Source organism: Scyliorhinus canicula, chromosome 9 (genome assembly GCF_902713615.1).
Source record: "Scyliorhinus canicula chromosome 9, sScyCan1.1, whole genome shotgun sequence".
In the NCBI taxonomy this organism is placed as follows: Eukaryota; Metazoa; Chordata; class Chondrichthyes; order Carcharhiniformes; family Scyliorhinidae; genus Scyliorhinus; species Scyliorhinus canicula.
The window spans coordinates 131,543,888-131,688,066 of record NC_052154.1 but is presented as its reverse complement, the minus strand read 5'-3'; the positions used below and the strand labels follow the sequence as shown (position 1 = coordinate 131,688,066).

The window sequence follows — 144,179 nt, the reverse complement described above, 5'->3', positions numbered from 1 at the left end:
AAAAAACGGCGGCAGCGATTCGTGTCGGGATTTCGGCGGGGGGGTGGGAGAATAGCGGGAGGGCGTCAAAAAAGTCGGGAAGGCCCTCCCGCTATTCTCCCACCCGTCGTGGGGGGGGGAGAATTTCGCCCCTGATCTTTCACCCGTAAATGCATCTCTTGCAGGAAATTCACTTCCACCTTCAATCTCTAAGTGTGAAAACACCCAGGATCACTTGACTGGCCCATTTAATCCATGTGCATTCCATGTTACAATCCTAATCGGGGGTTTCTGCTTCCCCTCTATACTAAAAACCCCATCATCACCCAGCTCGGATCCCCCAGAATGGCTGCCCCCTCGGTCCTCACCCAAGCTTATCCACCATGCCACTTGTGTTGCTAACGCTCCCTCCCTCCCAACACCCCGTCCCCAACTACCCCCTCCTCTTCCCAACCCCTCCCCTCCCCAACCCATTCTAGTCAACCACCGCAGCCCCCACCTCCACCCTGCTTCCGTTCACTCGCATCCCCTGCTAAAGTGGTGACTCCTGCCAAACAAAGGGCCCCACCTACACCTTCCAACCTACCCATCCCCCCCATTGAACCTCCACCGCCACCTCTGCAATCCACCCCTCGACCACTCCCCCCATGGTCTGTGCTCACCATTAACAAAGAAAAATGAATCACCCCAAACCACCCCCGTACAATAAGGAATCAATTACCACCAAGAACCAGCATAAACACAACCATAACCGCACATAACCAATAGAGGGTACAAAGGGTGCAAAAAGGCACAAAAGCCACAACAAGGTGCACAAAATACAAAAGAATAAGTGAATGTGCGAAATACAAATTTCTCAAAAAATTTGAAATGTAAGTGGTACCAAAAATCCCTCACTCAGCCCTCTCCCAACCCATGCTTCTGGACAAAGTCCATCGCCTCCTCCAGCATCACAAAATAATACTCTCAGCCCTCAAAGGTTAACCAAAGTTTGACCAGGTACAGCATCCCAAACCGAACCTTGCTCCGATACAATGCTGCATTCACCTTATTTCAACCCCACCCCGTCTCATGGCCAGATCGGCTCCAATGTCTTGATATAGCCAAACACGCTTTCCTTCCCAGCTGCATTCCCAACTCAGCCTGGCCCACCTCAGGATCTTTCCTTTGTCCTGGAACTTATGCATACGCACAATCACCGCCCGCGGCGGCTCCCCTGCTCTCGGCTTCTGTTTCAATGACTGTGGGCCCTGTCCACTCCGGAGCCTTGTCGAACACCTTCTCCTCCACCAACTTTGCGAACATCCTCACGACATAGCCTGTGGCACTCGTTCCCTCCACGCTCTCCGGCAGGCCCACAGTACGAAGGTTTTGCCACCGAGGCCAAATCGCTTGATCATCCACCCTCACATGCAGCACCTTACAGACATCCTCCAGGATCGCCATCTTCACCTCCAGCGACACAATCTGGTCGCTCTGATCGGACACCACCTTTTCTACCTCTTGGATCATTTCCCCTTGCACCTCCAGGCGCTTCTCCACCTGATCCAAGGTCCCACGCAGAGGTGCCACTGCCCCCTCGCACTCAACCAGTCCCCTTGCAACTCCTTACATTGCTGCTGAAATTCCTCCTTAATGAAGTTCATCAGTTGCTACGTCGGCAGCTTCACCGTTGACGACAACCCTTCCCCCTCCGCCATCTTCCCAGCTTCTACTGCGCCACGGGTCACCTCCAACTCTTGGGCCTGGGCTTTCATCACTTTAACTGGGTTTGATAACCTGTAAACATTCCAATCCGGGGAAAACTAAACACCTTCCACTCTCCTCACACTTCATCTGTCAAAATCCAAAGGACTAAAACCAACATCTCCAGGCAAGAGCCACCTCGTGTGCAACCAATCAGATCATGGCCGCCACCGGAAGTCAAAATCTCATACTTACCTCTCGAGTTTAAAAGACTCGAGAATTCAATTCCTCATTCCAGAAAATGAGATTTATAATAGAAATGCTGATGCCGAGAGGAGAGATTGCTCAATCAACCTACTGAGGAGTATTAAAAAGATATCCTACTTAATATTTAATACCAAATTCAAAAAAATAATTTTGAGAGGTGACTTGATTTAGTACATCTTCTAGTGTACGTAGCACATGCAACAGGTAGGTCCAGGTCTGTGCTTATTTAAAAGTTATCAACTCAGTTGCAAGCATTCTGATACAACTGATCTCAGTTTTCTTGTTTTGGGAGGCAAAAATCACAATTCCAACTCGCACTGCTGGAAAGTGCATCACAAAATAGACAGGATTGAGTTTGAATCTCCATAGGTTTTTTTTCCCCAATTTTAAATAATTTTTATTCAAATTTTCCAACAACAAATTTTATCCCAACAATAAAAAGAGAAAAACAAAAACCTCTCCCCCCCCGCAATACAAGACAATAAATTAACAACAAGAGTAATAAACACAGAACCATAAGAACAAACCCCCATAACGAACCCATACCCAGGCTACTAGGGACGCAAAGGCCAGAATGCCTGCCTCTCTCGCCTCCTGCACTCCCGGCTCCGATGCTACCCCAAAAATAGCGAGCCCCCAGCCCGGTTCCACCCTGGAGCCAACCACCCTGGACAAGGTCCCTGCCACCCCCTTCCAGAAACCCTCCAACGCCGGACATGCCCAGAACATGTGGGTGTGATTCGCTGGGCTCCCCGAACACCTGCCACACCTGTCCTCCCCCCCAAAGAACCAGCTCGGCCTAGTCCCAGTCATATGTGCCCTATGCAGCACCTTTAGCTGAATTAGACTAAGCCGTGCGCAAGAGGAGGAATTCACCTTCCCCAGGGCATCTGCCCACGTCCCCTCTTCAATCTCCTCCCCAACTCCTCCTCCCACTTCACTTTGAGCTCCTCCACCGAGGCCCCCTCCCCCTCCTGCATCACCTGATAAATTGCAGATATCCTACCCTCGCCGACCCACGCCCCCGAGAGCACCCTGTCCTGAACCCCCCTTGGCGGCAATAGTGGAAACTCCGCTACCTGCCGTCTAACAAACGCCCTAACCTGCATGTACCTAAAAGAATTCCCTGGGGGTAGACCCCACTTCCCCTCCAACTCCTCTAAGGTCGCAAACTTCCCGTCTAGGAAGAGGTTCCCCCATCCGCCTGATACCTGCCCTGTGCCAACTCAAAAACCCTCCATCTGTCATCCCTGGTACAAACCGGTGGTTTCCCCGTTTCGGGGGCCAAACCGAGGCCTTCACCTCCCCCGTGCCTCCTCCACTGCCCCCAGATTTTGAGGGTAGCCACCACTACCGGACTCGAAGAGTACCTTGCCGGGGGGAGAGGCAGCTTCACCAGCGCCTCTAAACTAGTGTCCACACAGGACGCCGCCTCCATCCTCTTCCATGCGGCTCCCTCCCCCTCCATCACCCACCTACGAATCATTGCCACGTTTGCCACCCAGTAATACCCACACAGGTTGGGCAGCGCCAATCCATCCACCTCCCTGCCTCTCTCCAAGAATACCCTCCTCACCCTCGGGGTCTTCTGCGTCCACACGAACCCCGTAATGCTCCTGTTAACCCTCCTAAAGAAAGCCTTCGGAATCATAATGGGTAAACACTGGAAGAGAAACAAAAACCTCGGGAGCACCGTCATCTTAACCAACTGGACCCTGCCCGCTAGGGAAAGTGGCAACACATCCCACTTCTTGAACTCCTCCTCCATCTGCTCCACCAGCCTCGTGAAGTTTAACCTATGCAGGGCCCCCCAGCTTCTGGCTATCTAGACTACTCCCAGGTACCTGAAGCACCTCTCTGCCCTTTTCAGCGGGAGCTCCCCTATCTCTTTCTCCTGGTCCCCCATATGCACCACAAACAGCTCACTCTTCCCCACATTAAGCTTATAGCCAGAGAAGTCTCCGAACTCCCCCAGAATCCTCATCACCTCTGGCAACCCCCCCGCCGGATCCGCAATGTACAGCAGTAAATCGTCCGCGTACAGCGACAGCCGGTGCACCCCCCCCCCCCCCCCCCTCCTCCCCCCCGCACGATCCCCCTCCAGTTCCTCAATTCCCTCAGTGCCATGGCCCGGGGTTCAATCGCCAATGCGAAGTGCAGGGGAGACAAGGGGCACCCCTGCGTCGTCCCCCGGGACAGCCGAAAGTCCTCCGACCTCCTCCCATTCGTCACGACGCTCGCCACCGGAGCACTATACAACAGCCTCACCCACCTAATGAATCCCTCACCAAACCCAAATCTCCTCAACACCTCCCACTGGTAGCTCCACTCCATCCTGTCAAAAGCTTTCTCCGCATCCATCGGTGCCACTATTTCTGCCTCCCCGTCCACCGCCGACATCATTATGACGTTAAGAAGCCGCCGCACATTGACATTCAGCTACCTCCCCTTCACAAAACCCGTTTGGTCCTCGTGAATGACCCGCGGGACCACATCCTCCACCCTCCTGGCCAGTATCTTGGCCAGCAGCTTCGCGTCCACATTGAGGAGCGAGATCTGCTTGTAAGATCCACACTGGAGGGGGTCCTTATCCCACTTCAAGATCAAAGAAATTAATGCTCTGGACATCGTCAGGGGAAAAGCCCCCCCCTCCCTTGCCTAATTCAGGATCCGCACTAGCAGCGGGTCGAGCAGGTCTGAGAACTTCTTGTAAAATTCCACCGGGAACCTGTCAGGCCCCGGTGCCTTCCCTGACTGCATACTCCCCAACGCCTTGATCAGGTCCTCCAACTCGATTGGGGCCCCCAGACCCTCCGCCCGCTCCTCCCCCACTCTCGGGAACTCCAGCTTGTCCAAGAAGCGGTCCATCCCACCCTCCTCCCCAGGGGGCACCGACCGGTACGCTCCTCATAAAAGGACCTGAACACCCCGTTAATGCCCCTTGCACTCTGCACCAGGTTCCCTCCTACATCTCTAATTCCCCCTATCTCTCTTGCTGCCTCCCACTTCCGGAGTTGGTGGGTCAGCATCCGACTTGCCTTCTCCACGTACTCATATACCGCCCCCTGCGCCCTCCTCCACTGCGCCTCCGCCTTCCGGGTGGTCAATATGTCGAACTCCGCTTGGAGACTACGACGCTTCCTCAAAAGCCCCTCTTCCGGGACCTCCGCGTACCTCCTGTCCACCCTTACCATTTATCCCACCAATCTCTCCCTTTCATTTTTCTCCCCCCTCTCCCTGTGTGCCCTAATAGAAATCCGCTCCTCTCTGACCACCGCCTTCAACGCTTCCCAGTCCACCCCCACCTGCACCTCCCCATTGTCATTAGCTTCCAAGTACCCCTCTACGCACCTACGGACTTGAATCTCCATAGTTAATCACTATGCAGCCACTCACCATAATAGATCAATAACATGGATAGCTCTTTTTAAGTAAATGTCTCAAGGCTGTTCCCAAATTTCAAACAGGCAGACAGCAGAATAGTTAAGTAACAAAAAGAATGTGCAAAAAAATTATTTTTGAGAAGAATCAAACCGAGGTAGCTCACAAAGAAATTTTTTTTTTTTAATTTACCCAATTCTTTTTTTTCCCCCAAATTAAGGGGAAATTTAGCATGGCCAATCCACCGAACCAGTACATCTTTGGGTTGTGGGGGGCGAAACCCACGCAGACACGGGGAGAATGTGCAAACTCCACACGGACAGTGACCCAGGGCCGGGATTCGAACCTGATTCTCAGCGTTGCAGTCCCAGTGCTAACCATTGTGCAACATGCCGCCTCATCTCACAAAGGAAAAATAATATTTGAGAAAAATGTTGGCGGACAGAATAACCTTAGCTGAATACTCCACCATCAACATCCTGGGGGTAGGTCATTGTTAGCCAAAAACTGGACCAGCCATATAAATAATATGGCTACAAGAGCAGGCTCAGAGGTTGGGAATTCTGTAGTGATTAACTCACCTCCTGATTCTGCAAAGCCTGTCCACCATTGACAAGACACAAGTCATGATTGTGATGTAATATTCACCACTTGCCTCGATGAGTGCAGCTCCAACTCAAGAAACTCGCGTCGTCCAGGACAAAGCATCCACTTAATCGATACCCCATCTACTACCTTAAACTTTAACTCCCTTCATCATTGGCTCAGTGACAGCAGTACGTACCATCCACAAGATTCACTCCAGCAACCCACCAAGGCTCCCTCTTTTTGTTTTAAAATAATTTTTATTGAAATTTTTACAAAATACAAAATATAAACATCTTAACTCTATTAACAACCACCCGCGGTAACACCCCATGAACAGTACCCCCCCAGCTTCAAGAGCAACTTCAAACAAAAGGAAAGAACAAAACCAAAAACAAAAAAAACAAAAGAGCACCCAGACAACGAAAGGGAAAGAGATATCACCCTCCACAAACCCATGTGCACAGTTCTCCCTCCCCCCAATCCTTACCCCCCCCCTCCCTCCCCCCTACCGGGTTGCTGCTGCTGTCGGCCTATTTCCCTACTGTTCCGCCAGGAAGTCCAGAAAAGGCTGCCACCGCCTGAAAAACCCTTGTACTGATCCCCTCAGGGCAAATTTCACCCTCTCCAATTTAATGAACCCCGCCGTATCAGAGATCCAGGCCTCCACGCTTGGGGGCCTCGCATCCTTCCATTGGAGCAAGATCCTCCGCCGGGCTACTAGGGACGTGGAGGCCAGAACACCGGCCTCTATCGCCTCCTGCACTCCCGGCTCCACTGCAACCCCAAAAATTGCAAGTCCCCAGCCTGGTTCGACCCTGGATCCCACCACCCTCGACACCATCCTTGCTACCCCCTTCCAAAACTCCCCCAATGCTGGGCACGCCCAAAACATATGGGCGCGGTTCGCTGGACTCCCCGAGCACCTAGCACACCTGTCCTCTCCCCCGAAAAACCTGTTCATCCTCGACCCAGTCATGTGGGCCCTATGCAGCACCTTGAACTGTATGAGGCTAAGCCTCGCACAGGAAGAGGAGGAATTCACTCTCTCCAGGGCATCCGCCCATGTCCCCTCCTCAATCTCCTCACCCAGCTCCTCTTCCCATTTACCCTTCAGTTCCTCCACCGAGGCCTCGTCTACCTCCTGCATTACCCGGTATATATCCGAAATCCTCCCTCCTCCGACCCACACCCCCGAGAGCACCCTGCCCCGTACCCCCCGTGGGGGCAACAAGGGGAACCCCTCCATCTGCCGCCTGGCAAACGCCCTAACCTGCATGGGGCCTCACGGTAGCATGGTGGTTAGCATCAATGCTTCACAGCTCCAGGGTCCCAGGTTCGATTCCCGGCTGGGTCACTGTCTGTGCGGAGTCTGCACGTCCTCCCCGTGTGTGCGTGGGTTTCCTCCGGGTGCTCCGGTTTCCTCCCACAGTCCAAAGATGTGCGGGTTAGGTGGATTGGCCATGCTAAATTGCCCGTAGTGTAAGGTTAATGGGGGGATTGTTGGGTTACGGGTATGCGGGTTACGTGGGTTTAAGTGGGGTGATCATGGCTCGGCACAACATTGAGGGCCGAAGGGCCTGTTCTGTGCTGTACTGTTCTATGTTCTATGTTCTATGTACCGAAACATGTTCCCCGGGGGGAGCCCAAACTTCCCCTCTAACTCCCCCAAACTCGCGAACCTCCCCTCCACAAACAGGTCCCTCAACCTCCTAACCCCTGCCCTGTGCCAGCCCAGAAATCCGCCATCAATGCTCCCTGGGACAAACCGATGGTTCCCCCCGTATCGGGGCCTCCATCGAGCCCCCCATTTCTCCCCTGTGCCGTCTCCATTGCCCCCAAATATTGAGGGTAGCCGCCACCACTGAGCTTGTGGTATACCTCGTTGGAGGGAGCGGCAACGGCGCCGTTACTAGCGCCTCCAAGCTCGTGCCCACACAAGACGCCGCCTCCATCCTCTTCCATGCTGCCCCATCCTCGTCCATTACCCACTTACGCACCATCGCTGCGTTGGCAGCCCAATAGTACCCACAGAGGTTGGGCAACGCCAGCCCCCCCCCCCAATCCCTGCCTCGTTCCAGGAACACTCTTCGAACCCTCGGAGTCCCATGCGCCCACACAAATCCCATGATACTCCTGTTGACCCTCCTAAAAAGGGCCTTCGGTATAAGGATGGGGAGGCACTGGAACAGGAACAAAAACCTCGGGAGCACCGTCATCTTAACGGACTGCACCCTCCCCGCCAGTGACAGCGGTAACATATCCCACCTCTTAAACTCCTCCTCCATCTGCTCCACCAACCTTGTGAGGTTGAGCTTGTGCAGGGCCCCCCAGCTCCCCGCCACCTGGACCCCATGGTACCTGAAGCTCTTCCCTGCCTGCTTCAATGGGAGCCTACCAATCCCCATCTCTTGATCCACCGGATGCACCACAAACACCTCACTCTTGCCCAGGTTCAACTTATACCCCGAGAAACCCCCGAATTCCCTAAGAATCCTCATCACCTCCGGCATCCCCCCCACCGGGTCCGCCACATACAGCAACAGGTCGTCCGCGTACAGCAACACTCGGTGCTCCTCCCCACCCCGCACCAGGCCCCTCCAGTTCCCTGAATCCCTCAATGCCATGGCCAGGGGCTCAATCGCCAACGCGAAGAGCAAGGGGGACAGGGGGCACCCCTGCCTCGTCCCCCGGTACAGCCGAAAGTACTCCGACCTCCTCCTATTTGTGGCTACACTCGCCATCGGGGGCCTCGTAGAGCAGCCTCACCCACCGGATAAACCCCTCCCCAAACCCAAACCTCTCCAACACCTCCCACAAATACTCCCACTCAACCCTATCGAAGGCCTTCTCTGCATCTAATACCACCACTATCTCCGCCTCCCCTTCCACAGCCGGCAGCATAATGACGTTGAGGAGCCTTCGAACGTTTGTGTTCAGCTGCCTTCCCTTCACAAACCCCGTCTGGTCCTCATGAATGACCCCAGGCACACAATCCTCTATTCTAGTGGCCAGGATCTTTGCCAGCAGCTTTGCATCGGCGTTCAGCAGCGAAATCGGCCTATATGATCCACACTGCAGAGGGTCCTTGTCCCGCTTCAGGATCAAGGAAATCAGCGCCCGTGACATAGTTGGGGGCAGAGCCCCCCCTCCCTTGCCTCGTTAAAGGTCCGGACCAACAGGGGGCCCAACAGGTCCAAATACTTTTTATAGAATTCCGCCGGAAACCCATCCGGCCCCGGCGCCTTCCCCGACTGCATGCTCCCTATCCCTTTGACCACCTCCTCCAGCTCGATCGGCGCCCCTAGTCCCTCCACCTGCTCCTCTTCCACCCTCGGGAATCGCAGCTTGTCCAAGAAGCGCCCCATTCCACCCCCTTCCACCGGGGGTTCAGACCGGTACAATTCCCCATAGAAGTCCCTGAAGACCCCATTGACATCTATCCCCCTCCGCACCACCTTCCCAGCTCTATCCATCACTCCCCCAATCTCCCTGGCCGCGTCTCGCTTCCGGAGCTGGTGCGCCAACATCCTGCTCGCATTCTACCCGTGTTCATACACCGCCCCCTGTGCTTTCCTCCACTGAGCTTCCGCCTTTCTGGTCGTCAGTAGGTCAAATCTGGCCTGAAGGCTACGCCTCTCCCCCAGCAATCCCTCCTCTGGGGCCTCCGCATATCTCCTATCCACCTGCACCATCTCCCCTATCAGTCTCTCCCTCTGTTCCCCCCTCACCCTATGGGTTCGGATGGAGATCAATTCCTCCCTCATCACCGCCTTCAATGCCTCCCAGACCGTCCCTACTCGAACCTCCCCGTTATCATTGGCCTCGAGGTACCTCTCGATACACCCCCGGACCCTCCCGGCCACCTCCTCCTCTGCCAGCAGCCCCACCTCCATGCGCCAGAGCGGACGTTGGTCCCTCTCTTCCCCCAGCCCGAGGTCCATCCAGTGTGGGGCATGATCCGAAATGGCAATGGCGGAGTATTCCACTTCCTCCACCCTCGACACCAGCCCCCTGCTCAGGACAAAAAAGTCAATCCTCGCGTAGGCCTTATGTACATGGGAGAAAAACGAGTATTCCCTGGCCCTAGGCCTCGCAAGCCTCCAAGTGTCCACCCCACCCCATCTGGTCCATAAATCCCCTCAGCACCTTAGCCGCCGCCGACCTCCTACCCGTCCGGGACTTGGATCGATCCAATGGGGGATCCAGCACAGTGTTAAAGTCTCCCCCCATGATCAGGCCCCCCACCTCCAGGTTCGGAATGCGGCCCAGCATACGCCGCATGAACCCCGCGTCGTCCCAATTTGGGGCATAAACATTCACCAACACTACCTGCTCCCCCTGCAGCTTGCCACTCACCATCACGTACCTCCCGCCACTGTCAGCCACCACCTTCAACGCCTCAAACGACACCTTCTTCCCCACAGGATCGCCACCCCCTTCCTCTTCTCGTCCAGCCCTGAGTGGAATACCTGGCCCACCCACCCCTTTCTCAGCCGGACCTGGTCCACCACTCTCAGGTGTGTCTCCTGGAGCATGGCCACATCCGCCTTCAGCCCCTTCAGGTGCGCAACTACTCGGGCCCTCTTGACCGGCCCATTCAGCCCCCTCACATTCCAGGTTATCAGCCGGATCCGAGGGCTCCCTGCCCCCTTCCCCTGCCGGTTAGCCATACCCCCTCCCTTGCCCACCCCCGGCCAGCGTCCCACGCTCTTCCAGTTTCCCACGGCGGCACCTCCCCCCTCCAGCACCCCCTGCGTCCTCCAGCTCCTTCCTGACCGTTTCAGCAGCAACCCGGTACCCCCCCCCCCCCCCCCCCCCCCCCCCAGGCTAGGACCCCTCCTAGCCGCGCTCTGTTGGTTACCTTGTTGGTTACCTTGATGGACCCCAGCAGCTCCAACTTCAGCACTCCCGTGAGCCAGCTAACTTCTGCTGACCCCGGCGACTCCCGCCCTACTTTCAGCTCCTCCCAACGTGGGCCTGCCCCACCTCCATTGTGCCCGTCAACGAGTCCACCCTCCCCCCGCTCCTGCGCCGGAAAAGAAAACACGCCCCCACCCTCTCACAGCGCGGGAACCCCGCAGAAAGCCCGTGCTTTCGCCCTGCCGGGCCTCACCTCCTCCAGGGCCACACCCATTGTCAGTCCCCCCCACCAGCTCCCCGAACTCCCCGTTTACCCCTCTGCCCGAACCCCTCCACCTCACCCCTGCTTAAAAACCCATAAAGAAAAAACCGTACGACATCACCCCACCCACCCTAAAGCCACCCCACATCTTACACTAAACCAAGCAAATACAAATACAGTATTATACAGCATCCCCCATCAGGGGGACCCTCAGTTTGAGTCCAGCTTCTCGGCTTGCACAAAGGCCCGCGCCTCCTCCGGGGACTTAAAATAATGGTGCCGATCCTTATAGGTGACCCACAGACGCGCCGGCTGCAACATTCCAAACTTCACCCTCCGTCTGTGTAGCACCGCCTTCGTCCGGTTAAACCCGGCCCTCCGTCTCGCCACCTCCGCACTCCAGTCTTGGAAGATCCGCACCTCCGTGTTCTCCCATTTGCTGCTCCGCTCCTTCTTGGCCCACCGGAGCACACACTCATGATCCATGAACCGGTGGAACCTCACCGACACCGCCCGCGGCGGCTCCTTCGGCTTGGGCCTCCTAGCCAGAATTCTGTGGGCCCCCTCCAACTCCAGGGGCCCCTGGAAGGACCCAGCCCCCATCAGCGAGTTCAGCATCATCACCACATAGGCCGCTAGGTCCGACCCCTCCAGCCCCTCCGTGAGGCCCAGGATCCGCAAATTCTTCCTCCTCGACCGGTTGTCCAGCTCCTCGAACCGCTCCTGCCATCTTTTATGGAGCGCCTCGTGCATCTCCACCTTCCCCGCCACGGCCACGACCTCGTCCTCCCTTTTGGAGGCCTGCTGCTGCAGCTCCCGGATCGCAGCCCCCTGGGCTGTCTGGGTCTCCATCAGTTCCCTGTTGGTTACCTTGATGGACCCCAGCAGCTCCAACTTCAGCTCCTGGAAGCAGCGCAGCAGAATCGTCTGCTGCTCCTGGACCCACTTCCTCAGCTCCTCGAAGCCTTCGCCGGCCGTCATTTTGTTTTTCTGCCCCCGATTTTTCCTAGCTATTTCCGACGGTTTTCTCGCTGCCCCACTCCTGGTCCGGACCATGGGGTCGACTCCTGGGCTCTTCCCCCGTTGGGATACGCCGCCTCAGCTCCGTTGGGGGCCCTGAAAAGAGCCCCAAAGTCCGTTATTCGCGGGAGCCGCCGAATGTGCGGCTCAATTGCGCATCGCCGCCACCGGAAGTGGTTCACCAAGGCCCCTTCAACACCACCTTCCAAACTTGCCAGCTCTACCACCTAGAGGAACAAGGCAGCAGGCGCGTGGGAACACCACCACCTGCAAGATCCCCTCCATGCCACACACTGGATTGGATTTGTTTATTGTCACATGTACCGAGGTACAGTGAAAAGTATTATTCTGCATGCAGCTCAGACAGATCATTCCATACATGAAAAGAAAATACATAATAGGGCAAACATAAAATACACAATGTAAATACATAGACACAGGCATCGGGTGAAGCATGCTGGAGTGTAGTACTACTCGGTAGAGAAGATGTGTGAAGAGATCGGATCAGTCCATAAGAGGGTCGTTTAGGAGTCTGGTAACAGCGGGGAAGAAGCTGTTTTTGAATCGGTTAGTGCGTGTTCTCAGACTTTTGTATCTCCTGCTCTGCCTTGGAACTATGTCACTGTTTCTTCACAGCCAGTGGTCAAAATCGGAGATCTCCCTCCCTAATAGCACTGTAAATGCAGTGGTTCACCATCACTGACTCAAGGTCAATTAGGGATGCTAACTTTACCAGAGAGGCTCACATACAAAGAACAAATTTTTAAATGCAAGAGTTAGCAATAACTGAGGAGAAATGTTTTTGAACTACTTAAAAATGTGTGAAATCAAGAAACAAATGGTGGAAGACAGAAAAATTCCCACTGAAAAATAACTTCTCCTTCATTCACTCACAAGCAGACTCCTCAATCACCCTCACCAACCCAAAATATTAACTGCTGTTGGTACATTGTGGAGTACATTTTGTATTACAATTCCTGCCCTCGAGAGCTGAACTGGGCTGGACTGAAAGATGTCAGCTCCTGAAACTGGGTGGCACACTACATTTTATTCAAAAGGATACAACAGCAGCAGATTTCACTGAAAAGAAAAACAGACAATTAATAATACTGATGTAAAAAAATAACATTTAATATCAATTAGTACAAATACACTCAAGGGAAAATGTATAATTTAAGCTAATACACTTTAATTTTACCCAGTGCACTTATGTTTTTAAATTTATTATCTCAAAATTGTTCACACTCTGCTAGCACATTGGCAGAATCTTTAATCATTAGATGTAACCCCTAATATTGTTCAACTCAAAATGTTCTCAGACATGGCCTAAGTTTGGCTGTGTAATTCCTGTAATTGCGCTGCCTGTTTTAACAATTCAAGTCTATATGGCATAAAAATGTTACTGAACTCTTCTGGCTGGGTCACTGTCTGTGCAGAGTCTGCACGTCCTCCCCGTGTGTGCGTGGGTTTCCTCCGGGTGCTCCGGTTTCCTCCCACAGTCTAAAGATGTGCGGGTTAGGTGGATTGGCCATGCTAAATTGCCCGTAGTGTCCTAAAAAGGTTAAAGGGGGGGTTGTTGGGTTACGGGTATAGGGTGGATACGTGGGTTTGAGTAGGGTGATCATTGCTCGGCACAACATCGAGGGCCGAAGGGCCTGTTCTGTGCTGTACTGTTCTATGTTCTATGTTCTACATCCTTCTTGAGCTTTTGCTCATCCAAGTCAGTACTGAGGCAAATTATACCTATACTTCTTTCAATGGCATGCCAAAAACATCCTCAGCAATTTTCTTTGAATTAGCTTTTTTTGCATTTTAGGTAGTTCATCTCTGATTGTAACTTCCTTTCAATTGCAACGTTCATATTAAGAATGTAGAGGAGAAGATGGTTTGTTGTACCACACGAATCTGTATCCTGCCCTTCAATACCTTGCTTTATGAAACAACACCTCAGAACGGCAGAAGATTGAAACTCACTTTATTTCACAAATTTAAAAAATCTGGTTTGGAGCTCTCTTTAGCCTCTCAATTTTGTCTCCTTTATCATCTCCAAAGATATCAATTTTAACTGGGCATATTTATTTATTTATTTCATAAATTTAGAGTACTCAATTATTCCTTTTTACAATTAAGGGGCAATTTACCTACTCTGCACATCTTTTTGTGGGGGTGAGACCCACACAGACATGGGGAGAATGTGCAAACTCCATACAGACAGTGACCCGGGCTGGGATTGAATCTGGGTCATCAGTGCCGTGAGGCAGCAGGGCTAACCACTGCGCCAGTGTGCCACCACCACTGGTATATACTTATACACGTCAGATTCCTTTCTTGTCAGCTGTGTCAACATCCTTCACATGAAAGCCCAGAGACTGAATATTCAACATAGGTATATCACAACGAAGCTCAATTATCTCATTTAATATCTGCACAGTTCTATCATACGTTCCAATAGCAGTTGCTGGATAACAATCTGGAGCATAAATCCCAAATCTATTTTCCTCTTTAATACAGGTGTAGTGTTTTCACTGTGGTTATTGGGGAGATAAAATGCAAGTCCAAATCAAACATGGAATCTTGAGATGGATTTTTTCCCTCAGCTTATTAATAAGTGCCACTGGTTCTCATGTAAATTAGAAGTCTTATTGTCGGATTCAAAATAGATGTGCAACTATGACATCTAGCAGTATGAGGAAACCTCACCATCTCAGCTCACACACAAATATATCAAGAGGGCTGCTAGCTAATACCTGCAGAACTAGACCCAACAATAATCAGTGTCTTTGGGGTAGGATTTCGATATCCGAGGGAGAAATAAACGTTATTCTGCTTTAAATGAGTCTCCATTAAAAATAAACGAAATCCCCAATGGATTTTAAGCAATTCGTTTTACATAGAGCTGAGGAGGCGAACTTTCGACTCCTTAAAATTAAAGCAATTTCCTCAGTCAGTGGGGCTTCGACTAACATCTTACAAACCCCAATCTTTAAACTCTATCGTGTTATTTGGGAGATGAAGAGCACTTTGGTTGCGATAGCAACGCGTCCACTGCTCACCTCACCTTTCCGTCGCACCATCTCTTCGACATGAGTCCTCCAGTATCCCGTCATTCCGCGCACGTCCACGCCAAGGCACTGCTGCACTCAGGTAGGAGAGCGCCCCCTCACCAATGGGAGGACAAATATCTTTCTTTAGCAAGAGGAAAATGCTTCAGGAGTTTAAGCTCGAAGCTCTTTGTTAACTGAAATAATTAGATATCTATTCATAATAACAGAAAGGCTGGAAATATGCAATAAGTACACAATATGCTGCAGATATGCATCAGGTTACTCAGAATTTTCACGTGATCGAGAACCTCCTCCGACAACTTTGATCTATAATATATAGCTACGAAACAGGTGATTCCTTTTATTGGATCATTTTGTTTTTGATTGATAACAGAGGGACAAGTCAACTGGTTTATTTTAACATTAAGGCTCCACACAAGCCTTTATCCACTCTGTTTAAGCCTCACAGTATATCTTTTTCATGAGCTTCCAGAAATCTTAACATTTGATTTAGGGCTCAACAAAATTTACATAAACCACATAACATCAACATAAGCCACATAACATCAATGAAGAAAATAAAAAAAGGCTTGCATTTTTGAAGCATCTTTCATGATTATAGTGTAGTGATATGGATAAGTAATTGTACATTTAAAAGTTTGACCTCCGATCACTAGGTGACAGGCAAGTTATACCATGTGACACTAACCTAGGGGGAGTCTAGGAGAGGTTGTGGTTAGTTGTGTTTGTTCCAGTTAGTATTAGTTTCCAACCCACAGTTTGATATACCATAATGTATGAATGAAAGGGGGGGGGGGGGGGGGGGGCACGGCCCAGCCCAGCCCAGCTCCCAACGGGGAGAGAATGCCCGGGGGGGGGGGGGGGGGGTAAGAACCTAGAACGCTAGCTGTGACAGGTCGCATATGGCAACAGCAGAAACAAGAGGACCAAGAATGGCCATCTTGAATTGCCCCCAAACAAAAGGGAAACCCCAGAGGGCAGGGCTGCATCGATATAGTGAATATGGCAACGACAGCCATCTTGGATGGCCCCAAAACAAAAGGAAACCATGGAGTGCAGGGGCACATCCACAAGATAAGAATGGTTGATCCCGCAGAAAGCGGGGGGTGAGGGGGGAAGACAGAAACCCCCATCAGGATAGTCACCTGGAACATCAGGGGACTAAACAGCCCAGTGAAAAGATCCAGAGTCTTCGACCATCTGAAAAATCTGAGGGCCAATGTTATTTTCCCTCCGAGAGACGCACCTGAGGGAGAAGGACCAACTGAGGGCAAGAAAGAATTGTTGGAACAGAATACCAGTTAGGCTACGAGGGCTAGGAGGGTGGCCATACTGCTCACACGGCGACAAAGACGGTTAGGGACCCGGGGGGTCGGTATGTTATGGTTAGTGGTACTCGTAAACGTGTTCGCTCCCAACTGGGACAACGCGAAATTCATAAAGAAAGCCATGGCAGAAATTTCCAACATAGACTCCCACCAACTCATTATGGGGGATGCGGGGGGACTTTTAACTGCACGAGCAGACAGATCCAGCCCCATAGCGGGGAAACTGTCAAACATGGCGAGAGAGTTGAGCACCTTCATGTAGTAGATGAGGCAGTGAACCCCTGGAGGTTCACGCACCCAAGGGAGAAGGAGTTGTCCTCCTTCTGCCAGGTCCACAGGGTCTACATTAGGATCGACTTCTTTGTGGTTACGGAAAATTGTGCTTCAAGGGATAGTGGGAGCAGAGAACACCGCGATAGTAATCTCTGCCCACGCTCCACACTACGTGGTTGTGAGGTTGCAGACGGGCTGGGCACAATGCCCCCATGGAGGCTGGACATGGCCCTCCTCGGCGACAAGTCAATCTGCAAACAGATATCACAAGCCAGGAACCAAAATGGGGACGTCTCGCCCGCCATATTCTGAGAGACACTGAAAGTAGTGATGGGCGGTTGGGGGGGGGGGGGGGGGGATATTACGTACAACACACGCAAAGATAGGAAGGAGAGGGCGGCTCTGGAGGTGGATCGGCACTACTCCACGGCCCCAACCATGGAACTGCTGCCAGAGAGGAAATAGCTACAAATGGATTTTGACCTGCTTTCCACCAGAAGTGTCCCAGCTCCACCACACACATGGAGTTTATGAACATGGAGACAAAACTAGACTCCTGCTGGCCCACCAGATGAGAAAACAGCAGCCACGAGAGCAATAGCCCAGATAAGGGACAGGAGCGGCAAACCTTTTGCAGCACCAGAAAAGATCAACAAATCCTTCGCAACCTTCTACTGAGAACTGTACACCTCTTGAGCCCCCGGAGGGGAACTCCAAGATGAAGCAGTTCCTGGACAGTCTGGACATGCCGGTCGTGGGGGAAGATAGGAGACGGGGCCTGGGAGCACCATTAAAACTGAAGGAAGTCAAGGAGAACATAAACTCTATGCAGGCGGGGAAGGCATCGGTGCTATCAGATTCTCGGTGGACATCTATAAAACATTTCCGCCAGCACTGGCCCTGCAGAATCACTAGCAAGGGGAACCCTGCCACCAACGTTACCTCAGGCCTTAATATCACTGATCCCCGAAAAAGATAAAGACTCGGCTCAGCATGGATCATACAGACCAATCTCACTCCTTAACACTGACGCGAGGGCCCTATCAAGGCAGCTAGAGAGCTATGTAATAGAGGTAGTCGTGGAATACTTCTGCCTGCACAGAGGCAGGAGGTGGGGATGCCTGCTGTCCCCTCTGCTGTTTGCCCTGGCAGTCGAGTCACTGCTAATCGCCCTCAGAGCTACAAAGGGGTGGAGACGTATCCAAAGGGGAGACAAAGAGTCTTACTCTATGCAGATGACCTGCTCCTCTACATCTCCGCCCCACTGGCCAACATGGAAAGAATAATGACATTCTTGAAGGAGTTCGGAGCCTTCTCAGGTTACAAACTTAACCTGAGTAAGATTGAAATCCTCTCGTGAACCCACAGGAGGGGCGGGGGAGCAGGAGGGCTGAGGGGACTACAGTTAAAACTGGCCCAGGCCAAATTCCACTACCTGGGGATCCAAATAGCCCACGACTGGATGCTAATCCTCAAGTGGAACCTAATGTGTCTGGTGGAGGAAGTAAAAAAGGACCTGCAGAGGTGGGGCTCACTACCATTCACAGGGAGAATACAGATGATCTAGACGAACATGCTGTCCAGGTTCCTCTACCTGTTCAGATCCCACCCAATGAACAGCCCCAAGGCCTTTTTTAATACAGTTGATAAGTTAATCATGGCGTTTATTTGGGAGGAGAGGGGAGGAAGGGGAGCCTGAGGATTAGGAAGAAGGTACTACAAAGGAGGAGAAATGTGAGAGGCCAGACCATCCCTAACCTCCAGTTCTACGACTGGGTGGCCACTCCAGAATGAGTACAGGATGGGTCAAGGAACCGGGAGCAGAGTGGGCGAGGATGGAGGAGAGTTCCTATGCAAGGACATCACTCCGAGCGCTAGCCCACAACTGCACGCCCAACTATCCCCAGCCAGACACTCAAAGCCCACCGGTAGTAGCCACGCTCCGAACATGGAAACATAGAGACAGCACTTAGGACTAACTGAAATGTTCACCGTGACCCCCAACTGCAATAATTACAGGTTCACTCCCGCAACAATGGGCGCCTCCTTCAAGCAGTGAAGACAGGACGAGGGGACACTGGTGGTTAGGGCATGCACACAGACAGTAGAGTAGCGTCCTTGGAGGAACTCAGTTCCGGCTTCCAAGAGTCAACCCAAGGTACATACAGGTCAAGATATTCGGGCAACACGGTAGCACTACTACCTATGGCACAGAGGACCCGGGTTCGATCCCGGTCCTGGGTCACTGTCCATGTGGAGTTTGCACATTCTCCCAAGGCTGCAAACTGGCTGTCCGGCCTGGCAGTGTTTCTCAGGCTGGTGAAGATAAAATTTTCCAACTGTGGCTAGGAAGGCGGCTTTCATGGGATGTGGAAGCCGTTCACGTTCATAGCCACCAAAGAGCAGGGAGGGGTATGCACGGGACTAGTCACAGAACAAGGAAGGGAGGGGGGGGGGGGGGGCGCGGTGAATGCACCAAAGAAACCGGGACAGGCAGAAGAGAAGACAACTGCAGGAGACAGGTTACTGGCAAAATCCTGCCTAAACCACAGTATGTAAACTATTGTAAATAAACGTTTGGCCCATGTCTGGCCAGGTAAACTTTGCAATGTAATATTAAAAACCCAAATAAATGGATTCAGCTATAAGCATTAAGGAAAGAAAGCTAAGAAATGTCCAATTTAATGTGAGATGTAGAAAGAGACCAAGGTATTTGAGGAGAAAGGAGAAGCTGGGTAGTGCAAACTATAGATCATTCCGTCAAAGTTGGAACTCCCTCTTCCTTATGGTTGTGGTTTTTTTTTTAAGCAACACATGTAAGATTTTGAGATGTGTTGTTGAAAACTCACCACTATTCTTAAAAGTCCCCCTATCCCAAAAAGGGCCGACATTCTAAATGGTGAACAGGGATTCTCACCCCCCCCCCCCCCCTCGACTCCTGTGCAGGCTTCGGTGGGTGCTATTCAGGTCAATCTATGTTTTCAAGTTATCCCATACCTTCACAGAAGATTTCATCTACTTACCACTTAGTAGCATCGATCCTGGGTCCCACATTGCTAAGTAAAGTAGACTTAGGAATAACCACTGTTTCAGGTTAAAACTTTTAAGTTATTTTATTATATTTTTTCTTTTAAAAGCTGCAATCACGGTCTTTACAGAAAAGTAAAAAGATCTTGCTTCTGGATCCTTCTGGTTGGTTGAAGGGACCTTCAGGCCCACCTTGATAATCAATCTTCTTTAAAGTCTGGTCTTCTTTAGATGTATTCGCTGGTTAGCTCGGTTGCTATGTCTTGTCGATCCCATGTACTGAGCTATGAGAGCTGACTCTGCCTCCTCTTTAAATTCTGGTCTTCCTTAGATGTATTAGCTCGGCTACTTTGGTCTGTCCCTTTCCCATGACTGAGCTGTTTGTTCCTTCTCTGCCTCTCTTGAGTTCTGGTAGTTCCTGCTCTGGTCTCTGGGTTTATATTCTCTTTCTAAGTTATTTCGTTTTTATGACTTTATTGTAAAGTAACTTTTATTTCACTTTGATTGTAAAAGGTACCTTTAATCTAAATTTTTCTAACTCGACTAAGTATTCATTTTGGGCATGACCTCAGCTCATAGATCCGATTACATTCTTCCTTTGTGATGTTCAAAATGCTTTGATTTCAAGAGGTGTTACTTTTAATTCCTGTCATTTCTATAGTTTTATTTTCCAATCGTGTCCCCAGCTCATAATTTTGACTTTGATTTTGGCTTTAAATTATGTTTCTCGTAGACAGATAGTCTCCAATTTTCTCTTAATTTACCTGATGTCAGCAGTTTCACACCTATATATTTGACCCCCCTAGTCATTCTTTTCTATCTGCTGATTTTACTTCAATGGAGTACTTCAATTTTAGCGTAATGCTAAAAATCCACTTGGTTATAACTTGAAAGGTTTACATTTATCACCTAGCTCAACTGAAACCCTCATCCATGCTTTTCCAGATGCTTACTAAGATGGTTACTTTCAATGAAGGTGTGAACCATTGTTTTTAGCTTCATACAAAAATCCTGCATGTTTGCTAAGCCTGTTTGACCAAGGCTATCTGCATTTTATAAACCCACTCTTTGCAGCTGCTGTTAACCCTTCATGGGATCTTTCCCTGTATCCTCTCATATCAGGTATTTCCAGACTTCCATGTTTCAAATTCCACATCTTTCCATATTTTCAATTACAGATGATATAATTTGACATATTACTCAGGCAGTCATGAGTGTGGCTCACCCATACCATTCTTGCACACGTACATTCCAACACAATGTATATAGTTTCTGGCAGTAATCTCCTATTGAGCAGTCCCTTCAAATAGAGTAGTACATGCTTCCATTCTGGTTCAATGGGTTCTAAAATGGCTGTTCAGTCAAATGCACAAATCTGCAGACTCTGCCACATGTGGTATAGCTGCAGTACAAGTTCAGAGCACGCTGTTCAATATTTATGTCAACGTGCTTTGTATGAAATGTGTCTTTCAGATTTTCTGTAATAAAAATGTAGAAAAAGGATGCCTCCATCACACCATAAACCTTTATAAAATCTGTGAATTGCTTTGCATATCTCAGTAAAAGCTGGTTGGGAAGTTCAGGCCCTACGATCTAAGAATTAGATCCATAGCTTCCAGAGTGAAATTCGGAAATACTGTGGATAAATGCAGTCGGAGTTAGGAACGCTCTCGCACTAACAATTAACCTTCATTATTTTAAATCAGAGCTTGATAATATTTTGGTTAACAACAATCTTAAGGGATATGGGCCAAAGGCCCATGGAATATGCAAGAGGTTGCAGACCAGCCATGATCTTAGCGAATGGCAAAATGGACAAGGAGGGGATGAATGGCCTATTCCTGCTCCAATGTATATTAGCAGAACGGAGGCCCTAAATAGCAGTATTTCAAACAGGGGATCCCAGGTTGTTACCCAGATTTTTTCCCAATGTATTTAAAAACAAAAACTTGGATTTTATTTTTAAAATAAGCTTTAATTTTGCTAAGGTGGTTTAAGTGAGGACAGTTTTTTAAAAACTGATACAAATATAATATATAAACCACACAAAGTTATATAAATCACACAAGAGGGCACGGTGGCGGAGTGTTTAGCTCTGCTGCCTACAGCGCTGAGGACCCGGGATCGATCCCGGCCCCAGGACACTGTCTGTGGAGTTAGCACATTCTCCCCGTGTCTGCGTGGGTCTCACCCCACAACCCAAAGATGTGCAGGTTAGGTAGATTGGCCACACTTAATTGCCCCTTAATTGGAAAGAAATAATTGGGTACTCTTTAAAAAAATAAATAATAATTTGACATATAAATCACACAAATTAAAGTTTCAAGATAATCTGAATCATAGAATTTACAGTGCAGGGCATTCGGCCCATCAAGTTTGCATTGGCCCTTGGAAAGAGCATCCTACTCAAGCCCATGCCTCAACCTAACCTAGTAACCCCACCTAACACTTTGGATACTAAGGGGCAATTTAGCATGGCCAATCCACCTAACCTGCACATCTTTGTACCATGGGAGGAAACCGGAGCACCTAGAGGAAACCCACGCAGACACAGGGAGAACGTACAGACTGCGCACTGTGACCCAAGCCGGGAATCGAACCCAGGTCCATGGTGCTACTGTGCTGATAGACATAACATTACATCCCTTTCTAAAAATACAATGAGGATGCTTCTGTAATTAAGCAAATTAGCACAGTTAGAAAGGTATGTTTATACACACAAGTAAACTATACAAACATGTTTCTAGTCATACAAAGAGGTTTCTAGTCAAACATACAGGTTTCTATCAAATGCTTTAGGTATAAAAAAGTAATTTCCTGGTTTCAAAAAAATTTCCCAGCCACACAAAAATCCTTTAATGATCTCAGAACATACCCAAGTGATTTTCTATGTATCCACACAATGTGCCTGTGACAAGAATTTCTGTATTAAATTGTTAATATACATAAAAAAGGACAAATCTGCTTCTGTAGTATTTACTGCATTTTAGCTGATATTCCAATTAGAACAGTAATTCTTCTTGACTGACTGACTCTGCTATAAAGATGCTGACTTGATAAATGGTACATTTGTTTTTATTATACTTGCTGTGAACACAAGTTAAATAATGGAGTAATTTTCACAATTTCACTGCAGTGTTAACGTAAGCCTATTTCTGACAATAATAAAGATAATTAAAGTGGGATAAAATTTGGCAGCACGGTGACAGTAGCTAGCACTGGTGCAGAGGTCCCAGGTTCGATCCCGGTTCTGGGTCACTATCCGTGTGGAGTTTGCACATTCTCCCAGTAACGGCATGGGTTTCGCCCCCACAACCTGTGCAGGAGAGATGGATTGGCCACGCTAAATTGACCCTCAATTGGTAAAAATCAACTGGGTACTCTAAATTTAAAAAAACATTTAAATATTAAAAGATTGTTAACCTGTGCAGTTACTAGTGTTCAAAGTGGAACTGGAAAACAGAGTTAAACCAGTGTGAGATCAGCACAGCTATTCCAGTGAATGAGAGCAGCATTGTACAAGGACAGCAGACTTCACCAACTTGACTAGGTCTAGAACACACACATGTTGAATTAATTCAAAAAGCAGAGGCACAAAGAGGGATAGAAAGTCACTTGGTAATTGGTTGCTTAATACAGCCTCAAGGACAAGACCACATTATACATGTTTCCCTGTAGTGGAATATTACATTGTGTATTCCCTGATATAATACTATTAATGTTATATACTCAGATTTACCACGAGCAATAGTAAGAAAGATCCACAAGTGTATTAAATGAAATGTACTGGATGAAATCCCTCATTGTTCAGTGGGAAAATACATTGTAGAATACAAGACCAAGCCATTGAACTCAGGAAGATCTGTTCTCTGGTCTATTCGGAGTTAACTCATCCCAGCAGCATCTGTATGTATATTCTTATGCTGCTGCTTGCAGATACTCCGGACAGATATCTGCTGTCATAGTATGTCATGCTCATCTGTCTGTAACTTTTCACCTTCATCCACTAACATTTCCGCAACCACTCTGACATCCGTCATCCAACTACACCTCGGTCAACCCTTTTTGCTGCCCTCCATTTTTCCCTCTAGGAGAAATCTCTGCAGTTTCAGGTCTAATCAAATAGCCAAAAACTGAAATTTTATTTTCTGGATGTCACTTTTAAGTTCTCTTTGTTCTTGTTGTTAGTTTAAATACCTCCATTGATCTTATGGTCTGTTATGTGGAATATTTAGCACAGGTCCTGGCATCCACATCTCAAAAGCCTCTATTTTCTTTCACGGGTGTTTACTTATTGTCCAAGTTTCCAAAGCATACAGACAAGTGGATAGAATGTAGCATCTTATGAGTTTGTTTCCTTGTTACAAACTTGAATTTTCTTCTTGTTAATACATACTTCATCTTCACATTCTTCATCTTCTAGCCTTCTAATTTTGATATTACATCTACTATAAATTGTCCTAAATAGACAAATCCATCTACTTTTTCCAGTGTGGCAACATCCATTTCAATCTGGTTTCTTCCAATATCCTAAAACTACTATTTGTTTTGTCTTTTTCGTGTTCATACTCAATCTATTGTCTAAATGTCTCGATTTTACTTGATCAACGATATTTGGTAAGGCCTTTATATATTTCAGTTGAAGTCAATGTCCTGAGAATAGTGAGGAGGAATCAAGCTGGTTATTTGTGATTACCATCATTTGACACTCAAGTATGCATGCGCATGGATTTCCCGGTGGATCAAATCAGACTTGGCGTCGACACCTTCCACAGCTGACACTCACCGTCTAGGTTCCCAAATGATATTTGGCCATAAGCCCAGCATGAGTAAATGCCTTCAGAAGGCATGAGAGAATGGGAGAAAATGAAGGTGAGTGCAGAGTCATTTCAGTAAATATTACATTACTGTACAAGGATAGAAACAAATCAGAGAGAAGGATGGCTCCAGGCTGCCCTCATACACCCAAATAGGGTTGACTCAAGAGTGGATTTAACATCTAAAACATCTTACCACAGCTGATGTTAGGGACAAGAGAAAAGGGAATACAAAACATACAAAATAAATTTTGAATTTAAAAAAACAAAGAAGATATAACTGTATAAAATTTTGGAAACGTTATCCTCAAGATGGCCACTTACAAAAATAGCATAAAATGTATAACAATTATTTTAAGCAAGGTGAGAGAAACAGTTCATCAATTATGGGCCACATTCCATCTCTTCGGATTCTCAGTCAGTGATTATGGCTCTTAAAAAAAAAACAAAATAAAATTTTAAATTAGAACCGTCTTTCAACTACCATAGATACTGACTCATTGAAATCACTTTAATATTTTAAATAGAGAGATTTTAAGTGGGATCATTAAGAGTTCTTTTAAAGGACACTTAATATGTACCCAAGAAAAGTAGGCATTTCCAGTTGGAAGGAGTAAATGTTTAGTTAATTTAAATTGTGAATCATAAGGCGTAACTCAGAACTTGTTGACTATATTAGCAAATAATGCAATACTTTTCTTGATAAATTTAGAGTACCCAATTATTTTTTTTCCCCAATTAAGGGTCAATTTAGCCTGGCCAATCCACCTACCTGCAATCTTTGGGTTGTGGGGGTGAAACCCACGCAGACAGGGAGAGAATGTGCAAACTCAGCGCCATAGGCAACAATCATAACTATTGTGCCGTGTGCCACCCCTTAAATGCAATACTTTTACAAGAAGAAAAAGTGTGGATGGGGTTCACATTGAAATTTAGAAGTATTTCCTGCCGATATCAAAATTTATATTAGTGAGATTTACATTGTCACATGCAAACAATGCACAATCATTTAAGAATGTAGTTCAAAAATCTCCAGTTTAATGGGAATTGGCCATAGGGTTTATTTTCTTTAGCTTTTTCCTGGAGATGACAGTACTTGAGCATAATGTCCAGTGTGCAAGGTTAGACTATCTACTAGATGGAACAAGTTTAAATAGGTCTGATTATCTTGTTCTTTTCTTACTTTTGTACAGTATAATGAATTTTACTCTACATTTACCTGACCCGATGGAGTGGTTCTGCGCAAGTTTCCTTTTCATTTAATTCAGGCTAGTCTAATTCAAAGTTTTAAAAAAAATCTTCTTGTTATTCCTCTTTCTTGCATTACTCCAGTATGCAGAATGGTGACCTGCAGCCCTTTACATAGGTTTTTTCCATAATTGCAGAAAATAAATTGAGTACCCAATTATTTTTTTCTAATTAAGGGACAATTTAGCGTGGCCAATCCATCTACCCTGCACATCTTAGTGTTGTGGGGGTGAGACCCACGCAGACATTGGGAGAATGTACAAATTCCACACGGACAGTGACCCAGGGCCGGGATCGAACCTGGATCCTCGGCTCCGTGAGGCAGCAATGCTAACCACTGTGCCATCGTGCTGCCCCCCAAAGGTTATTTTCAGGATGACTCTATGCACAATATGATTATGGATTGAGACACAGTAGAAGGGCCTAAATTCACTCTTCCCCAGTGTCTATTTAGTTTATCACAACTAGGGAAGTAGGTGGGCCTCTTGTCTAGAAGAGGAAAAATAATTAGCCAAGCTTCTCACTCCTGATAACTATTTGATAGTCCCTATTCCCTAATGAATATTGGAATATTGTACTAAGACAGAAATAGACTCAGTTTCAATGCTGTCCAAGAAAAATAGCCTACTGACACCAACTGATCAGTCTCTCATAAGAGATTGGTCACTGACCAAGTTGTGTAAGGCATTACACTGCCCAAAGCTATGTAACCTGGCAAGAATCAACACTTTTACAAAAAGGATTAGATTGGGCTCACATTGGCAAGAAATACTTCAAAATTTCAATGTTACTTTCAAGCCTGTAACAAAATTTATACTAATAAGATTTAAACAATCAAATGCAGGCAATGCACAACCATTTAAGAATTGACCAACATCCAGAAATTGACAAGGACATATTGTTCTCCTCACCTTGAGAAGCTTATCAATCCCACACTGTACAGAAGCAGCTCAAAGACGTAAAACACTAATAGTATTGCATTGATAGTCACTTCCAGCCTCAGAACGTAGGTCTGGAGCAGCATATAATAAATAGCCATTATTGTAGATGGTCCAAGCAGCATCAGGCTAATAGTCAAAGGCACCTTACGCTGAGACAGATTCCCCTTGGATCCTGAGAAGGAATTAACAAAAGTGTTAGATTCTATTGCATTTTTCCTTGGCCTCTGTATCTACAAGACAATTCTACTGAAAGTTTTCAGCCAACAGAATTTCTATATGTTTAGGGTCTTTCGAGATCATCTCGGGTTCAGTAGTGTCAAATACTTCGTAAAAGTGATCAGTTCTGATAAAAAGCCAACAGCCTGAATTGTTACTTGTTTTTCTCTCTCCACAGATACTGCCTGGCCTGCTTTGTATTTCCAGCATTTTTGTGCAATATTTTAATTTCTGCCTTTGCTTTGTCACAACCTTTATTAGACCCAACAGACCACAACATGAACTTTTCTCTCGATTTTGTTCGTTCTGATCCATGATAGGGAATTAACCAGATTATCCTGGTAACCACTGTTATTGACTCTCAAATGAATTAAAACATCTCAACCAGTATGATATGAAAGATCACAAAATGGCCCAAAGTAACTTATATTGTCTGAAGCATGTGACTGCATTAATAGAATTTACAGTGCAGAAGAAGGCCATTTGGCCCAGAGTCTGCACTAGCCCTTGAAAAGAGAACCCCACACCTCCACCCTATCCCCGTAACCCACCCAATCTTTTTGGACAATTAAGGGCAATTTAGCATTGTGGGAGGAAACTGGAGCACCCGGAGGAAACCCCACAGACACGAGGAGGCCGTACAGACTCCGCACAGTGACCCAAGCCAGGAATCGAACCTGGGACCCTGGAGCTGCAAAGCAACTGTGCTAACCACTCTGCTACCGTGCTGCCCATGGGATGCCATGAGGGGTAACTAAGATCTTAGCTTGGTTATGGGAAGTAAAAACAAAAGTTTGCATTTCACGAGTGTCTTCCACAATTTCAGTATATGTAAAAGGTATTTACTCTAGTTGTGTAGTCATTGTTATAATGAAGGAAACACTGCAAATAATTTGCTCAAAGCAAGAATCTACAAACAGCAATGTGCTAACAGCCAAATCATTTTTAGTAATCTTCGTAGAGAAGGGAAGAACTGATTTGCTTCTCTTTGGAATAATACTGCAGCACCTTTAACATCCAAATAACGGAACAGGCAGAGCCTCGATTAAACATCTTAACATCTCACCCAAAAGGTGATTTCTCTGACAGCACAGCACTCTATCAGTGTCAAACTGGACTACGTGGCTCAAGTCTTAGTAACGGTGGCCATGAAACCATTGTCAATTTTTGTAAAACCTCACCTGGTTCCCATTTTATTGTCACAAGTAGGCTTACATTAACATTGCAATGATGTTACTGTGAAAATCCCCTCATCGCCACACTCCGGCACCTGTTCGGCGACACCAAGGGAGAATTCAGAATGTCCAATTCACCCAACAAGCACGTCTTTCGGAACATGTGGGAGGAAACCGGAGCACCAGGAGGAAACACGCGCAGACACGGGGAGAACGTGCAGACTCCACAGAGACAGTGACCCAAGCGAACCTGGGACCCGGACTGTGAAGCAACAGAGCTAATCACTGTGCTGCCCATTTATTTTATAACAACATTATATATGCAACAAACAACAGAAGAATTGATGGAAAATAATAGGTACAGACGAACCAAGAGATATTGCCAGCAAAGCAAATACAAGCAAAACAGTACAGAGCAGATTTGGAACAGCGTCAGTTGAGGAACCAGAGCCCCTGGCTTAAATGCCAGATCCATCCAACAAGGTACCAGAGAGCGGAGGAAAGAGGACAGGATCATAATAATACAGGTCGCACTTAGCACAGTGGGCTAAATAGCTGACTTGCAATGCAGAACAACGCCAACAGCACAGGTTCAATTCCCATACCGGCCTCCCCGAACAGGCACTGGAATGTGGCGACTAGGGGCTTTTCACAGTAACTTAATTGAAGCCTACTTGTGACAATAAGCGATTATTATTAAGTATCGCAATTCAGGCTAACAACGTGAAACTAAATCCAGGTTTTTGCACCACAATTGGACATGCAACATTACTCCACTCCTCCAACTCACTTTAAACGAGGCAACAAAGTGACTCCAAACCATTCCTTTCATGGATAGGAGACCCGTCTGTACCAAAGTAGGATAGAGTTGAAGACATAGAAACCCTCCCATAAGAACCAAAAACAAAAAAAAAAACAAAAAAAATCACGTCCACGAGAGATCGAAGGGAACATTCCTCATTAATCGCAGAATCCCCATTCGGCCTAACAAATCTGCATCTTCCGAAAGAGCACCCTACCTAGGCTGACACCCTCGCCCTATTCTCATAACTCCACCTAACTGGATACCAAGGGGCAATTTAGCATAGCCAATTCATCCAAATTGCACATCTTTGGACTGCGGGAGGAAACCAGAGCACACTAAAGTACCCGGAGGAAAACCCGCAAACACATGGAGAATATGCAAACTCCACACATTCACCGAAGGTTGCAATTGATCCTGGCTTCCTGGCACTGTTGAGGCAGAAGTTCTAACCACTGTGCTACCGTCACCCCATACAAGGACCCATAGGATTAACCCCATGGCCATACTATCATTACCATCTGATACCTTCCAAGACCAACAAGGGCCTTCCAAGACCAACAAGGGAATGGGAATCAGATGCACGTTCCACATTTCAGACCCACTCATGGAGACCTGCATCTACCAGCACCCACCGTTTGGCAATGGCACCAATTGGTTCTGCCGTAATTAACACTCGAATAGAAGAAAACGATGGATAATAAGCACACACCATATCTACCATGACTAAGATGAGATAATATGATAATTCGTTATTAATAATAATAATACAGTCCCTGAAACATTCCAGGATAAAAAGACAAACAAATGATCAGTGCACATATAATAGCAACTGCCTTTAACAGGATACAAGATAATAAAATCAGACAACAGCACCAAAAGTCCAGAGTAGATCTAAAGTTAGTCCAAGCAGCAAATCAACCCATTTCCTTGCCCCTCATGGATTGAACGAAGGCCAGAGCAGTAGTTGGATTAACAACTTGGAGTTGTCGGATACAATTTTAAGTCGGTTAGGATTCTATATGCTGGCGTTCAGAAGAATAAGAGGGGTTCTCATAGAAATCTATGAAATTCTAACAGGACTGGTGGGATAGGACTGGTGGGATAGAACCGGGTAGCACGATAAAGCATAGCATAATTCACTTCAACAGGATTGAGTTGTCTCTGAACTTTATTGAAGCTCTGATGTTTGGCCTGTGTCACCACCGAGAAATCCTGGAAAAAATCCTTGCTTCTTTGTGGAGTCAGTCACCAATCCTTCTCCAGGTTTTTCTGGTGATCTTTAAGGTTGTGAAAGCAAACATTTCAGGGCCCCAAGATGAAAACCATCGCTTGGCCTCATGATGTGCGGAATTTTAAATGCCCAGCCTTCACATCCAGCTTGAGAAAATATGGTAGTTAGTCCTTGAAGAACTTAACAGGAGTCTTACCCTCCACAGCTTCCAGCAGACCAATGATTCGGATATTCTTTCTCCAAGTCCTCCAGGACCTCCTCATGCCACTCAGCCAGTTTTCCAAGGACTGAATTGTTGCCTCCTCAGAGGAAGCATCTTGTTCCACATGCAGGATTCTCTCCTCCTTATCAAGCCACTGAATGGTGCTTTGCAACTCAGCCTCATAAGCACACAAATTTTGGGTCAACACGGTCAATCACTCGAATCATGTTGTTATCTTCGTTTCCAAGAGAAACCTGGAGAGCATAGGGTCAAGACACCTCCCGTACTGAAAGGGTGGCACCTACCCCACGGAATCTGGATGTCCCCTTTTGTCAACGGATTTCTTGATGTTTCTCGACATATTCTTACCAATACTAATCCAGAAATCTTCCAGGGACGTAACAGCAAATATTGGGTGGGATTTAACGGAAATGAAGAGCGCATTTAGCTGACTAATTTCCTTTATTTAGATTCAAGACCCTCTTCTCAGAATCAACAACGTCACTCTCCATTTGATGAAAAATTATATCATTATCAAGAAGAGAAGCCTCATAAGCACACAAATTTTGGGTCAACACGGTCAATCACTCGAATAATGTTGTTATCTTCGTTTTCACCACTTCCAAGAGAAACCTGGAGAGCACAGGGTCAAGACACCTCCTATACTGAAAGGGTGGCACCTACCCCACGGAATCTGGATGTCCCCTTTTGTCAACGGATTTCTTGATGTTTCTCGACATATTCTTACCAATACTAATCCAGAAATCTTCCAGGGCCGTAACAGCAAATATTGGGTGGGATTTAACGGAAATGAAGAGCGCATTTAGCTGACTAATTTCCTTTATTTAGATTCAAGACCCTCTTCTCAGAATCAATGACGTCACTCTCCATCTTGATGAAAAATTATATCATTATCAAGAAGAGAAGCCATTGCAAGCAATATTTGGACAACAGTTGGATAGAAAAGAAAGGGACCAGGTGAATACAGTCCCACGCAATTGGAAGAGATTATCTTTGACAAAGATCCATGTCAAAATGAATGAGAAGTGGTTTTTACCTTTGTCACAATACATAGGATGTTATTTGTAATTTAGTTCCATGTGGAAATCTATCATAATTGGAAGGTTTCAAACATGGAGCCCTAGGCAAGCATTTAGGAGGCAACGTGCCCAAGCACTTTGGAGAGGGAAGGAGGGTTGGAGATGGTGCAGAGGAATCAAGTGTGCTTTTTGTTTTTGAGGAGAGGGATGATGGCAACAGATGATTTGAAGGGGGGGGGGGGGGGGGGGGGGAGAGAAAATCAGAACCTGAGAAGAGAGAACTGTTAACAATATCAGCCAACATGGGGGCCAAGGTGTAGTTGAGCAGATTGGTAGCTGCAGAAATGTTACATTGAACAGAGCTAGACAGTGACATTTAGAAACTGCAGTTGTAAGTGAATTGGAAAGTTTATTTTTCCAGGAGCAGACATAGAAGGGGGAAGGGTGCAGAACGAGATATATTAAACAAAAGTGATCAGAGATGACCTTAGCTTTGATCGGCACAAGAGTAGCAAAGCCACATGTCATGGCAAGGTCAAGGGGGTTGCCACAAATACACTGGAGGGAGAGACTGAGGAAGAAGGGTAATTAACTCAAGAGATAACATGATGAACTCACAAAAGAGGTTGTTCAGAGGTGGAAGAGGACAGGAATGAAGGAATCTGGTTGGTACTTGGGTGAGCAGTGGAAAAGGAGTATCTTGAGTGAGAGATGGGGTGGAGGGTGTAAGTCAGATGGTTTCAAGGAGGAAGTGCCAGAAGATTAGAGAAACAAATTAAAGAGTAAGATGGCAAGAATAACCACACTGCCTATTGTGACAGTCACTTACCAAAAAATATTCTGATTACTTCAACTCCAAGATACAGGAAGAGCATCACGAGATCCAAAGTCAGATTTGCAGGGGTATATGGCAAAAGCAGACCTACAATACAACATAGCAGAAAAACATTACAGGTAGGGCTATAGCAGACTCATACAGAAACACATATTTGGTATAGGACAAGACCAGACCCTGCCACATGCAAGCATATTAGTGATGCACAATGAAATCAAACCAGCAACAGCTGTTGCCAGTATAGGCAGTCTATTGGCCAAGAGAAAGGGAGATGTAATTATTATAAATCATGTTTCTCCATATTTAAAAAAAATAATGTCAACAAACATTTTGAAAGTAGCAATCTGGGAAAACATGTCGAGGACAGGACAAGTAATAGACTAGTAGTTAATCAGCTTTGGATTTATACTCGGATTTCTAATAAGTGCAAAAGTTCTCTCGAAAGGTGGTCAGTATCTGTCATACAGTTTTATAAAGTAACAAATAGATTTATTCACAGATGGTTATTCATACGATTAAGCAGTAAACCAGTTCGGAATTTGGGGGCTTCTCGGGCTATAAGTTAAATTTAGGCAAGAGCGAGGTATTTGTAGTACACCCGGGAGATCAGGAGGAGGGAATTGGGAGGCTCCCGTTTAAGAGGGCAGTGAAGAGTTTCAGATACCTGGGGGTGCAGGTGGCCAGGAGTTGGGGGACTCTCCATAAGCTTAATTTTACCAGGCTGGTGGAGCAGATGGAGGAGGAATTTAAAAGGTGGGACATGGTGCCGCTATCGTTGGCGGGTAGAGTGCAGTCTGTCAAAATGACGGTTCTCCCGAGGTTCTTGTTCCTCTTCCAGTGTTAGCCCATCTTTATCCCTCGGGCCTTTTTTAGAAGGGTGACCAGCAGCATCATGAGCTTTGTTTGGGCGCATGGGACCCCGAGGGTGAAGAGGGTCTTCTTGGAGCGGGGTAGAGATGGGGGGGGGGGGGGGGGGGGGGGGCTGGCGTTACCCGATCTCTCGGGGTACTACTGGGCGGCCAATGTGTCGATGGTGCGCAAGTGGGTGATGGAGGGGGAGGGGCAGCATGGAAACGGATGGAGAGGGCGTCCTGTGGAGATACAAGCCTGGGGGCCCTGGTAACGGCGCCGTGGCCACTCCCTCCCACGAGGTATACCACGAGTCCGGTGGTGGCGGCTACCCTCAAGATTTGGGGGCAGTGGAGGCGACATAGGGGAGAAGTGGGGGGCTCGATGGAGGCTCCGTTAAGGGGAAACCATAGGTTCGTCCCAGGGAACATTGATGGGGGATTTCAGGGTTGGCACAGAGCGGGCATCAGACAGCTGAGGGACCTGTTTATCGATGGGAGGTTTGCGAGCCTGGGGGAGTTGGAGGAGAAATTTGGGCTCCCCCCGGGAAACATGTTCAGGTATCTGCAGGTAAAGGCATTTGCTAGACGGCAGGTGGAGGGATTCCCTTCGCTTCCCGCGAGGGGGGTGAGTGACAGGGTGCTTTCGGGGGTTTGGGTCGGAGAGGGGAAGATATCTGATACCTACAAGGTTATGCAGGAGGTGGAGGAGGCGTCAGTAGAGGAGCTGAAAACTAAGTGGGAGGGGGAACTGGGGGAACAGATCGAAGACAGGACATGGGCTGATGCCCTGGAGAGGGTTAATTCTTCCTCCTCGTGTGCGCAGCTTAGCCTCATCCAATTCAAGGTGCTGCACCGGGCCCACATGACTGGGACGAGGATGAGTAGGTTCTTTGGGGGTGAAGACAGGTGTGTCAGGTGCTCGGGAAGTCCAGCGAACCATGCCCATATGTTCTGGGCATGCCCGGCACTGGAGGAGTTCTGGAAGGGGGTGGCGAGGACGGTGTCAAGGGTGGTGGGATCCAGGGTCAAGCCAGGATGAGGACTCGCGATTTTTGGGGTTGGCGTGGAGCCGGGAGTGCAGGAGGCGAAAGAGGCCGGTGTGCTGGCCTTTGCTTCACTCGTAGCCCGGTGGAGGATCTTGCTACAGTGGAAGGATGCGAGGTCCCCAAGCGTGGAGACCTGGATCAATTACATGGCGGGTTTTATTAAGCTAGAGAAGGTCAAATTCACCCTGAGAGGATCGGCACAAGGGTTCTTTAGGCGGTGGCAACCTTTCCTCGACTTTCTGGCTCAACGATAGGGTACTGGGACAGTAGCAGCAGCAACCCGGGGGGGGGGGGGGTGACTATGTTTGTTTATTTAATTTAAATTTATTTTTAAGTTCTCTTGTTGGGGTTGGGGGGGGGGGGGGGATGTGATACATGCGTTGATACGGTCTGGGGGGTGTTACAGTTGTTATGGGGTTTTTTTTTGCATTTCATTGTTTGTTGTTATATTTTATATTTTCTGTAAAAAATTCCAATAAAAATTTTATTTAAAAAAAAAGCAGTAAACCAGTAAAAAAGCAGTTGAGGTTAGTTGACATAAGGCAGCTTTAAACCAGTTCATTAAAGGCTTAAAGAAATAAATGAATCATTTCTGTTTGTTCCTTCAATTGGTTTTCTTTTCAGGACTTAGGGGTGGCACAGTGGTTAGCACTGCTGCCTCCCAGCATCAGGGACCTGGGTTCAATTCCAGCCTTGGATGACTGCCAGTGTAGAGTTTGCACATTCTTCCTGTGTGGGTTTCCTCCCACCGTCCAGAGATGTGCAGGTTAGGTGGTGCTATGCAGATAGGGCAAATTTTCAAAGACCTGGTTCTTTGGGTTTATGCTATCCACGGTGTGGTATCAAGCTGCACAGCTCCTGAAGTCTAAGATTTGGTAGCCCATGTGATAGTATGTGATGTAATTGATTTATTTCATGCCTTTAAGGATTGATTGAGTGCATAGCTAAAGAACAGAATTATTCAAAACAACCTGACTGCAAAAGGATAATCACTGTTTCACATAATGAATAAAATATTGCACTTTGGTGTCGTGTCTGCAGAAATTCAGACATTATTTCACAAAATGTTTCATATAATGAATAGATCATTATATTCCAGCGTATTTAGTAATAAGAATGTATCAAATAATTAGCTACAGCAAAGTTAATGGCTAGCCGTGACGTGAGAATCTTATTCTCGTAAGGTGGCACACATAGACATTGAATTACTTTTGATGGACATTAATAATCTTAATGATTAATAAATCACCCTCTAAGTGAGACATCTATTTTAACAAATCAGGAGGTCTCAGCTGAGAATTAGAAACCAATGAGAGATTAGACCTAGATAAGGATTTCCTTAAAAAGACATTGTGGTAAAGAGTTAGTTCCAAATTTATGCTTTCATGAATTTTTTAACCGTCTATCGATTTACTTTGTTTTAAAGTAATTTCTTTATACTTTTCATATGCTTTATATTTAACGATTTTCACTATGTTCTAACTAGTTTATGTATTATTCTGATCTAAGTTTTTAAAACCTTTTTGTTGATATTTTTAAGAATTATAAACAATGTACAGTGCTGGTTGTGTTAATTCACTGTGCCGTACAGAAAGGTTAGTCTTTACCTTCCCTTGCGTTTTCCTAGTCTGCCGTCATCTGGCTCAGCGTGCGGTCCCACCTGCCCCCCCCCCCCCCCTCCTCCCTGCTCCCTCCACCCCACCCACCCCTCGTGTCCCCTTTGGTTGGTTGGGGGTGGGGGGGCATCCCCTCCCTCCTCGTCTTTTTTATGTCTCTCCAGCCCTTTCTCCTCTTTCCCCTCCCCCCAGATTGTGCGTTCCTTTGGTTCCCCCTGGTCTTTCTTTTCTCTTTCCTCTCTCTCTTTTCATTCTAACTTTCCCGTTTCCCTATCCATTGTTGCTGGCCTCAAAACAGGTTCTGGATCAGGCCGGCGAACTGCCCCCATGCATTTAGGAAGCCTTCCTCTGATAGCATATTTAATCTTCTCCAGGTGGAGAAATTCTGAAAGGTCAGCAAGCCAGTCCGCAGCTGTGGGTGATGCTGCCGATTGCCAGCAGAGCAGGACTCTTCAGCATGTGATTAGGGAAGTGAAAGCAAAAGCTAGGGCACGGCCCTCTTCGCCATGTGTAGCTCTGGCTGCTCCGATACCCTGAAGATTGCCACATTTGGCTTCACCCTCACCCCCACAGTCTTGGACATTGCCTCGGAGAAGGTTGTCCTGGAGAAGGTTGTCCCTTGGAGAAGATTGTCCAGACCCCAGCAAGTTTGGGACAAGCCCAGAACATGTGGGTGTGGTTGGCCGGGCCTCTCTGGCACCATTCACATTTATCCTCCATCTCCGGCATGAACCTGCTCATTTCGAGTTCTGGTCAGATGTGCTCTATGTGCCACTTTGAACTGCACCACTTTGAACTGCACGAGGCTGAGCTTCGCGCAAGAGGTGGAGTTGGCCCTTTTTAGTGCTTCACCCCACTTCGGTCCACAGTTCGTCCTCCCATTTCCATCTGGTCTCATCCAGTGGCATTCAAGCTCTGACCAGTAGTTGTCCATACATTTTCCCCAGAGTCCCCCTTCTTTTATCAGGTCCTATAATAGTGTGGTATCTGGGGCACTCTACTGTTTCTTTGCGGAGGAAGTGCTTTATTTGCAGGTGAATCATTCCCTATCCTGTCTGCAATTCCCAGTCGTCCGTCAGTTCTTCCAGTGTTGTCAGTCTGTGCCCCATGTAAAAATCCCTAACTGCCAGCATGCCCCCATCCCGTCTCCATTTCTTAAAGGTGGTGTCTAGCATGGCTGGGGGGAATCTGTGGTTGCCACAGAGAGGCCCAACCTAGTCAGCCCGAAGTGCTGTCTTAATTGGTCCCACGTTTTCAGCGTAGCCGTTACCACTTGATGTGTATTTTGCGGAAGGGGATGGGAGTGCTACCATCACCAAGGCCTGGAGGCCTCCCCCATCCACACCCACTCTGAATTGGGTTAATGTACCCAACCCCTCAGCAGACTTACCCTTATATAAACCAAAAGCTATTTCCAAATGAATAGTTATACTGCTAGAAAATGTAAATTAAAACAGAAAAGGGTTGCGCTGGACTGTGATGACTTCTGATAATTACCTGCAGGCATTCACTATCTCGTTTATAAAACAAATCCCATTTATATCACATCTTTACATAGAAACATATCCCAATATGTAAAGAATGGCCTGTAAAAAGAGAAGCATGGAAGGCACTGGCAGAATCATACCCAATCAAGAATCACTTGAAAGAACAGAAAATCACAAGAATATAGTTCAATGAGTTTTCAGTCCTGAATTGAAATGTTTATTTTTTCCACTGAAATTTTCATTTTACTGCGTACTGGGCAGCGCGGTGGCACAGTGGTTAGCACTGCTGCCTCATGGCACCGAGGCCCAAGATTCGATCCCAGCTCACTGACTGTGTGCAGTTTACACATTCTTTCTTTTAAAATTTAGAGTACCCAATTCAATTTTTTTTCCCAATTAAGGGGCAATTTAGTGTGGCCAATCCACCTAGCCTGCTCATCTTTTTGTGGGGCCGAAACCCACGCGAACACAGGGAGAATGTGCAAACACCATACGGACTGTGACCCAGAGCTGGGATCGAACCTGGGACCTCGGCGCCGAGAGGCAGCAGGGCTAACCCACTGTGCCACCATGCTGCCCGAGTTTGCACATTCTTTCCATGTCTGCATGGGTTTCGTCCCCATAACCCAATGATGTGCAGGGTAGGCGGATTGGCTATGCTAAATTACCCCCAATTGGACAAAAATAATTGGACACTTTAAAAAATTTTAATTAAAAAAAATTTCTGCTTGGAATATAATTTAGAAAAATTGTAAGCTTTGTGTTTTCCTCTATTTGAAAATTGTTATAAACAGATATGAACATCAGACACAATGTTTTCATTAAAATCAAAGAGCAAGGGACTTCCGGTGACGGCAGGCGGGAGGCAGCCGCACATTGGAGGGCTCCCGCTCGGGAACAGCATTTTCGGGGCCCAACGCCCGGTCCCAAGGGTAACAGAGGCAGCAAAAGGAGGGAGAAGGCACAGTGAAGAAAGATGTCAAGAACAAGTAAAAAAACGGCCGTGAAAAAAGCAGCTAAAAGCCCGTCGGGGAGTGGAAAGGTCACCGCAGGGACGGCAAGCAAAACTGAGGCTGGGGCACCAGGGGAGGCCGCATTGCCCACGGCTGAAGAAATGACTACGGTGATGGCCGCGGAACTCGAAAGGCAGTTCACAGAATACATGGAGGCGATGAGGAAGGAGATGGTGGCGGTATTGAAAGTGCTGGTGGAGGAGGCGATTGCCCCGGTGAGGGCGGCGGTATTGAGCGCAGTGGCAGAGGTACGGGAGCAAATCGAGGCGCTGAAGGAAGTGGAAGAGGCATTGTTGCAGCACAGTGATCAACGTACCTCAAAGGGGAAGGAGATGTGGAAGGTGATAAAGATCAGCGAGGGTCTGCGAGCCAAAATGGACGACTTTGAAAACAGATTCAGGCGACAGAATCTGAGGATTGTGGGTCTTCCTGAAAAAGTGGAAGGCCCGAGGCCGACTGAGTATTTTGCCACGATGTTGGCAAAGCTATTGGGGGAGGGTGATGATCCGTCCCGATATGAGCTGGATCGGGCTCATCGGTCGTGGAGGCCTGTGCCAAAGGAGAGTGAGCCGCCAAGAGTAGTGACTCTGTTTTCGTAGGTACGATGTGAAGGAGGAGGTCCTGTGCTGGGCAAAGCAGAAGCAGGTGGTGCAGTGGGCTGGAGCTGGTATACGCATTTATCAGGACTTTACGGTGGAGCTGGCGAGGAGGCGGGCTGCCTTCAGCCGGGTGAAGAAGGCACTGTACATCAGTAAGGTGCAGTGCGGCATAGTATACCCAGCTAAGTTGAGGGTGACCTACAAATCCAAGGACTTTTATTTTGGGACGCGGAAGCAGCGGAGGAGTTTGTGAAGGCAGAATTACTGTGGCTGAATTGAGAAGTGGTCATGTACCTGTATTTATTCACTGCGGCGGGTGTATGTGCTAAATGAACAAAGAACAAAGAAAATTACAGCACAGGAACAGGCCCTTCGGCCCTCCCAGACTGCACCGATCCAGATCCTTTATCTAAACCTGTTGCCTATTTTCCAAGGTCTATTTCTCTCTGTTCCCCACCCGTTCATATATCTGTCCAGATGCATCTTAAATGCTATCGTACCCGCCTCTACCACCTCCGCTGGCAAAGCATTCCAGACACCCACCAATTAAAAAACTTTCCACACACATCTCCCTTAAACTTTTCCCCCTCACCTTGAAATCGTGACCCCTTGTAATTGACACCCCCACTCTTGGAAAAAGCTTGTTGCTATCCACCCTGTCCATACCTCTCATAATTTTGTAGACCTCAATCAGGTCTCCCCTCAACCTCCGTCTTTCCAATGAAAACAATCCTAATCTACTCAACCTTTCTTCACTCTCCATAGCAGCCTCCATACCAGGCAACATCCTGGTGAACCTCCTCTGCACCCTCTCTAAAGTATCCACATCCTTCTGGTAATGTGGCGACCAGAACTGCACGCAGTATTCCAAATGTGGCCTAACCAAAGTCCGGTACAACTGTAACATGACCTGCCGACTCTTGTACTCAATACCCCGTCCGATGAAGGCAAGCACGCTGTATGCCTTCTTGACCACTATCAACCTGTGTTGCCACCTTCAGGGTACAATGGACCTGAACTGCCAGATCTCTCTGTACATCAATTTTCCCCAGGACTCTTCCATTGACCATATAGTCTGCTCTTGAATTAGATCTTCCAAAATGCATAACCTCGCATTTGCCTGGATTGAACTCCATCTGCCATTTCTCTGCCCAACTCTCCACAATCTATCTATATTTTGCTGTATATCTCTGACAGTGCGCCTCGCTATCTGCAACTCCACCAATCTTAGTATCATCTGCAAACTTGCTCATCAGACTACTTATACTGTGGTCCAGATCATTTATGTATATCACAAACAACAGTGGTCCGAGCACAGATCCCTGTGGAACACCACTAGTCACCTTTCTCCATTTTGAGACACTCCCTTACACCACTACTCTCTCTCCTGTTGCCCAGCCAGTTCTTTATCCATCTAGCTAGTACACCTTGAACCCCATATGACTTCACTTTTTCCATCAACCTGCCATGGGAAACTTTATCAAATGCTTTATTGAAGTCCATGTATATGACATCTACAGCCCTTCCCTCATCAATTAACTTTGTCAATCCCTCAAAGAATTCTATTAGGTTTGTAAAACATGACCTTCCCTGCACAAAACAATGCTGGCTATCACTGATAAGTCTATTTTCTTCCAAATGTGAATAGATCCTATCCCTCAGTATCTTCTCCAACAGTTTGCCTACCACTGACGTCAAGCTCACAGGTCTATAATTCCCTGGATTATCCCTGCTACCCTTCTTAAACAAAGGGACAACATTAGCAATTCTCCAGTCCTCCGGGACCTCACCCGTGCTCAAGGATGCTGCAAAGATATCTGTTAAGGCCCCAGCTATTTCGTCCCTCACTTCCCTCAGTAACCTAGGATAGATCCCATCCGGTCCTGGGGACTTGTCCACCTTAATGGCTTTTAGAAGACCCAAAACCTCCCCTTCCTTATGCCGACATGACCTAGAGTATTTAAACATCCATCCCTAGCCTCAACATCAATCATGTTCCTCTCCTTGGTGAATACCGATGCAAAGTATTCATTAAAAAGCTCACTCATTTCCTCTGACTCCACACATAAATTCCCTCTTTTGTCTTTGAGTGGGACAATCCTTTCTCTAGTTACCCTCTTGCTCCTTATATGCGAATAAAAGGCTTTGGGATTTTCCTTAATCCTGTTAGCCAAAGATATTTCATGACCCCTTTTAGCCCTCTTTATTGCGCGTTTGAGATTTGTCCTACTTTCCCGATATTCCTCCAAAGCTTCATCAGTTTGAGTCGCCTCGATCTTACGTATGCTTCCTTTTTCATCTTAGCTAGTCTCACAATTCAACCCGTCAACCATGGTTCCCTAATCTTGCCATTTCAATCTCTCATTTTCACAGGAACATGTCTGTCCTGCACACTAATCAACCTTTCCTTAAAAGACTCCCACATTTCAAATGTGGATTTACCCTTAAACAGCTGCTCCCAATCCACATTCCTGAGCTCCTGCCGAATTTGGTTATAGTTGGCCTTTCTCCAATTTAGCACTCTTCCTTTAGGACCACTCTCGTCTTTGTCCATGAGTATTCTAAAACTTATGGAATTGTGATCGCTATTACCAGTAATCGTCGACTGAAACGTCAACCACCTGGCCGGGATCATTCCCCAATACCAGGTCCAGTATGGCCCCTTCCCGAGTTGGACTATTTACATACTGTCCTAAAAAACTCTCCTGGATGCTCCTTACAAATTCTGCTCCATCTACGCCTCCAACACTACATGAGTCCCAGTCAATGTTGGGGAAGTTAAAATCTCCCATCACAACCACCCTATTGCTCCTACATTGTTCTATAATCTGTCTACATATTTGTACCTCTACTTCACGCTTGCTTTTGAGAGGCCTATAGTAAAAGTCCCAACAATGTTACTGCACCCTTCCTATTTCTTAGCTCTATCCATATTGCCTCAGTGCTCGAATCCTCCATCGTGCCCTCCTTAATCACAGCTGTGATATCATCTCTGACCAGTAATGCAACTCCTCCACCCCTTTTACCTCCCTCTCTATCCCTCCTGAAGCATCTATACCCTGGGATATTTAGTTGCCAGTCTTGCCCATCCCTCAACCAAGTCTCAGTAATACCAATAACATCATATTCCCAGGTACTAATCCAAGCCCTAAATTCATCTGCCTTACCTGCTACACTTCTCGTATTAAAACAAATGCACCTCAGACCACCTGTCCCTTTGCGATCATCATCTCTTCCCTGTCTACTCTTCCCCTTAGTCACATTGAGTTTATTATCCAGTACCATACTGGCTTTAGTTGCTGCCTCTTTACTGACCTCCAACTTCCTAATCTGGTTCCCATCCCCCTGCCACATTAGTTTAAAACCTCCCCAACAGTGTTAGCAAAAGCACCCCCGAGGACATTGGTTCCAGTCCTGCCCAGGTGTAGACCATCCGATTTGGAATGGTCCCACCGCCCCCAGAACCAGTTCCAATGTCCCAACAAATGAGCCAACATTGTATATATTTGGAAAGGGAAGAGAGGGGACTTTCACGTGCAGTGATGGTTCTTTGGAGCTTGGGTGTGTATGCGGGGTTTGTGTGTGCTAAAGGAGATTTCTTGGTTTTCCTGGGGTCGGGCAAGAGGGAAAGAGACCCGGGCAGGGGTATCCACGCTGGCCGGTTTAAGCCGGCCAGTGAACGGCAGTGAGGAACAGAGGTGGGGGGGGGGGGGGGGGGGGGGGGGGGGGAGGATTTCTGTAAGAGGAAGTGGAGGGGGGTAGCCGGCGGGGCTTGCAATGCATAGGTGTCATCTACGGTACTCTTTCAGGGATTGGATGGCATTGAATGTTGGGGTTGGGGGGTGGGGGAGGGACTCTGTTGGTTAATGGTGACCATAGGCGATTCCTAATTCCTCTCTCTTTTATTTCACCTTTGTTTGTCCCACCGTGGGAGGGTTTGTTCTATTTGATGCTTATATGTCAGGTGGGCCGTTGCTTGGGGTGGTGGGAGGATGGGATCGTTGTTGTTGATAAGGACATTGACTTTGTATTTGTTACCATTTACTGCTTCTGGGTGGGGTATGAATTCTGGAGAAAATGTGAAAATGGAAAATAAAAATATTTTACAAAAAAGAATCAAAGAGCAAAATATAGGAACACTTTTTCACTAATTGCAAAATAATGTGATCTAAATTGTTCTGTTGGTATTAACAAAGAAAAAACAATGCATTTAAAATACACTCAGGATTCAAAACCTACTTTTGTACACAAAAAGAAGGATCTCTGCTACAAAGTATGCTGCATAGTACCAGCTGTTCAGGAGTAGCAGAACTTCCAAAGAAGGCAAGGAGAGCTGATGAAAAACATTAAGGAAACACCATACGTACAAATCTTTATTACTGCAGCTTTTTTTTCTTTCCAAGAATTACAGTGTTGGTCTAATCTTCCAGTGATTAGAACTGATAAAATTTCTCATAAGGCTGACAATTCAAATAAGAGTTGCTTTGTCCAAAGTGCTCGTAATATCAATCAAGTTCAAACAACCCCCACATCAGCAGTAGGGAGACTTTGAAACTAGAGTGAAGGGCAACACTTCTCTCATTTGTTTCCCTATTCAAATCCACAATTCTTTTTTTGTGCTTGCAGTCATAAGAGTAAATTTTGCAACAACTTTAAAATATAAACATACAAAAGGATACAACTGGTGGAGGTTTTCCTACAAAAGAAGACAAAAAGTAATGAAAACTTGCAGGTATGTTCTTGGAAAAGTTGAATTTGAAAATGTACTGTTTGGCCTGGTACAGTGTGAGACAGACCAAGAAAACTCAGACTCGATCCATGTGATATCAGCTAATCTGTCAGGCAGGATGCTGTAATTCAGCACTGAAATATGCTCAAGTGGACGAACACAGGCAGAGCAATGCTTCCTGTGGTGAAATTGCCAGCCAATACTGTCAGACCAGGTTCACACTGCAAGGTTGTCCATTTCTAAACATTTTATTTAATGTGTTTACAATAAGGTGGATGGATTTCATTAATCTCCTTTCTGTATTGTCTGTGGGACTGCAGAATTTTGTGTTCATAAACTGTGCTCGAGGGACTAGGCCACATAGTCCAAAATTTGGGAAGCCCTGGACATCCACTGACACACCTACCCACAACCAGACATCCGGTTGATAACCCCAACACATGCTCATTCTCATGCTTTTACTTTTAGACAGTGCTAACCTTTATTCTGCAATTAATACACCCTCTTATTTTGCTTTGAGACAGCACTCAGCTTTATTCTGCCACTAACACCGACACTAACCAAGCTTTGAGTCATTATTACTATTAGTACCGCTCTATTCACCCGAATTCTATGACATCTTTGCCATTATAACTCCACTCCGCCCAACCCCCATCTCTGACATTCTATTTTGCTCCACCAGTCCCTTCCTCCTATTAAAGCAGCATAAAACCCATCACATTTCTACTTTACTGCAGTTCCAATGTGTCACTGCATTCAAAACATGAACCGTTTCCCTCTCCACAGATGCAGCCAAATCTTTAGGTGTTTTTCCTTGGCTTTTATTTCTTAACCCAAATACATCTACCAACCTCGCCCCCCACCTCACCCACCCACAAACACACGCCCACCTCACCCACACACAAACCCATGCACCCCCCCCCACAACCCCACTTCACCCACTCCCCCAGCCCCATGCACACCCCTCCACCTCGCACGCCACCCCCCCACACCTCACCTCACCTCACCCCCCCACCTCACCCCCCCCGCCCCTCACCTCACCCCCCCCGCCCCTCACCTCCCCCCCGCCGCCCCTCACCTCACCCACCCCCCGCCACCTCACCTCACCCCCCCCGCCCCCCTCACCTCACCCCCCCCCGCCCCTCACCTCACCCCCCCCGCCCCTCACCTCACCCCCCCCCGCCCCTCACCTCACCCCCCCCGCCCCTCACCTCACCCCCCCCCCCGCCCCTCACCTCACCCCCCCGCCCCTCACCTCACCCCCCCCGCCCCTCACCTCAACCCCCCCCCGCCCCTCACCTCACCCCCCCCCGCCCCTCACCTCACCCCCCCCCGCCCCTCACCTCACCCCCCCCGCCCCTCACCTCACCCCCCCCCGCCCCTCACCTCACCCCCCCCGCCCCTCACCTCACCCCCCCCCGCCCCTCACCTCACCCCCCCCCCCCGCCCCTCACCTCACCCCCCCCCGCCCCTCACCTCACCCCCCCCCCCGCCCCTCACCTCACCCCCCCGCCCCTCACCTCACCCCCCCCCCCCCGCCCCTCACCTCACCCCCCCCCCCCGCCCCTCACCTCACCCCCCCCCGCCCCTCACCTCACCCCCCCCCCCGCCCCTCACCTCACCCCCCCCCCCGCCCCTCACCTCACCCGCCCCTCACCTCACCTCGCACCCCCACCCCCGTCCCCTCGTACCCTCACCCCCCGTCCCCTCGTCCCCTCACCCCCCGTCCCCTCGTCCCCTCACCCCCCGTCCCCTCGTCCCCTCACCCCCCGTCCCCTCGTCCCCTCACCCCCCGTCCCCTCGTCCCCTCACCCCCCGTCCCCTCGTCCCCTCACCCCCCGTCCCCTCGTCCCCGTCAACCCACCCCTTCACTCACCTCTCGCCATGTTGGGTTACCTGAGTAACAGTTTCCAGCGTCGCTTCGTCACTTCCTGGTAACCAGCTTAGGACACAGAAAAATACAAGCAGTGCAGCGTTTATCTGCGGCCTAGTTAAACCCCCCCAGGCCCGGGGCAACGTTTATCTTTCAGTCTCCTAATTGGCCATTCTGTCCAAATGCTCTGGTTGGATGACGGGGTTGTCCCCCGGGGGGGGGGGGGGGGGTCACTGTGCGCGGTCCCGCGGCGCTGGAGCGGAACTTGCTCTGTTTCTGCAGATTCAGCTCAGAGGGAAAACTGCCTCTGAAGAGGAAAATGTTTTTTGAAGTGATTGGGGGTCATTTGTTTTTGTCGCTTGCTGGGACTGAGTTAATTTATAGGAGTTACTGATGCTGATCTATGCAAGACACTGTGAACTGGGCTCTTCATCTCACACATGTACTAAGTAATATATGATTCAATTTATTTGGGGTACTGGGTATAGGTATTCTTTGTTGAGCTCATCGCGATATGAGGTTGAGGCTGTGAATTAAAACGAAATTTTTCGTTTCCTTTCAGTTATCCGAACCCTTTGCTGCTCAAGTATTCACTTGATGGATGCGGAAATGCATTCTTGAAACGTTGCAATGAGGTTTCAAATGGAGAGCGCTCTGTTCTCAATTTTTCAGGTATCCGACCTTCATAGAATTTCCAATGCAGACCATCTATGTTCTAGGACATAGGTAACAACACTTTGGATTAGGTCTGCTCGGACCCTGAAAATAGCACCCTACTTAAGCCCACACCTCCAACTTATCCCCATAACCCATTAACGCCACCTAACCTTCGGACAGTAAGAGGCAATTTAGCATGGCCATCCCACCTAACCTGCACATCTTTGGACTGTGGGAGGAAACTGGAGCACCTGGAGGAAACCCACGCAGACACCGGGAGAAAGTGCAAACTCCACGCACGGTCACTCGAAGCCGGAATTGAACCTGTGTCCTGGAGCTGTGATGGAGCAGTGCTAGCCACTGTGCCACCCCACTCCATGTGGATCCTGCGTTGGACATCCTACCTGAACATACTAGCTCTCATTCACATTCTGAAACCATTTTCAAGGGTAGAGGCCTGCAAGGCAGCCATTTTGCTGCGCACCCACTGACCATAAACCTTGGCCTCTGGTTCTGCAGAGTGACACAACTGTATGGGTTCCCCCACCCCGCTGCCATACCCCCCTCCAATCGGGCCGTGACAAGCCAGCGGGGCATCAGGTGGCCCAATCAAGGGTAACGCCCCCTATAGCCCCTACGGGGGCACCAGGCAGGGATCACTGAGCGTACAGCTGGCAGGGGCAGTACCAGCCGACGGTACCCTTGGCAGCATGGACAGGCACCAGGGCTAGAGTTCCCAGGGTGCCGGGTATGGAAGGGGCTGGGAATGTGGGGGGGAGAGCATGTGCGGGCGGAGCCTACAGTGGCAACCGGGGTCACCATGTAGTCCATTGGACCTGGTTGGGCACAGGGGTATACATCATGTTAACATGTCGGCATTTCACTCCCTGCAGCCAATGGATATTGGAATTCTACCAGCAATGCAGGCCTTCCTGCCAGTCGCCACAGCCCTGACAGATGCTCTGTGGCTGTACGAGCTGCCGTTGCTCGACAAGGAAGCTACAACAGCAGAGCACCCCAACCCCCAGAGGAATAGGAGACAACCACCGAGGATGGAGAGCTGGCTGCCCAACAAGCTGAGGAGGAGGAGGAGGCAAGGAGGCACCGCATGAGGACTTGTGCGTACCAGCAGCACCTGTCATTCGAGGATCTACCAGAGCAGGCATACCGTCGAAGACTCTGGTTGAGCAGAGAGTCAGCGCGACATATCTGCCAGATCATGATGCACCTGGCACCGCGGAGGTATGGGGGATGCCCAGGCAGCGGGGTTCGCCGCCATCCCGTGATGCCCCTGGCCGGGTGATGGACGGGATACACACCCCATTACGAGCACCTACAGATGACAGGCCACTCTACACCAAGCGAAAGGGGTTCCACTCGATGAACGTGCAGCTGATATGTGACTATCAGCTGCGCATCATACACACCTGCGCCCGATATCCAGGCAGTATGCACGACGCCTTCATCCACCAGCCATGGAGCACAGGGAGTGGACCATCTCTGTCTGGGACTGTGCCACATCACTCATTGACTGTGCCACCAGCTTCTGGGTCTGTGTCACATCAGCCAGTGACTGCGCCATCTCCTTCTGGGACTGGGCCACCTCCCTCTGCCTCTGTACCACGTTGGCCAGCACCTGGGCAATGCCGCCAATTTTCCCAGCCATGGCCCGCTGTGACTGGGCCACACTCAGGAGCACCGCTGCAATTTCCAGGTGGCTCTGGCACATGTTCGCCTGTGAGTCAGCAAGCCTGTCCTGGGCCACGGCCAGCACCTGCACAGAATGCTCCAGACCTTGGGATATGCTGATACATAGCCAATGATCACCACACATTTAAAAATCACACAGTATCTTCCGCTCATCAAAATTAAGATTGGGGAACCCCAGTGGCGGCCATGGAGCGGGCACACATTGACTCCTGCTCAAAGCGGATTGTTTTGGTCTTTTCCCCGCCCGAATGGCAAGTATTTAAGGCCAAAAGGTACGGAAGTGCCTGGGGAAGGTAATGCTCCTCTGGTGTGGCTAGTGCCAGGAGCAGCGGACGAGGAACGCCACGAGAAAGAAAGTGCTGTCGGTGCAGGAAAGTTTTCGTGGTGTGCCACAGGGAAAGAGGGCGGAGGGCAAGGGGATGCGCTGCCCGCCCAGTGGTCGACGGAGCAGCTGGTGGAGTTTGAGTAACAAGTTCCAGCAGCAGAGGAAAGAGGCCCTGGAGGACCTGGCCAAGGTGGTGGAGCCTCTGAGATCTGGGATCGAACGAATTGAGCAGAGGCTGGAGTCCCAGTGCCTGGCGACACAGAAAGTAGAGGAGGCAGTGGGGGAGCATGAGGAGCAGTCGGCCTCATTAGTGGCTGAGATGGGGTGATACGAGAGAGCCATAAAAAGCTGAGGGAGAAAGTGGAGGATTTGGAGAATCGCTCCAGAAGGCAAAACCTAAGGATTGTCGGGATGACCGAAGGCATTGAAGTTGCAGAGGCCGCGGTGTATATGGCAAGAATGTTGGAGGAACTGTTGGGGGAGGGGACCTTTGATCGGCCTCGAGGTGGACCGAGTGCACAGGGTTCTGAGGAAGAGTCTGCAGGCGGCGAGCTGCCGAGGGCGATGGTGGTGTGGTTGCACCTCTGGAGGGAGGAAGAATGGTTGGAGGCCTTGGGCGGGGGCCACCATGCTAGTTGAGCAGGCTAGTTAACAGGAATGAAGTGGAGGTTTGCCAGGAGGAAGGGGATGGAGTTGTTTTTTTTGTTTGAGGGGAGGGGATTTGTTGCCATGGGTGTGGCGCAGTTGGGAAGTGATCGATGATGGTGGACATCCAAGGGTGGGCCTGGAGCGTCGTGTGATGTGGGCCGGGGGCTGGTTCAAAAAGGGATATGGCTGATCGGCAGGGAAAGGGGGCGAGGAGCCCCCGACCAGACTGGTTAAGTGGAGTGTGAGGGGGTTGAATGGGCATGTTAAACAGTCACGTATGTTCACGCACCTGAGGAGTTTGAAGGCGGACGTGGCTCATTTGCAGGAGACGCACCTGAAGTTGGGGGATCAGATGAGGCTGAGAAAGGGGTGGTTGGGACAGGTGTTTCATTCGGGGTTGGATATGAAAACGAGGGGGGTGGCAGTGCTAGTTAATAAGCGGGTTGCGTCCAAGGTTGGGAATATTGTGGCCGATTGTGCAGGGTGGGTGTAGAGAGATATGTGATGGTTGGTAGAAAGTTGGAGGGGCTGCTGATGATTGTGGTAAACGTCTATGCCCCGAATTGGGATGATGTGGATTTTATGAGATGGGTGTCAGGGAGGATCCCGGACCTAATCCCGGACTTGGACTCGCATCGACTGATTATGGGGGGATTTTAACATGGTCATAGATCCAAGCTTGGACCGGTCGAGTTCCAAGTCATTGAGTATGTCGGCAGTGGTGAAGTTGCTGAGAGAGTTTATGGAGCGCATGGTCGGGTGGACCCATGAAGGTTCGAGAGGTCGAAGGTGAAGGAGTTTTCATACTTCTCCCATGTGCACCAGGGCTACTCCCGGATTAATTTTTTCATGCTGGACAAGACGCTGTTAGTGGGGCTGGCAGACTCAGAGTATTCGGTCATTGTGGTTTATGACCACGCACCGCACTAGGTAGAGTTGTGTGTGGCAGTGGGGGGTGTGCCAGCAGTGGAGGCTGGATGTGGGGTTGTTGACGGATGAGGAGATTTGCGAGCGGATGCGGGCTATCATTTGGAGCTAAACGACACGGAGGATGGGATTTTGAGGGTGGACAGGAGATACTCGGAGACGCTGGAGGCAGGGCTGTTGAAGGAGAGGCAAAGGCTCCAGATGGAGTTTGGTCTAGTTTCTCTGGAAAAGGCTTTGGGGCAGCTATCAAAGGCCAGAGGGACAATGTGTAAGTACAGGGAGAAGGTGAGTAGGATTTTGGCCCATCAGTTGAGAAAGCAAGAGGCAGCGAGGGAGATCGACATTGTTAAGGATAATAAGGGCAAGGTGGTGATGGTCCTGGTCCTGGGTGCATGGGGTGTTCAAGGCATTTTATAGAAGGCTCAATGAGTCGGGAGTCCCCAACCAGGGAGAAGGAGATGCAATGGTTCCTGGATGGGTAGAATCATAGAATTTACAATGCAGAAAGAGGCCATTCGGCCCATCGAGTCTGCCATTTCACAAAGTGAGGAGGGGTTGGTTCAGGGACTAGTGGCCCTAATTGGGCTGAGGGAGGTAATGGAGAGTATGGGGATGATGCAGGCAGGGAAGACCCCAGGGCCGGGCGGGTTCCCGATAGAGTTCTATAAAAAGTATGGGGCGGACCTGGGGCCACTGCTAGTGAGGGCGTGTAATGATGGGGGGGGGGGAACTCCCCCCAATATTGTTGCAGGCTCCCATCTCCCTGATTTTAATACAAATCCAGAGCAGTGTGTATTGTACTGTCCAATATCATTATTGAATGTAGATGGCAAGTTATTGCCGAAGGTGTTGGCATCGTAAATGAAATTAAATGAAAATGAAATGAAAATTGCTTATTGTCATAAGTAGGCTTCAATGAAGTTACTGTGAAAAGCCCCTAGTCGCCACATTCCGGCGCCTATTCGGGGAGGCTGGTACGGGAATTAAGGTGTCCCGGGGGTGAGAGGCAAAGGTCAAACGGGTTTGTGTAGGGGAAGCAGTTGTCAACGAATGTGAGGAGACTTCTCAATGTAATCATGCCTTCGGAGGGACAGGAAGTGGAGGTTGTGGTGGCAATGGATGCGGAGAAGGCATTTGATTGGATGGACTGGGCGCATTTGGTGGAGGCGGTTCGGGTTGGGGCAGGGGTTTGTACATTGGGTCCAGCTGTTATATAAGGAGCCGGTTGTGAGGACATGGATGAACCAAGTGAGTTTGGGGTGCTTTGGGTTGCATTGTGGAACAAGGCAGGGGTGCCCGCTCTCCCTGTTGCTCTTCGCCTTGGCGATAGAGCCACTGACAATGGCACTTCGGGCATCGAGGGACTGGCGAGGGATTGAGCAGGGTGGGGGGTGGCACCGAGCACAGTGTCACATTGTTTTTTTAAATATACAGTACCCAATTCTTTTTTTTCCAATTAAGGGGCAATTTAACATGGCCAATCTACCTACCTTTCACATCTTTTTGGGTAGTGGGGGTGAGACCCATGCACAAACGGGGAGAAAGTGCAAACTCCACACGGACAGTGACCCGGGGCCAGGATTGAACTTGGGTCCTTGGCGGCGTGAGGCAGCAGTTCTAACAACTGCACCATCGTGCTGCCCCAGGGCCTCATTGTGTGTGGATGACCTGCTACTGTATATTTTGCACCTGGTGGGCTGCATCAGAGGTATTGGATGTGGAAGTGGTCCTGAATCCAGAGGTGGCGATATTTGGGGTGTCAGAAGACCTGGTAGTCCAGGAGGTGAGAGAGGCCGATGTGTTGGCCTTTGCCTCCCTAATAGCCTGGAGACAGATTTTGCTCGGATAGCAGGACTCGGAGCTGCCGAAAGTAGGGGTGTGGGTGAGTGATCTGGCGGAATTCCTGAGGCTGGAGAAGGTTAAATTGGTCTTGAAGGCATCAGCAGATGTTTTCACCTGGAGGTGGAAGCCATTTACTGATTTCTTTAAGGAAGTCTGAGAGGTCAGCAAGGTGGGGGGGGGGGGGGGGGGGAGGGGATTAAAATGGGGAAGGCGGGATGTGAGGAGGGGTTGGCGTTCGGGGAGGGGGGATTGCATGTTGGTTGCTTATTGCGTTGTTTGGTTATTCAAATTCTGTTTGTATATATGAAAATGCCTTGAATAGAAATATATATATTTTAAATTGATTGGGCCTGAAAGGTCAGGATCCTCAGGGACAAACCTCCCGAGACCAATGGCATTCTCTGTCTGTCAGCACTGTCAAGGTAACCTGCGACCCAAACATTCAAGGACCCATCCTCCTGAGAGCCAAGCATGGAGAGGAGCTCATCATGTACAGGGAGGCAGTCAGTGCCCGGAGAACATTTTGAATAATTCCTCAACCAAAACTCTGTCTTTGACTTGAATGCCCTCAACTTCATTCTTCACTACCCTGCCTGGCTCATTCCCAGTGCCACCCCTGTCTGGAATGAAGTTGGAAAGCAATTTGACAGCTGAAAAACAGCAAAGCCTCCGGAGCAAATTTAATCTCTGCTGAAATTCTAGATCGCAGGAACACTGTGATCGGAACTATATTGAAAGAGACAGATCTGATTGTGGTAACTACCACAGGGAAGATTGATACAGTACAAGGATACTCCTGCCAGTGGCCAAAGAGCTCCCCCTTCAGTCACAGTGTGGTTTAACCCATTGAGAGGCACCACAAACATGGTCTTCACCGCATGGTAAGTCCAAGAAACATGCATGGAACAGCACCAATTGCTGCATGTGGCTGTTTTTTTACCTCACAAAAACTTTTGAATCTGTTAACCATGGAGGCTTATGGAATATTCTCCTCAAATTCAACTTCCCTCAGAAATATGTCCTCATTTGAGGCTGGTTTAGCACAGGGCTAAATCGCTGGCTTTTAAAGCAAACCAAGGCAGGCCAGCAGCACGGTTCAATTCCCGTACCAGCCTCCCCGAACAGGCGCCGGAATGTGGCGACTTTGGGCTTTTCACAGTAACTTCATTTGAAGCCAATTTATGACAATAAGCGATTTTCATTTCATTTCATTTCATCCTCTGCCTACTTATTCCACGATGACATACAATCTATTATCCTCACTAATATAACCACCACATACCACATTTCAGTTGAAAATTGAGGGCAAACAAGGCTGTCTCATTGCACCAACCCTCCTCCACCTTTCTCATTGCATCTCATTATTCACAGGCGTGGAGCTAATTTAGAGCACAGGCAAGAAACTGTTCAACCTATGCCACCTTCAAACCAAAATGACTTTGTCCTTCAATCATTAAACTCCAATGTGCAAGTGATGTTGCGTGTGCATTCACTCAGAAACTGAGCCCCAGGTCATCGTCAACTCGAAGGGCTCCTTCCAACCAGCTCCCACAGCCCACCACCTACCCCATCTCGTAAAGTCAACAGAGTTCCTGGCAAATGTAGACCATTTTCCATGTCTTGGGAGCTTCCATTTGATGAAGGCAGACAGAGACAACATTCATCATCACATCCAACATATCAGCTCAATGTTTGGTCGACTAATGTGTTTGTGGACCAGGATCTCAAATATGAGATTAACTGGTTTACTGGACAGCATTGATTCCGGCACTCCTATTTGCTCCAGAAACATGGATAACCTCCACCAGGCACCTCAAAGCACTGAAGAAATACTGCCAGCAGTACATTGGCAAGATCCTTCAAATCCCGTAGCAAGAAAGGCAGTTCAACAACAGCATCCACACACAAGACAACATGTTCAGCATCAAGATGCTAGTCACTCAAAACTAGCTCTGCTGGGCAGGACATAGCATTAATGTGCCTAACACCCAACATTCGAAGCAACTGTCTCCTCAGGAGGACAGCGGAAATGCTTTAGGGATGTCTTCAAAGCATCCCTGCTGATTCATTGGGTTCCCCGTCTTGTGACTGGACAAAATAGAGAAAATCAGTGGCACAGTGGTTAGCACTGCTGCCTCATTGCACCAGGGACCCGGGTTCAATTCCAGTCTTGGATGACTATGTGGAGTTTGCACATTCTCCCCATTTGTCATTGGTTTCCTCCTGGTGCTCCGGTTTCCTCCAAAGGTTCAAAGATATGCAGGTTAGGTGGATTGGTCATGCTAAATTGACAGTTAGTGTCCAAAGATGTGTAGGTTAAATAGGATTGCGGGAATGGGGTGGGGGAATTGGCCTAGGTAGGGTGCTCTCTCAGAGGGTTGATACAGACCCGATGGGCTGAATGGCCTCCTTCTGCACTGTAGGAATTCTATGATTCTGTGTTTGGTGCCTTCCTGAATCAACCAGGAGACTTTGGGAACAGGCTGAGGCAAAGTCAAGGTGTCAGACAGAGCACATAAACCTACAACCACCTGATCCTGCAAGCACCACTTGCACCATATGTGGCAGAGCCTACAGGTTTTCCTTCATCCTGATGAACTGCTTAAGAAGACAAGCTTCATAAAAAGATTTATATTGAATATAAGAAAGAGGAGCAGAAACAGGTCATTCGTCTCTTGAGCATGCTGCATCATTCAATAGGATCACGGTTCATTTGACCTTGACTGCAACTCCACTTTCTTATTGTCCCTCATAACCCTTTACTCCTTTTTGATATTTCAAAAATCTGTCTATCACAGCCTTTAATTATTCAATGTCTCGGCCTTCATAGCTCTTTGAGGTAGAGAATTCCTTTCACAACTCTCAAGGAAGAAGTTTCTCCTAATCTTGTCTAAATGGGAAATCTCTTATTTTAAAATTTTGACCCCTTATTCCACAAGGGGAAATGTCCCCTCAGAATCCATCCTGTCAAGCTCCCTCAGAATCTTGTGTTTCAATAAGATTACCCCTCATTCTTCTAAACTCCAATGAGTATTAGCCCAATTTGCTCAACATCTCCCAAATGTATCCCTTCATTTCAGGAACCTCTGAGTACTCTGCAAATATACTACTGACTGCATAAATAAGGAGATCAAAATTATATGCAGTACTACAGGTATGGTCTCACAAATGTCTTGTAGTTTTAGCAATTCTCCCATTCTTTATACTCAATTTCCCTTGCAATAAAGTCAGCATTCTATTTGCCTTCTCAATGACTTAGGGGCAGCACGGTAGCACAGTGGTTAGCACTGTTGCTTCCCAGCTCCAGGGTCTCAGGCTCGATTCCTATCTTGGGTCACTGTCTGTGCGGAGTCTGCACAGTCTCTCCGTGTCTGCGTGGTTTCATCTGGGTGCTCAGATTTCCTCCCACAGTCCAAAGATGAGCAGGTTAGGTGGATTGGCTATGCTAAATTGTCCTTAGTGTCTAAAACAAGACTAGGTGGGGTTACGGGGATAGGGTGGAGGCGTGGGCTTAAGTAGGGTGCTCTTTCCGAGGGCCGGTGGCAACTCGATGGGCCAAATGGCCTTTTTCTGCACTGTAGCACTGTGGTATTCAATTTCTCACCATTAACTAACCATGTGCTTGAGACTTCCGGTGACGGCGGGCAGGAGGCAGCTACACACAGGAGGGCCCCCATTCGGGATTAGAATTTTCAGGGTTTTAACGTCCGGTCCCAGGGGCAACAGAGGCTGAAAAGTTGTAAGAAGGCACAGTGAGGAGAAATGTCCAAGTTTGGGGAAAAAAACGGCCGTGAAAAAGGGGGTTAATAAAAGTCCGCTGGGGAGTGGAAAAGTCAGCGCGGGAACTGTAAGGAAAGCGGAGGTTGGGGCACCAGGGGAGGCCGCATTGCTCATGGCAGAAGAAATGACCAAGGTGATGGCCATGGAACTTGAAAAACAGTTCAGAAAGCACATGGAAACGATAAAGAAGGAGATGGGGGCCGTATTGAAAGTGCTGGTGGAGGAGGCGATTGCCCCGGTGAGGTCGGCGGTATCGAACGCAGTGGCAGAGGTGCAGGAGCAGGTGAGACACTAAAGGAAGTGGAAGAGGCATTATTGCAGCAGGGTGACCAACTCATCTCGATGGGGAAGGAGTTGCGGAAGGTGATAGAGACCAACAAGGGTCTGCGAGCCAAAATGGAAGACCTGAAAAACAGATCCAGGCAGCAGAATCTGAGGATCGTGGGTCTGCCCGAAGGGGTGGAAGAACTGAGGCCGACGGAGTATTTTGCCACAATGTTGGCGGAGTTATTGGGAGAGGGGGACGATCCCTCTTGATACGAACTGGATCAGGCTCATAGGTCGTGAAGGCCTATACCAAAGGCGAGTGAGCCGCCAAGAGTAGTAACTGTTTGTTTCCGAAGGAGAAGGTCCTGTGCTGGGCAAAGCAGAAGCAGGAGGTGCAGTGGGCTGGAGCTGGTATACATATATACCAGGACTTTACGGTGGAGCTGGCGAGGAGGTGGGCGGCCTTCAATCGGGTGAAGGAGGCACTGTACAACAGCAAGGTACAGTGCGGCATAGTGTATCCAGCTAAGGGGCAGCACGGTGGCACAGTGGTTAGCATTGCTGCCTACGGCGCTGAGGACCCGGGTTCGAATCCCGGCTCTGGGTCACTGTCCGTGTGGAGTTTGAACATTCTCCCCGTGTCTGCGTGGGTTTCGCCCCCACAACCCAAAGATGTGCAGGGTAGGTAGATTGACCACTCTAAATTGTCCCTTAATTGGAAAAAATAATTGGGTACTCTAAATTTTTAAAAAAAGAAAATAAAAAAAAATGTATCCAGCTAAGTTGAGGGTGACCTACAAATCCAAGGATTTTTATTTTGGGACGCGGAAGCAGCGGAGGAGTTTGTGAAGGCAGAATTACTGTGGCTGAATTGAGAAGAGGTCATGTACCGATGCAGCCGATGTAGCGATGTAGCTGTATTTGTTCACTGCGGCGGGTGTATGTGCTAAATGAACAATGAACAAAGAACAAAGAAAATTACAGCACAGGGACAGGCCCTTCGGCCCTCCCAGCCTGCGCTGATCCAGATCCTTTATCTAAACCTGTTGCCTATTTTCCAAGGTCTACTTCTCTCTGTTCCCCACCCGTTCATATATCTGTCCAGATGCATCTTAAATTATGCTATCGTACCTGCCTTTACCACCTCCGCTGGCAAAGCATTCCAGACACCCACCACCCTCTGATTAAAAAACTTTCCACGCACATCTCCCTTAAACTTTTCCCCCTCACCTTGAAATCGTGACCCCTTGTAATTGACACCCCCACTCTTGGAAAAAGCTTGTTGCTATCCACCCTGTCCATACCTCTCATAATTTTATAGACCTCAATCAGGTCTCCCCTCAACCTCCGTCTTTCCAATGAAAACAATCCTAATCTACTCAACCTTTCTTCACTCTCCATAGCAGCCTCCATACCAGGCAACATCCTGGTGAACCTCCTCTGCACCCTCTCTAAAGTATCCACATCCTTCTGGTAATGTGGCGACCAGAACTGCACGCAGTATTCCAAATGTGGCCTAACCAAAGTCCGATACAACTGTAACATGACCTGCCAACACTTGTACTCAATACCCCGTCCGATGAAGGCAAGCATGCTGTATGCCTTCTTGACCACTCTATCAACCTGTGTTGCCACCTTCAGGGTACAATGGACCTGAACTCCCAGATCTCTCTGTACATCAATTTTCCCCAGGACTCTTCCATTGACCATATAGTCTGCTCTTGAATTAGATCTTCCAAAATGCATCACCTCGCATTTGCCTGGATTGAACTCCATCTGCCATTTCTCTGCCAACTCTCCACAATCTATCTATATTTTGCTGTGTTCTCTGTCAGTGCGCCTCGCTATCTGCAACTCCACCAATCTTAGTATCATCTGCAAACTTGCTCATCAGACCACTTATACCTTCGTCCAGATCATTTTTGTATATCACAAACAACAGTGGTCCGAGCACGGATCCCTGTGGAACACCACTAGTCACCTTTCTCCAGGTGAGGCGGCAGAGGGGTTTTCGAAGTCAGAAGGACTGTGGCAGAATTGAGAAATGGGACTGAGAGCGGGTCTTGTACCGATGTAGCTGTCATAATATACACCAGTATATCATGGTGCAGACACATACTGATGGACATACACTGGGACCAATCAACATGCACAAACACCACAGCCAATTACCAGTTAGAATACAGACACTATAAAGGCAGAGGGCACCACGGTTCCCGCTCATTCTGGGTGCTGCCTCTGAGTGTAACAGGAACTCATCCAGCCCAGCACAGACTCACACCACGTGCTGAGAGAATCAACTGGTTCGGACAGGCTTAGGTCTCTAGTTTAAACTAGCATCGTTTAAACCCGCAGTTCTCGTATGTCGATTAGTTAATAAAATAGAGTTGAACCTTCCTCAGTGTTGGTGGTATATGTTCACCTCACAAGTCGACACTATCCAACACTTCATGGTTCCAGTAGTTGAGGGATGTCAGTACTTCTGAGACCTACCCACCAGTGATCAGCTTTCCACCAGTCTCACGCCATCCTGCAGAATGGACACCGTTCACCCGCTGCCACCCTTTCGCATTGCCGGGAACCTGGGCTCCAATTGGAAAATTTTTAAACAGCGCTTCCAGCTGTACCTCGAGGCCAAGGACCTGGAAGCTGCCTCGGACGCACGGAAGATTGCTCTTTTCCTCTCCACAGCCGGGGACCATGCACTCCACATCTTCAACTCGCTCACCTTTGCTGAGGAGGAGGACAAATTGAAATTCAAAACAGTCCTCTTAAACTTCTACAGCCACTGCGAGGTCGAGGTAAACGAGAGCTTCGAGAGATACATGTTTCAACAGTGAATTCAGGGTAAGGACGAGCCTTTCCAGTCCTTTATCACCCACCTCCGCGTCCTTGCGCAGTCCTGCAACTACGGGTCCACCTCTGACATCATGATCCGTGACCAGATAGTTTTTGGTGTCCAATCTGAGCCCCTGTACCAGCAGCTAGTAAAAGTGAAGCAGCTCACCCTGTCCACGGCCTTTGAGACCTGTGTGCTCCATGAACACACCTCCACGCGCTACTCCCGCATCCAGGCTGCTGAAACGGTGCGGCAAGCTCCCTACGAAGCAGAACGGGTCCAAATAATAAAATCTTTCCAGGGCCTGGATCTGGACGATGGCAGCCATTTCGCGGCTTTTCGCTGACTCCCGCGCTGACACGCAACGAACGTGGTGACGTCGCGGACCGTTTTGCGCAGGCGCGCACCTCGCTGGATCGCCCCGTGCAACGAACGTGCCGACACACCGGCGTGCGGCAACTGTGGCTCCGCCCACTTAAAGCGGCAATGTCCTGCGAAGACCCGACGCTGCCTGCAGTGTGGCAAACTCAGCCACTATGCTACTCTGTGCCGGTCCTCCCTGCCTGCTGCTTTTAGGAGGTCCACCCAGCCCCGCAGAGATGTCAGGGCCATTCAGCCTGTCATCAACGAACCTGTTCCAGATCTCTCTTCCGACTTTGCCTGCGATGACCCACAGGCCCCATTTCAAGTTGGCATCATAACCATGAACAGGATGCCTCCCAAGCATGGCACCAAACCCATCTACATTCACAGCATCGACCCGGATGATGAGTGGTGTGCCACACTTACAGTCAACCGGTCCCCTGTCAGGTTCCACCTGGACACTGGCCGTTCGCCAATCTCATTGCATCGTCTGATCTTCGCGAACTCTGTGTCCAGCCTGCCATCCTGCCATCTGCGTGTCAACTGCTTGACTACAATGGCAATGCCATCGCTGCAAGTGGATCCTGCCAACTTGAGGTGACACATCGTGCTCACACAGCTGTTCTCCCGTTTGAAATCGTTGCCGCCTCAAAAGCCTCCTTGCTTGGTGCAGAGGCATGCAAGCTGCTCCATTTAGTGCAGAGGGTTCACTCTCTCCCAGCGACGTGTCTGCATTTTCTGACACAGACTTGAGGGCGCAACTCGACTCCATCATCCAGCAATACCACGATGTCTTCGAGGGCATGGACACACTCCCGTATACATACAAGATTCTACTCAAGTCCAATGCCACGCCTGTGGTCCACGCACCTCGCAGAGTCCCAGCACCCCTTAAGGACCGCCTCAAGCAACAGCTTGCAGATCTACTTGCAGATCTTTTTGCTGTAACTTGCACTTGCTTAATATCTTTCCTTCTGCAAAGCATCTAATTATAAATTAAATCCATTATTTCAATTTAACAAAGATGATCTAATGTTTGATACTTGCCTCTTTCCAGACAAGACACCAAATCAGAATTACAAATTCCACTGTGCAGCGTTAGGACAACTAAGTCAAGTAACCTTAAAAAATACATCCTCAGAATGAAGCCCACTTGGGAGACGAAGTGTATTTGATTTCCCTTTCAGCAGCAAGTGTTTAAACTGTAATGACTAAATCTACCAATGAAATTAAGATGGCAAACTAACAAGAAAACAATGTCTCATTTATTGGGCTGGATAAATAAAAAGCTGAACAGAAAATTCACTACCAGCACACTTAATAAAACGTTTGAATATTTTCTTTACATAGGCAATAGAAAAAACATTTTACACACTTTCTACAAAAAAATCGATTACAAAAGTTTTCAATGTGTAAAATCACAGATTACATAAAATAACCAAACATGTATTCTAATAGAAGAACTATAATCAAAATATTAAGAAATATGCGCAGGATTTAATATTCCTACAAAATACCTGTTTTGAAATATAAAATTCAAACAGTCAGAATTGGAATTGGGCATCAGAGCAAATCCAAATTCATTTCTCTCATGATTCAAAAAATAAACAGTAAAAGTATTTATTTAAAAACCAACTTCTAAATACAGCAAGTTCTAAATACATACATATAACAATGAAAATAAAGAGCAAAAACTCAAAACAATTGCAGATTATTCTGCTAATTCTGAGACAACTAGCTAAAAGTACAATTCATTAAGCCAGTACTGAATCAATAGTGTTCCTCCTATGGGGTATTTTGCAAAATGCATGGTATTTCCTCCCAGACACCTTTAAAAATGGTCCTCCTAATACCTAAAAATCACATGGGAGAATTGGCTATGTCCCAAATGAAGATTTTGTTTAAAAAAGGGTTGGGTTAAGTAACTATGAAATTTTCCCTATCAGACAATACTGTACAGTTACCGATTAGCAAAAACATTGACACTTAGTGAGAAATCATCAGGGTATTGAAGCTTTAGAATTATCATAATTAGTCTGTCATTTTTAACACTCACTGGGTATTAAAACACTTACAGCACACAGTATAGCATTAGGCTATACAAGTCTAGCTGCAGGGTAAACTCCATTTATACTGAGTTAACTCATTATAGCCTATTGTTGGGAATAGGGAAATAGAAAGGTCAGCATTCCCCTCTTGATCACTATCTAGAACTGCTGTTGAAAAGTAAATATATGGGCATCAAGAGATGTCATTAATAATTACCCTAATAAGCAAATGTAAAAACTTAATCCACCTCTTACGGTGAGGACATGATTAACTCGTATAATGGTGTCCTCAATAGTCAAATAGTGTTGACATACAGTAATCTAGATCACTCATGAAAAATGCCCATGTGGAGAACTGCCACAGAACTGTACCCCAGCAAGAGGAAGTGTCTTCAGGGGAAAGTAGTACAAAAGGGAAAAACCTGATAACAAAATTTGCCCATTTTTTAAAAAAGTTCTAATTCTGACTGACTTTTGAGTCAGTGATCTGAAACATTAACTCTGTTTCTGTCTCCAAAGATGCTGCCAGGCATCCTGAGTTTTCTCTGATGGCGTTTTGTTTTGCAGCATCCACAGTATTTTGCTTTTGTAAAGAAAATCTGTATGTTTGGTGAGATTTGAGATAAATTAATACCAATTTGACAAAGAAATAACTAATGACAACCGCATGATTCAGCAGTGAAGTACTTGGAATTTCTACCTCTTACTACTAAAGCTCATAAATAATATGTACATAGCAATCCCCAAAGTATATTTTTTCAAAAATATAGCTAGAAAATTCATAAAACTTTAGAAGTATCTTTTTACTCAGATAAAAACCAGTGTAATAGTCCATTTTTAATGTTGTGCATCACTGCCATCTTATTTTCGGACACGAAAGAATTCATTTCGGAGCCATTCTGAGTCTTCATATAATCGAGGATCTCCAAGGCAGAGGATAGTTCTTTTGTAGAAGTAATAGTATAAAACAGCAGCTAGAGGGTGGTAAAATCAAACAGTTTCAGGTCAGTGCTCGATGAAATTACAATTGAAACCTTCTACAGTAACAGATTCAATACATCTGTAGAAACAGATCCAAGGTTTTTCTCAGACCATTTGTAACAAAACTGTGTAATAGTCTATCAGAGAACATGTGTCATTAGTGACAATGTATTATGATATGATTTCATACTGTTGACCAATCGCTTCAGTTATACCATTTTTGGAAGATGCTGTGTATAGGCTAGCTGCTGGAAGTATTGTGGAGGCAGGTTCAATCAAGACATTCAAGAGGCCATTAGATGATTATTTGAACAGAACAATGTGCAGGGATGTGGGGGAAAGGCAAGTAATGATGCCCGTTTGGAGAGTAGTAGCAGACGCAATGGGCCAAATGGCCAACTTCTGTATCATAACAATTGTGTGATTCTGACCTCATTTACAGCCGTGGCCCAAAGCTGAACTCCAGAGGTATGGTGAGAGTGACTGCCCTTGAGATCAAGGTAGCATTTAACAGAGTATGGCATTAAGGAGCCCCAGCCAAACTGGAGTCAATGGGAAACAGGGAAAATTCTTCATTGGCTGGAGTCATTCCTATTTTTAAAATAAATTTAAAGTACCCAATTCACTTTTTTTTCCAATTAAGGAGCAATTAGCGTGACCAATCTATCTACCCTGCGTACATTTTGATTGTGAGAATGAGACCCACGCAGACAAGGGGAGAATGTTCAAACTCCACATGGACACAGTTGAAGTCATTCCTAGCACAAAGGTAGATTGTGGTTGTTGGAGGTCAATCATCTCAGTCCCGGGACATCACTGCAGGAGTTCTTCAGGGTAGTGTCCTAGGCCGAACCATCTGCAGCTGTTACATCAATGTCTTTCCCTCCATCATAAGGTCAGAAGTGGGGATGCTCACGGATAATTGCACAATGTTTCGCACCATTTGAGACTCCATAGATACTGAACCACTGACCCCGAATACAGCAAGACTGGGACAATATCCAGGCTTGCGCTGCTGAAGTGGCAATTAGCATTTGTGCCACACAAGCGCCAGGCAATAACAAGAGAGAAACCAGCTATCTCCCCATGACATTCAATGGCATTACCATTGCTGAATCCCCTACTATCACAGAACCATAGAATTCCTACAGTGCAGAAGGAGGCCACTTAGCCCATCAAGTCTGCACCAACCCTATCTAGGCCCGTAACCCCACCTAACTTACATATCATTGGACACTAAGGGGCAATTTAGCATTGCCAATCCACCTAACCTGCACATCTTTGGTCTGTGGGAGGAAACTGGAGCACCTGGAGGAAGCCCTCACAGACACAGGGAAAGTGAATGCAAACTTCACACAGTCACCCAAGGCCAGAATTGAACATAGGTCCCTCACGTGGTGAGGCAGCTGTGCTAACCACTGTGCCACCTGGGGTGTTACCATTGACCAGAGACTGAATTGGACCAGCCATATAAATACTGTGGCCACAACAACAGGTCAGAGGCTGCAAATTCAGAGGAGAGTAATTCACCTCCTGACTCCCCAAAGCCTGCCCACCATCTACAAGGTTCAAGTCAGGAGTGTGATAGAATACTCTCCACTGGCCTGGGTGAGTGCAACTCCAACAGCAGTCTAAGCTCGGTGCTTTTCAGAACAAACCAACTCACTTTCCTGGTACCCCATCCACCACCTGAAACATTCGCTCCCTCCACCATTGACACAGTGGCAGCAGTAAGTACCAGCTATAAGATGCACTGTAGCAACTGTCATGTGAGTGTCCCTTTAAGAAAGGTTTAGTATTACCACATGGCTTGTAATACGGCTTCAGTGATGTCTTTTGTGGGTGGAGCTGGGCTGTGGCTGTCAGGTGACAGGGTACTTAGTTATTTAGTTTCATTTTCACTTGGTTCGTTTGGACTGTAGAAGAAGAAGCAGTGTTGGATAGCACTGTGTTAAGCTGCAGGAAGTTTTCCCTATTTTCTGTTTTATTTTGAAGCTGTTCCAGTGAACTGAAAGCACATTAGGTGTGGCAAACTGCATTGGTAACCTTAAAGCTAGAGTGCTTTCCTGAGGAGTTTTTAATCTGCTGGTTGGAAACTGGACTAGAATCTCAGTGAAAGGATCAGTCCCATTCAAGTGAGATTAGTGTGCTGAGCCACACCCTTGAAAGGGGTTTTCGTTTTATTGGATTTTGTATTGAATTGGAACAGATAAGGAGGATTCATTAAGAGTTATATACATAGATTACTGTAGCAGTTGTGTTTCTTTCATGTTTATAATTGAAAACAAATTCTTGCTAAGTGTTTTATAACTACATTCTTATAACAAACTTTGTTTTGCTAAAAGCGCCTAGGAAGTCTGATGAATCACACCTGAAGTGAAGGTCTTGTGCTCACCTAGCCAAATTCAAGATAAAAGTGGCAGGTCAGGTGAGCTTCATAATACACCTTGGGAAATATATTGTAATTCTTTCCAGTCAAAATCCTGGAACTCCCTTAACAGTAATGCAAGCGTTCCTCCAGCATATTGACTGCAGTGGTTCAAGGCAGCGGCTCACCATCATCTTCTCAAAAGCATTTAAAGATGGATAATAAATACTGGCCTGGCCAGCGACACCCACAGCCAATTTGCAAAAAAGTCCTCACCATTCTTGCAGGCACAGCAATTGTAAACTGAAGTACTTTCCTGCTCCCTGGAGCAAATATCTTTGGAAGTGAGGATTATAATCAAATATTTCTAAGAATGTGTAGTGGCCTATAGGGTGGGCAGGCTGGATGGAGCTGCAGTGAACAGAGACAACCACATAGGGTCAAAGGAAAGAGTAAGAGAGGTAACCAAGAGAGGGGATAAATCAGAAGAGGAGAGAGGGGACTAGACAATGAAGGAAGGGAGTAAAAGGACAAAAGCAGGAAAAGAACTGGGGGGGGGGGGGGGGAAGAGAGAGGAATTAGAATTGGGACGGGGTTCTAATTTTTTATGTTGATGTTTGCATTATTGAATAAATCAATAAATGTGGCCCACAAACTGGTTTTGACATGTGTGGGCACCCAGATTTAAAAAGTTGGATGTCCTTGGAGGACAAGACAGAAGTGGCAGGATGAATCAATCTTTGTACCACATTTTAAAAAATTCTGCAAAGCTGTTTACATTACTGAGGAGATTGTTTTGTTTTACAAACATTTTTGAAAACCCATATGGTACTGGGAGAATGGATATATATTTGTAGCTTATATTGCTCCATGTAATAGATTCTTCAATCTCAGTTTTAAACAAAGAACCCATCAGATGCAGAATCCAAAATCTAACTACTGGCAGTTGGCCTCCTTTTGATCTAAGGTGTGGAGAAGCCGGCGTTGGACTGGGGTGAGCGCAGTAAGAAGTCTTACAACACCAGATTAAAGTCCAACAGGTTTGTTTCAAACACGAGCTTTCGGAGCAGTGCTCCTTCCTCAGATGAATGGAAAGGTATGTTCCAGAAACATATATATAGACAAAGTCAGAGATGCCAGATAATGCTTGGAATGCGAGCATTTGCGGGTAATCAAATCATTACAGATCCAGAGCTAGGGGGTGATCCCATGTTAAAGAGGTGTGAATTGTCTCAAGCCAGGACAGTTGGTAGGATTTTACAAGTCCAGGACAGATGGTGGGGGGTGAATTTAATGCGACATGAATCCAAGATCTCGGTTGAGGCCGCACCTATGCGTGTGGAACTTAGCCTAAGTTTTTGCTTGGCAATTCTGCGTTGTCGCGTGTCCTGAGGACCGCCTTGGAGAACGCTTACCCGGAGATCAGAGGCTGAATGCCCTTGACTGCTGAAGTGTTCCCCGACTGGAAGGGAACATTCCTGCCTGGTGATTGTCGCACGATGCCCGTTCATTCGTTGTTGCAGTGTCTGCATGGTCTCGCCAATGTACCACGCTTCGGGACATCCTTTCCTGCAGCGTATGAGGTAGACTACATTGGTCGAGTCGCACGAGTATGTGCCGCGTACCTGGTGGGTGGTATTTCCACGTGTAATGGTGGTATCCATGTCGATGATCTGGCATGTCTTGCAGAGATTGCCCTGGCAGTGTCGTGTGGTGTTGTGGTCGCTGTTCTGAAGGCTGGGTAATTTGCTGCAAACAATGGTTTGTTTGAGGTTGCGCGGTTGTTTGAAGGAAAGTAGTGGGGGTGTGGGGATGACCTTGGCAAAATGTTCATCTTTATTGATGATATGTTGAAGGCTGCGAAGATGTCGTCGTAGTTTCTCCGCCCCAGGAAAGTACTGGACGACGAAGGGTACTCTGTCAGTTGTGTCCCGTGTTTGTCTTCTGAGGAGGTCGGTGCGGTTTTTTGCTGTGGCGCATTGGAACTGTCGATCGATGAGTCGAACGCCATATCCCAATCGTACGAGGGCATCTTTCAGCATCTGTAGGTGTCTGTTACGCTCCTCCTCGTCTGAGCAGATCCTGTGTATACGGAGGGCTTGTCCAACTGAAACGACTACATGATGAGATCAATAAGTCCCATAAGTGTCCAATTCAGTTGCATTCTTGGACACACTCATCTCCATCAAGGACAGTCACCTCAGCACTTCGCTTTACCGCAAGCCCACAGATAACCTCACGATGCTCCACTTCTCCAGCTTTCACCCGAAACACATTAAAGAAGCCATCTCCTATGGACAAGCCGTCCATATACACAGGATCTGCTCAGACGAGGAGGAGCGTACCCTTCGTCGTCCAGTACTTTCCTGGGGCGGAGAAACTACGACATCTTCTTCGCAGCCTTCAACACATCATCAATGAAGATGAACATCTTGCCATGGTCATCCCCACTACTTTCCTTCAAACAACCGCGCAACCTCAAACAAACCATTGTTTGCAGCAAATTACCCAGCCTTCAAAACAGCGACCACGACACCACACAACCCTGCCAGGGCAATCTCTGCCAGACATGCCGGATCATCGACATGGATACCACCATTACACGTGGAAACACCACCCACCAGGTACGCGGTACATACTCGTGCGACTCGACCAATGTAGTCTACCTCATACGCTGCAGGAAAGGATGTCCCGAAGCGTGGTACATTGGCGAGACCATGCAGACACTGTGACAACGAATGAACGGGCATCGTGCAACAATCACCAGGCAGGAATGTTCCCTTCCAGTCGGGGAACACTTCAGCAGTCAAGGGCATTCAGCCTCTGATCTCCGGGTAAGCGTTCTCCAAGGCGGTCCTCAGGACACGCGACAACGTAGAATTGCCCAGCAAAAACTTATAGCTGAGTTCCGCACGCATAAGTGCGGCCTCAACCAGGATCTTGGATTCATGTCGCATTACATTCACCTCCCACCATCTGGCCTGGACTTGCAAAATCCTACCAACTGTCCTGGCTTGAGACAATTCACACCTCTTTAACCTGGGATCACCCCATATCTCTGGATCTGTAATGATTTGATTACCCACAAATGCTCGCATTTCAAGCATTGTCTGGCATCTCTGACTTTGTCTATATATATATGTTTCTGGAATATACCTCTCCATTCACCTGAGGAAAGAGCAGTGCTCCGAAAGCTCGTGTTTGAAACAAACCTGTTGGACTTTAATCTGGTGTTGTAAGACTTCTTATTTTGATCTAAGGAGCCAGGTTTCACACTCCTGGTTGTTGGCCAATGTCCCCTGTTGAAAAGCCTGTGTGTAATCACCTTGTGTGAGAACACAATCATATTCCACTGTAATATGCCTGCTGTTAAATGCCTTGGTGAAAGTCACTGTCTGGCTTCGTACATGAAGAATGCGCACGCGATCAGCATTGAAAGATTCTTACGCCTGCAAAAGACAATACCTACAGCAAACGGTTTTGTAAAAATGTAGGCAATCTTGACAATATTAGAATAGTCACCAACAGCTCACTTACCAAATCGTTGGAAGGCGAAAAGTGCTTGAAGTCCATCTGTCCACACATACTGGCGCATATTCCACCACCGCAGATTCTGACAGGAATAGGATTGAAAGTGGACACATAAAGTGAATAAGATTACTCAGCTCAGGGAAACTATTTCCAGTAATTCTCATAGACATTTTGAACAACTTGCAAATAGATTTAGTAATGCTTTTAACAACATGACACCTATGTATCACCTAATAAGATTACCAGTACAAGCAAGCTAAATCCCCTTGACCTTAGCACGTTCACACCTGAAAACATGAGCATTTCCAACATCTGTGATGCTCAAACAGAACTTCAATGCAGCTGCTACTGTTCATGCTTTTTTCCAACATTGCTTCACGCACTCAAAGCAAATTAAGTTTCCCGTGAACTGCAGCTTCCAGCTTCTTCATGCCATGTCTAAACCTGCATGACCGAGGTCAATTATACTTTTATTATGATACGGTAAAATGGAGATTGTGTGAATGTCCATCATGTTCTTATATGATACCCAAAAAATATTACAAAACCTGTTAAATCAATGAGGTTATAGCTAAATATCAGGTTTCGTTACAGTTAGAATAAAAGAAAGATGCAGTAAGTTACTCATGCAACATCAGGGATAAAAATGATTCTGATTGATGAGCTGTAAATTATACTCCAATTTTTCTTTCTGCTGCCTTCAATCTCAAAAACTGGATCTGTACTTGTGATGTTTCATACATTATAACATTTCACAATACTCAATTGTCTGGAAAGTATTGGATGTCCTATGGTCACAAAAGGTGCTATATAAATGGACACCTTTCCTTCTCATTCGCCTGTGTCCACTCTCATGTTCTTGATCTCTCATAATACCCTCTTAGTCTTTGTGTCACATCTTTCTAAAACATGGCTCACTGCTTCTCAATATATATTTCCTCTTCCCACTCCCTTAGGGTGGTGGATATAGATTCAAGTATCTTTCAAAATGTACCTGAAAGAGAAAAGTTGCAGGAAAAAGGGGAAAGAGGGGTAGTGAGACTAACTGGATTGCTCTTTGAAAAGACCAGTATAGACTCAATAGGCTGAATGGCCTCCTTTAGTTATACTTTCCTTACTTATCTACTATGCTTTGCACATCACCCCTCCTTAGGTTTATCTCTGTGCATGATAGGGTAACTATAAATTCCATCTGAAATACATTTAAACCACCCTGCAGAATCACAAGCTGCAAAACAAATCTCAAGTATTCAAACTATTGGGGCAGATCTCAATGAGCCACCAAATCACAGCACAACAAATATCCCTAGATTAAAAAATAATTTAAAAATACCCAAGTAAGAATTTATACCTTGCATTGGGTGGGTGGGTGTTGGTAGGAAGGTTCCGGCACAAGACAATAAATGTATGGAATATCTTTTAAAAAGGGGTTTAATATGGAGGAGAAAGGTCACAATCTAAAGTTGTTGAACTCACTGTCGAGTCCTGATGGCTGCAACGTGCCTAATCAGAAGATTAGATGCTGCTCCTCCAGCCTGCATTGGGCTTCACTGGAGCACTGCAGCACACCAAGTATGGAGAGTTGCTACATCTTGTTGCAATCTCTCTCAACTACAAAACAATAAGAGGTTGCTTTCAAACATCTTTCAGCTAGCACTGATTGGGGTGAAAGCAAGTTGTTCACTTGCCCCTTAAATTGTAGATAATTGCGATCAGAACAGGGACCCAGGAGGGAGTGGGTGGAGGTAGATATATTTTTATCCCTCAGACAAATGTCAGGAAACTGATTGTTTCATTATCCCTTTTAAGGGCACTGCCTCTTGTATCTGCCCAGATAGTGTGTCCGGAGACTATTGAAGCTTAGCATAACACCATGGCCTGTCTTGGGAGAGGTTATTAAATACCCTGCTTAATCTTCCTGTCAAGGGCCTGGAACGCAACTGCAGGACCATTTTTTGCTGAGATCAGCTAACTCATTATGGCTTTGTTTCCTTTTAGATGTTGACTTACTCATATATTTCCAAGGTTTTCTGTCTTGAATTAAAGACTTAATTATTTTCCTATCCTCACTACTTGCCAAAAGATTACCAATATTCAACAGGAAAAATACAATTATGGATTTTCCCCCTCCAAGGAAAAAAATGAAAGATTTAATTTGCAAAGCACCGAATCACATCTCAAATGTTACATGCAATGAATTACTTGGAAGTGGAGTCATTTGTTATTCACTCATGCAATATCTGCAATTTCTTCTTTTGTTTAAAGCTTGCGTACCTGAATCCAAACATGAAAGCTGACACTCAGAATAAAGTAAATACCAGTGATAACAATGGTTCCTGTAAACCTATGAATCAGTAATTTGACTAAACCAGCTTGAAAGATGAATGTGTTGAAAAACATCAAGAAGATGATGATGATATTGAAGAGGATTCCAATGTCTTGAATACTGAAGAAAGGAGAAAAAAATATTTAGAATTTTCTTTAAGTTCCCAGACTAATTATAGCAATTCCACAGTAACAATGCCAATCAATGCATACTTTTTAAACTCAAAATCAGGAACAGACTTTGAATGTCTGTGTTGATTTCAGCCAGGGTGATATCCAAGGTGCTAGAATTTGTCTCACTGCCACCAGATCAGGGAGGGGAAAATCTACCAAGGTTCCTAAACCCTGTCTAGTTACACAGACAATATGGCTGCGGTTAACTACAATGCCCTCTTGGTTACGGGGATTGGGTGGTTGTGTGCGCTTTCCAAGGGCCGGTGCTGTTTCGATGGGCCAAATGGCCTCTTTTTGCACTGTAAATTCTATGATTCTATGATGGAGGCAGATTCAATCAAGGGTTTTAAAAGATAATTGGATAATTATCTGAAAAGGAACCGTTTGTAGACCTACAGGGAAAAGATGGGGAAATGGGCCAAGTGAATTGCTCTTGCAGAAAACCAGCAGAGACACAATGGGCCTTCTGTGCTGTAACTATCCTATGATTCGATACTGCAGTCAGAAGAATGTAACCAGTCATGATTTGTATAGTCCAGCGCTAGAACCTTAACCCACAAAGCAAATGGGGGACTGGAGAAGAGCAAGTACATTTTTAATTGAAAGGACAAAGATTTCCACCACCGCACAGCTGTTTCTCTCTATCTAGATTGCTTTGGTTGAGAAAAAATGTGGTTTGATCAAGCTCTCTATTTCCCAACACTGTTGATGTATCTGCTACTAACTGGCTATAAGGAGGTTCCATTGCACCCATTGTAAATGTTTAAAGTTACAAAAGCCTTGGTGAAGGCCTATGCAACAGGACAGTATCAAACAAGATTACAGATGATGGCAGTATTATTACATGTATATTCACAATAAAGTCTACATATCTTTCATGTTCATTTGTGAGAATTTTCTAGTTATTTAGAAGGTGTTTTATTGCAGACTTAGTACTCCATCTATGGGTTGTGATCAAATCTACATTCTTTCCTATGTGGTTACAAATTCAATTATGGGGAAAATCGCTTCCACAAATATACAACTACATTTTTATTAAATAACACTAATATCTTGGGGCAGCACGGTTGCACAGTGGTTAGCATTGCTGCCTCACGGCACTGAGGTCCCAGGTTCGTTCCGGCTCTGGGTCACTGTCCGTGTGGAGTTTGCACATTTGCCCCCATAACCCAAAGATGTGCAGGCTAGATCCATTGGCCGCACTAAATTGACCCTTCATTAGAAAAAATGAATTGGGTACTCTAAATTTAAAAAAAAACAATACTTATATCTTGATATGTTTATGCAATTTGATTCCAAAGCAGGTGAAAACCATTTAAAGATTTTTTTAAAAATTTAGAGCACTCAATTCTTTTCTTTTCCAATTGAGGGGCGATTTAGAGTGGCCAATCCACCTACCTGCGGATCTTTGGGTTGTGGGGGTGAGATCCACACAGGCATGGGGAGAATATGCAAACTCCAAACGGACAGTGACCCGGGGCATGGATCGAACCTGGTTCCTCAGCGCCGGGAAGCAGCAGTGCTAATCATTGCACCAACGTGCCACCCTCAAAACCGTTTAAAGATTGTTTTCAGAATAAAGCAATCTATCGAATAAAGACTTGGTAACAAATATAATAATTGCATTGGGGTCTCTCATCTCGTTGAATTTTGTAAGCTTTATTCAACTGTGATGAACAAATTTTGATTTTCTACATCACAGGTTGAACATTCAAAAGTTCATCAAAGTGTATTTCAGTCTGTGTGCTTGCTTTTCACTAGTTCCTGAGATACCTAGAGGCTGCAGACATTACACTGGTGTTGAATCAGAGTTCCGGAGACCAGTTCATATTTAATGCGACTAAGGAGGTAAAGTATGCTTTTATTATTTTTGTATCCAAGATAGAGTTAACATTTCTGTAATATAAATACTTTCTCATGCTTACACACATACTCACATGAACATTATCAGTGGGATCACTGGCTCCGTGAATATAAGCTCAGAAAAAGAATTGGACAACAGATCATAGATCATGAGAAGGAATTGTATTGCCAGCACAAGGCTGTAGTTTGATGTCTGGAGCATTCCCCAGTGAAGTCAGTGCCAATATCACAGAAAATCCATGGTACAGTAATGTAAACACATGGTCTGTTCAACAACCTGAAACGCAAAGATACACTTCAACTACAGGATTTTTAAAATGTGCACATAAAGTAGCTTACTAGTGAGAAAATCTGGGACGATACATCACGCCTCTTATCCCAATATCCCAAATGCTATTCCACGAGACATCAGCTAACTCGGAAATCTGCATCTTGTGATGTCTTTACCCAACAAACCATTAGCACAGATAAGAAGTCTGCACGGTTGAATTCAAGATCTAACTGCAAAGACTTCTAATAAGCAAGTGTGATCAAGTTAAACTCAAGAAGCCATCAACTTCATTCATCGGTTATGGTTACAATTGTGAACCTGCTATATTACTAATCAATTACTTGGCCAATTACAGCCTGCTCCTGGATCCTAACTAGGTATTTTGTATAAGCCACAGCTAAAAAATGAAGCTGCTGCATCGAGTTCCTTTAATAACTGTATACAAGAGATACTGTGAAGGCTTCGGAGAGGGTAGAGTGGTTCACTATGGTGGCTCCAGGGATAAGGGATTACAGTTATGGCCTTAGATTGTTGAAGCTGGGGTTCTTCATCTCGGAGCAAGAAAGGCCAAGAGCAGTTTTGATAGAAGTACAGGTAGAGCTTCCCTTATCCGTTATGCTTGGGGCCGAGTGTGTTTCGGCTTTTGGAATTTTTCAGATTTTGAAATATATTGAGCAGGTGCGGCGCACATTGGGAACTGCGCATCGCCCAGGAGCCTTGCGGGATTTTCCAATCGTGAAATCACATCGCGCCGGCTCAGAAAAAAAGTACGGATTTCAGAATTTTAGATAAGGGATGTGCGACCTGTATTTAAATCATGAAAGATTTTGATCCAATAAATAAAGAAAAACTGTTTCCAATGGTTGATTAGAGGATACAGATTGGCAAAAGAGGTGAGGAAAAAATTTTTTTTTTGAAGTAGAACAAGTCATTCGGATCTGAAACAGGCTGCCTGATATGATTCAATATTAGCCTTGAAAAGGAAAATGGATAAATACTTGAAAGAGAAAAAATTGCAGTGATATAAAAGAGCAGGGCATGGGAGTGGGACTTTGATTTATCTTCAAAGGAGTCAGCACAAACTCAGTGAACAACGTGGCCATCTTCTGTACAGTACTATTCCATGATTCTTTGAGCAGGATATTGGCCAAATTCTTACAAACTTTATGGAAGTAACATACAATGTATGCAAATATTGACAGAGGGCTTAGAGTGACAAAAGGACAGCTAGTATCATAGGATCATATAACCACATTTTCTCAAATACAAGGCAAGCCACAAATAAACCTACCTACTCCACCCCATACTTTACAACAAAAACAGACAAAGAAAAAAACTAAACTAGATGCCTCATAATTTTGATCAAATGCCTGTTTAATCTTCTCTTCCCCAAGAAGAACATTTTTGTATTCATTCGCGGGATATGGGCATCACTGAATAGGTCAGCATTTATTGCCCACCCCTAATTACCCAGCCGGCCCAATGTTTCCTCATAACATATATTCTCCAGTTCCTTGTAAATCTTCTCTGTCCCCTCTCTGGTGCAATCACATCATCCCTACAATGCAGTGACCAGAACTGCAGAGTACTCTAGCGGTGACCTAATATATTATACAATACGAGTATAAACTCCCAGATCACATCCAATGCCTCGGCTAATAAAAATATTCTTTAAGCCTTCTTGACCACTTCACAGAATTGCAATGTTACAACAGAGGAAGCTATTCGACCCATCGTGCCGATGCTGGCTCTCCAAATGAGCAATTCAACTATCAATTAGCACCCGTATTCTCCCCGTAAACCTGCTCATTCTTCCTTTTCAGATAATAATCCAATTCCCTGTTCCACCACACTCTCAGGCAGTGCATTTCAGACCTTAACTACTGGCTGGGTGAAAAGGTTTCTCATGTCTCCATTGCTTCTTTTGCCAATTACAAAAAATTATGCGCCTTCTCGTTCTCAATCTTTATACCAGTGGGAACAGTTTCCCAATCTACTCTGTCCAGATCCCTCATGATTTTGAATACCTCGATCAAATCTTCTGCAAGGAAAACAGCCCCAACTTCTCCAATCCATCTACGTAACTAAAGTTCCTTGTCCTTGTAGCCATTCTGCACTCTTTCAAATGCTTTCTGTAATTTGACACAGTCCAGAAATAATGACAGGCATCTCTCGCAATTAGAGCAAGAGAAATGGTTATTTATAGCTTGAGGGCCATCACTCGGCAACATGGGATAAGTTGAGGAACTATGCAGACATGAATCAATACGGAGATTGATCCTATGCCGATAGCATCATTCTGCACCACATACTAGCCATCAAATTCCATGGGGTGCACATCACCAAACATCTGTTCTGGTCCACCCACGTCGCACTACCACCAAGAAAAACTAGAGCGCCCATGCTTCCTCAGGAAACTAAGGAAATTCGGCATGTCCACACAGACTCTTACCAACTTTTATAGATACAGCATAGAAAACATCCTATCTTTGATTTGATTTGATTTATTATTGTCACGTGTATTAGTATACAGTGAAAAGTATTGTTCCTTGCATGCTGTACAAACAATGCATATCGTACATAGGGAAGGAAGGAGAGGCCTCAGAATATAATGTTACAGTTATAGCAAGGTGTAGAGAAAAGATCAACTAAATACGAGGTAGGCCCATTCAAAAGTCTGATGGCAGTAGGGAAGAAGTTGTTCTCGAGTCGGTTGGTACGTGACCTCAAACTTTGGTATCTTTTTCCTGATGGAAGAAGGTGGAAGAGCAGGTTCCATACCAAGCTGTGATACAACCAGAAAGAATGCTTTCTATGGTGCATCTGGAGAAGTTGGTGAGGGTTATAGCTGACATGCCAAATTTCCTTAGTCTTCTGAGAAAGTAGAGTCGTTGGTGGGCTTTCTTAACTATAGTGTTGGCATGGGGGGACCAGGATAGGCTGTTGGTGATCTGTACACCTAAAAACTTAAAGCTCTCGACCCTTTCTACTTCGTTCCCATTGGTGTAGACAGGGGCATGTACTCCACTACGCTTTCTGAAGTCGGACAATCTCCTTTGTTGCATCACAGCCTGGTATGGTAACTGCTTGGCCCAAGACTGCAAGAAACTTCAGAGAGTCGAGAACACAGCCCAGTCCATCACACAAACCTGCCTCCCATCCATTGTCTCTATCTACACCTCCCGCTGCCTGGGGAAAGCGGGCAGCATAATCAAAGACGTCGCCCACCCATCTTACTCACTCTTCCAACTTCTTCCATCAGGCAGGAGATACAAAAGTTTGAGAACACACACAAACAGGCTCAAAAACAGCTTCTTCCCCCCTGTTACCAGACTCCTAAACAACCCTCTTATGGACTGACCTGATTAATACTACACTCCTGTGTGTTTCACCTGATGTTGGTGTCTATGTATTAACATTGTGTACCTTGTGTTGCCCTATTATGTACTTTTTATTTTATTTTCATGTACTAAATGATCTATTTGAGCTGCTCGCAGAAAAATACTTTTCACTGTACCTCAGTCGGTACGTGTGACAATAAACAAACAAATCCAATCTAGACAACTCTAAATAACACCCCAGTTTTAAATTCCTCCAAAATGGTAGGATACTAAATTCCTCCAGCTGCAGCGGTGGCACTTGAAACTGTGTCCCCAGCGCATTAACCCAGACCTAGTCTAATGTCTGGTGACAAGACCATTATACTATCGCCTCCCCCAAAATTTGGATCACCTCGGTCAAAACACACGCTCCTGTAAGCACAAGGATTGCACTCACAACCTTGCCGTTATTAACACCGCACACTGAGTTAAACCAGCTGACTCATAATGCCTTCACATCTTTCCGAAAGTGTGGCACCCAGAACTCATTGCAGTACTCCAGTTAAGGCTGAAACAATGTTTTTAAAATAAATTTAGAGTACCTCATTCTTTTTTTTTTCAATTAAAGGGCAATTTTAGCATGGTCAATTCACCTACTTTGCATATCTTTACATTGTGGGTGTCAGACCCACTCAAACACAGAGAGAATGTGCAAACTCCACATGGACAGTGACCTGGGACCGGGATCGAACCAGGGTCCTCGGCACCGTAAGGCATTATGGCTAACCCACTGCGCCACCGTCTTTAAAACAGAGATGAGGAGGAATTTCTTCAGCCACAGGGTGGTGAATCTGTGGAACTCTTTGCCGCAGAAGGCTGTGGAGGCCAAATCACGGAGTTTCTTTAAGACAGAGATAGGTGAGTTCTTGATTAATAAGGGGATCAGGGGTTATGGGGAGAAGGCAGGAATATAGGGATGAGAAAAATATCAGCCTTGATTGAATGGCGGGGCAGACTGGATGGGCCGAGTGCCTAATTCTGTCCTAAATCTTATGCTGAGAACGGCGACCGTGGCCATTTTGAACTGCCCCCTAACAAAGGGAAACCCCAGAGAGCAGGGGCGCGTCCACCAGGTACGTATGGTTGATCCCGCAGGAAAGGGTGGGGAGAGGCAAATACCTCCCACCAGGATTATCACCTGGAACGTCAAGGGACTTAAAGACACATTTGAGAAATTTGAAGGCCAACATAGTTTTCCTTCAAGAGATGCACCTGAGGGAGAAGGACCAACTTCAGGTAAGAAAGGGCTGGGTGGGCAGACTTACCATTCATGTTATGGGATGAGGGCCAGGGGGTAGCTATCCGGATTAGCAAGAGGACGGTGTTTACAGCAACGAGGACGGTCATGGATCCAAGGGGACGGTCCGTTATGGTTACGGTACGTATGGTTAGTGGTGCACCCCCCCCCCCTCCGGACGGGAACTCGGGAATGAAACAGTTCCTCTATGGAATGCTCGTCATCGGGGCCAATAGATGATGGGAACTGCAAGCACCAATAGGACAGGGAGAGGTCATGCAGAGCATCAACTCCATGCAGGCGGGGAAGGCGCCCGAAGGGTTCCAGCAGACTTCTATAAAGAATTTGCACAGACTCTGGCCCGCACCTACGGGAGATGTTCATAGACTCACTAGCAAGGGGCTCCCTGTCTCCTATGCGAACACAGGCCACCATATCGCTGATACCCGAAAGACAAAGACCTGATGGAAAGCGGATCATACAGACCCACTTTGCTGCTTAACATAGATACGAAAATACTCGCGAAAGTCCTGGCTGAGAGACTGGAAAACTGTGTACCAGAAGTGGCCGCCGAGGACCAGACGGGCTTTGCCAAAGGTAGATAGCTAACTGCAAACATCAGACGGCTGCTGAATATGACTAACTCCAGGTGATCACCTCCCTGGACACAGAAAAAGCCTTCGATAGAGTCAAATGGAAGTACCTCATAAAGTACCAGAGCAGTTTTGGCTAGGGATGGGGTTCAGCTCATGGGTGAAAGTCCTGTACAGCGCCCCCAAGGCGAGTGTTCAAACCAACACCACCAGCTCGGACTACTTCCAGTTGCAGAGGCACCAGGCAGGGATGCCCGCTGTCCCCGCTCCTCTTTACCCTGGCAATTGAATCCCTGGCAATCGCTCTGCGAGATGTAAAGGCTGCAAGGGCATCTGAAGAGGAGGCAGAGAGCACAGAGTCTCACTCTATGCGGATAACCTGCTCCTCCACATCTCGGACCCGCAGAACAGCTTAAAGGAAATCATGAGGCTCCTTGAAGAGTTCAGAGTTTTCTCGGGCTACAAACTCAACCTGGGCAAGAACAAGGTATTCCCAGTGAACCCGAGCGGGGGAGGGGCAGAGCTGGAGGGTCTACCATTCAAACTAGCTCATAACAAATTCCACTACCTAGGCACCAGATAGCCCACGACTGGACACAGATCCACAAATGGAATATGACCAGTCTGGCGGAGGAAGTTAAAAAGGACCTACAGAGATGGGATATCGCTTTCCCTGGCAGGGAGGGTGAAGATGATCAAGATGAACGTACTGATGAGGCTACTCTTCCTGTGTAGATCCATACCAATCTTCACCCCCAAGGCCTTTTTCCAATGAATAGATATAATTATTATGGTGTTTGCGTGGGGGGAGAAGAATCCAAGAATCCCCAAAACTACACTGCAGAGGAGAAGAAACATGAGCGACCTGGCCCTTCCGAACCTCCAATACTGGGCAGCCACAGCTGAGAGAGTGGGGATGGGTAAAGGAGCCAAGCAAGGAATGGGTGAAAATGGAGGAGTCCTCCTGTACTGGAACAATCCTCGAGCCCTAGCCACGACAGCACTCCCATCCCCCTGCCAAGTACACATCCAGCCCAATGATGATAACCACATGAAAAACCTGGAACCAGATGAGACAGCACTTTGGCTAAACCGAAGTGTCCACCATGGCCCCCATCTGTGGTAATCACAAATTCCCACCGGACATGCTGGACACCGCTTTTAGGAAGTGGAGACAGGATGGGGGGATGCTAGCGATGAGGGACTTTGGCATGGGTGATAGACTCGCAACCCTGGACGAGCTGACGGAAAGACAGGAGCTACCGAACAGACAGGAGCTCCGACACCTACACATCAAAAGCTTTCTCCGCAAGGAGGCAACGAGATACTCTCGGGCCCGGAGAGACACAATGCTGAAGGAACTGTTGGACGCGGACAGTATGGAGAAGGGAAACTGTGGGGACATCTACGGATGACTGTTAGAAAGGGCGAGGACATCACTAGACAGAGCAAGACATAAATGGGAATATGAACTAGGGACGGAAGTAGGGCAGGGACTCTGGAACAAAACACTGAACAGGGCCAACTCCACATCTTCCTGCGCAAGGCTAAGTCTCAGACAGCTTAAAGTAACCAGAACCCAAATGATCAGGTTCTTCCCGAAAGTGGAGGTCAAGTGTGAACGGTGCCAGGGAGGCTCAGCCAACCATGCCCACATGTTCTGGGCCTGCCCCAGACTTGTCAGGTTCTGGGCAGCCTTCTTCTGGCAATGTCCAAAGTTGTGGGGGTGAGGGTGGAGCCATTTCCGAGAGTGGCAATCTTCAGCGTTTCCGACCAGCCAGAACTTCATAAGGGAAGAAGACCGATGCCCTGGCTTTTGCTTCCAGAAATGGCTCGATGGAGAATCCTGCTCAGCTGGCAATCAGCATCACCACCCTCAGCTGCAAACTGGCTGGCAGACCTGTCGGAAGTTCTCCATCTGGAGAAGATCAAATACACCTTTGGCGGGTCGGACGAGGGCTTCCACAAAGAGTGGGGGCCATTCATCAGTCTTTTCCAAGACCTGTTCAAGGCCAATAGCGGATAGGAAGGAAGGAAGGAGGCCGGGAGGGAGGTGGGGGAGCAAAGAGGGCAGACAGGACCACACAGAACAGATAGGAACAGGGGGGGGGGGGGCAAGGAACGAACCCAGGGAAACATCAGGAGGGGACAGAGGAAAAGACTGAGGACGGGGCTCCAACAACGCCATAGGGGCAACAATAACAAATACAAAAAGAAATAAAGCCTTCAGCATCTACTAACGGAAGAAAGGGCCCATGATGGAGCCCGAACAACAAAAAGTGGCGAGGGGTGCACGGAAGGCCGACAAAAGGGGAACATGTAAGATGTACGTATGACCCGTCTTGCTCATCTATTGTAGTGTACAGATGTTAAATTCAATAAGATTTTTTTAAAAGAATAAAAATAGATGACAAAATTACTCCATAAATTGTTTAAAATGGCTAAGTATGGCCTTGTAATAAAACCATAAAAGACTCAGGATAGTGGCAGTACAAAACAAAAATAAGACAGACATGCCGTGCCTTTTTTTAAAAAAGGAAGGCACAATAAATACAGAACTAAACCAGAAAATCAAAGGAACATTTTGGGGAGATGGTGTTGTAATAGTAATGTCACTAGACTAATAAGAGGTCCAGACTAATTCCCTGGGGACATGGGTTCAAATCTCACCAAACAGCTGGTGGAATTTTAACTCAGTTAATTGACAGAAAATCTGGACTTGAAAGCAAGTCTCCGTACTGGTGACCAGAAAACCATCATTGATTGTTGTAATAACCTATATGGTTCATTAATGACTAACATGCAACTCCAAACCCGCAGCAATGTGGTTCCCTCAAGGCCAATTAAGGACAGCCAACAAATAGAAAAAAAATAGAAAAAAGTCAAATAATATCACCTTCATCCAGTATGTCCTCCAATCCTTGCAATTCCCAGTCACAGAAGGACTCATGCGTAATAGCTAATGATGAAATTCAAAGAGATACAAAAGTCTTGACGAAACAGGTCTAAAGGCATTGTCTAATATTATTCTATGACAAAACACCAATAAAAGCTAACAGGACACTTCAACAACATTGCTAAAATTATAGAATACAAGCCTGTGAATGTAATGATTAAACCTCAGTGCTCCAGTTAGACTGCACCCAAAATACTGATCATCAAGAAACATGCGATTACTGAAGGCACTGCAGTTAAGAGGTGTGAGGCCCACAAGAGGTAATTTTAATAAAAGCAAAATACTCAAAATGCTGGAAATCTGAAGTAAAAACAGAGTTTCACAATTTGATTTATTACATTGGCTGTTCCCAATGCGGTCTCCTCTAAATAGAACCATTGAATTCCTACAGTGCAGGTGGCCATTCGGCCCATCAGGTCTATACTAACCCTCTGAAAGAGAACCTAACTAGTCCCATTCCCCCACCCCATCCCCGTAACCCCACCTAACTTGCATATCTTTGGACACTAAGGAGCAATTTAGCATGGATAATAAATTTGCCTATCCTGCACATCTATGGACTGTGGGAGGAAACCAGAGCACGCGGAGGAAACCCACACAGACACCGGAAGAACATGAAAACTCTACACAGTCACCCAAAGCCGGAATTGAACCCGGGTCCTTGCTGTCCGGGGGGAGACTAAACAAAGACTGGGCTGCCAGGGGAGACTAAACAAAGACTGGGCAACCGCTTTATGGGACACCTTTGATTGGTTCGCAATCATGACCCCATTCTTCCTGTTACGGGCAATTTTAATTTAGCACCTTGCTCTCATGTTCATATGTCCGTCCTTGGCTAGCTGCAATGCCATCATGAAACCCTACGCAAGCTGGAGGAGCAACATCTCATCTTCCAGTTGGGCACGTTGCAGACCTCGGGACACAACATCGAGTTCGGCAACTTTAGATTTTGACCTTGCTCCTCTATCTTAAACCCCCTTACCTCTCCTCTTCTTTAAAAAAAAATATTCCATACATGTACTGCCTCAAATCAAACCATCCCCTCCTACTCTCACACCAGGCCATCTTTTGCTTGTTCGTAAGATGGTACCTTTTGTTGCAGTTTCTTGTTCTGTAACATTCTCCCCCCTTTCAGTTCTTATGGAGGGTCGACGACTCTGTAGAGAGAGAAAGAGTTAACATTTCAAGTCCGTCTGACTCTTCTGCAGAGCCGAAGAGGGGTAGAAATATGGTTGATTATTTAGTTGGACATGGGAGTGATGAGGATGGTGGAACAGAATAGAAGGCCAGCGTTAGGTCAGAACTCAGGAGAGATTGTAACGGTGTCATGAGCATAACGCAAATGGAGTGTTAATGGTAGCAGTGAGGTCTAAAGAAGATAGCAGAATGTATTAATAGGAGAACAAAGATCAGTCCTGGATGAAAACAAAACTAAGGAATAAGTGACAGATGGCCCTTTGTTGTGAGAGGAGTATTGCGTTGGGAAAACAAAAAAGGGGCAAGATGGAGGGAAGAGTTAACAGTCTACAGTGGTGAAACTCAATGTCGAGTCCAAAAGGTTGTATCATGCCTAATCAGAAGGGATCCATGTCTGTCGAAACCTGTCCTGGGCCTCTGGTCTGTTCAGATCGGGGTTGATGCTCTGGTGTGGTATGTGTCAGCCAGGGAGGCATGTACCAGACTGAATCACGGCGCTTGCGGGACGACCATCGAGGTGGGGCAGTGTTGTCCCCCCCGGCAGCCGATTCTGGTGCCTCGGGTAGGGGCAGTGTGCCCATTTCAGTCGCTGAATCAGAGCTGAGTGGATCTTTGTCTAACACCTTGGCATCCTTAGTTGGGGGTCTTTTGTCTACAGCCACAACTAGGACTGGGGTCGGTGGTGAAGGCAATAGTGGTAGTAGGGCCAACGGCGAGCCTGGTAGAGCTGGACCCTGATAAAGGCTTGTAAAGTCGACATGAACTAGAGCCCAAGGCCTTCCGGGCCATTCCCAAGGATGAAGTGAGGCTGCCCGGGGTAATAATTTGTGCACCCGACAATGGGGGCATTGCTAGGCTACCCGTTCAATGTCTGCATCGATGCCGGGCCACCAGACGTAGCTCCGTGCAAGCACCTTCATTTTAGACACTCCCGGGTGTCCATTCTGGAGGTCTAGTAAGAACGTTGCATGTCTACACTCTGGAACCACCACATTGGTGCCCCGTAAGAGCACACCATCTTCGATGCCTAGTTTTTGCATCTTCACCATAAAAGCCTTCAGGTCCTCAGGCAGAGCCCTGTGCTGGGCCCCATACTGCACCATGTGCCTGGCGCGGGAGAACTGTGGATGGGTCTGGGCCCAGCTGCAGATGCGAGATGCCATATCCGGAAGTGAGTCCATGAAACGGAGGGCAGCCAAAACTTCATCGGCCGTGGCAAGAGTAGGTGGCTTAGTGGGCAGCGGTAGACGACTCAAAGCATCCACGTAGGGTATGTAGGCTCCAGAGTGGTGTTCCAAAACATAATCATATGCTGCCAGTAGTAGCGCCCAGCGCTAGACGTGGGTAGAGGCAATGGGAGGAATTGCACGGTCCTCCTTGAAGAGCCCCAGAAGGAACTTGTGATCCGTCAGGATGGTAAGTGTTGCTCATAGATATACTGGTGGAATTTGTTTACTCCGAATACCACAGCCAGTCCTTCTTTCTCCACTTGTGTGCACTGTTTCTCCGCATTGGTCAATGTCCTGGACACAAATGCAATAAGTCGCTCGGAACCATTGTTCAATAAATGAGCTAGCACAGCCCTGACACTGTAAGGGGTGCGCCGCAGGTCAGTAAGAGTGGCCGAGAGGGATCAAAATGAGTAAGCAGTCTCGAAGGGAAAAGGTGGTGTTTTACTCTGGTGGACGCCGCTTGTTGCTCGGCGCCCCACACCCAGAGTTGTTCTTTCTTTAGTAGTTTATAGAGGAAAGCCAACGTCGTGGATAATCTCGGGAGGAACTTTCCCTAATAATGGTCCAGCCGCAGGAAAGCCCAAATTTCCGTTGGCCCCCCCCGAAACCAGGCTTTGGCGGATGGCCTGGACCTTCTCCCCCATGGGATGCAGACCATGGTGGTCCATGCGGTACCCAATGTACACCACCTCGGCTGCGTTAAAGATGCACTTCTCTCAGTGGAGACAAACGCCAGCGGCCTCAAAGTGTTGTACCACTTCTGCCAAGTTGCAGAGGTGCTCCTGGTCGGACGAACCGGTTATCAAGACATCGTCCAAGTAAACTGCCACATGTAGTAACCCCCGCAATATGTTCTCTATGAGCCTCAAAAATATTGCGCATGCCAAGACGAAGCCGAATGGTAGCAGGGTATATGCATAGAGCCCACTGGTGCGCACTGATGGTGACGAATCTTCTTGACTCAGGGACTAGGACCAACTGGAGATACGCATGACTTATATCTAGCTTGGTGAATGCAAGTCCACCGCTGTGCTTGGCATACCGATCCTTGATCCTGGGGACTAGATAATGGTCTATGCGTGTTACTGGGTTTACTATAATTTTATAATCCCACAGAGACGCACCGACCCGCTGGGTTTCATTACATGTACAACCTGCCCAGATGGAAAATTGTAATTGTTTTATGATTCCCAGATTCTCCACGCGGTCTAACTCCACATCTATCTTTGGACGCAAAGACGTGTAGAGTTTGCACATTCTCCCGTGTCTGTGTGTGTCTCACCCACCACAACCCAAAGAGATGTGCAGGGTAGGTGGATCGGCCACTCTAAATTGCCCCTTAATTGGGAAAAAAAAAATTGGGTCCTCTAAATTTTTTTTTTAAACTGTGAATATAAATTTTACAGGAATTTTCTCACCACTAAGATGAAAGCAAATTACTTCGGATGCTGGAATCTGAAACAAAAACAGAAAATACTGGACAATCTCAGCAAGTCTGACAGCATCTGTGGAGAAGGGAGCTAATTTGAATACATTCATGCGAGTGCCTTTTCCAAGTCTTTACGTCGCTCGTCAACAGGTTTGAAACCTCTAGCATTGCCACAACCAAGGCGGCACACTGTTGTTAATTGAGGACAGTAGTAGGGAATCACTGGTGTCACACTTTTAGGGCCGATCTTATGAGTTACCACATGCTGTTCCACGGACACTGTTATTTGGCCGGCTCTTCCATTTCACCGAGCATGGTGTTCTAAGCAAAGAAATTGCGGAGGAAGCATGTTCTTGATTGTATTTTGATCTGATGATGACCAGAGCGTGCTGTACCATAGCACCCGTGTTGGTACTTCCGTTTGCCTTCGATGGCCAGAATGCCATACCCAGGTACTGAGGGTCGGCTTGTCGTCTCCAGTTAGTTGCTGGGAAAATGGTAGAGGTATCCCTCACCTGTCGCTGAAGATTTGCAGTAGTTCCAGTGTCAGGGATATTGTACAGTAAGAAGTCTTGCAACACCAGGTTAAAGTCCAACAGGTTTGTTTCAAACACGAGCTTTCGGAGCACGGCTCCTTCTTCAGGTGAATGGAAAGGCTTGTTCCAGAAATGTTTATATAGACACAGTCAGAGATGCCCCGGAATGCGAGCACCTGCAGGCAATCAAATCATCAAAGATGCAGAGAGAGAGGTAACTCCAGGTTAAAGAGGTGTGAATTGTCCCAAGCCAGTTCAGTCGGTGGGCCTCTGCAAGTCCAGGCTTGTTGGTGGGGGCCGAATGTAATGCGACATGAATCCCAGATCCCGGTTGAGTCCGCATTCATGCGTGCGGAACTTAGCTATAAGTTTTTGCTCAGCAATTTTGCGTTGTCGCGTCTCCTGAAGGCCTCCTTGTAGAATGCTGACCCGGAGATCAGAGGCTGAATGTCCTTGACTGCTGAAGTGTTCCCCAACTGGAAGGGAACAGTCCTGCCTGTTGACAGTCGCACGATGCCCGTTTATTCGTTGTCGCAGTGTCTGCATGGTCTCGCCAATGTACCACGCTTCGGGACATCCTTTCCTGCAGCGTATGAGGTAGACTACATTGGTCGAGTCGCACGAGTATGTGCCGCGTACCTGGTGGGTGGTGTTTCCACGTGTAATGGTGGTGTCCATGTCGATGATCTGGCATGTCTTGCAGAGATTACCCTGGCAGGGTTTTGTGGTGTTGTGGTTGCTGTTCTGAAGGCTGGGTAATTTGCTGCAAACAATGGTTTGTTTGAGGTTGCGCGGTTGTTTGAAGGCCAGTAGTGGGGGTGTGGGGATGACCTTGGCAAGATGTCCATCCTCGCTGATGATGTGTTGGAGGCTGCGAAGAAGATGTCGTAGTTTCTCCGCCCCAGGAAAGTACTGGACGACGAAGGGTACTCTGTCAGTGGTGTCCCGTGTTTGTCTTCTGAGGAGGTCGGTGCGGTTTTTTGCTGTGGCGCGGTGGAACTGTCGATCAATGAGTCGAGCGCCATATCCCGTTCGTACGAGGGCATCTTTCAGCATCTGTAGGTGTCTGTTGCGCTCCTCCTTGTCTGAGCAGATCCTGTGTATACGGAGGGCTTGTCCATAGGGGATGGCTTCTTTAATGTGTTTCGGGTGAAAGCTGGAGAAGTGGAGCATCGTGAGATTATCTGTGGGCTTGCGGTAAAGCGAGGTGCTGAGGTGACCGTCCTTGATGGAGACGAGTGTGTCCAAGAATGGAACTGAATTTGGAGAATAGTCCATGGTGAGTTTGATGGTGGGATGGAACTTATTGATGTCATCGTGTAGTCGTTTCAGTGATGTCTCGCCGCGCCACAGCAAAAAACCGCACCGACCTCCTCAGAAGACAAACACGGGACACCACTGACAGAGTACCCTTCGTCGTCCAGTACTTTCCTGGGGCGGAGAAACTACGACATCTTCTTCGCAGCCTCCAACACATCATCAGCGAGGATGGACATCTTGCCAAGGTCATCCCCACACCCCCACTACTGGCCTTCAAACAACCGCGCAACCTCAAACAAACCATTGTTTGCAGCAAATTACCCAGCCTTCAGAACAGCAACCACAACACCACAAAACCCTGCCAGGGTAATCTCTGCAAGACATGCCAGATCATCGACATGGACACCACCATTACACGTGGAAACACCACCCACCAGGTACGCGGCGCATACTCGTGCGACTCGACCAATGTAGTCTACCTCATACGCTGCAGGAAAGGATGTCCCGAAGCGTGGTACATTGGCGAGACCATGCAGACACTGCGACAACGAATAAACGGGCATCGTGCGACTATCAACAGGCAGGACTGTTCCCTTCCAGTTGGGGAACACTTCAGCAGTCAAGGACATTCAGCCTCTGATCTCCGGGTCAGCATTCTACAAGGAGGCCTTCAGGAGACGCGACAACGCAAAATTGCTGAGCAAAAACTTATAGCTAAGTTCCGCACGCATGAATGCGGACTCAACCGGGATCTGGGATTCATGTCGCATTACATTCGGCCCCCACCAACAAGCCTGGACTTGCAGAGGCCTACCGACTGAACTGGCTTGGGACAATTCACACCTCTTTAACCTGGAGTTACCTCTCTCTCTGCATCTTTGATGATTTGATTGCCTGCAGGTGCTCGCATTCCGGGGCATCTCTGACTGTGTCTATATAAACATTTCTGGAACAAGCCTTTCCATTCACCTGAAGAAGGAGCCGTGCTCCGAAAGCTCGTGTTTGAAACAAACCTGTTGGACTTTAACCTGGTGTTGTAAGACTTCTTACTGTGCTCACCCCAGTCCAACGCCGGCATCTCCACATCAGGGATATTGTAAGTCGGGATACCTACAGGGCGAAAGACTTGTATCTTTCGATACCAAGGAATATGAACGGGGTGTTATTCAAGTCTAGACATTTGACTCTTGCGCCCAGTACAAAGCCAGTGTTTAGGCTCAGATCCTCCCGTCAATTCTGTGATCTCCGATCCGAGGTGTTAATATTTAAGCATTTTCTCTTGCCATGCCTTCTCAAGGGACATGTTGTTGTCCTTGTAACGAACTGTGACATCTACCACGGCTATTTCTGGTCCTTCCTGAATATATCAGGTTTCCAGAGGGTTCCGTCTTTGGCCACGAGTCTTGGTTCCAGGTATAATGTCCAGCCGTACTTGGAAACAAACATGCGTAGCTGGTCTAGGATCTTGTGTCGTTTGATCCTCGCCATCTTAAACAGGCAACCACCCGAAATATGTGTGTGTCTCTTGGAGTGTCTCGCACCTTCTGCACGCTTTAACAGAATTTGGACGTCCCTTGATAGGATAGTCCGTGTAGGGTATAAGTTGGTGCGGAGCAATAGATTATTGATTAGTCCAGGGGTGGGAGAACTACGGCCCGCGGGCCGCAAAGGTCTTTATGCGGCCCACCAAGTCATTTTAAAAAAAAAAAAATTTTTTTTTAAAATGTTTTTTTTTAAAAGGTTAATGGCGGGGGCTGTTGGGTTACTTACTGGTATAGGGTGGATACGTTGACTTGAGTAGGGTGATCATTGCTCGGCACAAGATCGAGGGCCGAAGGGCCTGTTTTGTGCTGTACTGTTCTATGTTCTATATGAGGCGCCCAGAATCATAACCGGGTGAAGTAATTATTTTACTTAATATACTATGCGGCCCTTTAAAATTGTGAATTTCTGAATGTGGCCCTTGCACGGAAAAGTTTGCCCACCCCTGGATTAGTCGGTATGACTTCATTTGATGGTAGGATTTAATCCATATACTGGACATTTTATAGTTTTGATAATATGTTATGCCAGAGCTCTGGCTGCTCAGGTTTTTCCATTTTTCGAACTCCCACTCTCTCCACGCAGCGTACCCATTCACTGACTTCTCTCTGAGCCTGTCTTGGTCTCTTAACATGGGCAGTGCCGCCACAACAAGATTTCCGGGATCCTCTTTGTCCGGGTTGCAATCTGACGTGTTGGAAAGGAAGTCCATGACTTCCTTTAGGACCTTGAGCACGCGCAGTCCTCCGATGGTGTCAGTCTTGCTTTTGTCCCGGTACTGGAAGGACACTCTTATGACCGTGTCCGTGAATCACTCGAGTGCTTCGTGTTTGCAGACAATCGCGATGGAATCTGCACTTCGGGTTTGGGCATACCCAGTCTGCCACTCCCATTGTTCGAATACAGGATTCCGTCGGTCATGTGTGGTGGAAGGTGTCGGAGTTCTTTGGTGGTATTCCGGCGTATGGGTATGATTTTATCTAAATTGCGGAGCGTATTCTGCGATACCTCGGAAAGGATCAAATGAAAATACATCCTGGGGATGACATGGGTCTTCAGGACCTTGATCTTCTGCGCTGGTCGGAGAGCCGCCGCCTGTAAAGCGCTAGTCCAGGCTTTGAACTTTTCCGACCACTCCCCTTCTGTCACTCCAGCCCATGGGTCTATTCAGGCTCCCAGGTATTTCTCTGCGTCACTGGAGGGATGTAGGTGATAACCTCTTTCCTGAGCTTCCAGTTTTCACGATGGTTATATACAAAGGTCTTCGACTTGTGGGGGAAGTGGAAGCCTTTGGTCTTAGTGATGTTAATCGCTAAGCCCATATTAGTGCAAAAAGTCTGGAGGAGCTTCAGGTTCTTTTCCATCCCTGCGTGAGAGTCATTCAGAAGGGCTATGTCATCCACGAATGCTAAAGCAGAGCAATTGACACGATTCTCTACCAGAGGCATGATGACCCCTGAGTTGGCCTCCTCCAAGGAGCATATCAGTGGACCCAAAGCTATGTTAAATAGGATTGGCGAAAGTGGGTCTCCTTGCTTGACACCCCTCTCTATCTTTATTTCAGCGGTCTTGGTTTTGTTACCTTCGACCATGGTAGTGTTGCCAGTGTATAGGTCAGAGACAATCATTCAGGTCAGAGACCATAGTTATGAAATCTGGTGGTAGTTGCATTCTCTGTAATGCTTTCACAATGAGCTTGTGCCCAACCGAGTCAAACGCCTTGGCCAGATCGACAAAGACAACTGCGAGGTCCTTCCTGTGCTTTCTCGCTTCCTTTATGATGTTCTCAAGGATTGCAATGTTCTCACTGCACCCGGGAGCAGCTGCCAAGAAACCCTTCTGCCCAAGGTTAATCCAGACCGTCTCGCTGAGACGTTTCGCCATGATCTTGGTGAACAGGTGAAGCAGCATAAGACCGATGGTAATCGGGCGCCAGTTGTCAATATCTTTCAGGCATTCTTGATCCTCGCACTTAGGAATCAAAACCATTTGACTCTTTTTGAGCGAATCAGGGATCGTCGCTGATTTTAACCAGAGGGAGAAGAGCGGAGGAATCCGTGTATCAGCCTCATCATGTATGTCCGACAGCGTCATGCCATCCGGGCCGGGCGCGCTTTTCTCGTCCACGCCCTTGATTGCTTTTGTTACCTCTTCTTCCTCAATTGGTTTCATCAGCTCCCCCTCATCAGTACTGCCTTTGTAGGTGGCGAACTTGCTCACATTCGCCTTATTATTGGGCTTCGAGAGCTTGTCCCGAAAGCACCGTTCAAGCTCCTCAATGGGTAGAGGACATGTGTTGTGGCTGGGGCATCCATGATCTGTCTTGCCAGTTGGCGCCTATTGGTCTTGTAGAGCAGCTGCGTCACTCTAAAGACTGCTTTTCGGGTGGCCCATCTTTTGCGTGCACCACTGTTAACGTTGCACTTCTCTTTCCTGTTCTTTCTTTCCTAACCTCTGCGAGGCCCTTGCGCTTTGGAGAATTTCTTCCTCGCGTCAGCAGCAAATCGGTGATACTTTTCACCATCCCAATGCCCTCAGCCGGCTATTGGGGTCGTTCCTCACACCCAGTAACTGCTCAGCTTTTGTTAGCTGATCATCCACGTCCCTATGTCTTGGGACAGCTGCCGGTGGTCTTAACACTCTCTCTGGGCATGGGTTTGACGTGTTGAGGTTGCTCGTCTCCCCTTTGGGCTCGGATTCTGGGGCATCTTCTGCAAGATTGTCCTCAGTTGCTGCTGGAGCTACCGTCTGTGTTCTCTGCAGGATTCTGCACTTGTCTGAGATCTGTTTCGCAGACTTCGTTGACAAGACAGTGGCTATCTGTTTATTGATAAACCGCTCTCTTTCAAACCGAACCATAAGTTGTCTCAAGAGGGCAACCTTCTCTGCTGGTCTCACCTTCTGGTCTCACCTCCCCGGCTTGGATATGACTTTAGTGGACTCAAGCCTTTTCTCGTTCCGCAGAGCTGGGTGCTCGTGCCTTTCATGTTGCACAAATCCAATTTTGCTCGTGAACCGTTTCTCACATATGCTGCAACCAAAGGCACCAGCCAGAGCTGTTTCCCTTATTCCTTTGCACTTTGCAAAGTGGCAGGCGATAGCCTGTTTTGCCACATTTTGAGCATGTGGGTCCTGTTGTTCTTGACCTGATAGACTTTTGTTATATGACTGTTAAACAGTCCCATGTTGGGGAGGACGGAATCGCACAGTCTGCAATACAACCCATCGGTGGGATAGTGGGTTGTCACTTCTTTGACTGCCGTTCGGTCATAGCTGGGTTCGATAACGACCTCGCCCATGAAGGTGGCCGCATTGGATGTTTCTTCGCACACAGTTTGAACGCCCAGATTTGATTTAGTCACCGTTCCCGGGTTCCCTTTAGCGTATTTTCCACTGTAGAAGGTCTGGGTTACCAGAGCTACTACTTTTCCTGTCGGGTGGTTTCCCGCTCAGGTTCTTCTATAGCAGTGTTTGTGCCACCGACTATTGGGGATACTGGTCTTTCTGGTCTGGCACCCGGATCCGGCTCCCAATAAGGAAGGAGATATTGTCTGATTGGTCTTGCGTCTTCCTCTTCCGTCTGGGTTGAGGTGGACGCTGTTACTAGCACAGCGGGTTGGCTAGAACATGTGCAGCATCGGCACTTTTCAGAGCGCTGCTGCTGACACTTCTGCGGGGCGATTTGGCTTCCGGTCCACAGCCCGTCTGGTCTCAACTATCATTGATAGCATCGCCACAAAAAAATTTTTTCACAGGCAATATTGCAAGATATCAGATCCACTAGGATCACAGCCATCTTGTGCTTTTTCTCGACGTTTAGTCCTTCATTAATTCGTTCCTACTATTGAATTTACCAGCGGGGCCGACGTGGAGGCATGCTTTCCATGTGGTGACAAAAACACGCTAAAACATAAGGGTAACTATCCAGAATTGACACTCTCGGGAGACCCATCTAAGAGAGTCATAGTTATTCCTGCCATGAGTCTGACATCTAGACTCGAAACATTTCTCTCCACAGATGCTGTCAGGCTTGCTGAGATTGTCCAGTATTTTCTGTTTTTGTTTCTCACCACTAACCCCAGGGGCCAGGCTCACACACAGCCTATCCTTTCCTCACCTCGAAGATTAACACTTCTCATCGACCCCCCCCCCCCCCATTCATTCCCGGGTTTCACCTCCAATCCTCATCATTCGATTTATAACTTTAACTTTTCCAAATTAGTCATATTAGACTCGAGACGTTAACCCACAATTCTTTACCCACAATCGCTGTCAGACCTGCTAAGTTCTCCAACATTTTGTTTTTATTTCGATTTCCAGCGTCCGCAATGTTTCGGTTTTATAATTAAATATTCACTTTCCCCCAGGTTAAGGCAGTTGGAATTTTTCACAGGCCCGGGAAAGACGCCAGGAACACGACTGAATCAGAATGAGAAGTGATTGCTCACCGAGTAAAGACTTCACTTTATTCCAGGCCCCAATCCCGCTGCAGCCCACACAAATCCCCAGGCCGCAGCGGCTTTCATGGAAACAGCGACGCGGAGATCATTGGGCATGCGCACACTTTCTGCAGCAACACCAGTCGGCGGGGGCTGGGCGGAGCAGCGGCGGCCCCTATTCGTTACCTCGAGCACAGCGACACTAACGGCCTGGCGGAGTAGCGGCTGTCTCTATTCGTTTCCTCGAACACAGCGACACTAACGGCCTGGACGAGCAGCGGCTGTCGCTATTCGTTCCCTCGAGCACAGCGACACGACGCCTGGAGGAGCAGTGGCTGTCGCTACTCGTTCCCTCGAGCACAGCGACACCTAACGGCCTGGAGGAGCAACGGCTGCCCCTATTCGTTCCCTCGAGCACAGCGACACCTAACGCCTGGAGGAGCAGCGGCTGTCGCTATTCGTTCCCTCGAGCACAGCGACACGACGCCTGGAGGAGCAGTGGCTGTCGCTACTCGTTCCCTCGAGCACAGCGACACCTAACGGCCTGGAGGAGCAACGGTTGCCCCTATTCGTTCCCTCGAGCACAGCGACACCTAACGCCTGGAGGAGCAGCGGCTGTCGCTATTCGTTCCCTCGAGCACAGCGACACCTGCTGGGCTAAAGGAACAGCAACGGCCGCGCCTCATCCTCGCTCAGATTGCGATAAGCTTACAGTCCTTGTCCTAGCTAAAATAGCGACATCTGCTGGCGCTAAATGAACATTGGGGTCTCCCCAAAACCAGAATAAAATCTTCAGGAAAGAGCGATTAAGGAACAGTACAGTAGTCACATATGAGTCGCACGAACTATAAAATATATTTTACTTGTGTCTCTCACTCGCCCTTTGCTTCTTCACCGAATCCCTAGAGTCGCATTTTAAGTCATTGGATAAGCACCCAAAACATAATGTCGTCCAGAGATTTTGCATATTCGTGAAGTCAAATTTCTTCACCAGCGGAACTCTTAACAACTGCGAAAAAGGCCTGGAACTGCAAACGACTCCCGCCCTCATTTGTAGAAAACTGAATAGCGTGCAAAAAAGATGTGGAATTATTCTTTCTCAGAGAGTTGTTCATTATCAACTGTTTATTTATAAGCATCAAATATTAAGCAGAAAAGGGAAGCACTTTTTGATCTGTGGTTTGTTACAATTCAAATCATTAAGACAATTCTGAACAAAAACAGAAAATACTGAACAATCTCAGCAGTTAGGTTGGTTCCCTGTCTGTGCAGAGTCTGTACATTCTCCCCGTGTCTGCGTGGGTTTCCTCCAGGTGCTCCAGTTTCCTCCCACAAGTTCCAAAAAACGTGTTTGTTAGGTGAATTAGACATTCTGAATTCTCTCTCCGTGTACCTGAACAGCTCCGGAGTGTGGCGACTGGCGGCTTTTCACAGTAACTCCATTGCAGTGTTAATGTAAGCCGACTTGTGACAATAATAAAGATTATTACCTGCATACTGTACCGACTTTCTGCAAGCCACTCCATGGAAGAGAGTGGAAATTGATTCTAATAAATATCCAGGAATAAAAGTCTAATGATGACCATGAAACCATTATCGATTGCTATGAACACCCCCCCCCCCCCCCCCCCCCAGCACAGTTGGTGCCTCCTCCTTGAGGCAGAATTGTTTGGTCCTTGTTACCCATTAAGCAGGGAGGGGGGTGAGGGGGAGAGCGGTTTGCTTGCAAAAAGTACAGGAACAGATAGAGCTACGGATTCTCCTTCGGGTGGACATGTCTCAGCCCTATCAAACAAACTGTAACTGTAAAAGGCCAACAGCAAGACCAGGAAGGAGTGCCAAATAAGGAAAGATGGCAGACAGCTCCGTGGTGTCATTGCCCACTCAGTGGTCCACGGAACAGTTGGTGGAGTTTTGACAGTCATGTTCTGGCAGCCCTCTAGAGGACCTGGCGAAGGTGGCTGACTCAATTCGGCAGCCATTGAGAGAGTGGAGAAGGGGTTGGAGGCACATAGTACGTCATTCCAAAAAGTGGAAGCGTTGATGGCGGTCCATGCGAACCAGAGGCAGAAATTACACTGGTGGAGTGCCAAAGGAAGTTGAGGGAGAAAGTGGACGATTTGGAGAATCGGTCAAAGAAACAGAATCTCCATATTTTGGGATTGCCTGAAGGCATTGAGGGGACACAGGCCTCAAAGTATGCAGCGAACATGCTTGGGAAAATGGTGAGGGAGGGGATCGTCGACCAACACCCTGAGGTGGATCGAACATACAAGGTCGCTGAAGAGGAGGCTGAAAGCAGGTGAGTAGTCGAGGGCGATGGTGATGTGACGGCACATATCTAGACAAGATGATGATTTGGCAGTGGGTGAAGGAAATAAAGAAGTGCAGGATCTACCAGGATCTGGATGTGGAGCTGGCGAAGTGGCAGGCTGGGTGTAACAGGGTCAAAGCTGTCCTGTACAAGGAAGTTTGGGGTGCTGTATCCAGCTCAGTTGTGGGTCACGTACCAGGACCAGGAGTCCTAAATGTACATGCCAGAAGAGGAGAGCAGTGTTTGCAAGACCATAGACTTAGGGACTTGTAAGAACTTTAGACCATAGAGATACGAGTGGGGGGAGTGTGGGCATTCTTCGGTTGGGTTGAGTGTTGCATTATGTCGTATATTATGTGGATTATTGGGGTTGTGGGTAAGCAAGAAGGCAGAGGAGTGGGTGCGAGGGATGAGCAGGGTTTGGGTGAAGGCAGTTGCCTCAAGTGGGGGCCACCTTGCTAGTGGATAGGCTAGTTAATGCGAGTGAAGTGAGAGATAGATCTGTTGCGGGGCAGCAAGGGGAGGAGGTGATTCTCAAATATATTTATAACTGCAACAAAATATTTTTCAGAACAAAGCAGCTGGTTCACTAATGTCCTTTAGGGAAGGAAATCTGCAGTCCTCACCTGGTCTGGCCTGGTCTACATGTAAGCTGGACACCCACAGCAATGTGGTTTACTCTTAAATGGCCTAGTAGGGGAGGTGGTGGGGACCCCCTGCTCCATGTAGAGGGAGGCCATTCTTTGGTTTCCTCTGTTCCATCTCCCTAATATTCTAATGAAATAAAAACTGTTGTCAAATGGCCTAGCAAGCCAGTTGTATCGAACCGCCACAAAGTCAATAAAAAGAAGAACCGGATGGACCACCCGGCATCAACCTCGGCAGTGGAAATTACAATGGCAAACCCAAACCCACATCCCACCACACAGCCCTTGTGGAGACAAAGTCCTATCTTCGCATTGAGGATACCCTCCATCATGTTGTGTAGCACTACCATCATGCTAAATGGGATAGATTCAGGACAGATCTAGTAACTCACAGCAGCAGAATCTGCAACATATAACCAACTTCACTATTACCACTATGCCAAGGGATCAACCCTGGTTTAATGAAGAGTGCCGGAGGGCATGCCAGAAGCAACACCAGGTATATTTAAAAATGAGGTATCAACTTGATGAAGCTACAACACAGGGCTACTTGTATGCCAAAAAACATAAGCAGCAAGTGATAGTCAGAGCTAAGCGATCGCACAACCAGATGGGTCAGATCTAAGCTCTGCAGTCCTGCCACATCCAGCTATGAATGCTGGTGGACAATCAAGCAACTCACGAAGGAGGAGGCTCCACAAATATCCCCATCCTCAGTGATGGAGGAGCCCAGCACATCAGTGCAATAGAAAAGGCATTCGCAACAATCTTCAGCCATAAGTGCCGAGTGGATGATCCATCTTGTGTGCTCTAGAGGACCCCAGCATCACAGATGCCAGTCTTCAGCGAATTTGATTCACTCCCAGGTGATAGCAAGAAACGGCTCCAGAATATGCCGCACTCGCAGCCAAGCTGTTCCAGTACAGCTACAACACTGGCATCTACCCAGCAATGTGGAAAATTACTCAGGTATGTCCTGTATACAAAAAGCAGGACAAATCCAACCTGGCCAGTTACCACCCTATCAGTCTACTTTCAATGATCAATAAAGTGATGGAAGAGGTCATCAACAGTGCTATCAAGTAGCTCTTTTTTGGCAATAACCTGCTCACTGATGTTCAGCTTGGGTTCTACCAGAGTCCCTCAGTTCCTGACCTCATTGCAGCCTTGGTTCAAACATAGACAAAAGAGCTGAACTCCAGAGGTGAGAGTGACTGCCCTTGACATCAAGGCAGCTTTGATCGAGTATGGCGTCAAGGAGCCCGAGAAAAACTGGAGTCAATGGGAATCAGGGGAAAACTCCATTGGTTGGAGTCATACCAAGCACAGAGATGGTTGTGGTTGTTGGAGGTCAGCGATCTCAGCCCTGGGACATCACTGCAGGAGTTCCTTAGGGCAGTGTCCGAGGCCCAAACATCTTCAGTTGCTTCATCAGTGGCCTTGCTTCCAATATAAGGTCAAATGTGGGGATGTTCGCTAATGACTACAATGTTCAGCACTATTTGCAACTCCTCAGATACTGAAGCAGTCCACATACAAATGCAGCAAGATCTGGACAATATTGAGGCTTGGTCTGATAAGTGGAAAGTAACACTTGCACCACATAAGTGATCATCTCCAATAAGAGAGAATCAAACCATCGCCCCTTGACATTCGATGGTATTACATCACTATCAACATCCTGGGGGTTGCCATTGACCAGACATTAAACTGGACCAGCCATATAAATACCGTGGCTACAAGAGCAGGTCAGAGGCTAGGAATCCTGCAGTGAGTAACTCATCTCATGACTCCCAAAAGCCTGTCCACCACCTACAAGGCACAAATCAGGCGTGTGATGGAATACTCCCCACTTGTCTGGATGAATGCAGCACTAACGACACTCAAGGAGCTTCACACCATCCAAGACAAAGCAGCCCACTTGATTAGTACCCCTTCCACAAACATTCAATTCCTGATCACCTTCTCAAGGGAAATTAGGGATGGGCAACAAATGTTGGTCAAGCCAGTGAACCCCATATCCTGTAAAAATGAATTTTAAAAGATTTTGGTGCCTTGCTCCACAGTGACTATGCAGAACTTCTTTCCAAACAGCAGTGTGTACCATCTACAAGATGCACTGTGGGAACTCACCAAGGCCCCTTTGACAGCTTTGTTCAAATCCACAATCATTACTATCTGGAAGGATGAGGGCGGAAACACCACCACCTGAAAGTTCCCCTCCAAGTCACTCAACATCCTGACTTGGAAATATATCGCCACTGTCGCTGGGTCAAAAGTCTGGAACTCCCTCCCTAACAGCATTGTGGGTGTAACTATACCACATGACGGCAGCAGTTCAAGGCGGCAACTCACTACCACCTTCTCAAGAACAATTAACATTGGGCAACAAATGCTGGTCTAGCCAGCGAAGCCCACATCCTTCAAAAATGATTTTTTTTTTAAAAATTGGTGCCGTGCTCCTCATACTGACTATGCAGAACCTCTTTCCTCGTTCTACCTATGATATTTATACCTACATGGACCGCAACAGCTGGATCATCCCAGTCACACTGCAAGTTCCTCTCCAGGCCTAAGTAGTTGTCCCAAACCCTGGCATCGAGTTGGCATCACAGCCTTCTATATTTTCATTGGTTGCTGCACAGAACAGCATCAATGCTCCTCGCTACACTATCCCCAACTAACATTACATTCCTGTCGCTTCTCGGCCGTTTGGCTAAGATCAAGTACGTGCGTAACACTACTTCCCTTTTGCAGAACCCCCCTCCCCCGCTTAAATGGCTCCCTGTACCATGGTGCCATGCCATAAAATAAGTAATCATAATTTACAACATAATTACAGACAAAAATTACAATTCTGCAATCCTTTAATGTGCAATTACAATATATTGCAAAATGCAGGTATCTTTAATACAAAATGTAGAGAGCAGACCTTCCATTTTTATTCTGTAAATTAAAGGCCATATACTCAGAATCCCATCAGTGCAGAAGGCCATTTGGCTCATCAAGTCTGCACCGAACCTCTGAAAGGCCCAATCCCCTATCTTAACCCCGTAATTCCACCTGGGGCAATTTAGCATAGCCAATACACCTAACCTGCACATCGTTGGACTGTGGGAAGAAACCGGAGAACCCGGAGGAAACCCATGCAGACACGGGAAGAATGTGCAAACTCCACAGACAGTTACCCAAGGTCGGAATCGAACCCTGGTGCTGTGAGGCAGCAGTGGCAACTGTGCAGAGAACATTAAATAACATTAATTAAATTCTTAATCATTTGCATTATTATTTATAAGCATTGCGAAGTGGGGGATTAGGCTGTTGTGCAGCTCCCTTTCATCCCGACTGTGCTCCCAGCCCCCACCCCCCCTTCCTACCCATCTGCTCCCTCCCCAACTCAGTTAGTTGCTGGTTGTGAACCAGGTTTGTGAACTTCTTCCATGTATCGTAGAATATCTCCTCGGACCCCCTATCACAAATTTAATTTTTTTTCTATTTTCAGGAACTCAGCCAGGTCGGAGAGCCACTCCGAGGCCCTGGGTGGTTTTGCCGACTTCCAGCCTAGCAGGAGTCTCCACCTGGTGATCAGTGAGGCGAGGCATTTGCCCCCTTCCCTTCCAGAGCTCAGGATGCTCTGACACCCTGAAAACCACCACAGATGGGCACAGCTCCATCTAAACCCCCAAAACGCTGGACGTGGCCTCGAAAAAGGCCACCCAGAACTCAGAGTCTGGGGCAGGTCCAGAACACGTATGGTTGTCCAGGCTCCCCGACACCACTCGCATTTATCCTCCAACTCTGGGAAGAACCCGCTCATACGTGTCTTAGTAAGGTACGTTCTGTGCACCACCTTAACCCAGTGCAAGAGGAGGTGGAGTTGATCCTGTGCTGTGCCTCGATCCAGAGTTCTCCCCCTATCTCTATGCCCAGCTCCTCCTCCCATTTTTAAAAAATAAAAATTTAGAGTAGCCAATTATTTTTCTTTTCCAATTAAGGGGCAATTTAACGTGGCCAATCCATCTATCCAGCACTTTGGGTTGTGGGGGGTGAAACCCACCCAGACATGGGAGAATATGCAAACTCCACACGGACAGTGACCCAGAGCCAGGATTCAAACCCGAGTCCTCAGCGCCGCAGTCCCAGTGCTACCCACTGTGCCACATGCTGCCCTCTCCTCCCATTTCTGCCTGGTCCCGTCCAGTGGGGTCCTGACCTTTTCCATTAGTCAACCATAGATATCACCACATTTGTTTTCCACTAACCATTGTGTCCAGAAATGTGTGTCCGGGTCTGTAGGGGAAGAGAGGTAGATGGGGGGGGGGGGGGGGGGGGGGGGCTGCAATCTCAGCATCGTCTAAATTGCTCAGAGGGGGTTCAGGAGGGTTGCACAGGAAACAATTCACTTTTGGGGGTTTATTTAATATTATTTTAAGCATCCCAAATCAACTTTCTGAATATAACTTTTATGTATAAGTTTTACAAATATATTAGATGGCAAATAAATACAAGATTTAAAGTTCATGGACTTGGTAGCGGCTTTTAAGAGGCATCTAGACAAATATATGAATAGGGTGGGAATGGAAAGATACAGACTCTAAGTGCATACGATTTTAGTTTAGGCAGGTACCATAGTCGGCACAGGCTTGGAGGGCCAAAGGGCCTGTTCCTGTGCTGTATTGTTTTTTGTTAATTCCATGGACACTGCACAAAATTGAAAGGCCCATGGTTCAATTACTGTAATGTGTCGGAAGAGCACAAAGCTCATGGATTGATTTCACAGCTCCTAATGTAAGGGAAGCAGAATTCTAAGAGGTAAGGAAAAGATTACGCTCAGGTCCACGGTTAAATAGCCTGCTCAGTCTAAACTCACATGAAGAACAGGCATTAAATGGTGTTAATGGGGTAAGAAGGCACTGGCATCAATGGAACTATAACCCAGTGAAAGCTAGCATAATTGGAGCACAAACAAACTAGATCTTAAATATTTTTACTATAAAGGAACTCGTGCAACACTGCTCAGAAAATGAGGGAAAGATTTGATTTATTTGTGCAAGTGTGAATAAAACATTCCCAAATGTAAGCAGGTCAATTTACACAATGTGGATAAAGATACATTAAAAATTCCACCATACCTTCCACCTGTTTCTGTTTCCATTGATATGAAAAACAGAAACTGTGTAAATTGGTCTCATCACTCAACAGAAAAACAGACATAATCCCCTTGCACTTCAGTCAAGGGTACAACACTGGTTCCAAAATGACATCATTAGGATTATCCACTTATATTGGTTGCTGGACTTTTCATGCTAAAGTCATTTTCAGTGAAAGGTAAGATTTTTTTTAAATTTAGAGTATCAAATTATTTTTTTTCCACTTAAGGGGCAATTTAGCATGGCCAAATCATTTTAGCATGGCCATTCCACCTAACCTGCACATCTTTGGGTTGTGGGGGTGAAATCCACGCAGACACAGGGAGAATGTTCAGTGAAAGATAAGATAAAGAAAACTTGTACATATGTTGTACTGTTGAAATACCTGTGACGTATGACAATTTATGTAGGTAAATACAGAAGCCATTCTGTGTCATAAACATCAAAGATATGAATGACCAATTAATCTGAACTTTTCCATCTTTGATGAGGCAGGAATTTTGGCTCGAACACCAGAAGAATGCCCAATTAATTGAATATAATTGTAGGATAATCCTGAATAAGGTTTTGGTTTACTGTCTCATCTGAAGGACGGTACACCTCTACCAATGCAGCATTTCATCAGCAGAATAGAATCCCTACAGTGCAGAAAGAAGCCATTCGGCCCATCGAGTCTGCACCAACCCTCTGAAAGAGCACCCTACAGAGGCCAACTCCCCTGCAACCCCACATAACTTTTGGACCCAAAAGGGTAATTTAGCATGACAAATCCACTAACCCATACATTTTTGGACTACGGGAGGAAACCGGAGCACCCGAGGAAACTCACACAGACACAGGGAGAATGTGAAAACTCCATACAGTCACCCAAGGTTGTAATCGAACCTGGGTCCCTAGCGCTGTGAGGCAGTAGTGCTAACTACTGCACCATTATTCAGCTTAAATTATATCAAAGGCAAGAGCATTACTAACTTAACCAAGCTGGCACTTGGATAGCGTTAAAAACTGAAGATAATTACATATAGGTTCACATGTTATACTGCAGCCAACAATGGGACCATATACCGCAAACCTTGGAGTTATTAATTGAATCAAATAGAGGAAGGAATCCAAGAGTGATGTAGTGCACTCATTACATTTAATGTACCATGTCCAGAAGTATGTCCACAAGCATCAAAATTCTGTAGAATTCTAAGAAGTTTCTGAGTCTATTCTTTTGGAAGTGGTATTCCAAGTGCTGTGTGATTCTGCAAGTTCTGAGCTTTTTCTACCTCTTCTGGTGAGCAGAAGTCTTCGAGAAACAGGGTTGCTAAATTACTCAAACGTTTGTTTTTAGACATAGAGAACCGTAGCATACACTCAACAACTGGTATTGCTGTGATTTCTTTCTGGGACAAAGGAGTCACCAGGTATATTAATGTGGTAATGGCAGACAGTACTATGTCCTCATTAGGGCTGGATAAACATTCCAGCACTGCCTGAACCCCATTGTTCTGTAAAATGTATTCCTTATTTTCTTTGTCCAAACAAAGGTTACAGAGACCACCTGTAGAATATTTAAAAAAACATAGTCAATGCTTGGGTCCATCAAAATTTGGAGAGAGACATAAAGTACAAGTACTACAGGTGAGAATATGATGAATAACGTTACTGTTAATGTCCTTGCAGTTTCTTTCCCATTTAACACACACACAAAAAACAAGATTACTGATTTAAATTGCTACAAAGAAATAATCATATTCTGAAAGACCCATGATATTTCAGAATGAAAATAAATCCCAATGATGCTAATCTACAGGTGCATTGCACATCATAAACATATATTCCTAACTCCCCATGAGGAAAGTCATGCAAGAGCCACCATGATCTGTATAAAGATTTGAGAGAGTCCGGGGGGGGGGGGGGGGGGAAGAGAGAAGGAACGCGCAACACAGTGGTGCAGTTGTTAGCATTGCTGCCTAATGGCGCTGAGGACCTGGGTTAGATCAAGGCCCCTGGTCACTGTCCGTGTGGAGTTTGCACATTCTCCTGTGTCTGCGTGGGTCTCACCCCCACAAACAAAAGATGTGCAGGGTTAACCATGCTAAAAGTGCCCCTTAATTGGAAAAAAATAATAATTGGGTACTCTAAATTTATGAAACCAAAAAAAGTTGAGTGTCTGTAGAGCATTCATTACACTTCAATGGGCCCAGAGCAGAAAGAAAGCCAATCATTTTACATGCAAGTCAATTACAAATTAATAATCTAATAGTGACTTCCGGTGGCTGCGATGACGTAGGAAGCCACACATTTGGGAGCTCCCGTTTTAAACGGACTTTTCGGCTCTTTTTAGAGCCCAAAACGGAAATTTTGCGACGTCTCCCGGTGGGGGAAGGTGTGCTGAACGACTTTCCCCGCAGTCCATGACTCGAACTCGGAGTGGAAAGGGGGAAAAAACGGCAGCAGCTCCCCAGAAAAAATGGGGGAAGGAATCCAAGATGGCAGCCGGAGGAGCTCCAGAGGAGTGGAGGCTGTGGGCCCAGGAGCAACAAGCTGCTCTCCTGTGCTGCTTCACAGACTTCAAGGCTGAGGTACTGAGCTGTCTGCAGGAAACAAACAGAAGGCTGTCGGAGATTCAGACCACCCAGGGTGCTGCCATCAAGGAGTTGCAGACGCAGGCCACTGAAAGAGAAGAGGAGGCCGTGGTCCTCGTGAGTAAAGTGGAGGGGCACGAGGCACTCCACAAGAAGTGGCAGGAACGCTTCGAGGAGCTTGATCACCGCATGAGGCGGAAAAACCTGCGGATCTTGGGCCTTGCGGAGGGGTCGGACCTGACAACCTACGTGGCTATAATGCTGAACTCGCTAGTGGGGGCCGGGTCTTTCCATCTGCCCTTGGAGCTGGAGGGAGCGCACAGGGTGCTGGCCAGGAGGCCTAAGGAGAATGAACCTCCGCGTGCGGTGCTGGTGAGGTTCCACCGGTTCAGTGATCGGGAGTGTGTGCTGCGCTGGGCCAAGAAGGTGAAGAGCAGCAAGTGGGAGAATGGGGTAGTACGGATCTATCAGGATTGGAGTGCGGAGGTGGCTAAGCGGCGGTCCGGATTTAATCGGATGAAAGAGGTGCTTTACAGGCAAAAGATAAAGTTCGGAATGTTGCAGCCCGCGCGCCTGTGGGTAACTTATTCGGACCGGCATTATTATTTCGATTCCCCGGAGGAGGCGTGGGCCTTCGTGCGGACGGAGAAACTGGACTTGAACTAGGGGTTGGGGGTTGCGGGGTCGGTTGTAATATTTTAGTGCTGGATTCTGCTGTTGCTGTGTTCTCTTTTTTTTTGTACTTTTGCAATTTTGATATGATTATTTACGGGGGTGTTGTTCTGCTATGTTTTTTTTTGCTGTGGGGCATTGTTTGAGTTGTGTATCTTGCGGGGAGGGTCGGGGGGGTTTGTTGTATTCTATGTCGGGTTGGGGGTATGGAGTGGGGCTGGTATTTGGGAGCTGCGTCAGAAGGGTGTGGTGGGGCAGTGCGAAAGTGCGGGCTTTCCTCTGGTTCCCGCGCTGCGGGGCTGGGGGCGGAGACGGTGATGGGGGGAAGGCGGGGCCTTAACTGGTTCTTCCCCGCGCTGGAGCGGTGCCTAGAGGAGGGATAGATTGGGGGATGATCCCACTTTGGGAGGGGTCGTGTTATTGGCGGGAGTTTCCGGGGTCAGCAGAAGTTAGCTGACCCACGGAAGTACAATGGAGGACGGTTCGCGGCTGGGAGGGTTCCTCGCCTGGGGGGGAAGGGAGGGGGGGGGAAAGGGGAATACCGGGTTGCTGCTGGTAGGGTCAAGAAGGAGCTGGTGGGGGCTGGGGGGACAGAGGTGAGGTGTTGTTGCTGTGGGGACTGGGTCGGGCAGGGGGTGCTGGCCTGGGGCGGGCAGTCGACGGGCTATGGCTAGTCGACAGGGGAGGGGGGCGGGACGCCCTCTGATCCGGTTGGTCACCTGGAATGCGAGAGGGTTGAATGGGCCGGTGAAGCGGTCGAGGGTACTGGCTCATCTGAAGGGGCTAAAGGCAGATGTGGCAATGCTTCAGGAGACCCACCTGAAGGTGGCGGACCAGGTCCGCCTGAGGAAGGGATGGGTGGGGCAAGTTTTCCACTCTGGGTTGGATGTGAAGAACCGGGGAGTGGCGATTCTGGTGGGGAAAAATGTGTTGTTTGAGGCATCGGAGGTGGTGGCGGATAAGGGGGGTAGGTATGTTATGGTTAGGGGCAGGCTACAAAGAGAGAAGGTGGTACTGGCTAGTGTGTATGCCCCAAATTGGGACGATGCGGGCTTTATGAGGTGTATGTTGGGACGGGTCCCGGATCTGGAGGCGGGAGGTCTGATCATGGGGGGGGGGGGGACTTTAATACGGTGTTGGATCCTTCACTGGATCGGTCCAGCTCTAGGACGGGTAGGAGGCCGGCGGCGGCCAAGGTACTGAGAGGGTTTATGGACCAGATGGGTGGGGTGGATCCATGGAGGTTTGTGAGGCCGAGGGCACGCGAGTACTCTTTCTTCTCCCACGTACATAGGGTCTACTCTCGGATAGATTTCTTCGTGGTGAGTAGGAGACTGATTCCGAGAGTGGAGGAGGCCGCGTATTCGGCCATTGCAATCTCCGACCACGCTCCGCATTGGATAGAGTTGGAGATGGGGGAGGTGCGGGACCAGCGCCCGTTGTGGCGGTTGGGTGTGGGGTTGTTGGAGGAGGAGGAGGTGTGTAGGAGGGTCCGGGCAAGTATTGAGGGGTACCTCGAGGTGAATGATACGGGGGAGGTTCAGGTGGGGATGGTCTGGGAAGCCCTGAAGGCAGTGATTCGTGGGGAGCTGATATCCATCCGGGCACACAGGGAGAGGAGCGAGAGGAGTGAGGGGGATAGACTGGTGGGAAAGATGCTGGAGGTGGACAGGAGGTATGCAGAGGCACCAGAGGAGGGACTGTTGGGGGAGAGGCGCAGCCTGCAGGCTAAATTTGATTTGCTGACCACTAGAAAGGCGGAGGCACAGTGGAGGAAGGCACAAGGGGCAGTGTACGAACATGGTGAAAAGGCGAGTAGGATGCCAGCTCATCAGCTCCGCAAGCGGGATGCGGCTAAGGAAATTGCTGGAGTGAGAGATAAGAGTGGGAATGTGGTGCGGAAGGTGGTAGTGGTGAATGAGTTCTTCAAGGACTTTTACGGGGAACCGTACCGGTCGGAGCCAACGGGGGAGAGGAGGGGAATGGAGAGGTTCCTTGATGGGCTTTCTTTCCCGAAGGTGCAGGAGGAGAAGGTGGAGGGTTTGGGTGCGCCAATTGAGCTGGAGGAGCTAGTTAAGGGGATCGGGCAGATGCAGTCAGGGAAGGCACCGGGGCCGGATGGGTTCCCGGTGGAATTTTATAAAAAGTTTGTGGACCTAGTGGGCCCCTTGCTGGTGCGGACACTCAACGAAGCGTGGGAAGGGGGAACTTTGCCCCCGACGATGTCGCGGGCGCTGATCTCGTTAATTTTAAAGAGGGACAAGGACCCCCAGCAGTGTGGTTCATACAGGCCCATATCTCTCCTCAACGTGGATGCTAAGGTGCTGGCAAAAATCCTGGCCACCAGGATAGAGGACTGTGTGCCAGGGGTCGTGCACGAGGACCAGACAGGTTTTGTGAAGGGAAGGCAGCTGAACACGAATGTGCGGAGATTGTTGAATGTCATCATGATGCCGGCGATTGAGGGGGAGGCTGAGATAGTAGTGGCGCTGGATGCAGAGAAGGCCTTCGATAGAGTGGAGTGGGGGTACCTATGGGAGGTGTTGGGGAGGTTTGGATTTGGTGAAGGGTTCATTAGATGGGTAAGGCTGCTATATGAGGCCCCGATGGCATGCGTGGCCACGAATAAGAGGAGGTCGGAGTACTTCCGGCTTTTCCGAGGTACCAGGCAGGGTTGCCCCCTGTCCCCCTTGTTGTTTGCACTGGCAATCGAGCCGCTGGAGATGGCGTTGAGGGATTCAGAGAGGTGGAGAGGCTTGGTGCGAGGTGGAGAGGAACATAGGGTGTCGTTGTATGCCGATGACCTGTTACTGTATGTGGCGGACCCGGTGGGAGGGATGCCGGGGGTGATAGAGTTGCTAGCTGAGTTCGGGACCTTTTCATGTTATAAATTAAATTCAGGCAAGAGTGAGGTGTTTGTGGTGCACCCTGGAGACCAGGAGGAAGGAATTGGTAGGCTCCCGCTTAGGCGGGCAGGGGAGAGCTTTAGGTACCTGGGGGTGCAGGTGGCCATGGACTGGGGGACTCTTCACAAGCATAATTTCACCAGACTTGTAGATGAGGTGGAGGAGGAGTTCAAGAGGTGGGACATGCTGCCATTATCGTTGGCGGGGAGGGTACAGTCCGTCAAAATGATGGTGCTTCCGAGGTTCTTGTTCCTCTTTCAGTGCCTGCCCATCTTTATCCCCAGGGCCTTCTTTAGGAGAGTGACTAGCAGTATTTTGAGCTTTGTGTGGGCACATCGACTCCGAGAGTGAAGAGGGTGTTCCTGGAGCGAGGGAGGGATAGAGACGGACTGGCGCTGCCCAACCTTCTGGGGTACTATTGGGCGGCCAATGTGTCAATGGTGCGTAAATGGGTGATGGAGGGGGGAGGAGCGGCGTGGAAAAGAATGGAGATGGCGTCATGTAGAGGTACGAGCCTGGGTGCCATGGTAACGGCGCCGTTGCCGCTCTCCCCTAAGAGGTTTACCACGAGCCCGGTGGTGGCGGCGACCCTAAGAATCTGGGGATAGTGGAGGCGGCATAGGGGGGAAAACAGGGGGCTCGATGGAGGCTCCACTGGGTGGCAACCATCGGTTCATCCCAGGGAACAAGGATGGGGGAATTTAGGGGGTGGCAAAGGGCGGGCATCAGCAACTTGAGGGACCTGTTTATTGGCGGGAGGTTTGCGGGCCTGGGGGAACTAGAAGATAAATTTGGCCTTCCCCAAGGAAACATGTTCAGATACTTGCAGGTAAAGGCGTTTGCTAGGCGACAGGTAGAGGGATTCCCTTTGCTGCCCTTGCAGGGGACGATGGACAGAGTGCTTTCGGGGGTGTGGGTCGGAGAGGGGAAGGTGTCTGACATCTATAAGGTAATGCAGGAGGTGGAGGAGTCGTCAGTGGAGGAGCTGAAGGCTAAATGGGAGGAGGAACTCGGGGAGCAGATAGAGGACGGGACTTGGGTGGATGCCTTGGAGAGAGTCAACTCTTCCTCCTCATGTGCGAGGCTTAGTCTCATCCAATTTAAGGTGCTGCACCGGGCCCACATGTCCGGGACTAGGATGAGTAGGTTCTTTGGGGGTGAGGATAGGTGCACCAGATGTTCGGGGAGTCCAGCAAACCACACCCATATATTCTGGGCATGCCCAGCACTGGAAGAATTCTGGAAGGGGGTGGCGGGGACGGTGTCGAGGGTGGTTGGATCCAGGGTCAAACCAGGGTGGGGACTCGCGATTTTTGGAGTTGCGGTAGAGCCGGGAGTGCAGGAGACGAAAGAGGCCAGTGTCCTGGCCTTTGCGTCCCTAGTAGCCCGTCGAAGGATTCTGCTAAAGTGGAAGGATGCAAGGCCCCCAAGTGTGGAGACCTGGATCAGTGACATGGCGGGATTTATAAAACTGCAAAGGGTCAAATTTGCCCTGAGAGGATCAATACAAGGGTTCTATAAACGATGGCAGCCTTTTCTGGACTTCCTGGCTCAAAGATAGGTATCTTGGTCAATAGCAGCAGCAACCGGGCGGGGGGGGGGGGGGGGGGGTGTTCCTTATTGTAGTGTCTATTCTGTAACTTTATATTGTGTTAATTTGCATTGTTGTTAAAATGCTGTGTTGTTCATGGAGGTGGGGCGAATGTTTATGATTGTTAATATTATTGTTATTTTTGGTATTTTACTAAGATGCGTTATTGTTGTATAAATTCAAAATTTTTCAATAAAAATTATTTCAAAAAAAATAAATAATCTAATAGTGAGAAAGTTTTATAGATTGATTCTAAAAATTATCACCTCAATTCTTTAATTAGCAGTAATTAAGCTATAACTGAATTCTGGATCAATACAAACCACCGTCCTCCAGAAGAACCTCAGCAGTGACCTTAAAGGGACATGTCAGATTAACAGTAAGTATAACAACCACATTCCAAAACTCAGCTTAACCCTGATCTATATCACAGGAAATCAGACAAATAGATAAATATAAAAATACAGAGACAGTAAAACTAATATTTCTGGTATTGCTCTTTTTCAACATATAAATGTCATATTTCCTTAAAATAAAAATTCTTGTTGATTAATTATGACAACAGGTCTGGATATTGAGCACAGTTTGGAAGATCCATTCCCGCAACTAAAGGAGTGCGGAAAAGTGGAAAAAATACAAATATAAAATTTAGGTTTTACCTATGCCAAATTCTACACATCTTTCATTATCTTCTGTGAGCATATCCTGGAATAGGTCAATAACTTGCAACCGTCGAAGATAGTGATAGTTACTGGGATCATATGCAAAATTAGCCAGGTTCGCTAGAACTTGCTCCTTTGCCTCTGAAAATTTAGAATAAAACAATGTTAGCTTCCATACACACAGGACTGGCACTGGCATTGTCAGTCATTAGGACTGAAGTGCATAACCACAGAATGAAAATTGGGATGATATGGGTATCTTTTATATTTTTTGTGTGTCACGTATATATATTTTGTGTAGGTAAAGGAAAGCTGTGTCAGTGTGAATCCAAGGTTAATCAAAGAGGAGGTTTTTGAAGTCAAATTGTCTGTAGTGTATAAAGCATTTTGTATTGAGTCTTTGCATATGTAATGAGGCTTATAGTGGGTTTTAGTTTACAGGTAAACAGGGTGGGTTTGAAATTTACATTTGGGATCGAGTGTTGAAATTATTGTGTAATTATTGCATTTGAAAAGACGTTCAAAGGAAATAAGGAACATTTACATCTTACAGGGGATTTGTGAGTAAATGGGAAGACATTTTAAATTTTATTGATCCAAAATTGAGGTAATATAGAAACATGAAAGGTTTTAATATTTGGGGAGCCTAAGTGTAAAAGGATTTTAAAGACAATGGTAAGCAAACATGAAAGTGAAAAAAAGGATTTATGGGATCAGGTTTTCAGCTGGAGTGGAGTTGCTGTAGGGGAAACCTGCTGAAGACCAGCCTCTTAGCTTTTGAATATGCTGAAAAGCTGTAAAAAGTTGTGAATTGAGAAAAGCGATTTATGAATTAGTTTGTTTTTAATCTGCTTTTGGAAAATCACATCAGCACATTTAGTGTCTGGGGCGTTGTCGAATGTATTTCTGTTTGTAGTGAAAGATAACTTCTTGATTTGGGTAACACATTGTGGATTTTTCAGCTGGGAATCTGTAAGGATTGTTACCAAAATGTTAGTTTCATTGTGTACCTTTTCTAAGGCATTTTTGTGGGTTATCTTGCAAGATTTTGTCTAACAGTGTATTTTTTAACCTTGTGTGTTTAAATTTAATTATTTTAATAAATATTCAAACGTTATCACTAGAGTTCTTTGTTTTTGAGTTCAATAGCTGTCCCTCCTTTTCTACAATACAAAAAAAAAATTACAATCAGCGAAGACGGATTTCAATCCGAGATCTGACTTGCTCAATAATATTTGCCTCAGAAAGCCTAGCCTGTGAAGTGCTGCAACAAATATCTCGGTGTACAATTGATTAAAAAATACCAAACAGCATAAATTTAGGACACTGGCAGCATTGTGTGGCAACAAACACGACCACAACCAAAAATATTGGCACTTGTGCTTCACTTCCAAACATCCACGATAGTTCCTTTTTGAACATCGACTAGTTAGAATCCCATAGTTCCCATCCTGGGTTGTGTCTGATAATCGTGGTTCACCATCCTACATTTTTTGTCATCCTACCTTGACTATCAGTATCTTGAAACTCAGTAACAAGGGCTTGTAGGTAGTCAAACCGGTCTTGGGATTTACCGTCCCCCAGTCGGCCTGAATTGGCCATTTCATCTGAATTCCAGATAGCTGCACAGAAAAGAGAAAACTAATTACAAACTGAGTCCAATTGCAGGATGTAAATAGTGGTGGGACATAACATGGATCCAGCTGGCATAAGAATGGAGAAATGGGATTCAACTGCCCAATCATTATCAAATGCTGGAGGGATTAAATAGTCTATTCCTGTTCCTATGATTCCACTGTTAAAACGACAGAATAAATGGCCCAACTGGTACATTAAAATTTCTATATACTGTACTACTGGCTGAGGAACTCATTCCAGTCCCACATGGCGACACAGTCCATCATGCCAATTACTATATGGCAGTGGCAAAGCTGCCCTCAAGTCCCAAACAAATGGGTCTTTTTTTCCACCTTACAACATTACCTTATTATTTTTAAAACTCAAGTTTAAAAAAAAAAATTTACCACCTAATTGTTTTTCCCCAATTAAGGGGAAATATAGCATGGCCAATCCACCTAGCCTGCACATCTTTGGGTTGTGGGGGCGAGACCCATGCAAACACGAGGAGAATATGCAAACCCCACATGGACAGTGACCCAGGACCGGGATCGAACCAGGGTCCTCAGCGCTGTGAGGCAGCAGTGCTAACCACTGCACCATCATGCTATCCTCGAGTCCCTTCTTGTCTGGTTTCCGGGTCCTCAAAGTTTAACTTAATTCCGAAAAAAAATTCCCATTAATTGTTTACTCACCCCACCTTGTCCTCATCACTGAAGACCTCTCCCAATCAGTACATTATTCCTTTCTCTGTCCATTATCCCTCGCAATATCATCATTGCTCTAAAAGTATAACTTCTTCAGGAACACTCTTTCAATATCTCTAGCTCTCTCTTTGGTCTTCCACAAAAATGCTGTTGATTTTATCGAAACTGATTACCATTAGTCCAAGTGCAAGAAGCTTATGGCATAATTTATCTCTGAGCAAAACTATTCATTTAGCCATCGTCTTCTCACTCCCAACTCAGTCCTGAACCCATATTGCAAATGGATTTACCCACATCCCCAACCTACATCTCCACCATCAGACTTACCTCCTGTTCTATCAAGCATTTCCCCCATAAAACTCCTGGAAAGTCATCATCTACCTTAGTGTCATAGGGAGAACTAATAATTTCAAACCATAAAAAAACCAATATTTCTATTATTTATACTTCAGCTTTGTTTCAATTTTACTTTCTCTGGTACAATGCTGGAACTACTCAGTGCTCGGTTGCTGTAGTTGGCATCTTTCCATCTGCTAGAAATGATGCCACCATAGGCTTAAAACTTTGGTGAGGTCAGATGAAATAACCTGCTGCATTTTTGATGGCTTAACAAGCAGACAGTGGAAAGACAAAGTCTGCCACAAGTACCAAACACAGGTTGTCCCTTGTCAGTGGTGTGGAATGATCTCTGTTGACAGCTTGTTTGCAGGATTGGTGTCTGCTTTGGAGCTCCTGAAGCTACATCTTGTTGTGGTGGGAAACCTCTGCCCGCAGTTGACGTTGTCATTTGTATCAATTCTCAGCTAGAGTTTCCCAATTGTTGTGACTGATGTTGAGGGCTTTCATCTCTCTTTTGATAGCATCCTTGAATCAGAGCTTTGGACATCTTGTTGGTTTCTTGGCATGGGCAACACCCATCCAGCATATGCTCGAGATGCAGCCATCTTCTATCCTGTGCACATTTCCAAGCCAACAAAGTCCTTTTTGCTCGACTCATGGTAGCACGCTTTGCATATTCGCGCTAGAAAGGGCTGCTTCATTGGTGGCTTTGTGGTTCCACGTGATGCCAAGGATGTATTTTTAAAAACACATTTACAGGTATGTGGAGTTTGCTGGTTAGGCCAGCATTTATTACCCATCCCTAGTTGCCCTTCAGAATGTGTTGGTGAGTTGCCTTCTTGAACTGCTGTCATCCCTGAGGTGCAGGCACACCCACAGTGCTCTTAGGGACAAAGTTGCAGGATTTTGACCCAGTGACAGAGAAGGAATGGCAATATTTCCAAGTCAGGGTGGTGAGTGACTTGGAGGGGAACTTCCAGGTGGTGGGGTTACCAGGTATCTGCTGCTCTTGTTCTTCTAGATGGTAGTGATCATGGGTTTGGAAGGTGCTGCCTAAGGAAACTTGGCGAGCTCCTGCAGTCTTCTTGTAGATGTACTACAAGGTGGTACACACGACAGCCACTGTTTGTCGGTGGTGGAGGGATTAAATGTTTGTAGAAGAGGTAGCATACAAGCAGGGTGCTTTGTCCTGGATGGTGTCAAGCTTCTCGAGTTTCGTTGGAGTTGCACTCATCCGGCAAGTGGAGGGTATTCCATTGCACTCCTGACTTGTGCCTTGTAGATGGTGGACAGGCATTGGCGGGGGTCAGGTAGTGTTACTCGCCGTAGGATTCCTAGCCTTTGACCTGCTCTGGCAGTCACTGCATTAATATGGCTAGTCCAGTTCAGTTCCCGATCAGTGGTAAACCCAAAGATGTTGATTGTGGGGGATTCATCAGTGGTAATGCTATTGAATGTCATAGGGCGATGGTTAGATCCTGTCGTGTAGGAGATGGTCATTGCCTGGCAATTGTGTGACGCAAATGTAACTTGCCACTTGTCAGCCCAAACCTGGATATTGTCACGGTCTTGCTGCATTTGGACATGGACTGCTTTATTAGCTGAGGAGTCACGAATGGTGCTGAACACTGTGCAGTCATCCACAAACATCCCCACTTCTGACCTTATGACGGAAGGGAGGTCATTGTTGAAGCAGCTGAAGATTGTTGGACGAGGACACTACCCTGAGGAACTCCTGCAGTGATGTCCTGGAGCTGAGATGATGGACCTCCTGTAGCCATCTAAGATGGCCACCTGCAAAGGACCATGGGAATTATGGCCAACCCAGGGCTCAAACAGATACAGAGCCGATGTGTATCTGAAACACACGTAACCAGGCCTGATCGCAACCCCCGCTTGTTTGCATTTTAATGGCCCATTTTCCCAGGACAATAGAACTCCAATCAAGCAACTTGTACAGCCACAGACTGACCGGCGCCACTCCCCTTACTCAGAAAGCCCAACTGCCAAGCTCAATGACCGCAAAGAACCCGCCCAGCCACCAAGGCACCGGCCCCTTTACTGGCCGAAATCGAAGACAGTGATCAGAGCCCTGTCGAACTATTGGGTCCAAGGTTAAGGATTGCCCCAAAGAACGCAAAATCCCAGCGGGATAAAAGAGGACATAGCCATATGTTCTGTCTCTTTTGGATCCGGCCTGTGCCAGCCCAATTGCAGCAGGGTCAGCTAAGTTCAAGACCAACGATCGCTACCTGACGGATGAGCCCAGCAGAGACAGAGCCGCTTTCTTTGAACCAGCCAAGTGAAATCCAGATAAAGGACTTATCCATTTGCACAGTGCCGGTCGCCCTGAAGTTAAGCATAGGTTATTGTAGCTTTTTTTTTTTTCTTAAAAATTTTTAGATTACCCAATTATTTTTTCCAATTAAGGGGCAATTTAGCATGGCCAATCCACCTACTCTGCACATTTTTGGGTTGTGGGGGCGAAACCCACGCAGACACGGGGAGAATGTGCAAACTCCACACGGACAGTGACCCAGAGCCGGGATCGAACCTGGGACCTCAGCGCCGTGAGGCGGTTGTGTTAACCACTAGGCCACCGTGCTGCCCTTGATAGGTGTAGCTTAACTCGTAGTAGATATTGTGTTTGCATGTCGAGATAACTCTTGTGTAAATAAACCACCTTTTGGACTAACTAAACCACCTTTTGGACTAACTAACTAGTTGTGTGGTCATTTGATCAATACAAGGGAAGGCTTGTAGTTCACCAACATTATTAATAGAGCAACACTCCAAACACCACAATCATCTTTCTTTGTGACAGGTATGAACCAACCAGTGGAGAGTTTTCCCCAATTCCAATTTAGCTAGGGCTCCTGGATGCCAAACCAGTCAAATAATAATAATAATAATAATAATAATAATAATCACTTGTCACAAGTCGGCTTCAATGCTGCCTTGATGTCAAGGGCAGTTACTCTCACTTCTCCTTTGGCATTCAGCTCCTTTCCCCATAATTGAACCAAGGCTGTAATGAGGCAAGGAAGTGAGTGACCCTGGCAGAACCCAAACTGAGCATCCAGAAGTAGGTTATTGCTGAGTAAGTGCCACTTGATAGCACTGTTGATGACTCCTTCCATCACTTGCTGATGATGGAGTAGATTGATAGGGTTGTAATTGGCTGGGTTGGATTTGTCCTGTTTCTTGTGTACAGGACATACCTGGGCAATTTTCCACATGCCGGGTAGATGCCAGTGTTGTAGCTGTACTGGAACAAAGGTGCAGCAAGTTCTAAAGCATAAGGCTTTAGTACTATTGCTGGAATATTGCCAGGGCCCATAGCCTTTGCAGTATCCAGTGCCTTCAGCCGTTTCTTGATATCATGTGGAGTGATTTATATTAGCTGAAGACTGACATCTGATGCTGAGGACCTCTGGAGGAGACCGAGCTAGATCATCCATTCGGCACTTCAGGCTGAAGATTGTTGCGAATGCTTCAACCTAGCCTTTTGCACAGATGTACTGGGATCCTCCATCATTGAGGATGGGGATATATGGTGGAGCATCCTCCTCCAGTGAATTGTTTAACTGTCCACCACCATTCACAACTGGATGTTGCAGGACTGCAGCAGAGCTTAGATCTGATGCGTTCATTGTGGAATCACTTATCTCTGTCTATTACTTGCTGCTTATGCTGCTTGGCACACAAGTAGTCGTGTTGTATCTTCACCAGGTTGACACTTCATTTTAAGGTTTTTAAAAATACATTTAAGAGTACCCGATTCTTTTTTTCCCCCAATTAGGAGGCAATTTAGCATGGCCAATTCACCTACCCTGCAGATCTTTTTAGGTTGTGGGGTGAGACCCATGCAGACACGAGGAGAATGTGCAAACTCCACACAGACAGTGACCCAGGGCCGGCATCGAACCCAGGTACTGATCGCCCTGAGGCAGCAGTGCTAACCACTGCCCTCCCCATATTTTTAGTATGCCTGGTGTTGCTCCTGGCATACTCTCCTGCATTGTACCAGGGTTTGTCCTTTCGCTTTGTGGTAATGGTAGAGCGTGGGATGTGCCAGGCTATGAGGTTGAATACAATTCTGCTGCTGCTGATGGCTTACAGGTGCCTCTTGGATGCAGTCTGGAGTTGCTAGATCTGTTCGAAGTCTATTCTATTTAGCACAATGGTAGTGCCACACAACACGATGGAGGGTATCCTCAATGTGAAGATGGGACTTTGTCTCCACAAGGACCGTGTGGTGGTCACTTCTATTGATGCACCTGCAGCAGACAGGTTGGTGAGGAAGAGGTCAAGTATGTTTTTCCCTCTTTTTGGTTCCCTCAACTTGTGCGCGGTACCAGTCTAGCAGCTATGCTAGGACCCGGCCAGCTCGATCTGTGGTGGTATGACCGAGCCACTCCTACAATAATCTTTATTGTCACAAGTAGGCTTATATTAACACTGCAATGAAGTTACTGTGAAAATCCTCTAGTCGCCACATTCCGGTGCCTGTTCGGGTAAACCGAGGGAGAATTCACAATGTCCAAATTACTTAACAGGGACTTGTGAGAGGAAATCAAAGCACCCGGGGGAAACCTACGCAGACACGGGGAGAACGTACAGATGCTGCACAGTGACCCAAACTGGGAATCGAACCTGGGACCCTGTCGTTGTGAAGCAATAGTGCTAACCACTGTGCTACCGGTAATGGACTTTGAAGTCCCCCACCCAGAGTACATTCCGTGCCCTTGTCACCCTCAGTACTTCCTCCTCATGGTGTTCAACATGGAACAGTATTGATCAGCTGATGGTGAACGATACATGGTCATCAGCAGGAGGTTTCCTTGTCCATGTTTAACCTGAAGCCATGAGACTTCATGGGGTTCCAGAGACAATGTTGAGGACTCCCAGGGCAACTCCCTCCTGACTGTATACCACTGTTCCGCCACCTCTGTCTTGTCCGTGAGACAGGACATACCTAGGAATAGTGATAGTGGTATCTGAAACATTGCCAGTAAGGTATGATTCTGTGAGTATGACTGTGTCATGCTGTTGCTTTGCAAGTCTGTGAGACAGCTCTCCCAGCTTTCGCACAAGGCCCCAGATGTTAGTAAGCAGGACTTTGCAGGGTCGGCAGGGCTGGGTTTGCCGTTGTTGTTTCCAGTTCCTGGGTCGATGCCTTGTGGTCCATCCAGTTTCATTATTTTTCATGTTTTTATAGCGGTTGAATACAACTGAATAGCTTGCTGGGCCATTTCAGAGGGCATTTAAGAGTCAACCACATTACTGGAGTCGCATGTAGGTCAGACTAGGTAAGGATGGCAGATTTCCTTCCCTAAAGGACATTCGTGAACCAGATGGTCATAGAAACCAGAGATGAAAGTGACTAAGCCTCTGTTCCTGATCAGTGCAAGTTGTCTGCTTTCCTACCATACAGCAATGTGCTCAGGTACCGTTCTTGCAGGAAGGCATCTTTATTCTGCAGGTCAGTTTGTTGTTTTCCATGCCTGTTTGTTAGTTGGCCAAAGTTAGTGGCTGCCTTGCCAATGCATGTGCTGAACTCTTTGTTAAAAGATATGTTGTCCGTCACCATCGATCCAATTTAACAGAACTTGCTGATTGCTTCCAGTGATGTGAGGAGTCTCGTCACATGCAGAAACACAATGTACTGTCCCCTAACTACAGTTTTTTTTGTCACAGAGGGTGAGGGAGAGCATGACAGACACTCCATGAGCCTTTGGAGTTGTTTTTTGTCTAGGCAATGAGTGCAGAATCATCAGATTGCAGAAGTTCTCTGATCAGGACATGGCATAGCTTTGTCTTGGCTTTCAGTCTTGAGAGGTTGCGGAGTATCCCATTTGATCACATGTGGAGATACACGTGGCGGTACATTCCTTTCATATTCAAAAGGAAACCTTGGGACTGAGAAAAAGATACCAAGGCTAAGATGCAGCAGTGTTTCACCCTATCTTTGATTTAAAATCTATCAGAGGTGGTGCCATGAATGTTATCCTGAAAGGATTGTAGGAAACTGTTAAATTTTGGAGGACAAATTATTTTCTTTAGTAGCCACGAGAAGCCCATCCTAATCATGTGTGAAATGCTTTTGTAAGATTCACAAAATGTCAGTGGTGCTTGCTGTTTCTGCACTTCTCTTGAAGCTGATAGAGAAGATCATGTCTACTGTGAACCTGCCCATTCTGAAGCCACATTTTCCCACCGGGTATATTCTACTGGCTAGCTGATGGAACTTCGAATTACTTTGGCAAAGGTCGTCCTGATGATGCTGAAAAGTGAGATGCCCCAGTAGTTGGTACAATCCTCTTAATCACCTTTGTTTTTGTACAAAATCATGATGTTCACATCAACCATCTCCAGTGGACAGAACCTTTTCTCCAAAAGAGGAGGTTGCCGAATATGGTCTAACAGCAGCTTTCCATACTTGAGTATTTGGTATTCTGTCCTTTCCAGGTGCTTTCCTTGCTGCTAGTCAATAGCTTTTTCAGGCTCAAGTATGGAGGGTTTTGCATCAAGTTTATACCAGAGATAGATGCAGAAATCATCAAGCAGAGGCGTAGAGATATCCATTTTACTTGAGTATAGCTCAGAATCTTAGAATATAGAACATAGAATTTACAGCACAGAACCTGCCTAACCCACCTGCCAGTTATTTGTTCCTGTCAGTGAATATTTCCCCTTCTGTGGATTTCAAAGAAGCAACTTTGGTGATGGCAATTCCATCATACATAATGCAAACACATAATTGTGAATTAGTAGCTTGTATTTCTTTGCACAGATTAATGAAATACTTGCTGGCACAGTAACTTGCTGTCTTCTGCATGACTGTGAACATTAAATTTTCACATGTATTAGGGTTAGGACCAGGTCAGCTGTGTTTTTTGCTTCAATGACAGGATTCATTACCAAACATGGTTACTGCAATTTTGTAGATGATTGACCACTGAGGTTCAATGCTTTGTCAGCATTCTCTGGTGAGCTCTCAGGTTGAAGACACTGCCTGAGAGTTTCTGAGAACTTGACATTTGTTGTTATCCCTTGTGCATGAAATGTTGACACACAGTATGCCACTTTGTTCAGATTTGTATATTTTCCATGGTTGCACCTTCACCCTACAATTTACAAATGAGCAATAGGTATCCCAATCTGCACTCTTATAGATGATGATGTGAAGGATGCTAGACAGATCACACCTTCTGCTGATTAGCAGGCCATGTTGATGCCATATCTCAGATGGTGCCATGACACCTTGTGCTGATGTCTGACCTGGAAGGTGTTGATAACGCAAAGTTCACGTTCTGCACAAAGTTCTGATCAACATTTCTGTTGATCTTGCCAACACCATGTTGACTCAAGGTATGTTTGCCATTAAACTCTATGAACCAACTTTTGCATTAAAGTCACCCCGGAGAAATATTTTTCTCCATATGGTAGATATGTCATTAAGTCATCTTTGGCATTGGTTGATGCGCAAGCACAGATGATGATGACAAAACCACCATCTGATGGTATGAGGCATTCAGGAATCAAAACAAGCATCTCAATCAGCTGCATCAACCTGTTGTTGACAACAAAACCATGTCTACAGTGGTCATCTGTACTTCTGACATGCCAATAGAAGGTATAATTGGCTTTGCATATTGATCCAGTATCAGCCAATGAAGCCTACTGAAGAGCAGCAATGTGATTGCTTAACTTGTGTAGCTCACGGTCGATCAATGCCGTCTTAAGTACGTTGTCTGTTGACTGAAAGTTGTCATGTCTGCCAGGACCACATAGTCTTGACATGCCACCGTACAAACTTGAGTGTCTTTACTTTGTTTCTTTGGCACCCAATTATTGCCTGCTTGTCAGGATAGGATCCCCAATCCTCACTCCCCCGTAGGAAAGCAAACATTGGCAGATCAGCACCTTATTGGTTGGGGGCTGCCCAGCTTGAGGACAGTGCTTGACCAATCGAGTGACTGCACTGATCCTTTCCACCAGAAGCAACCCATGCCACCCTTTCCTTCCACAAATTAGGCTGGCTTCTAACCCACAAAATGCTTTCTCCTGTGGTGGTCCCTTCACTGGTAAAAGCAAGGATGAAGTTTCCTCTTCATGTGTTTTTGGTTGCACAGTCTCAGCAGGAGTTTAAGACACAGACTTGCCTAGCATCTACATCTCTTTCTTGGCCATATAGATTGAATCCTGAGGAAGGGCAGGACCCTTCCATCAGGAGGTCACTCAGTTGCAGGAGTTCCCAGAAGATTTTTTCTTAAAAGGGATCAGTTGCTTAGTGTATTTTACTCTGCCAAGCCAGAAGGCAGTGGGCACAATTTTACCCATTGCTGGGACTTGATTGACAGGTTGTCAGCATGTCCACATGCTGACAGACCTACATTCACACCTCTGGGTACTAAGCATAGGGGTTTAGGGTATCCAGTTACACTGCAAAGATGAACAGAGGCATTCTCCATTTTAATTCCTCCACTATTGGAAGCTGTGCCTATGCCCCAAACTTTGGAATTCCCTCCCTAAATCTCTCCACTTCTCTTTGACCAAGGTTTTGGCTACCTGCCCTTTAACTACCACAATTCTCATTGTCCAGGGTCCCAAATGTTCCTTCCTGCTAAAACAGCAATTTACTCGCACTTCAACAACTTTCAGTTATATCAGACATCTGACAAAATAAAATGTTACCAAAGTACATCATAGGTATAAAGCAAAAGGTTACACAGAGCATCAATAAGCAATAATAGAGCAAATGGGGTTGTGCAGTAAGCTTCTGCAAAAAGTAGACGGGGTGCTTGAATTTGGACGTCTGAGTTGGGGTCGAACTTATACTAATCATGCACAGCTGGAAACCGTCAATGAGGAAAACATGCGCAAAGATGTTGCGTATTTCATAGGTAATCACGATAAATGCATTACTAGATGATTAAATAATTGCTTGAAGCAACTCTCCTTTATTCTGTGAAATATTATTGCAGTTCGCACCAGCCGCACTCGGCCTGAAGCAGCCTTTCAATAACATTAAAGGCGACTGAAACCTCACCGGCCTCACGCGACATGGAGAAGGCCCAAAGTGGACCAGCCTGGTCCCAGGGCACAGGAAGCCTGACAGAAGCACCACTCAATGTACATCATGACTGGTCACTCACCTGGTTCCCCAGACTAGAGGTTGGAGAAAAACTTCAACGCAACTTCCTGGAAACCAAAGATGTTTCCGAGCATGCGCACTGCACCCAGGAACGCCTTACTCTGCCCATCTTGCACCATCTACCGATGGGAGGAGGTATCCATTTAAAATATATTTTTAGAAGTTTCATATAATAATACTAACAATGTTACAAACAACCAACAAAGATGTGAACGTACAATGTCAAAAATAAATTCTCAATCAAAAATACAAACTAAAACTTGAACATTATAACGAACCCCCCAACAACTGATATCTAGATCCTTAAAACGATCCTTCCATCTAAGGTAGAACTTTCCCACTGACTCCCTGATGGTACAGTATATTTATTTTTTTCTAAGTGCAGGAATGTCACTAAATTACCCTTACAACACCAGGTTAAAGTCCAACAGGTTTGTTTCAAACACGAGCTTTCGGAGCACGGCTCCTTCTTCAGGTGAAGAAGGAGCCGTGCTCCGAAAGCTCGTGTTTGAAACAAACCTGTTGGACTTTAACCTGGTGTTGTAAGACTTCTTACTGTGCTCACCCCAGTCCAACGCCGGCATCTCCACATCATGACTAAATTACCCAGCCAGGCAAAAGCACTGGGTGGGTGGTTGACCTCCAGCTAGGCAATATTCGTCTTTGGGCTACCAGTCAGGCAAAGGTGATACATTTGCCCCAACCCCAGAGTGAAACGCCAGTGAGTTTGAAATTTCAAACATGACTACCAATGGACATGACACTCAAACCATCCGGAGAATCTCCAATATAGTGCTGAAAAAGGAAACCCAGAAGCTGGCAGGTTGGGACAAGACCAAAACATATGTGTGTGGTTAGCTGGTGCAAGTGAACAATGATCACGCTTGTCCTCCGTGTTTGGGGAAAAAACACTCATCATCGCCTTGGTCAAGTGTGTCCTGTGTAATACGTTGAACTGGATTAAACTCAACCAGGCACAAGAGGATGTGGAGTTCACCCTGTGGAGGGCGTCCCTCCAATCCTTATCAGCAAGCACAGGATCCAGCTCCCGCTCCCATCTCGCCCTCACCAATGGGGCAGGGTTTGAAGAGAGAATATAGTCATATAGATTTGAAATAGACCCCTTGCCAGGTTGAGCCAAGGATAAGACCCCCTTCAATGACAGAACTGTATAACATCCGCTTCCCCTAATACAAATATTGTGGGCACGATTCGTCGGAAAAATTTCCAAATGCTGTAGCGAGCAGGAATTGCCGTGAGCGGGGGTTTTCCGGCGCTCAGCCCAGGGAGACCAGCCCCAAGATTCGGTGATGCTGACCTGGGGAGGCTCCTTGATGTGGTGGAGGCCAGGAGGGATGTCCTGTTCTCCAGAGGGTCTCAGAGGGTGAGCCACAAGGCAGCCAGTGTTGCCTGGGACAAGGTGGCGGCAGCAGTGCAGAGCCTGGTGCATGACGTCGGCACCATGAGTGAAGGTGTCCAAGGCATCACACAGTCGGTGACGGCCATGGCTGAGGGTTTCGGGGATGTGACCCAGTACCAGGCTGACCTTGATGGGGTTCTGCGGGAGTAGTCCCGTTCTCAGATGGGAATGGCCGAGGCACTGCGGAGTTTGTCCCAGTCGCAGGTGGGAATGACTGAGGCACTGTAGAGCATGGCACGGATACTAGGGGATATGCCCTAGTCACTGAGGAGCATCGCCGAGGGCGCCAGCACAATGGTGCAGACTATGGAGAACTACCAAGGCTGGCAGAGCCAGATGATCCATCCAAAGGTGAACCCCAGGGCCCTATGGGCACCGAACGGAAGGAAGGGGCAATGAGTGCCAACTCAGGCCCGTCCCATGGGCCGGTGATGGTGACCACCAGCACTCCTGAGTTGCACTCCTCTGATGAGGCCACGTCTCAGGGTCAGCACATGGGACAGGGCGGCAGGGCAGTGCATGTGCCACCAACAAGTGAGCCGGAGCCCTCCGGCCCCAAAGCCCCCAGAGAACGTGCGCCGGGGGCATTGGAGGCCACGGGACAAGGTAAGCAGCTGGCTGCCTCCACCTCAGATGTGCATCCGGGGGAAACACCAAGACGTAGTAGTAGAGTTAGGAGGGCCAGGCGTGTTGAGTATCACTGAGGGCACTTGGGTAGGGGTTGGGGAGGTGGTGGGGTGGGAGCCAGGGGGGTTTTGGTGTGGACTATCGGAAATAGGTTATTGTACAGCACATTAAACAACTTTTTGCACAGACATTTTGATGCCTCTGTCACTTTCTTCCGCAATGCGGGCTGACCCTTTGCCTGTCTCTCAAGGCAACCCTTCCTCCCCGTGGCACCCACCCACCCTCTGGCCGTGGTCATGTTCTGGGAGCTGTGTCCCAGCCCCTGGGTATTTGGATGTTGACTGCTGCGTGTGTGGTGTTGACTCCCACACAGTGTCCAGGCATCAAGGTGCAATCAGAATTGACTCAATGACTCCCACATCCTACAAGGCCTGCCTACCCAAGGGAACCCACTTGGCATGTGACAAGTACTCATTCAACCATGATTGCCAATTCCCTATTAATGATTGCCCTCAGCCACGCAGCCAGAGGCCTCAGCAGTTGGTGGGGGTGATTGGTGGGGCAGATGGGCTGGACAGGGGTTGCCCTCGGAATGGGGTTGGGATCGAAAGATTGGCATGGTGGTGCCGCAAGCAATTTCCCCCTCGGTTGCCCCCCTGTGCCAGCCCCCGCACCCTCCCATGACGGCCCAACTCTGTGGCCCATCCCCCACCGAGCACAGGGGCAAAAGTCCAGTGCTCCCAGGCTCTTTGCCTATGAGCAGAAATGACGACTCACCCTCCTCGGCTCCCCGCAAAAACGCTTCCATCAGGTTCACATTTTTAAAAAGGAGTACTAATCGATGCCAGCGAGAGCAGTTGCTGGGGAGGCCGGTGAATAACAGGAGGCCGTTGGATGACGGGTGGCTCTCGTTAATTGTATGGAAATGGGGCTTAAGTGCTGATAAATGGTTTCTCGCAACACTACGGCGAGATACTGAATTCATCTACGGGAGCAGGCTGGTTGCATCGCCTGGTTCCCATTTTTGGTCTCTCCCGCTATTCACCGACCTTGTTATGCTTGAACGCAAGTGTAATGAGAACGGAAGATCACGCCCTATTAATTTATCAACAACTCAAGAATATAAAAGAATCAGCAACATGCTAAAAACAGTCACGAAAATCAGTAATATGCTGAAAGCATTTACAAGACACCAAAAAAACACTAGCTCTCAACCGCCCCCCCCCCCCCCACCCCCCACCTCCCACCGGCCCCAACGGTAGCCCCACATCGATGGAAAGGTGCCGAATCGAGCAGCACAGACCACTGGAAAAGGACACACACCGGTGCAGGGCATGGTGTGTGAGAGAGAGAGAAAACACCCCCTCCCTCCCAAGAGTTGGCACATTTCAACCCAAAACAATTCCTTCCAACAAACCACCAGCTGCAAAGCCAGCATACAAAAAGCTCCCCCCACCACCACCTCTCCCCAACGGTAGCCCCACATAGATGGAAAGGTGCCCAAACAAGCAGCACAGACCACCGGAAAAGGACACACCAATAAGGGGCATGGCGGAAGAGAGAGAGAGAACTCTCTGTTCAAAAAACAAGACAAAATACAGAGCAGGGAGACAAGTTATCTCCATTCTCCTCTCTCCCTCCAAGCAACAGGCAGCAACAATAGACACTTCTTGCCCTCCATCCAACCAGGCATAGCACCGTTCTCCCTTGCCGTAGTCAGACTTCAAAGTCTGTAAAAGACAGCCAGCATACAGAATAACACACCAGGTCTGGACGCAGTGTTACAGCCAGAAGCAGCAGGCGCTCAGAGAGATTTCCCTCCCGACAGATATTTTAAGTTTATTGTCAACTCAAGAATACAAAAGAATCAGAGCAGCACGGTGGTGCAGTGGTTAGCACTGCTGCTTGCCACGCTGAGGACCCGGGTTCGATCCTGGCCCCGGGTCACTGTCCGTGTGTATTTTGCACATTCCCCCCAGTCTGCGTGTGTTTATCCCCACAATCCAAACATGTGCAGGGTAGGTGGATTGGCCATTGCAGTCCGCCTGTTGCCTATTGCTGGAACTGGTCCACAGCAGATACTATCTCCCTGGCCCTACAATCGACACTCGAACATCTCAACAACAAGGCTACCTACATCAGACTGCTGTTCATAGACTACAGCTCCACCTTCAACACCATATCCCAACAAAACTAATAACCAAACAATGCAATCTTGGACTTGAACCCTTCCTGTGCAGCTGGATCCTTGACTTCCTCATCAACAGACTGCAATCTGTCAGGATAGGTAGCAGCACCTCCTCCACAATAGTCCTCATCACCAGGGCCCCACAAGGATGTGTGCTCAGTCCTTTACTGTGCTCCCTATACACACACAACTGTGTGGCAAGATTTAACTCCAATTCAATCTATAAGTTTGCGGGTGATATGACCGTGGTGGGACGTATCTCAAACAACAACAAGTCAGACTACAGAAGGGAGATAGATCACTCGGTTGCATGGTGTACCGAAAACAACCTCTCTTTAAATGTCAGCAAAACCAAGCAGCTGATCATCGACTTTGGAAAGCGTAGCACGACACACGACCCATCTACATCAATGGCACCGAAGTGGAGATGGCCGATAGCTTTAGGTTCCTGGGGGGTCACCATCACCAACAGTCTGTCCTGGTCCACTCACGTTGATGCAACAGTCAAGAAAGCCCAACAACTTCTCTACTTCCCAAGGAAGCTAAAGAAATCCGGCGTGTCTGCATCGATTCTCACAAACTTCTACAGATGTGCCATAGAGAGTATCCTATCCAGCTGCATCACAGCTTGGTACGGCAACTGCTCAGCCCAAAATCGCAAGGAACTGCAGAGTGTGGTGAACTCAGCCCAACGCATCACACAAGCTTACCACCCTCCCACTGATTCTGTCTGCACCTCCCGCTGCCTCAGGAAGGCAGGCAGCATTATCAAAGACCCCTCGCACCCAAGCTTTGCCCTCTTCCAGACCCTTCCATCAGGCAGAAGATACAGAAATCTGAAGATCTGCACACCCAGACATAGGAACAGCTTCTTGCCCACAGCTACTAGACTCCTCAATGACTCTCGCTCGGACTGATCTGCTCCCTGAAAGACACTATCTCTTTCTCATGTCGTATTTGTTTTGTTTGGCACTTGTTCCGCACTGTAACCAACTACTTATTAGTTGGCGTACTTTGTCGATTATTCTTTTTGTCTACTGTGTACGTTCCCTTGGCCGCAGAAAAATCTTTTTCACTGTACTTCGGTCAATCAATTACCTCTTAATTGGAAAAAAAATAATTGGATACTCTAAACAGTCACAAAAATCAGTAATGTGCGAAAAGCATTTACAAGACACCAAAAACAACCAATATACCAGCTCTCAAGCCAGCACATACCCACCCACCACCACTATACATCCACCCTCGGCCCCAACGATAGCCCCACCTCAACGGAAAGGTGCCCAAATCAGCAGGACGGACCACCACCGGAAAAGGACACACTGGTGCACAGCATGGTGTGAGAGAGAGGACACAGTTGAACCTGAAACAGTTCCTGTAAACAAACCACCAGCTGCAAAGCCAGCATACGGTCACCTTTTCCCCATCCTCCCCAATGGTAGCCCTATATTGGTGGAAAGACGTCCAAACAGGCAGCACAGACCACCGGAAAAGGACACACCGGCGCCCAGCCCTAAAGCTAGCCCCACATCGGTGGAAAGGGACCCAAATCAGAAGTCAAATGAGGCATGGCGGTAGAGAGAGAGAGAGAAAACTCCCATCACAAAAAAAAACAAGACAAAAATACAGAAAAACCACAAGAAACTCAATAAACAATTAAGTACAAGGCAAAGCTGCCAGCACTCAAGCCAGCACACACACGCCTCCCTCACAGCCCCCCCCCCCCCACCTCCCAGCTCCAGTCCAACAGCCCCACATCAGTGAAGAGATGCCTGCAAGCAACTCAGTCCACCCAAAAAGCTCAGCAGCACACAGTTGAGGAGAGAGAGAAAGAACACCCCTCCCTTTCACTAGCACCAGGAAGGACCTGTCAACCCCCAGTGCACAAAAGCAGGAGGGCCGCAACTGGCGAGCACCCAGCCACTAGGCCGAAAATAACAATACACAACAAAAAAACAATAATAACCATACAATCCCCCAACAACAAAACAAAATCAACATCAGTACAAGAAGTACGCATAGTCAATTGAGCCACTGCTCTGCTGCTCTCACAGTTCTGGCATCCGGTCTCTAGACACCATCCAGTCCAAAATCGCAAATGCGAGTCCGTTCTACTCCACTTTCAGCCCAGCAGCGGGCCAACCAAAATCCACCCCATGCTGCACTCCCAGCCGATAAGCAGAATGGCAGTCAGTAACAAGTACAGGTCCCAGGCATGGCTACTGCAGGAAAGCTCTCATCTCTCTCTCCCCTCCAAGAAACTGGCAGCATCAACAATCTTGCCCTCCATCCAATTGGTCGTAGCACCGTTCTCCCTTGCTGTAGTCCAGGCTTCAAAGTCCGGAAAAGGCAGTCAGCATACAGAATAACAAACCAGGTCCAGAAACAGAGTTACAGCCAGAAGCAGCAGGAGCTCAGAGAAAAATTCCTCTCCAAAACCTCAGAGTGTGAGATACCCAAGTGACTAGGGGGCAGAGCTCCCTCCTAATTGGAGGAGCTGCCCACAGAATAGAAACTCTAACCTGGATGCAGTTCGGGGAAGGAGACACTGCGGGGACTGGAGAGTGGAGAGGAGTGATTATTGTGACTCGTGTGGAATAAAGTGAGTTGTACCCTGTCAGCCTGGTCTCTTGTGGAGTCTTTGCCTCCATCAACAACACTGTGGATCAAGTTTAGCTGCCATAAGAGGCAAGTGCTGTGACGTCGGATTGTTTTTCAACTACTTCGGGAGGCCGCTCTTTGACCGTCAGGCATGGCAGACATAGCCTTTTGACCCCGATTCAGACAATTGGGCCCAGTATGTTGAAAGACTTCAACTATTTTCCGCATTAACGCCATTACCAGTGACAAGCGACAGATGTCATCTTACTGACCGCCATTGGTGGACCAACTTATGCATTGATCAGGAACTTGCATTACCCAGACAGGCCGGACGGGTTGTCATTCACCATGCTGATAGACCGGGTGGGCCGTCACCTAAATCCACAGCCACCAATTGTGGTCCGACGGTACTGATTCCATACCCCAGTAGATGCCGGTGGAGTCCACACGGGAATTCTTAGTAAGTTTAAGAGGATTCACTGCCCCCTGCGAGTTAGGAGCGGCCCTGGCTGAATCGCTGTGGGACTGCTTCGTTTGCAGGCTTTGGGACCGGGAGACGCTGTAAATGGAGACCCCCTGACCCTTGACAAGGCCAGTGACATAGTGCTCACTCAGGAAAGCTCCAGGAACTCCAGGGTCTGGTGGTCCTGAACATTGGGTGTCACCGAGACCATTGACCGACGGCTACCGGAAACAAAGTGACGAGGACTTCCCAGTCGGACACCACCGCAGGTCCCGCAGCTGGTGCCGCGACCCGCCCCAGAGCGACCATGGAGCTTTCCCCTGAAGTAAAAAGCTCACCATTATTCTTATTCCCCCCTATACCAAAAAGGGTCAAATAGGCATTCTAAATGGTGAACAGGGATTCTGACTCCCTGACTCCTGTGCAGACTTAGGTGCGTGCTATTCGGGTCAATCTATATTTTCAAGTTATCCCCCGGTATAACCCATATCTTCACAGAAGATTTCATCTACTTACCACTTAGTAGCATCGATCCTGGGTCCCGCGTTGCTAAGTAAGCAAAGTAGACTTTGTAATAACTCACTGTTTCAGGTTAAAACTTTAAGTTATTTTATTATTATATTTTTTCTTTTAAAAGATGCAATCACTGTCCTTACAGAAAAGCAAAAAGATCTTGCTTCTGGATTCTCCTGGTTGGTTGAAAAGACCTTCAGGTCTACCTTGACAATCTCTCTTCTTTATCTTTGGTTTTCTCCTGATGGATTCGCTGTTCTGCTCGGTTTCTGTGTTCTATCCTTCCCATGACCAGGGGCAGCTATGAGAGCTGACTCTGTTGGCTGTTACCGATTTAGGGTTTATATTTCCCTTACCACAGTTATCAAGTTTATATGACATTATCGTAAAGTAACTTTGTTTTGCTCTTGATTGTTCAAGGTACCTTTAATCTTAATTACTTCTAACACGACTATGTATTCATGTTAAGCGTAACTTTAACTCATCGAACTCTGATTACATTTTTTTCCTTTGTAATGTTCAAAAATGCTTTGATCCGAGAGGGGTTCTTGTTCCTGTCACTTCTAAAGTTGCTTTATTACCAAATAGTGCCCTTAGCTTGTCCGAACTCTGGCTCCGATTTGGGGTTAACCTGTGTTCTCGTGGACACGTCATCCCCGGCTTCCCATATTCACCTGGTGTCAGCAGAATTTCATACCTAAACATTTGTCACCCAATTCAACTGACAATCTGGCCATTCTTTTTTAGCTGCTTACTAAAATAATTAACTTCAAAGAAGGTGTAAAATATATTTTTTTTCATGCGAGTAAAAGTTCAAACTGCTTTGACTTGAAAGACAGACATCAATTTTACAGCTTGGGCAGTCACAAACTGTCTTCTTAACGCCTGTTTAATAAAGGCTTTCTGCATTTCAAAACTTTATTTTGCAGCTGCTGTTAACCCTTCATGGGATTTTTCCCTACATTTTCTCATGTACTCTCTGGTCAGGTTTGCCAGACTTCCATGTTTCAAATTACATATTTTCCCATTTTCTACTTTACACCCCGACTCAGCATTCCTGGATAACAGACGCCAGTATCGAGCGGGAAACCAAAGCCAGGAACGAGGCTCGGGGCAATAATGTGAGGGCACTTTCCCCCGGCAACAAACAAGTCACCATTTCCTCACAAGAGGCCGCACACATTTCCTGAGGACTTGGATGCTGAGGGGCCAACCTACCGCTGCTCTGTGTGAGTGGCCCCAGAAAAGCACCTATCTGGGTGATGCTGCTGTTAAGCGGACAACCCACCGAGATGGAACTGGACACGGAAACGGCGTCAGTCTTCGCACGTTTGCCACCATCTGGTCTGGTCTTCAGAAGCGAGAGCTTCGCGACATGGGGTCCCGACTGGCCTCATATACCAGGGAGCCCTTAGAAATTGAGGGCACCGCCCATGTGCCTGTGGCATACGGAGATCAGTCCGTGTGCCTACCATTGGTGGTAGTCCAAGGCAACGGGCCCACCCTATTGGGGCACGATTGGCTGCGACACCTACATTTGGATTGGCAATGCGTGTGTCAGATGCACCCCACTGGGCCGGATGGCTGTCCAAATTCCCATTGGTTTTTGCCAAAGACCTCAGGACCATTAAAGTACCTATGGCCATGATAAATGTGGAGGAAAATGCCCAGCCCGGTATTTCGCTCCCGCCCTGTGCTGTACGCATTTCGCGCTAAGATGGACCAGGAATTGGACCATTTGGAGCAGCTGGGGATTATTCACCCTGTCCACTATGCTGATTGGGCCGCACCCATGGTCCCCATGTTGAAGCCATATGGGTCGATCTGGCTCTGTGGGAACATAAAATGACCGTAAACTGGGTATCCCACCTTGACCCTCGTATAGAGGATCTCTACGCCCGGCTCAGCGGCAGAAAAATGTTCACTAAGCTGGACATGAGCCACGCGTAGCTGCAGCTGGTGCTCGAGCCATGTTCCCAAAAATACATGACAATTAATACCGTTCGGAGTCTCTTCAGCAATATGTCAGAGGGTTTTGGAGAACATCTTGCGAGCAATGCCAAGGGTGGCCGTCTACTTGGACGATGTTCTCATCACCGGGACCTTGCCTCAGGAACACATGGAGAACATAACCGAGGTCCTCGAGCGATTTGCTTGGGCCTGGATCCACCTCAAACAATTAAAATCCTTATAGTTTGGGAGCAGAAAGCACCAGGGATCCCCCCCCCCCCCCGCCCGACCCCCATCAAAAGAGGAGAAAGCCATGGCCATCTCGGATGGGGCAAGAGATTTAGATTTGGAACTATCCAATATAGGGTCCAAAACACAGTTTGGGTCACCTCCTAGAATCATCTGGTGTGGGGCGGCACAGTAGCACAGTGGTTAGCACTGCTGCCGCACAGCTCTGAGTACCTGGGATCGATCCCAGTTCTTGTGGAGTTTGCACATTCTCCCCTGTCTGCATGGGTCTCACCCCCACAACACAAAGATGGGCAGGGTAGGTAGATTAGCCATGCTAAATTGGGAAAAAAGGAATTGGGTACCCTAAATTTATATTTAAAAAGAAAATCATCTGGTGTGAGTCAAGGCTGGGGAGAGAATTTAAAAGAGAATTGATGAAGTTCGTGTCATCCCAGTTAGGGGCATAGATGTTGATCGCGACTACTGGAGTGTTCACCAGGGAGCCACCCACAGTAATATAATGACCATTAGGGTCAGCTATAATCTGAGAGGAGGAGAACTGAATTCTCTTATTAATTAAAATTGCTATGCCCCTGACCCTGCCATTAAAACTGGAGTGAAAAACCTGCCGAACCCAACTCTGGCCTCTGTAACCTGGCCTGGTCCTTGACATGCAAGTGGGTTTCTTGCAAGACAACATCGGAGTTTAAGCTCTTAAAATAGGCGAATCCCTCAACTGTTTTACTGGGCCATTCAGACCCCAACCATTCCAGGTGACCAAACGAATTGGAGGTCTCCCACCAACCCTCAATCCAGAGTCAGCCATTCCCAAAGAGGAATACTAAACAAGGGACACTGAAAAAGCAAAGTAAAGGAGTCCACCTAAGATGGCCACCGAGTAAGTCAGATGACTCGACAGAAAAGAACCCACGAACACCATCAGCAAACTAATACTCCCCCCTCCCCACCTCAACAGCGCCATATTAGAACAGTAAAAAACAATACCCTATCCCAAAACCCACAGTTAACAAAACGCAAGCAACTATATGTTCTAAGCTCATTCTCACAGACTAATTGTGAAGAGGTGCAGGAAACCCTCTATCTCCGCTTCCATTTGCTAACCCCTTCATTAACAGAGACACTCCCAAATAGAAAGTAAAACCTTTACTAATTTACAACACCACATTATTGTTCAATTATCAAACACAACAACAATGATGAAAAGAGTAAGGGAACAACAAACTGATGACAAACAAACCCCAAACTTAAAAATATGAAATATGAAGTTAAAAGCAAATTACCGGAGGCTGGGATCTGAAACAAAAACAGAAAATAGTGGACAATCTCAGCGGGTATGACAGCATCAATAGAGAGAGAGGGGAACTAATGTTTTGTATCTGGATGGTTCTTTGTCATGGCACTATGAAGTTCCTGTTCGCAGGACCATAAAATAAAATAAACATGAATTAAACAGTGCCCAATTTGAGCTCTCGAACAAAGGAGTCTGCGTCCTCTGGCAAATCAAAAAAGGGGTCCTTCTCCCCAACAGTCACTCAAAGGCGAGCCAGGTAAACCATTCCGAATCTGACTCCATTTTTATACATGATGGCTTTCACTGCATTGAGGACAGCTCTTCGGTTTGCAAGGTCCGCACTCAGATCTTGATGCAGCCTGATGGAGTGACCCTCCCACTTTACTTGTCACTGCTGTCCAGCCCAGCGAAGGACCTGTTCTTTTTCTTTGAAGCTATAACATTGTACGATGACCGCGTGAGGTGGAACTCCAGGTCGAGGCTTTGGTCCAGCTAACGTTGATTCTGACGTAGATTAATTTTCTCTGGTTTTCAAGAGCACATAACGATTTGTTCTTGAAACCAACCCTTCCTCTGTCTGTACATTGTAGGGACGAGGTGCTACTTTTTCAAGTAAAATGGTTTTTCTTGACCAATTGCCTGAATCTTCTATTCTCACAATGTCTTCACTGCTCAGAAGTGGTAAAGTTCAAGACACTCTATCATAGAACTGCTTTTGTTTTGCTTTAATGTTTTGCATTTCCTGCAGTACCACTGCATTCTCCTCCTTTTCCAAGTATGGAAGTGTGGTATGCAACCTTCTATTCATGAGTAATTACTGGCGGTCCACCATTTGACAATGGAGACACTCTATAACTCAATAGTGCGAGGTATGGATTAGATTAGCTGTCCATTGCCTTCTTCAACAATTGCTTGACAATACGTACACCTTTTTCGGCTTTTCCATTGGCTTGTGGGTACAACGGACATGATGTGACGTGATTGAAATCATACATGACTGCAAAGTGTTGCCACACTTTACAGCTAAATCAAGGACCGTTGTCACTCACAACAGCTTGAGGAATTCCATGTCTAGCAAAAATTGACTTAGTATGCAGTATTACACTGCTTGCCATTATGCTTGACAGTAGAGCCATTCTGGAATAGTTTGAAAAATAGACTATAATTAAATAATTTTTCCCTCTTGGTGAAAGAGATCCATAGCTACTTTCTGCCATTGTGCTGTAGGTAAATCAGATATTTGCCTAGTTTCTCTTGTTTGCTTGCAATGATGCGTATGGCATGTGTCACAACAACTGACCATCCTGTCAATATCCTGGTTTATACCGGTCCAGTAAACAGACATGAGCTCTCTGTTTACACTTCTCAATCCTGAGATGTCCTTCATGTATCCTCTTAATTTCCCCCCCCAACCTTATCCACCTTTCCTGCACCTTTCTCCTCTTTGCTTCCCCCTTCCCCTTCCCCCACACCTACAGTTCATCCTCTGATGTTAGTTTCCCCGCTGTTTGACCTTTCACATCTTTTGTCCTCTCTGGGGACTGCCATTAACACTCTTTCCCCTTGGTATCTGTGGCCATTAGCACCCGGTTTCCCTGGGTTTCTGTGGCTATGACTCATCTTTCATTCTCACTCCACAGTATAAATATTTCCCACTTTCTCTGTCTGTTAGCTTTGACAAAGAGTCATTGGACTCGAAACGTTAGCTCTTTTCTCTCCCTACAGATGCTGCCAGACTTGTTGTGATTTTCCGCATTTCCCCTTCCTCTTAAGTACATCCTTGCGAAGAGATTGAGGTATAATTACAGTGTTCAAACAAAGTACCACTCCATTATTGATACTGAGTTCAGATCTTATATTGTAGAACTCCACACATTGACCTCTGGGCCAGTGTGAGTTGATGTTCCTCATCACCCCGTGAAGAGTTTGATCCTTCCTGGTCTCTTCTTGGATCTCACGTAGTTTTGTATCTGATACTGGTAGTAGTGTGGAAATAAGATTTATATACAGATCTACATCTTCAGCAATTTCACTACTAATATTTTGTATCGGCGCTCTTGATAATGCATCTGCTATAAACAAATATTTGCCTGCCGTGTAGATGAGATTGAAGTCATAGCGTTGTAACTTCATCATCAATCTCTGAATGTGGGGCAGCACGGTGGCCTAGTGGTTAGCACAGCTGCCTCACGGCGCTGAGGTCCCAGGTTCGATCCCGGCTCTGGGTCACTGTCCGTGTGGAGTTTACACATTCTCCCCGTGTCTGCGTGGGTTTCGCCCCCACAACCCAAAAATGTGCAGGATAGGTGGATTGGCCACGCTAAATTGCCCCTTAATTGGAAAAAAATAATTGGGTAATCTAAATTTAAAAAAAAAAATCTCTGAATGTGTGGAGACATTTGGTTGAGATTCTTCTTGATGATGTTAACCAAAGGACGATGATCTGTCTCAAGTGTGAAAGTTAGAAGCCCATACATGTAGCCGTGGAATTTCTTCAAGCCTACAACTAAACATAGGCATCCTTCTCCCATTTGAGCGTACCTCTGCTCTGCTTTCATCATGGATCGTGACGCATATGCGACTGGTTTCCGATCGTCATGTTCGAGTTGCAGAAGAACTGCTCCTAGACCATCTTTGGAGGCATCTGTTGACACTTTTTACAACGCAATTGCAACACAACCATGATATCTCTACATATTGTGCTAAATTATTAGGTTTCTAAAAGATAAATGGTTTGTGGGGCCAGAAAAGAGGGTTAGAAAAAAATCAGCTTTCTAGTGGGAGTCACCTTGTGCATGTTCACTCCCTACATTGCATCACCAAAAGTTGAGGTATCCATTTAAAGGGACACAGCAGACGTCTCAAGTACCTTGGAAGTGTAGTCACTTTTGTAGTGTAGGAAACACAGCCACCAATTTGTGCACAGCAAGCTTCCACAAAAGCAATGTGATAATGAGCCGATTATCCAGATAATCTGTTTTTCTGCTGTTTGTTGAGAACACCCCTGCCCTTCTTTGAAATAATGCCATGGGACATTTTACATCCACCTGACCAGACCTCAGTTTAATACCTTAATGGTGCCTTTCTCAGTGCTGCACTGGAGTGTCAGGCTAGAGTTTTGTGCTCAAGTCCTGGAGTGGGACTTGAACCCTGAACCATGTGATTCACAGCAAGAGTACAACCACTGTGGTTGGGGCTGGCATTACAGGTATAGAGCTATCAAAAAAGTATAATTCAGGACACTCTCTACTCATGCATTAACCACACAGTAATGGTTTACAAGTCATCTGAATCAATCATTTCAGTGTAATCATATGTTTGGAAAGTTGAAATGACCTGTTGTTCATGTACAAGCCTATGCAGGTATACACAGCATTCCCATTTTATTACATCTCCCAATATTCTGCATTCTCCTTAAGTTGTTCACTCTTGCTTGGGTTGAAGTGCACTACATCCATCTACTGGTAGCTTATCAAAATGGAATAAACATTTTTTGGTTGTAAGTCTGCAACTATATCGTAGCATGATGACCAATGCTTGAGCCCCCGCTATCAACAATCTATATCTATGACTTAGGGTAATGGGCTGAATGTGTATCCAGGTTTGCAGAAGATACAAGCTAAGTAGAAAAGTAAGCCGTCACGAGGTTTCAGAGATTGCAAAGGGACGTGGACAGATTGGGTCAGTGTAAGAATGCTGCAGATCAAATATTTGTAGAGAAATGTAAAGTTAACCACTTTGTTAGGAAAAATAGAGAAGAGCAGAGTATTTTTTAAAAGGTGAGTGGGTGGAAAGTGTTGGTATTCATAGAGACCTGCCTCTTCTTGTACATAAATCACACAAAGTTAACATGCAGACACAGAAAACAATTAGGAAAGCAAGGAGATTGGGTGAACCAATAAAGAATATCTTCCTATAATTGTGTACAGCTTTGATGAGACCACACCAAAAAATATATCACAAAAACAGATTACGTGTTTATTATTACATTAATGTTTGTGGGAGCAGTTTGTGTGAAAATTGGCTGCAATGTTTTTTACATTACAACAGTGCATAAGAAGCATATCAGAAAATGGGCCTTTCAGTTAAATGGCTGCAAAATTAAGGTCACACAACACAACATCTACCCCATTGATTAAGATCAAAAGCCAGATCCTGGAAGGTGTGGACCAATTTCCATACCTTGAGAACCTACTCTCAATGAACGCAGACTTAGACAGCAAGATTCATCATTGCCTCCAATGAGCCAGATCAGCTTTCAGCCAGCTGAGGAAAAGAGTATTTTGAGGACCACAAACTCAATTCCAAGACTAAGATATTAGTTTACCAGGAAAGATTCAGAATTCTTATGCTCCCAGATGCTTCAGAGAATTGGGCAACCTAGAGCAGGGACCTCAAATCACTGGCATGTATCACCAATGGTACTCCAAATCTGGTGGCAAGAAACGCAATCCAACGGGAGTATCCTCTGCCAAGCCAACATGTCCAGCACCAAGGTGTTAATCACTCAAAAACAGCTTGGCTGGGTAGGATGTGATGTTCAAGTGCCTGACACCAGACTCCTGAAACACCTCTTCCAGTCAGAAATCAGTAGCAGACTCCCAGGAGGGCAGGAAAACACGAGAGGGATCTCCTCAAACCATCCCTGAAGTTATCAAACATCCCTGCCAACCCCTGTCTGTGACTAACCAAAATGGAGAAAGTTAATTTGGAGAAGCACCGAACATATCGAGAGACTTTGTCAGGAACATGTAACAGCAAAATCAAGGCATTGGAAAGAATGCAACAAACTTCCCAACAACTCACCTACTCAACCCTCCAACCGCCACCTGCCCTGCAATTGGCAGAGTCTGCAGAAACACATTGGACTTCCCAATTACCTCAGAACCCATTGCACCAGGGTGGAAGCATGCCATCCTTGGTCCTGAAGAACATCCTAAGAAGAAGACAACAACAGTGAGTTCACTCAAAGGGTTGTGAATCTTTGAAAGTCTCTACTCAAGAGAGCTATGGTTGCTCAGTCACTGAGTTTATTCAATAGATTAATGGATACTAAGCAAATCAAGTGTTATGGGGATGGTCCAGGAAGATGGAGTTGAATTATGGGATGATCCAGCATCTTGTTGAATGATAGAGCAAGCTTTAGTGGCCAAATTACCATTTTACTATTTTTTATGATAGACATGAACTTACATTCCTATATCTCTTATTATGTCCAGGAATATATTCCAATAGTTTTATACTGATGATAAAATGCTATGTGGGTGGAGAGAATCCAGCGTTCAGTAGCAGAACACAAATAAAGTATTCAACTCAGGATACGTGCTTGAAACAACTGTTACCGCCATATAATGGCTGCCATTATTTGGCACTAGGTTGATCCCAGAGTTGAGGGGGTTGGATTAAGAGGAGAGGTTGAGTAGATTGGGACTGTACTCGTTGGAATTTAGAAGGATGCGGGAGGATCTTATAGAAGTGTGGTGATATGCATCACTTAAATACACAAGGGGTTAATGTAAATACACGTAGACTAGCTAGACACTAGAGGGAGCACCAGAGACATGACACACAGACATTCAATTAGTAGGTCAGTAAGATAGGACACGACCAATGGGCATTCAAGACACACACAGAGGTGACTCTACCACAGGAGGGCATTACACCAACCCATATAAAAGGACACGGCACACATGCTCAGTCTCTTTCCAGTGGAGACACTTAGTGAGAACACAGGGTTGATTGAAACACATCACACCCACCACGTGGATTGTAGCAGACTGGTTGGTTAGTCTGAGTAGCTATAGCAGGATTAACAGGAGAGTCGAATCCAAGTAGGAGAATTGTTAACAGTTTAATAAATGTGTTAAAGCTATCTCCAAGTCTGAACCTTCCTTTGTCAGAGTGCACATCAAAGAAGCAGCTTATGCTACGTCAAGAGCATAACAAATCAAGAAGCATATAAAATTATGAAGGGAATAGATAGGCTAGATGCAGGGAGGTTTCTTCCACTGGCGCGTGAAAGCAGAACTGGGGGGCATAGCCTCAAAATAAGGGGAAGCAGATTTAGGACTGAGTTGAAGAGGAACTTCTTCACCCAAAGGGTTGCGAATCTATGGAATTCCCTGCCCAGTGAGGCTCCTTCCTTAAATGTTTTCAAGGTAAAGATAGATAGTATTTTGAAGAATAAAGGAATAAAGGGTTATGGTGTTCAGGCGGGAAAGTGGAGCTGAGTCCACAAAAGATCAGCCATGATCTCATTGAATGGTGGAGCAGGCTCAAAGGGCCAGATGGCCTACTCCTGCTCCTAGTTCTTCTGTTCTTATGTTCTTATTCAGGTCAAAAATAGAGGGGAATGGGGCAGACCCATTAAATGTGGTGGAGGAGGTTTATGGAAGTCCTTAATGAGAACTGGATTTTTTATTGTCAGCAGAGTTCAGCCACAGTTTTGTTTTGTGGCAAATTTGAGATGCCTTTAAGATTGCATTGTTCTCAGGCTTTAAGAATGCTTTTCATTGGGAATAGTTTTGAGCTGGACAGTGATCATGGCACAAGACTGCACCAGAAGTTAAGCTAAGCTTTCAGTCAACAGCTAAAGCCTTGCTAAAAGTTGTAAGCAAGTTCTACTGCTTAGGATTAACTCTGTCAGATAACTGACAATTAGATCATTTTTATACAAGGCGGCATCACATTTCATCAGTTAACAAAGCATATGATTAATATTATGAAGTTACCATTGAATAGCAAAATATGTGTCTACCAAGCATGTGTCCTAACTGCTGCAGAGCAATGAGACCAGACGTACTTACAGCAGGTATGAAATCTTAAACTCTTCCAATACCTGCTGTTTTCCCCGTATTCTAATTATTGCTAGAGGAGATAATGTTCCCGACACTGAAGCAATCAAAGAAACCAGGTTGTCATGATGGGCACATTCCAAAAGATCTCTTGAATGGAGAAATTACATATGATTCAAGACTGCTGGGCTGACCTAGACTAAAGTTTAAAAATACTTGGTAAAGTAAAGTAAAACTTTTTAACATCAATACTGCAAGCTGGGAAGATGTGGCTAACAACAGGCCATACTGGCAGCTTTGCTGGATCAAGGAAACAAAGATGCTGCTGAGAGGTGACTGAGAGAGAGGAAAGAGAAGACAGCAAACAGAGAAACACATCAGGTTTAAAGAGTCAAAATTGTTCATCGTTTTAGACCGTGATTGTGCCTGCATCATCTATAACATGGATTGATATTCAAGAATTGGGCTCCAACCGCTCACATTATTGTACCATGGCAATATATATTTATCTGCCTCTCTACTTAACTATAAAACATTTAAAAATAATGCATCAGAACTCCAGATGTCATATTCCAGGCGCCACACAGTCTCGTTCAAATTTATGTATCTCATTTAATAGTGGAGCCAAAATGTCTACAGCTCCCTCCAAATAAAGTCAACATTCTGCAGCATGACTTGTAAGCAAGCTGAGGATTAATTTAAATGAACTACAAAGTGTAATTGTTTGCATATATATATATATGGCTATACTTCAGCAGCAGAATCATCCATTATGTTTAACATGGTATAATGTTTTTGTCTTTAGAAAATTGTGCGTTCTTATCATGATCAGTGCCATGTAGTGTTAACTAATAATGTAAAAACAATACCATCCGTCCGCATATGCTAGATGTCACACTCAGGGCATCATATTTCACTCATTTAATCATAGATAGAATGTAATCATTAGTCTGCATGGGTTTCACCCCCACAACCCAAAGATGTGCAGGATGGGTAGATTGACCACAAGATGCCCCTTAATTGATAAAAAAGAATTGGGTACTCTAAATTTATTTAAAAAAAAGAATATAATCGTTAAAAAGAGAAAAAAAACAAGTTGTTGTTTGCTGAAACTAACTTTATTGTTTCCAAAGTTTTCTGACTAAAGAACAACTGAACTTTGGTACCTTTGCATTGTATGGTGTTAAACACAAGCCCTCGGTCTTCTTGCTTCTAAAAACCTCTCCCATGTTCTAAAAATTCCACTAACCCCGGTAGCACAATAATATTATTTTCGTATTAAAAAGTTATGAAATTAAGTATGCATGTTTATTATTTCTCTTTTACTTAATGGCCGTTGCTGCTGCTGAATTCTGTCAGGATCTGGCGATACTTTGACGAACACATGCAAATGTAACGATCAATGTCCATCCTGGCTATTTTACTTTCAGTTGGTTATAGCTGAGCCTATCCAGGGGTTAGACTGATGGTGTTAAGCAGAACCCTAATGCAGACGTGGCATTAGACCACTTCTCGTGGACGCCTCCGGGGTCATGGGCTGCTCATCAAGAATTCCTGGTGTAAAACACCAGCCTCTACAAAATAGGGTACCAAATGATTTACTGGAAATAATAAGTTCATCACAATCCAGATATCACCCACCAGAGGGCATACTTTCTTACCATTGTAAAACTATCAAAAATTGAAAGACATAGTGACCTGGAGCTGATCTGAAACCTGCAAGCATTTTCTTGACTTCAAATTGATCCCAGAAATTTACAAGTAGATGAAATCCGTGAACTCCAGAAGGAAAGCCATGATGTGGAGATGCCGGCGCTGGACTGGGGTGGGCACAGTAAGAAGTCTTACAACACCAGGTTAAAGTCCAACAGCTTTATTTGGAATCACTAGCTTTCGGAGCGCAGCTCCTTTATCAGGTAAGACTAATTTTGAGTCCAGCTGTAGCAAGGTGGTGGACTCCCTCGTGCCCGACACCGAGTCGCCCCTCATCTCCCCAGGGGAACTCCGGGATTTTCTATGTGGAAACCGTGGTCACCGAGACCGAGTGTAGCTAGCCCTCAGCCGGTAGTCGGACATGGTGCTGATCATTAAGTTTACCTGCACCTACCCTAAAGAGGAGGGAGACACAGGCGACACTGAGCAGAGCTGGCTTAAATCTTTCCTCGACGGACCCCAGAGGGAGCAGAGTGGCATGTGCTTGCCTGCTTCCTCCAAGCACTAAAAGGGTGACTGTGAAGGTAGCACCTTTCTGCCGACATGAAGGTGACCATAGCCAACCTCAACATCTTTTTTCTAATGTATTTTATTCCATACATATTCAAAAAACATAAATAATCTGGGGAATATTCTCCCCAACTCACAATTTTACTGTCTATACAAGTTTTACCCCTTTTTCACCTCCCCCCCACCTGCGATGAACAATTCCTCAAACATGGTCATGAACAGCCCCACCATGCCTCAAAGCCCCCCGCTGAACCCCTCAATTCAAGTCATGCAGGTCCCCTAGACAGGCCACCACCCTCGGCGGCGTTGTCAACTGCCATTCCAGCAAAATTCTTCACTGGACAACCAGAGAGACGAAAGCCATGACATCAGCCTTCCTCCCCTCCTTCAGCTCCGGCATTTCCGATACCCCCAAAATTTCCACCATAGGGTCCGGCCCGACCTCTACCCCCACAATCTTTGTTAGCGTCCTGAACACTCCTGCCCAACTTTATTTTTTCGTGTTGGTGTATGTACTAAATGAGACACTGAAGGAAATGGAAGTGGCATTATTGCAGCACATCAACTCACCTCGATGGGAAAGGAGTTGTGGAAAGTGATAGACCTTGCCCAGTAACTCTCTAACTTCTCACACTGCCAAAACATATGTGCATGCTGTATATATTTGGCCAAGGGAAGAGATGGGACTTTCATTTGCAATGGTGGTTCTTTGGGGCTTGGGTGTGTATGCAGGGTTGTGTGCTAAAGAAGATTTATTGGTTTTCCTGAGACCGGGAAAGGGGGAACGAGACCCGGGCGGGGGCTCCACGCTGGCTGGTTTAAGCTGGCCAGTGAACAGGAGTGAGGTGGGGGGAGGGGCTGCAGCCATCGGAGCCTGGTAAAACAGGTTTCGGTGAGTCTTGCCGGGGTGAAAAGTTGGGGGAAGGAACCGATGTTGGGGGGAGGAGTTTACAAGAGGAAGTGGAGGGGAGGAGTCTGGGAGGGGTGTCTACAATTCATGGGTGTCATTCACAGTACACTTTCGGGGATTGGATGGCATTGAATATTAGTTGGGGGGGAGGGTTGGGGGGGGGTGTACTGTATTTGTCAATGGTGACCATAAGCGATTCCTTTTTCTTTTTTCCATTTTTTTCCACCTTGGGAGGGTTTGTTTATTTAATGCTTATATTGTCAGGTGGGCCGTTGTTTGGGGGATGGTGGGAGGTTGGGATCGTTGTTGTTAATAAGGGGATTGACATTGTATTCGTTACCGTTTACTGTTTGTTGGTGGGGTGTAAATTCTGAAGAAAATGGAGAATAAAAATATTTATAAAATAGAGTAGCTCTGTAGTATCTCAGTGTAAGTTAGTGTTAGACATTTATTTCCAACTGTATTCATCTTAGACATTTTAGTTATTTATCAGTGTAGTGTTAGTAATAATTATCTTTGTTTATAAAACAAAGTCTAATGTTCCTTGTTCACATGGCAATATCGAGATTCCACATCAGCCCAATCAAAGAACATTACACACCCATGCCACAAACTTCGGCCCAACCCAAACCTTCCCAGGACCTCGAACAGGTACCACCACTCCGCCCGGTCAAATTACTTCTCCACGTCCATAGATGCCACTACCTACGGTGCCGTTCTCTTGACTTGGTCACGATCACATTCAATAGTCGTCTTATATTACTCAAGAGTTGTCTGCCCTTCACGATCCTCTGCAACCACTCCTGGAACGCATCCTTCCATCCTCCCCGCCACTAACTTAGCCAACACTTTCACATATATATTCAACAGCGATATGTGCCTGTATGACCCACACTTTAGCGGGTCCTTCCCTTTCTTTGGTATTAGGGTAATAATCACCTGTGTCATTGTCTCCGGCAGCTCTGTCCTCTCCAGCGCCTCGCTGAACATCCCCAGTAAATGTGGTGGCAACTCTGCCGCAAACTCCTTATAAAGCTCTGCCGGCCCTGGAGCCTTCCACGATTTCATCCCTCTTATGCTTTCCATTACCTTTTTTAACCTTAACAGCTCCACTAGTGCCTGCCTCCTCTCCTCATCCATCCGTGGGAATTTCACCTCATCCAAAACCGCCCCATATCCCCTTCCTCACCCCCGCATCGTCTCTGTAGAATTCCTCATAATACTCCCTAAACATCTCAATTATCCTCCCTGGCTCCAACACTACCTCCCCCTTCCCTGTCTGTACCCTCAGGATTTCTCTGGATGTGGCTTGCCTCCGTAGCTGATGGGCTAGCATCCAGCTCACCTTCTCTCCATATTCATACGGCACCCCCTCGCCCTCCGTAGCTGCCCAGAAACGCTTCCCGTCGTCAGCCTATCGAACAGCCCCTGTAACTTCTTTCTCTTCGCCAATCTCTCCACGGTGGGAGCCCTCGAAAACTCCCTCTTCACCTTGGCTATCTCGCTGTTGGATTCAACAATTATAGAGGGGTTATTAGCTAAGATGATTCTTGAAAATTACTGAACTTGTAGAAATATAAGTATGTCATAAAATTGGCTAATCTTTTGAATACTATCCATGACTGTCTCAAACGTTACGAATAATGTACTGCAGGTACTCTTACTGATATGAGGGTACATTTAACGAGTTTGAAACAATCTCGTAACTGAGACCTGACGTGACGGAGGGAGTTTGAACGTGGGTCAAGAGTCGTGGGGCAAAAGCCGTGGGAAAGATAATTAATTTATTTGGAGTAATTGATTAATGTCTAATTAACCAATCACCTGTTAAGTGATTGACACATTCCTGAATGAATCAAGGAGGTCTGAGCTGAGAATTAGAACCAATGAAACTAAGTAAGGGGCTAAACCCAGATAAGGATTCCCTTAAGAATGTGATCCATTTGACTGATTAGCAGAGGAATTTTAGCCATTGGAGAATCCTTGAAGCATTGATAAAAATTACTTTTTTTTTAAAAAATTTATTTTTAAAATTTAGAGTACCCAATTGTTTATTTTTTTCTAATTAAGGGGCAATTTAGCATGGCCAATCCATCTAATCTGCACATCTTTAGGATGTGGGATGAAACCAATGCAGACAGGGAAGAATGTGCACATTCCACACGGACAGTGACCCAGGGCCGGGATTTGAACCCGGGTCCTCAGTGACGCAGTCCCAGTGCTAACCACTGCGCCACGTTGCCGCTCCATTAAAACTACTTTCAAGGTCTTTTGATGAAATGACTTTTAATTTTGTAAATCTGAAGTCACTTTTATCTTATTGCTTCCACTCGTTGGTGTCTCAAGGACATTTTGAGACACACAGGTAAAAGTCTTTCCAGTTAATTTTGTGTGAATGTACCAAAATGTGTTCTTAAAGAAATAAACAT

The 144,179-nt window shown here is 47.0% G+C and overlaps 4 protein-coding genes across 9 annotated transcripts in view; all 4 read right to left on the bottom strand.

Annotated features, from left to right (window-relative positions):
- Positions 1 to 15,179, bottom strand: part of LOC119971698 (transmembrane protein 80-like) — a 25,471-nt gene extending 10,292 nt beyond the window's left edge. Inside the window, exons 1-2 of one of the 2 annotated variants that reach the window (XM_038807604.1) lie at positions 15,102 to 15,179; positions 13,107 to 13,123 (exon numbers count right to left, since the gene is read on the bottom strand). In XM_038807604.1, the coding sequence (XP_038663532.1) occupies positions 13,107 to 13,123; positions 15,102 to 15,150 (66 nt within the window). In that variant the 5' untranslated portion in view covers positions 15,151 to 15,179. The remainder of the gene's footprint in view (positions 1 to 13,106; positions 13,124 to 15,101) is intronic. The other variant, XM_038807603.1, reaches the window with a different exon arrangement.
- A 9,110-nt stretch (positions 15,180 to 24,289) lies between these two features.
- On the bottom strand, positions 24,290 to 45,639 carry LOC119971699 (transmembrane protein 216-like). 2 transcript variants are annotated; one of them, XM_038807605.1, is made up of 6 exons: positions 45,464 to 45,639; positions 43,538 to 43,554; positions 43,098 to 43,191; positions 32,241 to 32,333; positions 26,713 to 26,914; positions 24,290 to 24,986 (listed from the first exon to the last, which is right to left on the bottom strand). In XM_038807605.1, the coding sequence occupies exons 1-6, from the start codon at positions 45,471 to 45,473 to the stop codon at positions 24,968 to 24,970; spliced, it is 435 nt and encodes a 144-aa protein (XP_038663533.1). In that variant the 5' UTR covers positions 45,474 to 45,639; the 3' UTR covers positions 24,290 to 24,967. The 2 variants fall into 2 exon arrangements, with proteins under 2 accessions (XP_038663533.1, XP_038663535.1); XM_038807607.1 differs by lacking the exons at positions 43,098 to 43,191; positions 43,538 to 43,554 and having other exon boundaries at positions 45,464 to 45,635.
- A 14,422-nt stretch (positions 45,640 to 60,061) lies between these two features.
- On the bottom strand, positions 60,062 to 92,383 carry tmem138 (transmembrane protein 138). 4 transcript variants are annotated; one of them, XM_038807600.1, is made up of 7 exons: positions 92,190 to 92,361; positions 81,636 to 81,702; positions 80,486 to 80,548; positions 72,183 to 72,385; positions 70,021 to 70,192; positions 67,753 to 67,828; positions 60,062 to 61,840 (listed from the first exon to the last, which is right to left on the bottom strand). In XM_038807600.1, the coding sequence occupies exons 4-7, from the start codon at positions 72,308 to 72,310 to the stop codon at positions 61,728 to 61,730; spliced, it is 489 nt and encodes a 162-aa protein (XP_038663528.1). In that variant the 5' UTR covers positions 72,311 to 72,385; positions 80,486 to 80,548; positions 81,636 to 81,702; positions 92,190 to 92,361; the 3' UTR covers positions 60,062 to 61,727. The 4 variants fall into 4 exon arrangements, with proteins under 4 accessions (XP_038663528.1, XP_038663530.1, XP_038663527.1 ...); XM_038807602.1 differs by lacking the exon at positions 80,486 to 80,548 and having other exon boundaries at positions 92,190 to 92,383; XM_038807599.1 differs by lacking the exon at positions 81,636 to 81,702 and having other exon boundaries at positions 92,190 to 92,353.
- Positions 92,384 to 100,165: 7,782 nt separating this feature from the next.
- On the bottom strand, positions 100,166 to 120,492 carry armc7 (armadillo repeat containing 7). Its single transcript, XM_038807598.1, has 4 exons — positions 120,414 to 120,492; positions 110,201 to 110,317; positions 108,693 to 108,836; positions 100,166 to 101,837 (listed from the first exon to the last, which is right to left on the bottom strand). Exons 1-4 carry the CDS (start codon positions 120,427 to 120,429, stop codon positions 101,500 to 101,502), a joined length of 615 nt encoding a protein of 204 aa, XP_038663526.1. The 5' UTR covers positions 120,430 to 120,492; the 3' UTR covers positions 100,166 to 101,499.
- Between the last annotated feature and the right edge of the window lie 23,687 nt (positions 120,493 to 144,179).

Excerpts from the sequence above, each read along its gene's own strand:
- LOC119971699 (XM_038807605.1), bottom strand. Across the intron at positions 32,334-43,097 it reads CCTTCTTTTTGTGTACAAAA|GTCTGCTTTTGCCATATACC; the intron begins GTAGGTTTTGAA and ends GTTGTATTGTAG. Across the intron at positions 26,915-32,240 it reads AGTAATCAGAATATTTTTTG|GATCCAAGGGGAATCTGTCT; the intron begins GTAAGTGACTGT and ends ATTCCTTCTCAG.
- tmem138 (XM_038807602.1), bottom strand. The coding sequence starts at position 72,310 with ATGCTCCAGACATCAAACTACAGCCTTGTGCTGGCAATACAATTCCTT. Across the intron at positions 70,193-72,182 it reads ATCCCACTGATAATGTTCAT|TATTCAAGACATTGGAATCC; the intron begins GTGAGTATGTGT and ends TCCTTTCTTCAG. Across the intron at positions 61,841-67,752 it reads TTTCGCCTTCCAACGATTTG|CTGCTGTTTTATACTATTAC; the intron begins GTAAGTGAGCTG and ends ACCACCCTCTAG.
- armc7 (XM_038807598.1), bottom strand. Across the intron at positions 108,837-110,200 it reads TCAAGATACTGATAGTCAAG|AGGCAAAGGAGCAAGTTCTA; the intron begins GTAGGATGACAA and ends CTAAATTTTCAG. Across the intron at positions 101,838-108,692 it reads ATGTGTAGAATTTGGCATAG|GTGGTCTCTGTAACCTTTGT; the intron begins GTAAAACCTAAA and ends AATATTCTACAG.